This window comes from Oncorhynchus masou, unplaced genomic scaffold, assembly GCF_036934945.1.
Source record: "Oncorhynchus masou masou isolate Uvic2021 unplaced genomic scaffold, UVic_Omas_1.1 unplaced_scaffold_1413, whole genome shotgun sequence".
Classification (NCBI taxonomy): Eukaryota; Metazoa; Chordata; class Actinopteri; order Salmoniformes; family Salmonidae; genus Oncorhynchus; species Oncorhynchus masou.
The window spans coordinates 1-144,179 of NW_027004073.1; the positions used below are offsets into that span (position 1 = coordinate 1).

The window sequence follows — 144,179 nt, forward strand, 5'->3', positions numbered from 1 at the left end:
CCTAGAGCGTCTGCACTCCCTTGTATTTTCGTCTTCTTTTTAATTTTCTTCTTTAAAATCTTTATGTATCTCATGTTGCTGTTTCTTCCATTGTGCACACTGAAAATTAGTTTCTGCTTTTATGTCTGAAGCAGATTGAATTTGTAAAACACGGCAGATAATTTCAAAAACAGACGTGGGAATTAGGGTAAAGACTGGATTCCTTTTATTTGTCCGGTGTCCTTGGTGGCCTTGTTTGAAAAAACATTACAGTTTTCTGTTGAGAAGATGTTGCAGCAGTGGAATTTGAACCCACATCTCTGAAAGACTGATGCTTAAATCCAGTGCTCTGGACAGCTTGGCCACAGTACCCACTGTTAAAATGGACTGCTTGGTCGTCACACAGCCCGACCCAACTTTCCTTGTTCGTCACACAGCCCGCCCCAACTTTCCTTGTTTACAATCAAGGCTTTGACGTGAACAACCACTGGTAGGAGGTGCAACTGCCACTACGAGAGCACAAGACATGGTGGCTGATTGGTTAAGGCGATGAACTACACTATTGAGTTGGAACCCCATCCGTGACACACAACATTTGTTCTTTTCTCCCTTGCATGGTCCTACATGAAAGTAAAAACGCTGAAAAAAAGCAGAACATGTGACAGCTTGCACAAACAATCTCAATAAAGATGGCAGTGGTGGGATTTGAACCCACGCCTCCTTAGAGACTAGAGCCTAAATCCAGTGCCTTGGACCGCTCGGCCACACTACCCAGCTGTAGAAAAATATTCACACTTTCTCGTCAGTTACCTAGAGCGTCTGCACTCCCTTGTATTTTAGTCTTCTTTTAATTTTCTTCTTTAAAATCTTTATGTATCTCATGTTGCTGTTTCTTCCATTGTGCACACTGAAAATTAGTTTCTGCTTTATGTCTGAAGCAGATTGAATTTGGAAAACACGGCAGATAATTTCAAAAACAGACTTGGGAATTAGGTAAAGACTGGATTCCTTTTATTTGTCCGGTGTCCTTGGTGGCCTTGTTTGAAAAAACATTACAGTTTTCTGTTGAGAAGATGTTGCAGCAGTGGAATTTGAACCCACATCTCTGAAAGACTGGATGCTTAAATCCAGTGCTCTGGACAGCTTGGCCACAGTACCCACTGTTAAAATGAACTGCTAGGTCGTCACACAGCCCGCCCCAACTTTCCTTGTTTACAATCAAGGCTTTGACGTGAACATCCACCGGTAGGAGGTGCAACTGCCACCGCGAGAGCACAGAACATGGTGGCTGATTGGTTAAGGTGATGAACTACACTATTGAGTTGGAACCCCATCCGTGAAACACAACATTTGTTTTTTTCTCTCTTGCATGGTCCTACATGAAAGTAAAAATGCTGAAATAAAGCAGAACATGTGACAGCTTGAGCAAACAATCTCAATAAAGATGGCAGTGGTGGGATTTGAACCCACGCCTCATTAGAGACTGGAGCCTAAATCCAGCGCCTTCAGACCGATCGGCCACACTACCCAGCTGTAGAAAAATATTCACACTTTCTCGTCAGTTACCTAGAGCGTCTGCACTCCTTGTATTTTCGTCTTCTTTTTTAATTTTCTTCTTTAAAATCTTTATGTATCTCATGTTGCTGTTTCTTCCATTGTGCACACTGAAAATTAGTTTCTGCTTTTATGTCTGAAGCAGATTGAATTTGTAAAACACGGCAGATAATTTCAACAACAGACGTGGGAATTAGGGTAAAGACTGGATTCCTTTATTTGTCCGGTGTCCTTGGTGGCCTTGTTTGAAAAACATTACAGTTTTCTGTTGAGAAGATGTTGCAGCAGTGGAATTTGAACCCACATCTCTGAAAGACTGGATGCTTAAATCCAGTGCTCTGGACAGCTTGGCCACAGTACCCACTGTTAAAATGGACTGCTTGGTCGTCACACAGCCCGACCCAACTTTCCTTGTTCGTCACACAGCCCGCCCCAACTTTCCTTGTTTACAATCAAGGCTTTGACGTGAACAACCACTGGTAGGAGGTGCAACTGCCACTACGAGAGCACAAGACATGGTGGCTGATTGGTTAAGGCGATGAACTACACTATTGAGTTGGAACCCCATCCGTGACACACAACATTTGTACTTTTCTCCCTTGCATGGTCCTACATGAAAGTAAAAACGCTGAAAAAAAGCAGAACATGTGACAGCTTGCACAAACAATCTCAATAAAGATGGCAGTGGTGGGATTTGAACCCACGCCTCCTTAGAGACTGGAACCTAAATCCAGCGCCTTAGACCGCTCAGCGAAACAACCCAGCTGTAGAAAAAAAATCACACTTTCTAGTCAGATACCTAGAGCGTCTGCACTCACCTGGAATTTAAGTCTTCTTTTTAATTTTCTTCTTTAAAATCTTTATGTATCTCATGTTGCTGTTTCATCCATTGTGCACACTGAAAATTAGTTTCTGCTTTTATGTCTGAAGCAGATTGAATTTGGAAAACACGGCAGATAATTTCAAAAACAGACGTGGGAATTAGGGTAAAGGCTGGATTCCCTTTATTTGTCCGGTGTCCTTGGTGGCCTTGTTTGAAAAAACATTACAGTTTTCTGTTGAGAAGATGTTGCAGCAGTGGAATTTGAACCCACATCTCTGAAAGAATGGATCCTTAAATCCAGTACTCTGGACAGCTCGGCCACATTACCCACTGTTAAAATGGACTGCTGGGTCGTCGCCTTGCTCAGCCCAACTTTCCTTATTTACCATCAAGGCTTTGACATGAACAACCACCGGAAGGAGGTGCAACTGCCAGCACAAGAGCACAGGACTTGGTAGCTGGTTGGTTAAGGCGATGGACTACACTATTGAGTTGGAACCCCATCCGTGACACATTTTCGTCTTCTTTTTCATTTTCTTCTTTAAAATATTTATGTATCTCATGTTGCTCTTGCTTCTGTCATCTTTTTTTGATTCTCTTTTTAAAAATCTTAATTTATCTCATGTTGCTCTTTCATGCATTGTGTCCACTGAATTTTTTTTTCTGCTTTTATGTCTGAAGCAGATTGAATTTGAAAAACACAGCAGATAATTTCAAAAACAGAAGTGGGAACTAGGGTAAGGCCTGGATTCCCTTTATTTGTCTGGTGTCCTTGGAGACTGGAGCCTTAATCCAGCGCCTTAGACCGCTCGGCCACACTACAAAGCTCTGGAAAAAATTCAAACTTTCTCGTCAGTTACCTAGAGCGTTTGCACTACCTTGTATTTTCGTCTTCTTTAAAATATTTATGTATCTCATGTTGCTCTTGCTTCCGTCATCTTTTTTTGATTCTCTTTTTAAAAATCTTAATTTATCTCATGTTGCTCTTTCATGCATTGTGTCCACTGAATTTTTTTTTCTGCTTTTATGTCTGAAGCAGATTGAATTTGAAAAACACAGCAGATAATTTCAAAAACAGAAGTGGGAACTAGGGTAAGGCCTGGATTCCCTTTATTTGTCTGGTGTCCTTGGAGACTGGAGCCTTAATCCAGCGCCTTAGACCGTCGGCCACACTACAAAGCTCTGGAAAAAAAATTCAAACTTTTCGTCAGTTACCTAGAGCGTTTGCACTACCTTGTATTTTCGTCTTCTTTAAAATATTTATGTATCTCATGTTGCTCTTGCTTCCGTCATCTTTTTTTGATTCTCTTTTTAAAAATCTTAATTTATCTCATGTTGCTCTTTCTTGCATTGTGTACACTGAAAATGTGTTTCTGCTTTTATGTCTGAAGCAGATTGAATTTGAAAAACAGCAGATCATTTCAAAAACAGAAGTGGGAACTAGGGTAAGGCCTGGATTCCCTTTATTTGTCTGGTGTCCTTGGTGGCCTTGTTTGGAATTACATTACAGTTTTCTGTTGAGAAAACGTTGCAGCGGTGGACTTTAAACCCACATCTCTGAAAGAATGGATCCTTAAATCCAGTACTCTGGACAGCTCGGCCACATTACCCACTGTTAAAATGGACTGCTGGGTCGTCGCCTTGCTCAGCCCAACTTTCCTTGTTTACCATCAAGGCTTTGACATGAACAACCACCGGAAGGAGGTGCAACTGCCAGCACAAGAGCACAGGACTTGGTAGCTGGTTGGTTAAGGCGATGGACTACACTATTGAGTTGGAACCCCATCCGTGACACACAACATTTGTTCTTTTCTCCCTTGCATGGCCCTACATGAAAGTAAAAACGCTGAAATAAAGCAGAACATGTGACAGATTGCGCAAACAAACTCAATAAAGATGGCAGTGGTGGGATTTGAACCCACGCCTCCTTAGAAACTGGAGCCTTAATCCAGCGCATTAGACCGCTCGGCCACACTACCCAGGTCTGGAAAAATATTCACACTTTCTCGTCAGTTACCTAGGGCGTCTGCACTTCCTTGTATTTTCGTCTTCTTTTTCATTTTCTTCTTTAAAATATTTATGTATCTCATGTTGCTCTTGCTTCCGTCATCTTTTTTTGATTCTCTTTTTAAAAATCTTAATTTATCTCATGTTGCTCTTTCTTGCATTGTGTACACTGAAAATTTGTTTCTGCTTTTATGTCTGAAGCAGATTGAATTTGAAAAACAGCAGATAATTTCAAAAACAGAAGTGGGAACTAGGGTAAGGCCTGGATTCCCTTTATTTGTCTGGTGTCCTTGGTGGCCTTGTTTGGAATTACATTACAGTTTTCTATTGAGAAAACGTTGCAGCGGTGGACTTTAAACCCACATCTCTGAAAGAATGGATCCTTAAATCCAGTACTCTGGACAGCTCGGCCACATTACCCACTGTTAAAATGGACTGCTGGGTCGTCGCCTTGCTCAGCCCAACTTTCCTTGTTTACCATCAAGGCTTTGACATGAACAACCACCGGAAGGAGGTGCAACTGCCAGCACAAGAGCACAGGACTTGTTAGCTGGTTGGTTAAGGCGATGGACTACACTATTGAGTTTGAACCCCATCCGTGACACACAACATTTGTTCTTTTCTCCCTTGCATGGCCCTACATGAAAGTAAAAACGCTGAAATAAAGCAGAACATGTGACAGATTGCGCAAACAAACTCAATAAGGATGGCAGTGGTGGGATTTGAACCCACGCCTCCTTAGAGACTGGAGCCTAAATCCAGCACCTTAGACCGCTCGGCCACACTACCCAGCTGAATAAAAATATTCACACTTTCTCGTCAGTTACCTAGGGCGTCTGCACTTCCTTGTATTTTCGTCTTCTTTTTCATTTTCTTCTTTAAAATATTTATGTATCTCATGTTGCTCTTGCTTCTGTCATCTTTTTTTGATTCTCTCTTTAAAAATCTTAATTTATCTCATGTTGCTCTTTCATGCATTGTGTCCACAGAAATTTGTTTTCTGCTTTTATGTCTGAAGCAGATTGAATTTGAAAAACACAGCAGATAATTTCAAAAACAGAAGTGGGAACTAGGGTAAGGCCTGGATTCCCTTTATTTGTCCGGTGTCCTTGGTGACCTTGTTTGGAATTACGTTACAGTTTTCTGTTGAGAAAACGTTGCAGCGGTGGACTTTAAGCCCACATCTCTGAAAGAATGGATCCTTAAATCCAGTACTCTGGACAGCTCGGCCGCATTACCCACTGTTGAAATGGACTGCTGTGTCGGCGCCAAGCCCAGCCCAACTTTCCTTGTTCGTCACACAGCCCGCCCCAACTTTCCTTGTTTACAATCAAGGCTTTGACGTGAACAACCACTGGTAGGAGGTGCAACTGCCACTACGAGAGCACAAGACATGGTGGCTGATTGGTTAAGGCGATGAACTACACTATTGAGTTGGAACCCCAGCCGTGACACACAACATTTGTACTTTTCTCCCTTGCATGGTCCTACATGAAAGTAAAAACGCTGAAAAAAAGCAGAACATGTGACAGCTTGCACAAACAATCTCAATAAAGATGGCAGTGGTGGGATTTGAACCCACGCCTCCTTAGAGACTGGAACCTAAATCAGGCGCCTTAGACCGCTCGGCGAAACAACCCAGCTGTAGAAAAAAAATCACACTTTCTCGTCAGATACCTAGAGCGTCTGCACTCACCTGGAATTTAAGTCTTCTTTTTAATTTTCTTCTTTAAAATCTTTATGTATCTCATGTTGCTGTTTCATCCATTGTGCACACTGAAAATTAGTTTCTGCTTTTATGTCTGAAGCAGATTGAATTTGGAAAACACGGCAGATAATTTCAAAAACAGACGTGGGAATTAGGGTAAAGGCTGGATTCCTTTTATTTGTCCGGTGTCCTTGGTGGCCTTGTTTGAAAAAACATTACAGTTTTCTGTTGAGAAGATGTTGCAGCAGTGGAATTTGAACCCACATCTCTGGAAGACTGGATGCTTAAATCCAGTGCACTGGACAGCTTGGCCAAAGTACCCACTGTTAAAATGGACTGCTAGGTCGTCACACAGCCCGCCCCAACTTTCCTTGTTTACAATCAAGGCTTTGACGTGAACAACCACTGGTAGGAGGTGCAACTGCCACCCCAAGAGCACAGGACATGGTGGCTGATTGGTTAAGGCGATGAACTACACTATTGAGTTGGAACCCCATCCGTGACACACAACATTTGTTCTTTTCTCCCTTGCATGGTCCTACATGAAAGTAAAAACGCTGAAATAAAGCAGAACATGTGACAGCTTGCACAAACAATCTCAATAAAGATGGCAGTGGTGGTATTTGAACCCACGCCTCCTTAGAGACTGGAGCCTAAATCCAGCGCCTTAGACCGCTCGGCCACACTACCCAGCTGTAGAAAAAAATTCACACTTTCTCGTCAGTTACCTAGAGCGTCTGCACTCCCTTGTATTTTAGTCTTCTTTTTAATTTTCTTCTTTAAAATCTTTATGTATCTCATGTTGCTGTTTCTTCCATTGTGCACACTGAAAATTAGTTTCTGCTTTTATGTCTGAAGCAGATTGAATTTGGAAAACACGGCAGATAATTTCAAAAACAGACGTGGGAATTAGGGTAAAGACTGGATTCCTTTTATTTGTCCGGTGTCCTTGGTGGCCTTGTTTGAAAAAACATTACAGTTTTCTGTTGAGAAGATGTTGCAGCAGTGGAATTTGAACCCACATCTCTGAAAGACTGGATGCTTAAATCCAGTGCTCTGGACAGCTTGGCCACAGTACCCACTGTTAAAATGGACTGCTTGGTCGTCACACAGCCCGCCCCAACTTTCCTTGTTCGTCACACAGCCCGCCCCAACTTTCCTTGTTTACAATCAAGGCTTTGACGTGAACAACCACTGGTAGGAGGTGCAACTGCCACCCCAAGAGCACAGGACATGGTGGCTGATTGGTTAAGGCGATGAACTACACTATTGAGTTGGAACCCGATCCGTGAAACACAACATTTGTTTTTTCTCTCTTGCATGGTCCTACATGAAAGTAAAAACGCTGAAATAAAGCAGAACATGTGACAGCTTGCACAAACAATCTCAATAAAGATGGCAGTGGTGGGATTTGAACCCACGCCTCCTTAGAGACTGGAGCCTAAATCCAGCGCCTTAGACCGCTCGGCCACACTACCCAGCTGTAGAAAAATATTCACACTTTCTCGTCAGTTACCTAGAGCGTCTGCACTCCCTTGTATTTTAGTCTTCTTTTTAATTTTCTTCTTTAAAATCTTTATGTATCTCATGTTGCTGTTTCTTCCATTGTGGACACTGAAAATTAGTTTCTGCTTTTATGTCTGAAGCAGATTGAATTTGGAAAACACGGCAGATAATTTCAAAAACAGACGTGGGAATTAGGGTAAAGACTGGATTCCTTTTATTTGTCCGGTGTCCTTGGTGGCCTTGTTTGAAAAAACATTACAGTTTTCTGTTGAGAAGATGTTGCAGCAGTGGAATTTGAACCCACATCTCTGAAAGACTGGATGCTTAAATCCAGTGCTCTGGACAGCTTGGCCACAGTACCCACTGTTAAAATGGACTGCTTGGTCGTCACACAGCCCGCCCCAACTTTCCTTGTTCGTCACACAGCCCGCCCCAACTTTCCTTGTTTACAATCAAGGCTTTGACGTGAACAACCACCGGTAGGAGGTGCAACTGCCACCGCGAGAGCACAGAACATGGTGGCTGATTGGTTAAGGTGATGAACTACACTATTGAGTTGGAACCCATCCGTGAAACACAACATTGTTTTTTCTCTCTTGCATGGTCCTACATGAAAGTAAAAACGCTGAAATAAAGCAGAACATGTGACAGCTTGCACAAACAATCTCAATAAAGATGGCAGTGGTGGGATTTGAACCCACGCCTCCTTAGAGACTGGAGCCTAAATCCAGCGCCTTAGACCGCTCGGCCACACTACCCAGCTGTAGAAAAAAATTCACACTTTTCGTCAGTTACCTAGAGCGTCTGCACTCCCTTGTATTTTAGTCTTCTTTTTAATTTTCTTCTTTAAAATCTTTATGTATCTCATGTTGCTGTTTCTTCCATTGTGCACACTGAAAATTAGTTTCTGCTTTTATGTCTGAAGCAGATTGAATTTGGAAAACACGGCAGATAATTTCAAAAACAGACGTGGGAATTAGGGTAAAGACTGGATTCCTTTTATTTGTCCGGTGTCCTTGGTGGCCTTGTTTGAAAAAACATTACAGTTTTCTGTTGAGAAGATGTTGCAGCAGTGGAATTTGAACCCACATCTCTGAAAGACTGGATGCTTAAATCCAGTGCTCTGGACAGCTTGGCCACAGTACCCACTGTTAAAATGGACTGCTTGGTCGTCACACAGCCCGCCCCAACTTTCCTTGTTCGTCACACAGCCCGCCCCAACTTTCCTTGTTTACAATCAAGGCTTTGACGTGAACAACCACCGGTAGGAGGTGCAACTGCCACCGCGAGAGCACAGAACATGGTGGCTGATTGGTTAAGGTGATGAACTACACTATTGAGTTGGAACCCATCCGTGAAACACAACATTTGTTTTTTCTCTCTTGCATGGTCCTACATGAAAGTAAAACGCTGAAATAAAGCAGAACATGTGACAGCTTGCACAAACAATCTCAATAAAGATGGCAGTGGTGGGATTTGAACCCACGCCTCCTTAGAGACTGGAGCCTAAATCCAGCGCCTTAGACCGCTCGGCCACACTACCCAGCTGTAGAAAAATATTCACACTTTCTCGTCAGTTACCTAGAGCGTCTGCACTCCCTTGTATTTTAGTCTTCTTTTTAATTTTCTTCTTTAAAATCTTTATGTATCTCATGTTGCTGTTTCTTCCATTGTGCACACTGAAAATTAGTTTCTGCTTTTATGTCTGAAGCAGATTGAATTTGGAAAACACGGCAGATAATTTCAAAAACAGACGTGGGAATTAGGGTAAAGACTGGATTCCTTTTATTTGTCCGGTGTCCTTGGTGGCCTTGTTTGAAAAAACATTACAGTTTTCTGTTGAGAAGATGTTGCAGCAGTGGAATTTGAACCCACATCTCTGAAAGACTGGATGCTTAAATCCAGTGCTCTGGACAGCTTGGCCACAGTACCCACTGTTAAAATGGACTGCTAGCCCGGTTCGTCACACAGCCCGCCCCAACTTTCCTTGTTTACAATCAAGGCTTTGACGTGAACAACCACTGGTAGGAGGTGCAACTGCCACCACGAGAGCACAAGACATGGTGGCTGATTGGTTAAGGCGATGAACTACACTATTGAGTTGGAACCCCATCCGTGACACACAACATTTGTACTTTTCTCCCTTGCATGGTCCTACATGAAAGTAAAAACGCTGAAAAAAAGCAGAACATGTGACAGCTTGCACAAACAATCTCAATAAAGATAGCAGTGGTGGGATTTGAACCCACGCCTCCTTAGAGACTGGAGCCTAAATCCAGCGCCTTAGACCGCTCGGCCACACTACCCAGCTGTAAAAAAATTTCACACTTTCTCGTCAGTTACCTAGAGCGTCTGCACTCCCTTGTATTTTAGTCTTCTTTTTAATTTTCTTCTTTAAAATCTTTATGTATCTCATGTTGCTGTTTCTTCCATTGTGCACACTGAAAATTAGTTTCTGCTTTTACGTCTGAAGCAGATTGAATTTGGAAAACACGGCAGATAATTTCAAAAACAGACGTGGGAATTAGGGTGAAGGCTGGATTTCTTTTATTTGTCCGGTGTCCTTGGTGGCCTTGTTTGAAAAAACATTACAGTTTTCTGTTGAGAAGATGTTGCAGCAGTGGAATTTGAACCCACATCTCTGAAAGACTGGATGCTTAAATCCAGTGCTCTGGACAGCTTGGCCACAGTACCCACTGTTAAAATGGACTGCTTGGTCGTCACACAGCCCGCCCCAACTTTCCTTGTTCGTCACACAGCCCGCCCCAACTTTCCTTGTTTACAATCAAGGCTTTGACGTGAACAACCACCGGTAGGAGGTGCAACTGCCACCGCGAGAGCACAGAACATGGTGGCTGATTGGTTAAGGTGATGAACTACACTATTGAGTTGGAACCCCATCCGTGAAACACAACATTTGTTTTTTCTCTCTTGCATGGTCCTACATGAAAGTAAAAACGCTGAAATAAAGCAGAACATGTGACAGCTTGCACAAACAATCTCAATAAAGATGGCAGTGGTGGGATTTGAACCCACGCCTCCTTAGAGACTGGAGCCTAAATCCAGCGCCTTAGACCGCTCGGCCACACTACCCAGCTGTAGAAAAATATTCACACTTTCTCGTCAGTTACCTAGAGCGTCTGCACTCCCTTGTATTTTAGTCTTCTTTTTAATTTTCTTCTTTAAAATCTTTATGTATCTCATGTTGCTGTTTCTTCCATTGTGCACACTGAAAATTAGTTTCTGCTTTTATGTCTGAAGCAGATTGAATTTGGAAAACACGGCAGATAATTTCAAAAACAGACGTGGGAATTAGGGTAAAGACTGGATTCCTTTTATTTGTCCGGTGTCCTTGGTGGCCTTGTTTGAAAAAACATTACAGTTTTCTGTTGAGAAGATGTTGCAGCAGTGGAATTTGAACCCACATCTCTGAAAGACTGGATGCTTAAATCCAGTGCTCTGGACAGCTTGGCCACAGTACCCACTGTTAAAATGGACTGCTTGGTCGTCACACAGCCCGCCCCAACTTTCCTTGTTCGTCACACAGCCCGCCCCAACTTTCCTTGTTTACAATCAAGGCTTTGACGTGAACAACCACCGGTAGGAGGTGCAACTGCCACCGCGAGAGCACAGAACATGGTGGCTGATTGGTTAAGGTGATGAACTACACTATTGAGTTGGAACCCGATCCGTGAAACACAACATTTGTTTTTTCTCTCTTGCATGGTCCTACATGAAAGTAAAAACGCTGAAATAAAGCAGAACATGTGACAGCTTGCACAAACAATCTCAATAAAGATGGCAGTGGTGGGATTTGAACCCACGCCTCCTTAGAGACTGGAGCCTAAATCCAGCGCCTTAGACCGCTCGGCCACACTACCCAGCTGTAGAAAAATATTCACACTTTCTCGTCAGTTACCTAGAGCGTCTGCACTCCCTTGTATTTTAGTCTTCTTTTTAATTTTCTTCTTTAAAATCTTTATGTATCTCATGTTGCTGTTTCTTCCATTGTGGACACTGAAAATTAGTTTCTGCTTTTATGTCTGAAGCAGATTGAATTTGGAAAACACGGCAGATAATTTCAAAAACAGACGTGGGAATTAGGGTAAAGACTGGATTCCTTTTATTTGTCCGGTGTCCTTGGTGGCCTTGTTTGAAAAAACATTACAGTTTTCTGTTGAGAAGATGTTGCAGCAGTGGAATTTGAACCCACATCTCTGAAAGACTGGATGCTTAAATCCAGTGCTCTGGACAGCTTGGCCACAGTACCCACTGTTAAAATGGACTGCTTGGTCGTCACACAGCCCGCCCCAACTTTCCTTGTTCGTCACACAGCCCGCCCCAACTTTCCTTGTTTACAATCAAGGCTTTGACGTGAACAACCACCGGTAGGAGGTGCAACTGCCACCGCGAGAGCACAGAACATGGTGGCTGATTGGTTAAGGTGATGAACTACACTATTGAGTTGGAACCCCATCCGTGAAACACAACATTTGTTTTTTCTCTCTTGCATGGTCCTACATGAAAGTAAAAACGCTGAAATAAAGCAGAACATGTGACAGCTTGCACAAACAATCTCAATAAAGATGGCAGTGGTGGGATTTGAACCCACGCCTCCTTAGAGACTGGAGCCTAAATCCAGCGCCTTAGACCGCTCGGCCACACTACCCAGCTGTAGAAAAATATTCACACTTTCTCGTCAGTTACCTAGAGCGTCTGCACTCCCTTGTATTTTAGTCTTCTTTTTAATTTTCTTCTTTAAAATCTTTATGTATCTCATGTTGCTGTTTCTTCCATTGTGCACACTGAAAATTAGTTTCTGCTTTTATGTCTGAAGCAGATTGAATTTGGAAAACACGGCAGATAATTTCAAAAACAGACGTGGGAATTAGGGTAAAGACTGGATTCCTTTTATTTGTCCGGTGTCCTTGGTGGCCTTGTTTGAAAAAACATTACAGTTTTCTGTTGAGAAGATGTTGCAGCAGTGGAATTTGAACCCACATCTCTGAAAGACTGGATGCTTAAATCCAGTGCTCTGGACAGCTTGGCCACAGTACCCACTGTTAAAATGGACTGCTTGGTCGTCACACAGCCCGCCCCAACTTTCCTTGTTCGTCACACAGCCCGCCCCAACTTTCCTTGTTTACAATCAAGGCTTTGACGTGAACAACCACCGGTAGGAGGTGCAACTGCCACCGCGAGAGCACAGAACATGGTGGCTGATTGGTTAAGGTGATGAACTACACTATTGAGTTGGAACCCCATCCGTGAAACACAACATTTGTTTTTTTCTCTCTTGCATGGTCCTACATGAAAGTAAAAACGCTGAAATAAAGCAGAACATGTGACAGCTTGCACAAACAATCTCAATAAAGTTGGCAGTGGTGGGATTTGAACCCACGCCTCCTTAGAGACTGGAGCCTAAATCCAGCGCCTTAGACCGCTCGGCCACACTACCCAGCTGTAGAAAAATATTCACACTTTCTCGTCAGTTACCTAGAGCGTCTGCACTCCCTTGTATTTTAGTCTTCTTTTTAATTTTCTTCTTTAAAATCTTTATGTATCTCATGTTGCTGTTTCTTCCATTGTGCACACTGAAAATTAGTTTCTGCTTTTACGTCTGAAGCAGATTGAATTTGGAAAACACGGCAGATAATTTCAAAAACAGACGTGGGAATTAGGGTAAAGACTGGATTCCTTTTATTTGTCCGGTGTCCTTGGTGGCCTTGTTTGAAAAAACATTACAGTTTTCTGTTGAGAAGATGTTGCAGCAGTGGAATTTGAACCCACATCTCTGAAAGACTGGATGCTTAAATCCAGTGCACTGGACAGCTTGGCCAAAGTACCCACTGTTAAAATGGACTGCTAGGTCGTCACACAGCCCGCCCCAACTTTCCTTGTTTACAATCAAGGCTTTGACGTGAACAACCACTGGTAGGAGGTGCAACTGCCACTACGAGAGCACAAGACATGGTGGCTGATTGGTTAAGGCGATGAACTACACTATTGAGTTGGAACCCCATCCGTGACACACAACATTTGTACTTTTCTCCCTTGCATGGTCCTACATGAAAGTAAAAACGCTGAAAAAAAGCAGAACATGTGACAGCTTGCACAAACAATCTCAATAAAGATGGCAGTGGTGGGATTTGAACCCACGCCTCCTTAGAGACTGGAGCCTAAATCCAGCGCCTTAGACCGCTCGGCCACACTACCCAGCTGTAGAAAAATATTCACACTTTCTCGTCAGTTACCTAGAGCGTCTGCACTCCCTTGTATTTTAGTCTTCTTTTTAATTTTCTTCTTTAAAATCTTTATGTATCTCATGTTGCTGTTTCTTCCATTGTGCACACTGAAAATTATTTTCTGCTTTTATGTCTGAAGCAGATTGAATTTGGAAAACACGGCAGATAATTTCAAAAACAGACGTGGGAATTAGGGTAAAGACTGGATTCCTTTTATTTGTCCGGTGTCCTTGGTGGCCTTGTTTGAAAAAACATTACAGTTTTCTGTTGAGAAGATGTTGCAGCAGTGGAATTTGAACCCACATCTCTGAAAGACTGGATGCTTAAATCCAGTGCTCTGGACAGCTTGGCCACAGTACCCACTGTTAAAATGGACTGCTTGGTCGTCACACAGCCCGCCCCAACTTTCCTTGTTCGTCACACAGCCCGCCCCAACTTTCCTTGTTTACAATCAAGGCTTTGACGTGAACAACCACTGGTAGGAGGTGCAACTGCCACTACGAGAGCACAAGACATGGTGGCTGATTGGTTAAGGCGATGAACTACACTATTGAGTTGGAACCCCATCCGTGACACACAACATTTGTACTTTTCTCCCTTGCATGGTCCTACATGAAAGTAAAAACGCTGAAAAAAAGCAGAACATGTGACAGCTTGCACAAACAATCTCAATAAAGATGGCAGTGGTGGGATTTGAACCCACGCCTCCTTAGAGACTGGAACCTAAATCCAGCGCCTTAGACCGCTCGGCCACACTACCCAGCTGTAGAAAAAAATTCACACTTTCTCGTCAGATACCTAGAGCGTCTGCACTCACCTGGAATTTAAGTCTTCTTTTTAATTTTCTTCTTTAAAATCTTTATGTATCTCATGTTGCTGTTTCATCCATTGTGCACACTGAAAATTAGTTTCTGCTTTTATGTCTGAAGCAGATTGAATTTGGAAAACACGGCAGATAATTTCAAAAACAGACGTGGGAATTAGGGTAAAGGCTGGATTCCCTTTATTTGTCCGGTGTCCTTGGTGGCCTTGTTTGAAAAAACATTACAGTTTTCTGTTGAGAAGATGTTGCAGCAGTGGAATTTGAACCCACATCTCTGAAAGACTGGATGCTTAAATCCAGTGCTCTGGACAGCTTGGCCACAGTACCCACTATTAAAATGGACTCCTTGGTCGTCACACAGCCCAGCCCAACTTTCCTTGTTTACAATCAAGGCTTTGACGTGAACAACCACCGGTAGGAGGGGACAATGCCACCAGGAGAGCACAGGACATGGTGGCTGATTGGTTAAGGCGATAAACTACAATATTGAGTTGGAACCCCATCCGTGACACACAACATTTGTTCTTTTCTCCCTTGCATGGTCCTACATGAAAGTAAAAACGCTGAAATAAAGCAGAACATGTGACCGATTGCGCAAACAAACTCAATAAGGATGGCAGTGGTGGGATTTGAACCCAGGCCTACTTAGAGACTGGAGCCTAAATCTAGCGCCTTAGACCGCTCGGCCACACTACCCAGCTGCATATAAATATTCACACTTTCTCGTCAGTTACCTAGGGCATCTGCACTTCCTTGTATTTTCGTCTTCTTTTTCATTTTCTTCTTTAAAATATTTATGTATCTCATGTTGCTCTTGCTTCTGTCAACTTTTTTTGATTCTCTTTTTAAAAATCTTAATTTATCTCATGTTGCTCTTTCATGCATTGTGTCCACTGAAATTTTTTTTCTGCTTTTATGTCTGAAGCAGATTGAATTTGAAAAACACAGCAGATAATTTCAAAAACAGAAGTGGGAACTAGGGTAAGGCCTGGATTCCCTTTATTTGTCTGGTGTCCTTGGTGGCCTTGTTTGGAATTACATTACAGTTTTCTGTTGAGAAAACATTGCAGCGGTGGACTTTAAACCCACATCTCTGAATGAATGGATCCTTAAATCCAGTACTCTGGACAGCTCGGCCACATTACCCACTGTTAAAATGGACTGCTGGGTCGTCGCCTTGCTCAGCCCAACTTTCCTTGTTTACCATCAAGGCTTTGAAATGAACAACCACCGGAAGGAGGTGCAACTGCCAGCACAAGAGCACAGGACTTGGTAGCTGGTTGGTTAAGGCGATGGACTACACTATTGAGTTTGAACCCCATCCGTGACACACAACATTTGTTCTTTTCTCCCTTGCATGGCCCTACATGAAAGTAAAAACGCTGAAATAAAGCAGAACATGTGACAGCTTGCGCAAACCAACTCAATAAAGATGGCAGTGGTGGGATTTGAACCCACGCCACCTTAGAGACTGAAGCCTTAACCCAGCACCTTAGACCGCTCGGCCACACTACCCAGCTCTGGAAAAATATTCACACTTTCTCGTCAGTTACCTAGGGCGTCTGCACTTCCTTGTATTTTAGTCTTCTTTTTCATTTTCTTCTTTAAAATATTTATGTATCTCATGTTGCTCTTGCTTCCGTCATCTTTTTTTGATTCTCTTTTTAAAAATCTTAATTTATCTCATGTTGCTCTTTCTTGCATTGTGTACACTGAAAATTTGTTTCTGCTTTTATGTCTGAAGCAGATTGAATTTGAAAACACAGCAGATAATTTCAAAAACAGAAGTGGGAACTAGGGTAAGGCCTGGATTCCCTTTATTTGTCCGGTGTCCTTGGTGGCCTTGTTTGGAATTACATCACAGTTTTCTGTTGAGAAAACGTTGCAGCGGTGGACTTTAAACCCACATCTCTGAAAGAATGGATCATTAAATCCAGTACTCTGGACAGCTCGGCCACATTACCCACTGTTAAAATGGACTGCTGGGTCGTCGCCTTGCTCAGCCCAACTTTCCTTGTTTACCATCAAGGCTTTGAAATGAACAACCACCGGAAGGAGATGCAACTGCCAGCACAAGAGCACAGGACTTGGTAGGTGGTTGGTTAAGGCGATGGACTACACTATTGAGTTGGAACCCCATCCGTGACACACAACATTTGTTCTTTTCTCCCTTGCATTGCCCTACATGAAAGTAAAAACGCTGAAATAAAGCAGAACATGTGACAGCTTGCGCAAACAAACTCAATAAAGATGGCAGTGGTGGGATTTGAACCCACGCCTCCTTAAAGACTCGAGCCTTAATCCAGCGCCTTAGACTGCTCGGCCACACTACCCAGCTCTGGAAAAATATTCACACTTTCTCGTCAGTTACCTAGGGCGTCTGCACTTCCTTGTATTTTAGTCTTCTTTTTCATTTTCTTCTTTAAAATACTTATGTATCTCATGTTGCTCTTGCTTCCATCATCTTTTTTTGATTCTCTTTTTAAAAATCTTAATTTATCTCATGTTGCTCTTTCTTGCATTGTGTACACTGAAAATTTGTTTCTGCTTTTATGTCTGAAGCAGATTGAATTTGAAAAACACAGCAGATAATTTCAAAAACAGACGTGGGAACTTGGGTAAAGGCTGGATTCCCTTTATTTGTCTGGTATCCTTGGTGGCCTTGTTTGGAATTACATTACAGTTTTCTGTTGAGAAAATGTTGCAGCGGTGGACTTTGAACCCACATCTCTGAAAGACTGGATCCTTAAATCCAGTTCTCTGGACAGCTCGGCCACATTACCCACTGTTAAAAAGGACTGCTGGGTCGTCGCCCAGCCCACCCCAACTTTCCTTGTTAACCATCAAGGCTTTGACGTGAACAACCACCAGTAGGAGGTGCAACTGCCACCACAAGAGCACAGGACTTGGTGGCTGATTAGTTCGGGCGATGGAATTGACTACTGAGTTGGAACCCCATCCGCTATCTGGATTTGGGTAAAGGAGAACCTGGAGAGGCTTGGGCGAGTAGCTGCGGGGGGGGGCATAGCTGTTGGCCGAGGTTGGAGTAGCCAGGCGGAAGGCATGGCCAGCCGTTGAGAAATGCTTGTTGAAGTTTTCGATAATCATGGATTTATCGGTGGTGACCGTGTTACCTAGCCTCAGTGCAGTGGGCAGCTGGGAGGAGGTGCTCTTGTTCTCCATGGACTTCACAGTGTCCCAGAACTTTTTGGAGTTGGAGCTACAGGATGCAAACTTCTGCCTGAAGAAGCTGGCCTTAGCTTTCCTGACTGACTGCGTGTATTGGTTCCTGGTGCCCGTGTTTACAGAGTTTGGGTTGTACCTGGTGGGTTCCTTGATGATTTGTGTGAGATTGAGGGCATCTTGCTTAGATTGTAGGACTGCCAGGGTGTTAAGCATATCCCAGTTTAGGTCACCTAAAAGAACAAACTCTGAAGCTAGATGGGGGGCAATCAATTCACCAATGGTGTCCAATCTGCTTCAGACATACAAGCAGAAATTAATTTTCAGTGTACATAATGGAAGAAAGAGCAACATGACATAATTTGAGATTTTAAAAAAGAGAACCAAAAAAAGATGATGGCAGCAAGAGCAACATGAGATACATAAAGATTTTTAAGAAGAAAATGAAAAAGAAGACTAAAATACAAGGGAGTGCAGACACTCTAGGTAACTGACAAGAAAGTGTGAATAATTTGCCAGAGCTGGGTAGTGTGGCCGAGCGGTCTAAGGCGCTGGATTTAGGCTCCAGTCTCTGCCAACCAGACAGCACCATTTTTTTATTTCTTACATTTTAAGGACAGCGAGGGGCACACGCCACACACTATAATTTACAAAATAATGTGTTTAGTGAGTCCGCCAGATCAGAGGAATTAGGGACGACCAGGGATGTTCTCTTGGTAAGTGTGTAAATTGGACCATTTTCCTGCTAAGCATTCAGAATGTAACGAGTACTTTTGGGTGTCAGCGAAAATGTACAGAGTAAAAAGTACATTACTTTCTTTAGGAATGTGGTGAATTAAATGTAAAAGTAAAATATAAAACAGACAAGTAAAGTCCAAAAACTCCATAAGTAGTACTTTAACATATATTTACTTAAAGTACTTTACAACACTGATGTTAAATGAAATGTCCTAAGTATTAGTAATTTCACTTGAATGCATTAAATGGCATGCAGACATAAAACATTAAGGGCCCGTTTCCAGGACACAGATACTAGTCCAGACTAAAAAGCCTGTTCTATATAGAATTTCCATTAAGTTTGTTCAGGTCCAGGACAAGGCCCAATCAGTGTCCAAGACAAGGCCCAATCAGTGTCCAGGACAAGGCCTAATCAGTGTCCAGGACAAGGCCTAATCAGTGTCCAGGACAAGGCCTAATCAGTGTTCAGTAAAATGCATTTGACTGCTTGGCATATTGTTTACCCAGTGTCGTGTCTTTGGCTATGCCGGATTAAGTGATATGACATGCTATTCTATAAAATAATTTCTCCGTAATTAATATTACCTGATTGAGCTAATCATGTAAATGTAATTAACTAGAGAGTCAGGGCACCACAAAATAATATTTATAGAGCTGTTATCTTCCGAATAAACTCTTAAAGACCTAGTAATATTTTACATCAATAGCAGTCAGTATCAATTGTCATCTTAATTCAGTCTCATCTTAAAGTTGTAAATTCTTGGTAAAATCTTCACGAACAAGTTGAATCAGCAATACAAAATTGGGTTTAATTATTTATTTACTAAATACCTAACTAATCACACAGAATAACACGTACACATAATTAATCATACCTTGATTACAAATTACGTTCCTAGTGGGCGGAACAGATATGACAGCTGGTTACACAAAAGTACATGGAAGGCTGTGTTGCTAAACCGAGTCCTTTGAAGAATGTCTCTGGTGGTCAATTGGTTACGTTGTAGTAACGTCATTGTGTGATAGATGGAATACTCTGTCTGTTCCTTCCTAACCCTCGTTTGCAGCTGCTGTTGCTAACTCAACGGCTAGGAGGCATCACTTCTGTAGTGAATAAGAGTTCAAAGTTCATACCATTCGCAAAACAAAGCTCACGCTGATGTTGGCTTCGCTCTGTGGCTTCTGAACCATTCTGACATTGGACTGTCGTCCTCACATCCTCGGACATTTAGTCATCAAGGCTTTACACAGGAAGGGAGAGGAGGGCGTGTTTGAAATGTTTTATACACATTTCCCTTCACAGGGGCGCCGGGCCGCTGGTTGAGCAGAGCCCTAACCTTATGAACCTTATGAAGGCTTTATATAGGAAGGGAGAGGAGGGCGTGTTTCATAGTTTATAACCAATGTCACTTCACAGGGGTGGGCCACTGGTTGAGCAGAGCCCTAACCTTATGAAAACCCAATCTCTCATTTGGAAGCTAAAATTACATTTAATCTCTTCACCAATCATTTTTATATTCAAACATTTAAATTTAACGACAATTCCATGTGAATCCGATAACTACAATATGTAGACTTTCCACTGTAGAGTTTATGTCATCTTCTTGATATTCCCAGAATCTCTATGATAACCAAGGGGTTTTCAAATTTCACATCAGTAGGGTATAGAGGAAAAATGGGGGAAGAGGTATTTATGACTGTCATAAACCTACCCCCAGGCCAACGTCATGACACCAGTAACTAATGGGAACTGTGTAATCCTGTTCTATACACCAGGTCATATTGTTTACCCAGACAAACCCATTGTGTTACCTCCCACCAACCTACCCAGACATACCCATTGGGTTACCTCCCACCATTCTACCCAGACATGCCCATTGGGTTACCTCCCACCATTCTACCCAGACATGCCCATTGGGTTACCTCCCACCATTCTACCCAGACATACCTATTGGGTTACCTCTCACCCAACCTACCCAGACGTACCCATTGTGTTACCTCACACCTTTCTACCCAGACATGCCCATTGGGTTACCTCCCACCATTCTACCCAGACATGCCAAATGGGTTACCTCCCACCCGACCTTGCCAGACTTTGAGCTATTTTTTCATGTCTCAAGATGAAAAAAACTAAAGTAGGCCTATTTTCTTCTTTAAGGAAGATTTCATATAAACTGTTTGATTGCAGGTGGCATAAACAAACAAAAAAATTCTCAGTCAAAAAACAGAACACAGCCTCTATTCTTTTGTGTGATTTCATCTTCTCTAACTGGTTAAAACATGTTCCACAGTGGGACCAGTGGTAGTGCTCCTCTTCTCTAACTGGTTAAAACATGTTCCACAGTGGGACCAGTGGTAGTGCTCCTCTTCTCTTACTGGTTAAAGAAGCGGGACCAGTGGTAGTGCTCCTCTTCTCTTACTGGTTAAAACATGTTCCACAGTGGGACCAGTGGTAGTGCTCCTCTTCTCTTACTGGTTAAAACATGTTCCACAGTGGGACCAGTGGTAGTGCTCCTGGTCTCTGTGTGTCCACTCATGTGACTCCAGACTCCCTAACCTGGCAAAAGTATTTTCATATTAGGAGCAGTGGAAAGGCTTTTCTCCAGAGCGTATTCTTTTATGTATTTTCAGGTTAACTAACATGGTAAAACACTCTCCACTGTAGGGACATAAGGCTTTGTTCTCAACTATCTTCATACCATCTATTTGAGAGATCCCGTCACCACACTAAGAACATTGGGTAAGCTTTTCCCCTCTGTGTATTCTCTTATGCTCATAACTCTTTCCACATTGGGAACATTGGAAAGGTTTTTCTCCTATGTGCGTTGTCTCGGGAGTTTTTAGGTCCCCTGATCGTGAAAATCTCTTTCCACAGTGGGAACAGTGATAAGGCTTTTCTCCTGTATGTGTCCACTCGTGCTTTTTTAAGTGCCCTAACTGAGTAAAACTCTTTCCACAATGGGAACATTGGAATGGCTTTTCTCCAGTGTGTATTCTCTCATGCCTTTTCAGGTTAGCTACCACGGTAAAACTCTTTCCACACTGGGAACATTGGAAAGGCTTTTCTCCTGTGTGTGTTCTCACATGAGCTTTTAGGTCCACGGATCGTGAAAATCTATTTTCACATTGGGAGCAGTGGTAAGGCTTTTTTCTTCCGTGTGTGTCCACTCATGCTGTTTTAGGTTCCCTAACTGAGTAAAACTCTTTCCACAGTGGGAACAGTGATAAGGCTTTTTCTCCTGTGTGTATTCTCTCATGCCTTTCAGGTTAGCTACCACGGTAAAACTCTTTCCACACTGGGAACATTGGAAAGGCTTTTCTCCTGTGTGTGTCCTCTCATGCCGTTTTAGGTACCCTAACCAGGTAAAACTCTTTCCACAGAGGGAACAGTGGTGTTTTCCAGCTGGTTTGGGCGTCTCTGGGACTGGTTCCCCTGAAGGACTCTTTCCGCTGTCAGAGTGAGAGCCTGGTCTCTCTCCTGCCAAAAACAGACAGAGTATGTTGTTAAACAGAGACCTGAATGAAACCTTCACATGATAAAACTGTCTTCCTATGGAGGTTTAATCCAGACTAGATCCCTAAATAAAAGAGAGCTTGTCGTGACAAAGTGGTTGTAGGGTAAATCCAAATAATTTTTTGAAAGCGTCCCTTTCGATAGATATATATATAAATAACTCAAACGGTAAGATGTGTTGGGATACATTTTGCCCTCACTATCCATTAGGAGCAGACTTAAACTGACCCTAAAATATGTACTCTTTTTATTCTGTTAATGACATATATTTTTTTTTAAAGTAAATTTCCATACATGTTTGCCAATGGAAGTAGTGCTCAGAAAGTGACTTGTTGGACTGTCATTACAACAGCGTTTTGCCTACAACAAAATCCCTCTTTTGCATACTAAGTCTTGCAAAATTTGTTTTGTTTCGTTGCATTGAAAGTTGTTCATATACATATATACATATACACCCCCAGGAACAATATGACACTTTTTGTTTTACAATTTCTGACAAGCAAACACTTAGATACGGTCATTTTCCATTTTTTATATAAATTCTTAGAATGTTTGGGAATTACATTTAACATTTTAACATTTAAGTCATTTAGCAGACGCTCTTATCCAGAGCGACTTACAAATTGGTAAAATTACCTATGTTAAGGCATGTGAACATTCTATAGCAAAACAGAGTGGGGAAAGGGGCCGTGTGTTAATAGACTCTGCAGTAAATAAAAACCGAATAAAAACATCTGTCTCGTCCAGGACCCAGAGTCCACACGGTGCGCTATAGCCAATCAGAGCTACAGTCGATCTTTATACAAACGAGCACTGACCTCATTCACTTTGAACTGGACTGTGTGTTTACAGGTAGGACCCAGAGTCTACACGGTGCGCTATAGCCAATCAGAGCTACAGTCGATCTTTATACAAACGAGCCCTGACCTCATTCACTTTGAACTGGACTGTGTGTTTACAGGTAGGACCCAGAGTCCACACGGTGCGCTATAGCCAATCAGAGCTACAGTCGATCTTTATACACGGGCCCTGACATCATTCACTTTGAACTGGACTGTGTGTTTACAGGTAGGACCCAGAGTCTACACGGTGCGCTATAGCCAATCAGAGCTACAGTCGATCTTTATACACGGGCCCTGACATCATTCACTTTGAACTGGACTGTGTGTTTACAGGTAGGACCCAGAGTCTACACGGTGCGCTATAGCCAATCAGAGCTACAGTCGATCTAGCTACAAGGGCCCTGACATCATTCACTTTGAACTGGACTGTGTGTTTACAGGTAGGACCCAGAGTCTACACGGTGCGCTATAGCCAATCAGAGCTACAGTCGATCTTTATACACGGGCCCTGACATCATTCACTTTGAACTGGACTGTGTGTTTACAGGTAGGACCCAGAGTCTACACGGTGCGCTATAGCCAATCAGAGCTACAGTCGATCTTTATACACGGGCCCTGACATCATTCACTTTGAACTGGACTGTGTGTTTACGGGTAGGACCCGGAGTCTACACGGTGCGCTATAGCCAATCAGAGCTACAGTCGATCTTTATACAAACGAGCCATTTGCTACACAGGCCCTGACCTCATTCACTTTGAACTGGACTGTGTGTTTACAGGTAGGACCCAGAGTCTACACGGTGCGCTATAGCCAATCAGAGCTACAGTCGATCTTGCTACACGGGCCCTGACATCATTCACTTTGAACTGGACTGTGTGTTTACAAGTAGGACCCAGAGTCTACACGGTGCGCTATAGCCAATCAGAGCTACAGTCGATCTTGCTACACGGGCCCTGACCTTATTCACTTTGAACTGGACTGTGTGTTTACAGGTAGGACCCAGAGTCTACACGGTGCGCTAGAGCCAATCAGAGCTACAGTCGATCTTTACACAAAACGAGCCATTTGCTACACGGGCCCTGACATCATTCACTTTGAACTGGACTGTGTGTTTACAGCTGTAGATCATTAGAACACATTTAGCAAAAAGCCATAAAATGCACCTGAATGGATATCTGTAACTATGGAAACACCACGGGAGTCCTCTTTACATTTGGGAACTTTACAGTCCTGTTGATTAAAAACAACCGTGAAAATGTAGGCTTATATTTCCCTATATGCACAACAACAAGATCAACAACTAATTCTAGCCAGACCAAGGATGAGCTAAAAATCTAACGAAGAAACATTAAACTGATATGATGATTGACTGCTTGCTTCATATCTGCAAAATAGTTTTAAAAAACACAAACAGTTCCATTTCAAAGTGGCAGAAACAAATATATAAGTATAACAAAAATATAAGTGTTTATCAGTTGGCCTTTACTTCAATATTGTGTTTTGATGTATTTCTGATACCTTCTATGGGGTCTCAGATGTTCTTTAAGGTTCCCATTTTCATCTGTTTGACAATAAATCACTGCCTTTACTTATTCCTAATTTATAGGGATGGAAAATGGTTGAAATGTATATAGGCCTTAATAACAGAATACAATATTTTAGCTTTCATTTGATACCCAATTTGACATGAACTTCTCGTTGTTGCTCACAGGTCCTCTCACAGGTCCTCTCACAGGTCCTCTCACAGGTCCTCTCACAGGTCCTCTCACATGGAAATTACCATATCGGTTTTACCATTTAGAAATTAAATCACGATGTGCATCTAGTCTCCGCCATTTAAAAGGTGTCATGAGTACTTGGACAAATTCCCTTAGGCCTGTATGTGTATTAAAGTAGTCAAACATGTAGTGTTTGGTCCCATATTCACAGCACGCAAACATCCTCGTCAAGTTTGTGACTCAAAAAACTTGTCGGATGCAAATTAGTTTTGCTTGTGTTTTAGATTATGTTGTGCCTAATATAAATGAATGTTAAATAATGTATTGGGTCATTTTGGAGTCACTTTAATTGTAAACAAGAATAGTATATGTTTATGAACTCTTCTATATTCATGTGGATGCTACTATGGTTAAGGATCATCACAAATTAATCATGAATAATGATGAGTGAGATGTTATTGGTAAGGGTGAGAGGTTTACTCCTCTGTCATGGTGAGAGGTTTATTCCTCTGTCATGGTGAGAGGTTTATTCCTCTGTCATGGTGAGAGGTTTATTCCTCTGTCATGGTGAGAGGTTTATTCCTCTGTCATGGTGAGAGGTTTACTCCTCTGTCATGGTGAGAGGTTTATTCCTCTGTAAGGGTGAGAGGTTTATTCCTCTGTCATGGTGAGAGGTTTATTCCTCTGTCATGGTGAGAGGTTTATTCCTCTGTAAGGGTGAGAGGTTTATTCCTCTGTCATGGTGAGAGGTTTATTCCTCTGTCATGGTGAGAGGTTTATTCCTCTGTCATGGTGAGAGGTTTATTCCTCTGTCATGGTGAGAGGTTTATTCCTCTGTCATGGTGAGAGGTTTATTCCTCTGTCATGGTGAGAGGTTTATTCCTCTGTAATGGTGAGAGGTTTATTCCTCTGTAATGGTGAGAGGTTTATTCCTCTGTCATGGTGAGAGGTTTATTCCTCTGTCATGGTGAGAGGTTTATTCCTCTGTCATGGTGAGAGGTTTATTCCTCTGTCATGGTGAGAGGTTTATTCCTCTGTCATGGTGAGAGGTTTATTCCTCTGTAATGGTGAGAGGTTTATTCCTCTGTCATGGTGAGAGGTTTATTCCTCTGTCATGGTGAGAGGTTTATTCCTCTGTAGTGGTGAGAGGTTTATTCCTCTGTCATGGTGAGAGGTTTATTCCTCTGTCATGGTGAGAGGTTTATTCCTCTGTAGTGGTGAGAGGTTTATTCCTCTGTCATGGTGAGAGGTTTATTCCTCTGTAGTGGTGAGAGGTTAGCATGTCTGAGGGGGTCTGAGGTTTATGCCTCTAACTTTCTTAGTCATCATTATTCACAATTCATTTATGATAATCCGTAATCCTGGTAGGGATCCACATTCATGTAGAAACACATTGTATTCTTGTTTACAAGAATAAATACCCTGCAACAAAAGGTTGGAGGGTATTCTGTACTGCCGCCTCATGAAACATTTCAGCTCAAATCCAAAATGGTGGAGTATAGAGGCTAAATTAAACGTTTTAGCGTCACTGAGCAGTAGTGGAATGTATGTAAGTAAAAAATACTTTAAAGAACTACTTAAGTAAAAAATACTTTAAAATACTACTTAAGTAAAAACACTTTAAATTACTACTTAAGTAAAAAATACTGTAAAGTACTACTTAAGTAAAAAATACTTTAAAGTACTACTTAAGTCGTTTTTTGGGCAATCTGTACATCACTACTTTTACTCCACTACATTCCTAAAGAAAATAATGTACTTTTTTACTCCTGATGCTTAAATGAACATGTTACATTTCGAATGCTTAGCAGGACAGGAAACTGGTTCAACTTATCATACTGCTTCTGATCTGGTGGACTCACTAAAACACAAATGCTTCGTTTGTTGGAGTGTGCCCCTGGTTATCAAAAAAGCTATTAATTAAATTGACAATTTAATGTGTGGTTTGCTTAATATTAGGTGTGTTAAATTATTTAAATTTTTACTTTTTATACTTACGTATATTTTATCAATGACATTTACTTTTGATACTTAAATTATTTGGTTTTTATATATACACTTAATACTTTTATTCAAGTAGTAATTTATTGGGTTACTTTCACTTTTACTTGAGTAATTTTCTATTAAGGTATCTTTTCTTTTACTCAAGTATGACAATGGGTACTTTTCCCCCACCAATGTCACTGACGGATGAGTTTGCAGAAAGGTAACCACTCTCAAATTCATAGACAGAGCCATGGATGCAAGGACTGACCACGCCTGAGATCAAAATGACCATTTCAACCACGTTTTGAGGCTATACAGTGTTAGTTTACAATTAGATTGTTTACACACAATGGAGTACACCAAGTTTGGGTTCTGGTGAGGTAGAACAGTTGAAATAAGCTCATTTGGGTATTTCTAAATTATATTCTCTAAGAATCAATGGCTAGGCCTCTATATGGGGTGGCAGGGTAGCCTAGTGGTTTAGAGTGTTGGACTAGTAACCGGAAGGTTGCAAATACCCCGAGCTGACAAGGTACATCTGTCATTTTGCCCCTGAACAGGCAGTTAACCCACTGTTCCTAGGCCGTCATTGAAAATAAGAATTTGTTCTTAACTGACTTGCCTAGTTAAATAAAGGTAAAATAAATAAAAAATATATTATTAATTTAAAAGTCCAAACATGTAAGAACCAATGGCAGATTTCCCATTTAACACGTCCTACAGTACTGAACAACATATTTCATTGTAAAACTATGGTGGAAGGACCCCTTGGCTTTAAAACCATAAGTTAATTCAACAACTGAGTGTTGTGTCCGTGTTTAAGACAATACTCACTAGTGTCAATCAGATCTCCAGTCTCCACTTCCTCTCCTTCCTCCTCGTCCTTTTCACTCCCAAAACATCTTCCTCCTCCTCTTTTATTGAGATAGCCTCATCTTCCTCTTTCACTCCAAAAGGTTCTTTCTCTTCTTTCACTATAACATCCTCTTCTTTCAACGTGATAGCCTCCTCTTCCTCCTGTTTTATTCTGAAAGCTTCTTCCTCTTCTTTCACTGTAATATTCTCCTCTTCCTCTTCTTTTACGACAATGTTCAGACCCAAAGCTTCTTTCTTCGTCCAGGAGACCCCCACTTCTTTAGCAGGAAGGGGAGTATCTTTGTGAGTTCATGGTTGGGCTACCTAAAATTAGCATTAGCCTAGTGCTTAGGCTCAGTATAGTCAACCTTATTAACAAATGTGTCAATTTTAACAAGCAAACGACACCGAGATCAAGACACACAAAAATGTTCTAAAGAGCTTCAATGTTTCGATTTTACGTTGGCTAACTACGGAGTGGCGACTGAATGAATCAGTGGCCGTGTTGTTGTCCCGTGTCACGTGATCCAATAGATTCTTCTTCTTCTTCGATGTGGTTTAACGGCAGTTGGCATCCAATAAATATTGCATTACCGCCACCTACTAGACTGGAGTATAACTCCCTTATACTTTGATTTATTCGGGTTTTTTTTAAATAAAGGAATCAAATACCCTACAATCACAAACAACCCACCACCCTACTCCACTATTTAAATCTATTTAGCCCCTACCTCAAGCCAACAGCCTGAGAGGATGGGACACCACCCTACTCCACTATTTAAATCTATTTAGCCCCTACCTCAAGCCAACAGCCTGAGAGGATGGGACACCACCCTACTCCACTATTTAAATCTATTTAGCCCTACCTCAGGCCAACACCCTGAAAGGATGGGACACCACCCTACTCCACTATTTAAATCTATTTAGCCCCTACCTCAGGCCAACACCCTGAGAGGATGGGACACCACCCTACTCCACTATTTAAATATATTTAGCCCTACCTCAGGCCAACAGCCTGTAAGGATGGGACACCACCCTACTCCACTATTTAAATATATTTAGTCCTACCTCAGGCCAACAGCCTGAGAGGATGGGACACCACCCTACTCCACTATTTAAATCTATTTAGCCCCTACCTCAGGCCAACACCCTGAGAGGATGGGACACCACCCTAGTCCACTATTTAAATCTATTTAGCCCTACCTCAGGCCAACACCCTGAAAGGATGGGACACCACCCTACTCCACTATTTAAATCTATTTAGCCCTACCTCAGGCCAACAGTCTGAATGGGACACCACCCTACTCCACTATTTAAATCTATTTAGCCCCTACCTCAGGCCAACACCCTGAGAGGATGGGACACCACCCTACTCCACTATTTAAATCTATTTAGCCCCTACCTCAGGCCAACAGCCTGTAAGGATGGGACACCACCCTACTCCACTATTTAAATCTATTTAGCCCTACCTCAGGCCAACAGCCTGAAAGGATGGGACACCACCCTACTCCACTATTTAAATCTATTTAGCCCTACCTCAGGCCAACACCCTGAAAGGATGGGACACCACCCTACTCCACTATTTAAATCTATTTAGCCCCTACTACCTCAGGCCAACACCCTGAAAGGATGGGACACCACCCTACTCCACTATTTAAATCTATTTAGTCCTACCTCAGGCCAACAGCCTGAGAGGATGGGACACCACCCTACTCCACTATTTAAATCTATTTAGCCCCTACCCAGGCCAACACCCTGAAAGGATGGGACACCACCCTACTCCACTATTTAAATCTATTTAGTCCTACCTCAGGCCAACACCCTGAGAGGATGGGACACCACCCTACTCCACTATTTAAATCTATTTAGCCCTACCTCAGGCCAACACCCTGAAAGGATGGGACACCACCCTACTCCACTATTTAAATCTATTTAGCCCCTACCTCAGGCCAACACCCTGAGAGGATGGGACACCACCCTACTCCACTATTTAAAATTTAGCCCTACCTCAGGCCAACAGCCTGTAAGGGATGGGACACCACCCTACTCCACTATTTAAATCTATTTACCTCAGGCCAACAGCCTGAGAGGATGGGACACCACCCTACTCCACTATTTAAATCTATTTAGCCCCTACCTCAGGCCAACACCCTGAGAGGATGGGACACCACCCTAGTCCACTATTTAAATCTATTTAGCCCTACCTCAGGCCAACACCCTGAAAGGATGGGACACCACCCTACTCCACTATTTAAATCTATTTAGCCCTACCTCAGGCCAACAGTCTGAATGGGACACCACCCTACTCCACTATTTAAATCTATTTAGCCCCTACCTCAGGCCAACACCCTGAGAGGATGGGACACCACCCTACTCCACTATTTAAATCTATTTAGCCCCTACCTCAGGCCAACAGCCTGTAAGGATGGGACACCACCCTACTCCACTATTTAAATCTATTTAGCCCTACCTCAGGCCAACAGCCTGAAAGGATGGGACACCACCCTACTCCACTATTTAAATCTATTTAGCCCTACCTCAGGCCAACACCCTGAAAGGATGGGACACCACCCTACTCCACTATTTAAATCTATTTAGCCCTACTACCTCAGGCCAACACCCTGAAAGGATGGGACACCACCCTACTCCACTATTTAAATCTATTTAGTCCTACCTCAGGCCAACAGCCTGAGAGGATGGGACACCACCCTACTCCACTATTTAAATCTATTTAGCCCCTACCTCAGGCCAACACCCTGAAAGGATGGGACACCACCCTACTCCACTATTTAAATCTATTTAGTCCTACCTCAGGCCAACACCCTGAAAGGATGGGACACCACCCTACTCCACTATTTAAATCTATTTAGCCCTACCTCAGGCCACAGCCTGAAAGGATGGGACACCACCCTACTCCACTATTTAAATCTATTTAGCCCCTACCTCAGGCCAACACCCTGAGAGGATGGGACACCACCCTACTCCACTATTTAAATATATTTAGCCCTACCTCAGGCCAACAGCCTGAGAGGATGGGACACCACCCTACTCCACTATTTAAATCTATTTAGCCCCTACCTCAAGCCAACAGCCTGAAAGGATGGGACACCACCCTACTCCACTATTTAAATCTATTTAGCCCCTACCTCAGGCCAACAGCCTGAAAGGATGGGACCCCACCCTACTCCACTATTTAAATCTATTTAGCCCCTACCTCAAGCCAACAGCCTGAAAGGATGGGACACCACCCTACTCCACTATTTAAATCTATTTAGCCCCTACCTCAGGCCAACAGCCTGAAAGGATGGGACACCACCCTACTCCACTATTTAAATCTATTTAGCCCCTACCTCAGGCCAACACCCTGAAAGGATGGGACACCACCCTACTCCACTATTTAAATCTATTTAGCCCCTACCTCAGGCCAACACCCTGAAAGGATGGGACACCACCCTACTCCACTATTTAAATCTATTTAGCCCCTACCTCAGGCCAACAGCCTGAAAGGATGGGACACCACCCTACTCCACTATTTAAATCTATTTAGTCCTACCTCAGGCCAACAGTCTGAATGGGACACCACCCTACTCCACTATTTAAATCTATTTAGCCCCTACCTCAGGCCAACAGCCTGAAAGGATGGGACACCACCCTACTCCACTATTTAAATCTATTTAGTCCTACCTCAGGCCAACAGTCTGAATGGGACACCACCCTACTCCACTATTTAAATCTATTTAGCCCCTACCTCAGGCCAACAGCCTGAAAGGATGGGACACCACCCTACTCCACTATTTAAATATATTTAGCCCTACCTCAGGCCAACAGCCTGAAAGGATGGGACACCACCCTACTCCACTATTTAAATCTATTTAGTCCTACCTCAGGCCAACAGCCTGTAAGGATGGGACACCACCCTACTCCACTATTTAAATCTATTTAGCCCCTACCTCAGGCCAACAGTCTGAGAGGATGGGACACCACCCTACTCCACTATTTAAATCTATTTAGCCCCTACCTCAGGCCAACACCCTGAGAGGATGGGACACCACCCTACTCCACTATTTAAATCTATTTAGCCCCTACCTCAGGCCAACACCCTGAAAGGATGGGACACCACCCTACTCCACTATTTAAATCTATTTAGTCCTACCTCAGGCCAACAGCCTGAAAGGATGGGACACCACCCTACTCCACTATTTAAATCTATTTAGCCCTACCTCAGGCCAACACCCTGAAAGGATGGGACACCACCCTACTCCACTATTTAAATCTATTTAGTCCTACCTCAGGCCAACAGCCTGAAAGGATGGGACACCACCCTACTCCACTATTTAAATCTATTTAGCCCTACCTCAGGCCAACAGCCTGAAAGGATGGGACACCACCCTACTCCACTATTTAAATCTATTTAGCCCCTACCTCAGGCCAACAGCCTGAAAGGATGGGACACCACCCTACTCCACTTTTTAAATCTATTTAGCCCTACCTCAGGCCAACAGCCTGTGAGGATGGGACACCACCCTACTCCACTATTTAAATCTATTTAGCCCTACCTCAGGCCAACAGCCTGTGAGGATGGGACACCACCCTACTCCACTATTTAAATCTATTTAGCCCTACCTCAGGCCAACAGCCTGACAGGATGGGACACCACCCTACTCCACTATTTAAATCTATTTAGCCCTACCTCAGGCCAACACCCTGAAAGGATGGGACACCACCCTACTCCACTATTTAAATCTATTTAGCCCTACCTCAGGCCAACACCCTGAAAGGATGGGACACCACCCTACTCCACTATTTAAATCTATTTAGCCCTACCTCAGGCCAACACCCTGAAAGGATGGGACACCACCCTACTCCACTATTTAAATCTATTTAGCCCCTACCTCAGGCCAACAGCCTGAAAGGATGGGACACCACCCTACTCCACTATTTAAATCTATGTAGCCCCTACCTCAGGCCAACAGCCTGAAAGGATGGGACACCACCCTACTCCACTATTTAAATCTATTTAGCCCTACCTCAGGCCAACACCCTGAAAGGATGGGACACCACCCTACTCCACTATTTAAATCTATTTAGCCCCTACCTCAGGCCAACAGCCTGAAAGGATGGGACACCACCCTACTCCACTATTTAAATCTATTTAGCCCCTACCTCAGGCCAACAGCCTGAAAGGATGGGACACCACCCTACTCCACTATTTAAATCTATTTAGCCCTACCTCAGGCCAACACCCTGAGAGGATGGGACACCACCACTTAACACACTCTTCTGACATCAAGTCTCACCCAAATACCAATATCTGCAGCTGCCACCACAACCTCAATGTTCTGTGTCTTGCGTGTCCACCCCTGCAGTACAGTTGATAACAATGGCTGTAAATTGGAAGATGGCACCAGAGGAGATGGCTGCTGTTTTACCGTCTCTTAACTGACCGTTCTATTTTGGTTTGTTTTATCGCGTTGTTCTGTACATAATGTTGCTGCTACCGTCTCTTATGACCGAAAAGAGCTTCTGGACATCAGAACAGCGATGACTCGCCTCAAATTGGACGAAGAGTTTTTCTTTAATGAGTCGGACGGGAAGGATATACTCCAAACACCCAAACAGGCCCTCATCCTCATCATTCGCTTGAGAAGGAAACTGAGATTTTGCGTAAAGAGATCGGTGTGCCTTGTGAGGATCAGGCAACGAGTGGCGATTCTGCCTTTGCCCTCCGTACTGCTAGTTAACGTTCAATCGCTGGGGGGGAAAATGGGACAAACGGAAAGCACGTATATCCTTCCAACGGGACATTAGAACTGTAATATCCTGTTTCACCGACTCGTGGCTGAACGACGACATTAATAACATACAGCTGGCGGGTTATACACTCAATCGGCAGGATAGTACAGCAGCCTCTGGTAAGACACAAGGCGGGGACTTGTGTATATTTGTAAACAACAGTTGGCGCACGATATCTAAGGAAGTCTCAAGTTTTTGCTCGCCTGAGGTTGGCTGGATATCCTTTGGTTGGTTCTTGACACACTCAAACCGGTGAGCGAGGCACCTACTACCATATCCCATTCAAAGGCACGTAAATATTTTGTCTTGGCCATTCACCCTCTGAATGGCACACATATACAATGCCTCAATTGCCTCGACAATGCCTCAATTGCCTCGACAATGCCTCAATTGCCTCGACAATGCCTCAAGACTTAAAAATGCTTCTTTAACCTGTCTCCCCCCTAACAAGTGACATCAATAGCTTTCAACTGGATTCACGAGTCTATGTCATGGAAAGAGCAGGTGTTCCTAATGTTTTGTACATGAGCATTATAACATGCTTAAAACCAAAATATAAATGTGGAATAGCATGTACATTACCGTTCAAAAGTTTGGGGTCACTTAGAAATGTCCTTGTTTTCCATGAAAACATACATGAAATTAGTTGCAAAATGAATAGGAAATATAGTCATGGTTATAAATAAATACAATTAATTGAAATAATAATTGTGTCCTTCAAACTTTGTTTTCGTCAAAGAATCATCAATTTCCAGCAATTACAGGCATGCAGACCTTTGGCATTCTAGTTTTCAATTTGTTGAGGTCATCTGAAGGGATTTCACCCCATGCTTCCTGAAGCTCCTCCCACAAGTTGGACTGGCTTGATGGACACTTCTTACGTACCATAAGGTCAGGCTGCTCCCACAACAGCTCAATAGGGTTGAGATCCGGTGACTGTGCTGGCCACTCCATTATAGACAGAAAACCAGCTGACTGCTTCTTCCCTAAATAGTAATTGCATAGTTTGGAGCTGTGCTTTGGGTCATTGTCCTGTCGTAGAAGGAAATTGGCTCCAATTAAGTGTTAAAAAATTGAGTGATAGCCTTCCTTCTTCAAGATCCCTTTTACCCTGTACAAAGCTCCCACTTTACCACCACCAAAGCACCCCCAGACCATCACATTGCCTCCACCATGCTTGGCAGATGGCGTCAAGCACTCCTCCAGCATATTTTCATTTTTTCTGCATCTCACGAATGTTCTTCTTTGTGATCCGAACACCTCAAAACTTAGATTTGTCTGTCTATAACACTTTTTTCCAATCTTCCTCTGTCCAGTGTCTGTGTTCTTTTGCCCATCTTAATCTTTTCCTTTTATTGGCCAGTCTGAGATATGCCTTTTTCTTTGCAATTCTGCCTAGAAGGCCAGCATTTCGGAGTCGCCTCTTCACTGTTGACGTTGAAACTAGTGTTTTGGGGGTACTATTTAATGAAGCTGCCAGTTGAGGACTTGTGAAGCGTCTGTATCTCAAACTAAACACTCTAATGTACTTGTCCTCTTTCTCAGTTGTGCACCGGGGCCTCCCACTCCTCTTTCTATTCTGGCTAGAAACTGCGAGAAATTGCTCTGTGAAGGGAGTAGTACACAGTGTTGTATGAGATCTTTAGTTTCTTTGCAATTTCTCGCATGGAATATCCTTCATTTCTCAGAACAAGAATAGACTGACAAGTTTCAGGCCATATTTGTTTCTGGCCATTTTGAGCCTGTAATCAAACCCACAAATGATGATGCTCCAGATACTCAACTAGTCTAAAGAAGGCCAGTTGTATTGCTTCTTTAATCAGAACAACAGTTTTCAGCTGTGCTAACATATTTGCAAAAGGGTTTTCTAATGATCCAACTCGCCTTCTAAAAAGAAACATTTGAATTAGCTAATACAATGTGCCATTGTAACACAGGAGTGATGGTTGCTGATAATGGGCCTCTGTACACCTATGTAGATATTCCATTCAAAAAGCAGCCGTTTCCAGCTACAATAGTCATTTACAACATTAACAATGTCTACACTGTATTTCTGATCAATTTGATGTTATTTTAATGGACAAAAAAATAGCCTTTCTTTCAAAAACAAGGAAATTGTGACCCCAAACCTTTGAACAGTAGTGTGTATAGAAAGAAGTGTTTGTTTCTAGAATGGAGGTTTAAAGATGACAGCTGCATATTAGCCAATAAATACAGCATATCCTACACATACAGCATATCCTACACATACAGCATATCCTACACATACAGCATAGCCTACACATACAGCATAGCCTACACATACAGCATATCCTACACATGCAGCATATCCTACACATATAGTACATCCTACACATACAGCATATCCTACACATACAGCATAGCCTACACATACAGCATAGCCTACACATACAGCATAGCCTACACATACAGCATATCCTACACATGTAGCATATCCTACACATGTAGCATATCCTACACATGTAGCATAGCCTACACATACAGCATATCCTACACATACAGCATATCCTACACATGTAGCATAGCCTACACATGTAGCATAGCCTACACATGTAGCATAGCCTACACATGTAGCATAGCCTACACATGTAGCATATCCTACACATGTAGCATATCCTACACATGTAGCATATCCTACACATGTAGCATATCCTACACATATAGCATAGCCTACACATATAGCATATCCTACACATATAGCATATCCTACACATATAGTACATCCTACACATATAGCATATCCTACACATATAGCATATCCTACACATATAGTACATCCTACACATATAGCATAGCCTACACATATAGTACAGCCTACACATATAGTACATCCTACACATATAGCATAGCCTACACATATAGCATAACCTACACATATAGCATATCCTACACATATAGCATATCCTACACATATAGCATATCCTACAAATATAGTACATCCTACACATATAGCATAGCCTACACATATAGCATATCCTACACATATAGCATATCCTACACATATAGCATATCCTACACATATAGCACATCCTACACATATAGTACATCCTACACATATAGCATATCCTACACATATAGTACATCCTACACATATAGTACATCCTACACATATAGCATAGCCTACACATATAGCATATCCTACACATATAGCATATCCTACACATATAGTACATCCTACACATATAGTACATCCTACACATATAGCATAGCCTACACATATAGCATATCCTACACATATAGCATATCCTACACATATAGTACATCCTACACATATAGCATAGCCTACACATATAGTACATCCTACACATATAGTACATCCTACACATATAGCATAGCCTACACATATAGCATAACCTACACATATAGCATATCCTACACATATAGCATATCCTACACATATAGCATAGCCTACACATATAGCATAGCCTACACATATAGCATATCCTACACATATAGCATATCCTACACATATAGCATACCTTGCATTACAATCTTCTCTAAAAACAGTTGTACAATGTGATGGTCAATACGATACCCAGAGTTTGTTGTCTAAACCAGACGAGTTCTCAAACAGCAGCTGACCAACACCATGGTGGACATGATGCATCATGTAGGATGCAGTGGAATATAAGGTATGAAAACTGATAAAGAGCATGCAGGATTATAGAAAAGACTGTTGGGAAATTAATGTTTGAGTTTCAAACTCAAATAAATATAATAGGAATAAAAAAATCAAGTTGAATAAAAAAACATACTGGTTGTACAAAAAAAATGATTTACGAAAAGATTTACTAAATGTTGTGTGTGTGTATGCGTATGTGTGTGTGTAGTGTGTGTATGTGTGTGTGTATGTGTATGTGTGTGCGTGTGTGTAGTGTGTGCTCTTCTTTCTACTGATCCTTGCTGAGGCTGAACTGGGGACAGTACCAGTCACCCTCTGGCACCAACTCCAAATCCACTGGAGATGGAACCAGAGCAGGCAGAACTTACACTGCACCCACTCGTTAATGTCGTCCTCATCAATTGGTGGCTCGATGTTGCGGCAGATGGCATAGAGACCCCCCCGGCGAGGTCTGCTACCTTGATGTTGCGGCGGATGGCACAGTGCCCCCCCACGGCGAGGTCTGCTACCTTGATGTTGCGGCAGATGGCACAGTGCCCCCCCACGGCGAGGTCTGCTACCTTGATGTTGCGGCAGATGGCACAGTGCCCCCCCCCACGGCGAGGTCTGCTACCTGCACCTCAGCCTTGCGTTTGTTGTTCTCCTCTCTCTTCCTTTGCAACTCCTGCTTCTTCCTCTGCAGATCCTCCCTCTTCCTGCGCAGTTCCTCCTGCCTCCTCTGCTTTGCCTCCTCTGCTTTGCCTCCTCTCCTTGTCCTTCTTCTCCTGGTCCTGCTGGATGAGCATTTCATTGAAGCCGTAAGCGGTGACGACCCGAGCCGAGAGACTTCTTCAAATCAAACCAAATCAAATGTTATTTGTCACATACACATGGTTAGCAGATGTTAATGGTCACATACACATGGTTAGCAGATGTTAATGGTCACATACACATGGTTAGCAGATGTTAATGGTCACATACACATGGTTAGCAGATGTTAATGGTCACATACACATGGTTAGCAGATGTTAATGGTCACATACACATGGTTAGCAGATGTTATTGGTCACATACACATGGTTAGCAGATGTTATTGGTCACATACACATGGTTAGCAGATGTTAATGGTCACATACACACGGTTAGCAGATGTTAATGGTCACATACACATGGTTAGCAGATTTTAATGCGAGTGTAGCGAAATGCTTGTGCTTCTAGTTCCGACAATGCGGTAATAACCAACGAGTAAACTAACATAACAATTCCACAATTACAACCTTATACACAAGTGTAAAGGGATAAAGAATATGTACATAAAGATATATGAGCTGGCAGGGAAGTCTGCGCCTCACGGTCGGCTGCTGCTGCTACTGAACCTGTTTGCCAAGATGGGAGGCATCAGGACGTTTGCCAGCCTCGCTGAGACGATGGCTGCAGTCAACAGGGGTTGGTTGGGGAGACCTGCTTGCAGGTGGGACAGCACACAGGGGACATGGTTGGGGAGACCTGCTAGCAGGTGGGACAGCACACACAGGGGACGGGGTTGGGGAGACCTGCTTGCAGCTGGGACAGCACACATTGGACGGGGTTGGGGAGACCTGCTAGCAGGTGGGACAGCACACACAGGGGACGGGGTTGGGGAGACCTGCTAGCAGGTGGGACAGCACACAGGGGACGGGGTTGGGGATACCTGCTAGCAGGTGGGACAGAACACACAGGGGACGGGGTTGGGGAGACCTGCTAGCAGGTGGGACAGCACACAGGGGACGGGGTTGGGGAGACCTGCTAGCAGGTGGGACAGAACACACAGGGGACGGGGTTGGGGAGACCTGCAATCAGGTGGCACAGCACACATGGGACGGGGTTGATGCTGCTGGAATAGCGGTGTTCACTGCTGTTGGAGCCGCCTGGGTCGCCAGGGTTCCCCCTTTCACGATCACTTCGTAGCCTTCGCTCCCCACCTGCCATTTTTAAAAGGCCCGGCGAAGCTCCATCACTTACGTAAATCATGCAAAAACAGGCGGCGTTGAGGTCTCCTCTTTAGATTTGGTTGGAAAGGGAAGAAATTGTGCTTTTACAGTGGTATTCATATTACAGTTGACCTGGAAGTATTACGGGTTTTTTTGGCGCTAAAATAAGGTCAATTTACGGACCAAGGCGATGTACAAAAGTGAGTGAGTTTACGTCACATAATGGTTGGATTCCAAACTAAATGGTGACTCATCCAGTAGATGCGTATTTCTATATTACTCTACAATTTCAAATTGTTCAACAAGAATGTACTGGGTTGGTTTAAAAGAGATACTAAACTGGCATACCGTGTATTATTTAGACATAGTGGAAGATATACTGAATTGATACTGTTTTTCATACTGTGTTGCTTTTGCACATATTTCATGGTTTTGATTGAGTCTGTTGATTGGTCGGTGGTTGGGTTAATTTGTACTACAATATGTTCAAATCAAGCTTTATTTATACAGCACATTTCAGACATGGATGCAACGCAATGCGCTTCACAGGGAAAAACAAACAAATAAAAACGACGCGAAAATAAAAACGACGCTAAATATTTACACCACAACAAACATTAGGAATAACAATGAAAACTGAAAGACCAATGATCATGCTGAGGACTAAAATGGCAAGAACAGGATGTAATATCCAACCAAAATTATAAGCTAGTTTTATACATTGAATAGGATGTAATATCCAACCAAAATTATAACTAGTTTTACTACATTGAATAGGATGTAATATCCAACCAAAATTATAAGCTAGTTTTACTACATTGAATAGGATGTAATATCCAACCAAAATTATAAGCTAGTTTTTACTACATTGAATAGGATGTAATATCCAACCAAAATTATAAGCTAGTTTTACTACATTGAATAGGATGTAATATCCAACCAAAATTATAAGCTAGTTTTACTACATTGAATAGGATGTAATATCCAACCAAAATTATAAGCTAGTTTTACTACATTGAATAGGATGTAATATCCAACCAAAATTATAAGCTAGTTTTACTACATTGAATAGGATGTAATATCCAACCAAAATTATAAGCTAGTTTTACTACATTGAATAGGATGTAATATCCAACCAAAATTATAAGCTAGTTTTACTACATTGAATAGGATGTAATATCCAACCAAAATTATAAGCTAGTTTTACTACATTGAATAGGATGTAATATCCAACCAAAATTATAAGCTAGTTTTACTACATTGAATAGGATGTAATATCCAACCAAAATTATAAGCTAGTTTTACTACATTGAATAGGATGTAATATCCAACCAAAATTATAAGCTAGTTTTACTACATTGAATAGGATGTAATATCCAACCAAAATTATAAGCTAGTTTTACTACATTGAATAGGATGTAATATCCAACCAAAATTATAAGCTAGTTTTACTACATTGTTAGTAAACAAACAAAAAATGTCAGTTGGTTACATAAATAATTATGATTACTAAATGTTACACGATTACATCAAAAATAACAACAATAAATCACTGATATCGATTTGGGGGGAAATCAGGTTGTACGTTAAAACTAACACAACTATAAAAAAAAAACATGGAAATGGGAGATATATTTTACCTCACTGGTTAGAGGACAACCTGCAGAAGACAGTCAGCTACATTTTTGAGTGGTGCATTTAAATTTAGGGGTCACCAAAACGAAGAGAAACGCAACACATTTTTGTCATCACTCATTTCTATATCAAGTTGAAATCAATTGCGAGAGGGGGAGATGAGGTTTCACGTCCCGTTAAAACGATCAGCTCAAACACCACACGGAATATGGGAATAATGTGTACATCACTGGTTACAATTTGTAGAAAATAGCTAGCTACATTTTGAAGTGTTGCATTTTGATTCAAGTGGATCACCGACGAGATAAGTGTAACGCAACACTTTTTGTTAATCACATAAATAGTACTCTTTCAATTCAGAGCCTGGATTTTCCCCCTGAGGCTAATATCCATATCATGTTGAAATCAATGGAACAGGAGACAAACGTTTAGGGTTCGACATTGTAACATCATTAAAATACTCCTACTACAATATTAAAACATTCTACATTGTGACATTATCGTATTGATGTCATGAAACAACTCCTTCATGTATGTATTTTCTCTGATGTTTAATCAGAGATACTTTACCAGCGTCTCTCTTTCCACATCGATCACAGCTACGAGGTGTTTCTCCTGTGTTCTCTGGTGTGATATCAGGATGTTTGGCTGAGTAAAACTCTTCCCACATTGATTACAGCTACAAGGGTTCTCTCGTGTGACCGCTGGTGAATAGTCAGACTGCTAGATGTAACACATCTCTTCCCACATTGATCACAGCTATAAAAGATTTCTCTCCTGTGTGTGTTCTCTGATGTACCTTCAGCAAGCTTGAGTGATTAAAACTCTTCCTACATTGATTACAGCTATAAAGTTTCTCCCCAGTGTGAATTGTCCGGTGTAATTGTAATGTATATAATTTTGAAAAGGTCTTCCCGCAGTCAGAGCAACTAAAAGATTTCTCCCTGTGTGTGTTGTCTGGTGTGTTTTCAGGCCGCTTCGAACATTAAAACTTTTCCACATTGCTCACAGCTATAAGGTTTTTCTCCTGTGTGTGTTCTCTGGTGTATAGTCAGACGGCTAGATGTGACAAATCTCTTCTCACATTGATCACAGCTATAAGGTTTCTCTCCTGTGTGTGTTCTCTGATGTACCTTCAGGCAGCTTGAGTGCGTAAATCTCTTCCCACATTGATCACAGCTATAAGGTTTCTCTCCTGTATGGATTCTCTCATGTCTTTTTAGGTCTGCTGAAGAGGTGAATCTCTTCCCACAGTCAGAGCAGTGAGCTGTATCGCCTGTGTGAATTCTCTGGTGTACTTTTAGTGAATCTAATCTTGAATAACTCTTCCCACAGTCAGAGCAGTGGTGAGATTTTTTTCCTGTGGGTTTTCGTTGGTGTTTCTTGAGGTGTTCTGATGTGGAGAGACTCTTCTCTGCCTCGTCAGCTTCATGATGTTGTTGAGGCTCCCCAGAGGATCCACGATAGTCAAGTCTCTCTCCTGTGTGAACGACAAAGTCAGACAGATGGTTAAAGGCCCACAACAGCAGAAATCCACTGTATCATTCAGCTAAAAGGTGATGCCCAGGATGTTGTACAACAATTTACATCTGTAATGAATATTTAAATGCTTTGATAAACTTAATTGACAATTATCTTAATATGACAGTCAGTGATCAACAACAGTCATATTTTGTGTTATTTTTTTCACTTTAGTCGTAAATCGTAAAAAAAAAAAAAACTCTAGGCTATATAGTCCCCTTTCTGTGCTAAAATTGCCGCATGAGGGCGATGCACACTCAACTTGATTGCAGAAACTCATCCCTGCAAATACAGAAACCACTAGTTATGGATGTAGTATATCTGGTAATGAGGAAACCACTAGTTATGGATGTAGTATATCTGGTAATGAGGAAACCACTAGTTATGGATGTAGTATATCTGCTAATGAGGAAACCACTAGTTATGGATGTAGTATATCTGCTAATGAGGAAACCACTAGTTATGGATGTAGTATATCTGGTAATGAGGAAACCACTAGTTATGGATGTAGTATATCTGGTAATGAGGAAACCACTAGTTATGGATGTAGTATATCTGCTAATGAGGAAACCACTAGTTATGGATGTAGTATATCTGGTAATGAGGAAACCACTAGTTATGGATGTAGTATATCTGCTAATGAGGAAACCACTAGTTATGGATGTAGTATATCTGGTAATGAGGAAACCACTAGTTATGGATGTAGTATATCTGCTAATGAGGAAACCACTAGTAATAACCTGGTACATCTAGACTGTTGAATGGTCCTAGATGGTGAACAGTTTATTAAGTAATAACCTGGTAAATCTAGACTGTTGAATGGTCCCAGATGGTGAACAGTTTATTTAGAAGTAATAACCTGGTAACTCTAGACTGTTGAATGGTCCCAGATGGTGAACAGTTCATTTAGTAATAACCTGGTAAATCTAGACTGTTTAATGGTCCCAGATGGTGAACAGTTTATTTAGTAATAACCTGGTAAATCTAGACTGTTGAATGGTCCCAGATGGTGAACAGTTTATTTAGTAATAACCTGGTAAATCTAGGCTGTTGAATGGTCCCAGATGGTGAACAGTTTATTTAGTAATAACCTGGTAAATCTAGACTGTTGAATGGTCCCAGATGGTGAACAGTTTATTTAGTAATAACCTGGTAAATCTAGACTGTTGAATGGTCCCAGATGGTGAACAGTTTATTTAGTAATAACCTGGTAAATCTAGACTGGTGAATGGTCCCAGATGGTGAACAGTTTATTTAGAAGTAATAACCTGGTAAATCTAGACCGTTGAATGGTCCCAGATGGTGAACAGTTTATTTAGTAATAACCTGGTAAATCTAGACTGTTGAATGGTCCCAGATGGTGAACAGTTTATTTAGTAATAACCTGGTAAATCTAGACTGTTGAATGGTCCCAGATGGTGAACAGTTTATTTAGAAGTAATAACCTGGTAAATCTAGACTGTTGAATGGTCCCAGATGGTGAACAGTTTATTTAGTAATAACCTGGTAAATCTAGACTGTTGAATGGTCCCAGATGGTGAACAGTTTATTTAGAAGTAATAACCTGGTAAATCTAGACTGTTGAATGGTCCCAGATGGTGAACAGTTTATTTAGAAGTAATAACCTTATAAATCTAGACTGTTGAATGGTCCTGGATGGTGAACAGTTTATTTAGAAGTAATAACCTGGTAAATCTAGACTGTTGAATGGTCCCAGATGGTGAACAGTTTATTTAGAAGTAATAACCTGGTAAATCTAGACTGTTGAATGGTCCCAGGTGGTGAACAGTTTATTTAGTAATAACCTGGTAAATCTAGACTGTTGAATGGTCCCAGATGGTGAACAGTTTATTTAGAAGTAATAACCTGGTAAATCTAGACTGTTGAATGGTCCCAGATGGTGAGCAGTTTATTTAGTAATAACCTGGTAAATCTAGACTGTTGAATGGTCCCAGATGGTGAGCAGTTTATTTAGTAATAACCTGGTAAATCTAGACTGTTGAATGGTCCCAGATGGTGAATATCAGTTGTTTCCCCCACGGTGGTCATTCTATTTGTTTATGACGTGACTCTGAGTCATCAGGTTGCCATGGGCTACATGGGGTGTTTTGGTTTCACTCTGGGTTGAGTAGACAAACAGAAAGGGGACAAAGTCTCTCCTATTTCAGTGGTTGATAATACAGGGGGCGATCCAGGATTGGTCCATTTTAGTTTTAATCTAATACTATACAGTATATGAGTTTCTATTAATAAAGAGGGCAATGTGGGACATTGGGATCACATTTCTAAATGACTGGAAACAAAAACACATTTCATGCAGTTCCACATGTGAACTTACAGGAACTGAAGACTTTGTACACTGAATGTACAAAACATTAAGAACACCTTTCCATGACAGACTGACCAGGTGAATCCAGGTTAAAGACATGATCCTTATTGATGTCACTCATTAAATCCAGTCCAAAATCAGTGTAGATGAGGGGGGAGGAGACAGGTTAAAACCCCTTAGAGTTGTCGTCTACACACCCACTTAAAATGTAATTAGTATAACACAACATTCCCCATAAGAATCTGTCTGTCTAAGCTACAGATATCTGTATATAGGCTGTGTTCCATTCCCACTGCACCCGCCGGATATCAGCCTTCCTCATCAGGGGTGAAAGGTGTCGGAGCTACAGATATCAGCCTTCCTCATCAGCGGTGAAAGGTGTCAGAGCTACAGATATCAGCCTTCCTCATCAGCGGTGAAAGGTGTCAGAGCAATAGATATCAGCCTTCCTCATCGGGGGTAAAAGGTGTCAGAGCTACAGATATCAACCTTCCTCATCAGCGGTAAAAGGTGTCAGAGCTACAGATATCAGCCTTCCTCATCAGCGGTGAAAGGTGTCAGAGCTACAGATATCAGCCTTCCTCATCAGCGGTGAAAGGTGTCAGAGCTACAGATATCAGCCTTCCTCATCAGCGGTGAAAGGTGTCAGAGATACAGATATCAGCCTTCCTCATCAGCGGTGAAAGGTGTCAGAGCTACAGATATCAGCCTTCCTCATCAGCGGTGAAAGGTGTCAGAGCTACAGATATCAGCCTTCCTCATCAGCGGTGAAAGGTGTCAGAGCAACAGATATCAGCCTTCCTCATCAGCGGTGAAAGGTGTCAGAGCTACAGATATCAGCCCTCCTCATCAGCGGTGAAAGGTGTCAGAGCTACAGATATCAGCCTTCCTCATCAGCGGTGAAAGGTGTCAGAGCTACAGATATCAGCCTTCCTCATCAGCGGTGAAAGGTGTCAGAGCTACAGATATCAGCCTTCCTCATCAGCGGTGAAAGGTGTCAGAGCTACAGATATCAGCCTTCCTCATCAGCGGTGAAAGGTGTCAGAGCTACAGATATCAGCCTTCCTCATCAGCGGTGAAAGGTGTCAGAGCTACAGATATCAGCCCTCCTCATCAGGGGTGAAAGGTGTCAGAGCTACAGATATCAGCCTTCCTCATCAGCGGTGAAAGGTGTCAGAGCTACAGATATCAGCCCTCCTCATCAGGGGTGAAAGGTGTCAGAGCTACAGATATCAGCCTTCCTCATCAGCGGTGAAAGGTGTCAGAGAAACAGATATCAGCCTTCCTCATCAGCGGTGAAAGGTGTCAGAGCTACAGATATCAGCCCTCCTCATCAGCGGTGAAAGGTGTCAGAGCTACAGATATCAGCCTTCCTCATCAGCGGTGAAAGGTGTCAGAGCTACGGATATCAGCCTTCCTCATCAGCGGTGAAAGGTGTCAGAGCAACAGATATCAGCCTTCCTCATCAGGGGTAAAAGGTGTCAGAGCTACAGATATCAGCCCTCCTCATCAGGGGTGAAAGGTGTCAGAGCTACAGATATCAGCCCTCCTCATCAGCGGTGAAAGGTGTCAGAGCTACAGATATCAGCCTTCCTCATCAGCGGTGAAAGGTGTCAGAGCTACAGATATCAGCCTTCCTCATCAGCGGTGAAAGGTGTCAGAGCTACAGATATCAGCCTTCCTCATCAGCGGTGAAAGGTGTCAGAGCTACAGATATCAGCCTTCCTCATCAGCGGTGAAAGGTGTCAGAGCTACGGATATCAGCCTTCCTCATCAGCGGTAAAAGGTGTCAGAGCAACAGATATCAGCCTTCCTCATCAGCGATGAAAGGTGTCAGAGCTACAGATATCAGCCCTCCTCATCAGCGGTGAAAGGTGTCAGAGCTACAGATATCAGCCTTCCTCATCAGCGGTGAAAGGTGTCAGAGAAACAGATATCAGCCTTCCTCATCAGCGGTGAAAGGTGTCAGAGCTACAGATATCAGCCCTCCTCATCAGCGGTGAAAGGTGTCAGAGCTACAGATATCAGCCTTCCTCATCAGCGGTGAAAGGTGTCAGAGCTACGGATATCAGCCTTCCTCATCAGCAGTGAAAGGTGTTAGAGCAACAGATATCAGCCTTCCTCATCAGGGGTAAAAGGTGTCAGAGCTACAGATATCAGCCCTCCTCATCAGGGGTGAAAGGTGTCAGAGCTACAGATATCAGCCCTCCTCATCAGCGGTGAAAGGTGTCAGAGATACAGATATCAGCCGTCCTCATCAGCGGTGAAAGGTGTCAGAGCTACAGATATCAGCCTTCCTCATCAGCGGTGAAATGTGTCAGAGCTACAGATATCAGCCCTCCTCATCAGGGGTGAAAGGTGTCAGAGCTACAGATATCAGCCCTCCTCATCAGGGGTGAAAGGTGTCAGAGCTACAGATATCAGCATTCCTCATCAGCGGTGAAAGGTGTCAGAGCTACGGATATCAGCCTTCCTCATCAGGGGTGAAAGGTGTCAGAGCTACAGATATCAGCCTTCCTCATCAGCGGTGAAAGGTGTCAGAGCTACAGATATCAGCCCTCCTCATCAGGGGTGAAAGGTGTCAGAGCTACAGATATCAGCCTTCCTCATCAGCGGTGAAAGGTGTCAGAGCTACAGATATCAGCCCTCCTCATCAGGGGTGAAAGGTGTCAGAGCTACAGATATCAGCCTTCCTCATCAGCGGTGAAAGGTGTCAGAGCTACGGATATCAGCCTTCCTCATCAGGGGTGAAAGGTGTCAGAGCTACAGATATCAGCCTTCCTCATCAGCGGTGAAAGGTGTCAGAGCTACAGATATCAGCCCTCCTCATCAGGGGTGAAAGGTGTCAGAGCTACAGATATCAGCCTTCTTCATCAGCGGTGAAAGGTGTCAGAGCTACGGATATCAGCCTTCCTCATCAGGGGTGAAAGGTGTCAGAGCTACAGATATCAGCCTTCCTCATCAGGGTGAAAGGTGTCAGAGATACGGATATCAGCCCTCCTCATCAGGGGTGAAAGGTGTCAGAGCTACAGATATCAGCCTTCCTCATCAGCGGTGAAAGGCGTCAGAGCTACAGATATCAGCCTTCCTCATCAGCGGTGAAAGGTGTCAGAGCTACAGCCGTGTTGTAAAATCAGTCTTCTCATGGAAAAAATAAAAAAAAACGTTTGTATCATCCAAACAGTTTGGGCTCCAACACTAATATGATCCCTCTGTGGAAAGGAGGAGGAGTCTCTGGTGACTACAACACTAAAAGGAGGAGGAGTCTCTGGTGACTACAACACTAAAAGGAGGAGGAGTCTCTGGTGACTACAACACTAAAAGGAGGAGGAGTCTCTGGTGACTACAACACTAATATGATCCCTCTGTGGAAAGGAGGAGTCGTCTCTGGTGACTACAACACTAAAAGGAGGAGGAGTCTCTGGTGACTACAACACTAAAAGGAGGAGTCGTCTCTGGTGACTACAACACTAAAAGGAGGAGGAGTCTCTGGTGACTACAACACTAAAAGGAGGAGGAGTCTCTGGTGACTACAACACTAAAAGGAGGGGGAGTCTCTGGTGACTACAACACTAAAAGGAGGGGAGTCTCTGGTGACTACAACACTAAAAGGAGGGAGTCTCTGGTGACTACAACACTAAAAGGAGGGGGAGTCTGGTGACTACAACACTAAAAGGAGGAGGAGTCTCTGGTGACTACAACACTAAAAGGAGGGGGAGTCTCTGGTGACTACAACACTAAAAGGAGGAGGAGTCTCTGGTGACTACAACACTAAAAGGAGGGGGAGTCTCTGGTGACTACAACACTAAAAGGAGGCGGAGTCTCTGGTGACTACAACACTAATATGATCCCTCTGTGGAAAGGAGGAGTCGTCTCTGGTGACTACAACACTAATATGATCCCTTTTCAGCATCATCAGGACAGAACACAAGATCAGGGGGGGGACTAGAGGGAAAAGAAACACTAGATCATCAAGCTGGGTTTTCTGCATCAACAGGACAGAACACAAGATCAGGGGGGGACTAGAGGGAAAAGAAACACTAGATCATCTAGCTGGGTATTCAGCATCGACAGGACAGAACATAAGATCAGGGGGGACTAGAGGGGAAAACTAGACCACTTTTACTCCACTCACAGAGACACATACAAAGCCCCTCCCTCCCCCTCCCTCTGGTAAATATGAACATAACTCTATACTCCTGATTCCCTAGTTATAAATCAAAACAGGAAGTACCAGCTCAATCCTGAAGTGTTCCGATGAAGCGGTTGCTAAGCTACAGGACTGTTTCATTAGCACAGACTGGAATAGGTTCAGGGATTCCTCCGGTGGCATTCAGGAGTTTACCACATCAGTCAACGGCTTCATGTATCGACGACATCGTCGCCACAGTGACGGAACGTACATGCGTATATATTTGCGACTGTTCAACAACAACAACAAAAAATCTTGGTCGACCAACCGCCTTTAGACCGAACAGAACGACCAGTCGACTAAATGGGGTCAGACATTATATCATTATGACATCATAATAGCTATTGATTCCTGAAGAATAGAACTTATAAAATGCCTTAAATGTTTCAACTGTATTTCCCCATCAGAAACTAAAACATAAGCTTGTATAACTCCGCTGTTGGTAAATTAACACTGTATAGCCTCAATCTGGTTAAAACTATCATCTTGACCTTATGGATGGCCAGTCCTTATATTCATAGTGTAGTCAAGGCGGAGGCACTGAGCAGGATTCCAATCTGAGTCCAGCAACCGTCAAGCCAACACCTTATAACTGTTACGCCAAGATGTCTGAACTTCTTGATGAGGTCGCTAGGTTTTGGGTTAAGGTTGCTAACAATAGCTTTCTCTATGAATTTGAGGGTGGTTAAATTTCTCCATCCCTAAGCCGTTTACCAAACCAAGCCTCTGAGCAGCCATTTTGTTGCTTTTTAAAACCTAGGTTGTTCCTTTAAAAAAGCCACACATCAATCAACTAATCTGCAGTTGAAACAATAACAAAGCTGTAATTCCACCACTGTTTTGGTAATAAGATGATGGATGGGACCGGAGAAATGTAACTACTCTCAAATTCATAGACAGACCTATGGATGCAAGGACTGACCATCCATGATATCAACATTATAGTTTTAACCATGTTGAGGCGATACAGTGTTGATTTACATTGTTTCTAAACATTGGAGTAAAAAAAGCTTATTTGGGGATCTAATGGATCTAACAGTTGAACTAAGCTCATGAGGAATGTGTCATATTCTTCAAGAATCAATGTGGCTATAAATAAATAAATCATTTAAAAGTCCAAATATGGATGAAGCAACTGCAGATTTCCCCTTTAACACCAAGCATCAGTTCAACAACTGCAGATTACCCCTTTAACACCAAGCATCAGTTCAACAACTGCAGATTACCCCTTTAACACCACAAGCATCAGTTCAACAACTGCAGAGTTTGCGCCTCTGTTTTTAAGACAGTACTTACTAGTGTTAATCAGGGCCCGGTTTCTCAAAAGCATCTCACGGCTAACTTCATCATCAATACTGGATGCCTTAAGATGGCTTTGGGGAACCGGGCCCTGATATCCAGTTTCCTCCTCTTCCTCCTTTTTCGATGTGACAGTCATCTCCTCCTCCTCCAATTTCACTCCAAAAACGGCACCTTCCTCTCCTTTTACTGTAACATCCTCCTCCTCTTTCACTCTGAACGCGTCTTCCTCTTCTTTCACTGAAACGTCTTTTTCTTCTTCTTTCACTGTAACAGCCTCATCCTCTACTTGTTTTTGTATTGTAACAGCCTCCTCTTCTTTTTCCTCTTTAACGAGAGCTTCTTCCTCCGTCCAGCAGACCTCCTCTTCTGTCGCTGGAGGAGAAGCTCCTTCCTCCGTCCAGTCTTTAGCAAGACGAGAGTAGTTTAGTGAACTCATGGTCGGTGATGTTAGCTAGGCTAATGCTAACTTAACCAGACAGCTAGTTAACTAATAACAACGTAAAAATGTTAAATTAAATGGGATAACTAACTAGACGACAGAAGTGGGTTTAAAACACAGTGGCTAATATACACGAACGCGTCTAAAGAGCTTTATTGGTTCGTCTATTTTGTCTACAAGCTACCGAGGTGTCTGACTGACTGTCGCTGCTGTTGAAAGAAGCGTTCCGTCCACTAGATTATACGTCACACCAGCAGCATCGCCTTAAAGTCTCAGACCGCCATCTGCTGACTGGAGGGGGTAACGCAGTTGAGATAAACGTATATTTTATTTTCAGACAACAAGTTAACGGTTCGGAAGCATTCGTTTTTACCCACCAATGTAACAATAGTGTGGGTAAAATGCAATATTTCGCAACGTCATATTGATTTACTCTGTACTACCAAGTTTGTATGCTTTATGTTGGTTTGCAATTATAATATTGAGAAAGTTCCAGTGAAACTCTCTGCTTTATATCGGCAGCTTTTCTTCTTATGGACCTTAATTTAAAAGCATAATTTTTCTCCAAACAGATATTACATATGGAATCGGGACATATTGTATAAAGATACTTCTTTGTTTTTAGAATATTACCTACGATTAACCCTGTTGACTCATCGGTAGGAATGATTTGTTTTAGAATATTACCTACGATTAACCCTGTTGACTCATCGGTAGGAAATATTTGTCTTTATTTCAGTCCATTCAACAACAGTAGATTTATACGAGCCTTCTATCAACAGGATGTTGTGTCTTTACCTTTGTCACTCATTATCAGTGATTTATTGCCACAATGTAAGGTACCTCTCTTTCATATCGTCTGAGATCCCCAAGGATTGGAAAGCTGCCGCAGTCATCCCCCTCTTCAAAGGGGGAGAAACCCTGGACCCAAACTGTTACAGACCTATATCCATCCTGCCCTGCCTATCTAAGGTCTTCGAAAGCCAAGTCAACAAACAGGTCACTGACCATCTCGAATCCCACCGTACCTTCTCCGCTGTGCAATCTGGTTTCCGAGCAGGTCACGGGTGCACCTCAGCCACGCTCAAGGTACTAAACGATATCATAACCGTAATCGATAAAAGACAGTACTGTGCAGCCGTCTTCATCGACATTGCCAAGGCTTTCGACTCTGTCAATCACCATATTCTTATCGGCAGACTCAGTAGCCTCAGTTTTTCTAATGACTGCCTTGCCTGGTTCACCAACTACTTTGCAGACAGAGTTCAGTGTGTCAAATCGGAGGGCATGCTGTCCGGTCCTCTGGCAGTCTCTATGGGGGTGCCACAGGGTTCAATTCTCGGGCCGACTCTTTTCTCTGTATATATCAATGATGTTGCTCTTGCAGGCGATTCCCTGATCCACCTCTACGCAGACAACACCATTCTGTATACTTCCGGCCCTTCCTTGGACACTGTGCTATCTAACCTCCAAACGAGCTTCAATGCCATACAACACTCCTTCCGTGGCATCCAACTGCAACTGTTCGCTGCCTGCACCCACACGCCCGACTAGCATCACCACCCTGGATGGTTCCGACCTAGAATATGTGGACATCTATAAGTACCTAGGTGTCTGGCTAGACTGTAAACTCTCCTTCCAGACTCATATCAAATATCTCCAATCTAAAATCAAATCTAGAGTCGGCTTTCTATTCCGCAACAAAGCCTCCTTCACTCACGGCGCCAAACTTACACTAGTAAAACTGACTATCCTACCAATCCTCGACTTTGGCGATGTCATTTACAAAATAGCTTCCAATACTCTACCCAGCAAACTGGATGCAGTTTATCACAGTGCCATCCGTTTTGTTACTAAAGCACCTTATACCACCCACCACTGCGACCTGTATGCTCTAGTCGGCTGGCCCTCGCTATATATTCATCGCCAGACCCACTGGTTCCAGGCCATCTACAAGTCCATGCTTGGTAAAGCTCCGCCTTATCTCAGTTCACTGGTCATGATGGCAACACCCACCCGTAGCACGCGCTCCAGCAGGTGTATCTCACTGATCGTCCCTAAAGCCAACACCTCATTTGGCCGCCTTTCATTCCAGTTCTCTGCTGCCTGTGACTGGAGCAATTGCAAAAATCGCTGAAGTTGGAGACTTTTATCTCCCTCACCAACTTCAAACATCTGCTATCTGAGCAGCTAACCGATCGCTGCAGCTGTACATAGTCCATCGGTAAATAGCCCACCCAATTTGACCTACCTCATCCCGATACTGTTTATATTTATTTACTTTTCTGCTCTTTTGCACACCAATATCTCTACATGTACATGACCATCTGATCATTTATCACTCCAGTGTTAATCTGCAAAATTGTAATTATTCGCCTACCTCCTCATGCCTTTTGCACACAATGTATATAGACTCTCTGTTTTTCTACTGTGTTACTGACTTGTTAATTGTTTACTCCATGTGTAACTCTGTGTTGTATGTTCACACTGCTATGCTTTATCTTGGCCAGGTCGCAGTTGCAAATGAGAACTTGTTCTCAACTAGCCTACCTGGTTAAATAAAGGTGAAATATATTTTTTATTTAAACACTTGCTCTTTGGCTAGCTTTGCTACCAGCCTATGTCAATGAGCGTTAGCATTCAAGCTAACAACCGCTACATCCAAAATACATATTTTGCCACTATCTCAACTTCAAAAGGCACTTGCACATATGAGCTGATCTTTTGTTTCAATGGAGAAAATAATAATAAACTCCCACACTGCTCTTTACTAAGCTTTACGTATCGGCCACAGTGGACTAACATGAGAGAAAATAAGAAACGTTAGAAAGATACTGAGCAGCTCATGTTATAGACAGAAGCTACACGGCAGACCAATCCGAACTCATCTCTCGGCATGTCCAGCCCATCAATTATCCCAGCCAATCGTGGCTAGAGGAGTCTTTTTCCGTTGGCTAAACCAACTAGGCTCGTAGTTTAACAATTGTATTGGTATTTACAGATGGCATACAAGTCTGTTATTAAGGCATATGAAAGTTCACATGTTCTAGGAGGCATTTCTGCCCCCCCACCCCACCCCACCCCCCAAAAAAGGCCTCTCCTGTAACTCAATGCTGAGCATGACCTCCGTGTTGCTCTGTCAAAACCGGAGTCCAGAATAGACAAGCTTGTTGAAAACTTCAACCTGTGTGGTTTGATCAGTTTATTCCAGTTCAGAATAATACAAATAGTTATTGTATTTTAACAGAAACAGTTCCTACTTAGACTTTTTTTTACAACAATACTTTCCACAGTAAGTTTTACGGTAGGCCTGATCATTTTTCATCTGTACTGTTACTGAGGGGTGCACTATCAAAAACTGAGCCCGTGTGTGTGTGTGTGTGTGTGTGTGTGTGTGTGTGTGTGTGTGTGTGTGTGTGTGTGTGTGTGTGTGTGTGTGTGTGTGTGTGTGTGTGTGTGTGTGTGTGTGTGTATTCTGTTCTACATCTCTGTGATGTGATCAATCAGTTTATTCCAGTTCAGAATTAAAATGATTTATTGTATTTCAACAGCAACAGGTCCAACCTAGACAGATATGTAAGTTTAAAAAAAAAGAATAAACATGATTTGGCTTTTTATGGGTATTTCATATCATTGTTATATGTTTTTGTTTATATTACATTTGTTTTAGGCATAAGGGCAATGAAATCAACACATAGTTGCATATTTTAATAAGCTTGGGTCCCAGGAAAACACAGTCGGGCCCCAGACTGAAAAAGGTGGGCACAGTCAGACAGGAAGGACTTCCCATTGTCAAGACCAACTGGTACAAACACTTCTTTAACCGTACGGCCCTTTGAACACAGGGAAGAGGAGGACATAGGCTCGTCTGATCTGGAACTGCTATCATTGTCCTTGGTTGTCATGGGGATGATGATTGTGAGGTTGGTGAAGACTTTGCTGATGATGATTTTGGCGTGTTTACGTTTTGTCACCGTCTAAACAAATAATAGTCGTCTTGGACTGGCCGACCAAGAGGTCAAGGCCCTGGACCGAGGTAAGGTTGCCGTCTCCCTGGGAATTCAACACCTAGGTCCATGAACTGATTTCTCACATAAATGCATACATTCATTCATTCAGGTTACAGACCATGTAACTTGGCTTAGCACCCCTTCGACAAAGCGAGTGCAACAACATCCGTGGGTTAGTTACTGGGTTGGTAACACATGATGAAGTTCTGGATCCATACGTGTTAAGAGACCAGATAGAACTGGGATCGGAACCGGAACCAAAAGCTCCACCCTCTCCAAGTTACAGGCCAGTCTATGGGCCAAATGTCCGAAAGGGTAAATATGCGGAAATCATAGCCCTGGAATTAAAATGGGAGCAGTGGAAAGGCTTCACACCTAAATGTTTTATTTCATGTGATTTCAGGTGCTTAACTGGTTATAACTCTTTCCACATTGAGAAAATGAGTAAGGCTTTTTTCCTGTGTGTGTCCTCTCATGTTTTTTCTTGTTCCCTAACCCCCTAAAACTCTTGCCACAGTGGGAACATTGGTAGGGCTTCTCTCCTGTGTGTATTCTCTTATGCTCTTTTAGGCTCACAAACACAGTAAAACTCTTTCCACACTGGGAACATTGGAAAGGCTTTTCTCCTGAGTGTGTCCTCTCATGAGCTTTTAGGTTACCTAACTGGGTAAAACCCTTTCCACACTGGGAACATTGGAAAGGCTTCTCTCCCGTGTGTATTCTCTCATGTTGCTTTAAGGTTCCTAACCACCTAAAACTCCTTCCACAGTGGGAACAGGGGTACGGCTTATCTCCAGAGTGTATTCTCTCATGTTTCTTCAGGTTCCCTAAATGGGTAAAATTCTTTCCACACAGGGAGCAGTGGTGAGGCTTTTCTCCTGTGTGTTTAGTCTTATGCTCTTTAAGGTTTCGTGACGTGGTAAAAGCCTTTCCACACTGAGAGCAAGGGTGGGGTTTCTCCCCTGTATGTGTCCTTTCATGTTCCTTCAGGTTCTCTAACTGAGTAAAATTCTTTCCACAATAGAAACACTGGTAAGGCTTCACTCCAGAGTGTATTCTCTCATGCTTTTTCAAATTCCCTAACCGGTTAAAATTCTTTCCACACTGGGAGCAGTGGTGAGGCTTCTTTCCTGTGTGTATTATTGTATGTTCTTTCAGGTTCCCTAACCGGTTAAAACCCTTTCCACACTGGGAGCATTGAAAGGGCATTTCTCCTGTGTGTGTCCTCTCATGCTTTTTTAAATCCTGTGAACATGAAAATATTTTTTCACACTGAAAGCATTGAAAAGGCTTTTCTCCTTTGTGTGTCCTCTCATGCTGTTTTAGGTTCTGTAACTTGGTAAAATGCTTTCCACACAGGGAGCAGTGGTGTCGTCTGGCTGGATTTGGCATTTCTGGGTCTGGTTCTCCTGATGGACTCTTCCTGTTGTGAGAGTGTGGTCTTTCTCCTGTCAAAGACAACAGATTACTTAGTTAAATTCTAAACAGAGACCTGAATGAAACCTCCACATGATAAAACTGTCTTCCTATGAGGTTTAATCCAGACTAGACCCCCCCAATTAAAACTGTCTTCCCATGAGGTTTAATCCAGACTAGACCCCCCCAATTAAAACTGTCTTCCTATGAGGTTTAATCCAGACTAGACCCCCCCAATTAAAACTGTCTTCCTATGAGGTTTAATCCAGACTAGACCCCCCCCCATAACCTGAGGTCAGTTTTCAGAAAATGGCCATCATTTTCAAAAACACTTATGAGGAGGCAGTTGTATGGAACCATCACACATCATCACTTTAATACATAAGCGATTCCACACCAGCGGAAGTGAAAAAATAGTTTTGGTATCTCAGATTGGCAATTCTCACATGTAAACTTGATTACAATGAAGGGTACTTTAGAAATAGATATTTATAATAATACGTTTTATTTATGATCTTATTTTATCTTAATATTTAATCTTTAAATGAATCTAATCTATAAATTAATGAGAATTAAAGGTTTATTTCGGAATATAGAAATAATCCATATAGAAATACTCCATAAAGAAATACTCCATATAGAAATGCCCCATATAGAAATACTCCATATAGAAATACTCCACATAGAAATGCCCCATATAGAAATACTCCACATAGAAATGCCCCATATAGAAATGCCCCATATAGAAATACTCCATATAGAAATACTCCATATAGAAATACTCCACATAGAAATACTCCATATAGAAATACTCCACATAGAAATACTCCATATAGAAATACTCCATATAGAAATGCCCCATATAGAAATGCCCCATATAGAAGTGCCCCATATAGAAATACTCCATATTCCATATAGAAATACTCCATATTCCATATAGAAATACTCCACACATAATATAGAAATACTCCATATAGAAACGCCCCATATAGAAATACTCCATATTCCATATAGAAATACTCCATATTCCATATAGAAATACTCCATATTCCATATAGAAATACTCCATATTCCATATAGAAATACTCCATACACAATATAGAAATACTCCATATAGAAACGCCCCATATAGAAATACTCCATATTCCATGTAGAAATATTCCATATAGAAATACTCCATATTCCATATAGAAATACACCATATAGAAGTACCCCATATAGAAATACTCCATATTCCATATAGAAATACACCATATAGAAATATTCCATTTAGAAATACTCCAGAGATCAAGAACAGTCAGCTGAGAGAATCCCAGGAGCTCAGCCAGAGAGACCGTTACACTACAGTAGAATCCAGGGGAACACACACAGGTCCCATCCAACAGAACGACATCCAGAGATCCAGAACAGTCAGCTGAGAGAATCCCAGGAGCTCAGCCAGAGAGCTATGCTGAGAAATATAACAACACACAGGGCCTGTAAACCCTGCAGCATCAGAACTTAAATCAGACACCTCCTGAACATCATCTGGAATCGAGTGAATCATTTAGTTGGATTCGTTTAGTTGGATTCAAAATCTTGCAACCTTACGGTTAACTAGTCCAATGCTCTAACCACCTGCCTCACATTGCACTCCACGAGGAGCCTGCCTGTTACGCGAATGTAGTAAGAAGCCAAGGTAAGTTGCTAGCTAGCACCGTTGCTCCAACGTGTACCTAACCATAAACATCAATGACTTTCTTAAAATCAATACACAAGTATATATTTTTAAGCCTGCATATTTAGTTAATATCGCCTGCCAACATGAATTTAGCAGGAGAAAAACTAGAGAAATTGTTTCACTTATCTTGCAACAGAGTCAGGGTATATGCAGCAGTTTGGGCCGCCTGGCTCGTGGTGAACTAATTTGCCAGAATTTTACGTAATTATGACATAACATTGAAGGTTGTTACAACGCAACAGGAATATTTACACACAGGAAGCGGCGCAGGTCCTAATCCAGGCACTTGTCATCTCCCGTCTGGATTACTGCAACTCGCTGTTGGCTGGGCTCCCTGCCTGTGCCATTAAACCCCTACAACTCATCCAGAACGCCGCAGCCCGTCTGGTGTTCAACCTTCCCAAGTTCTCTCACGTCATGCTACCAAAATGCTCCTCCGCTCTCTCCACTGGCTTCCAGTTGAAGACAGTGTTGTTAAGAAAAGGCTCGCTGAGAGCAGGCGCATTAGACCATGGTGCGTTATGCCTACGGAGCTGTGAGGGGAGTATCGGCACCGCATTGTTTCACCTCCAGGCTCTGATCAGGCCCTACACCCAAACAAGGGCACTGCGTTCATCCACCTCTGGCCTGCTCGCCTCCCTACCACTGAGGAAGTACAGTTCCCGCTCAGCCCAGTCAAAACTGTTCGCTGCTCTGGCCCCCAATGGTGGAACAAACTCCCTCACGACGCCAGGACAGCGGAGTCAATCACCACCTTCCGGAGACACCTGAAACCCCACCTCTTCAAGGAATACCTAGGATAGGATAAAGTAATCCTTCTCACCCCCCCTTAAATGATTTAGATGCACTATTGTAAAGTGGCTGTTCCACTGGATGTCATAAGGTGAATTCACCAATTTGTAAGTCGCTCTGGATAAGAGCGTCTGCTAAATGACTTAAATGTAAATGTATTTAGACTGATAATACGGAACGGTTCCATATTTAACTGAAAGAATAAACGTTTCGACCATATTAATGATCTAAGGCTCGTATTTCTGTGTGTTATCATGTTATAACTAAGTCTATGATTTGATAGAGCAGTCTGACTGAGATGGTAGGCAGCAGCAGGCTCGTAAGCATTCAATCAAACAGCACTTTCGTGCGTTTTGCCAGTTTATGACTTCAGGCCTATCAACTCCCGAGGCTGGTGTAACCGATGTGAAACGTCACTCGCTCTGAGACTTGGAGTAGTTGTTCCCCTTGCTCTGCAAGGGCCTCGGCTTTTGTGGAGCGATGGGTAATGCCGCTTCTAGGGTGGCTGTTGTCGATGTGTTCCTGGTTCAACTGCACCGTCCACAACCAAAGGGCTCTCCAGAGGGTGGTGCGGTCTGCACAACGCATCACTGGGGGCAAACTACCTGCCCTCCAGGACACCTACAACAACCGATGTCACAGGAAGGCAAAAAAAGATCATCAAGGATAACAACCACCCGAGCCACTGCCTGTTCACCCCTCTATCATCCAGAAGGCGAGGTCAGTACAGGTGCATCAAAGCTGGGACCGAGAGTCTGAAAAACAGCTTCTATCTCAAGGCCATCAGACTATTAAACAGCCATCACTAGCACAGAGAGGCGGCTGCCTAGATACAAACTTGATATCATTGGTCACTTTAATAAATGGAACACTAGTCACTTTAATAATTCCACTTTAAGAATGTTTACTGCAAACCATGTGTATGTGACCATTAACATCTGCTAACCATGTGACCAGTAACATCTGCTAACCATGTGTATGTGACCAATAACATCTGCTAACCACGTGTATGTGACCATTAACATCCTGCTAACCATGTGTATGTGACCATTAACATCTGCTAACCACATGTATGTGACCATTAACATTTGCTAACCATGTGTATGTGACCATTAACATCTGCTAACCATGTGTATGTGACCATTAACATCTGCTAACTATGTGTATGTGACCATTAACATCTGCTAACCATGTGTATGTGACCATTAACATCTGCTAACCATGTGTATGTGACCAATAGAATTTGATTGGATGATAATGCCATGCTTGTAACTGTGGATCAAACATATGGCTCATAAACCTTGATATTGTAAATGATGTGAAGTGAACCATTAGGACTCACTGCTGTGTCGTTTGCTTCTATGACATCATAATCCTCAACATCTCATCTTTCAGACAACATCAACTCCTCTTGATTTACAGCATTCCACTCAAGACAACATCAACTCCTCTTGATTTACAGCATTCCACATCAACTCCTCTTGATTTACAGCATTCCACTTAGACAACATCAACTCCTCTTGATTTACAGCTTTCCACTCAGACCACATCAACACCTCTTGATTTACAGCATTCCACTCAGACAACATCAACTCCTCTTGATTTACAGCATTCCACTCAGACAACATCAACTCCTCTTGATTTACAGCATTCCACTCAAGACAACATCAACTCCTCTTGATTTACAGCATTCCACTCAAGACAACATCAACTCCTCTTGATTTACAGCATTCCACTCAAGACAACATCAACTCCTCTTTATTTACAGCATTCCACTCAAGACAACATCAACTCCTCTCAGACCACATCAACACCTCTTGATTTACAGCATTCCACTCATACAACATCAACTCCTCTTGATTTACAGCATTCCACTCAGACAACATCAACTCCTCTTGATTTACAGCATTCCACTCAGACAACATCAACTCCTCATGATTTACAGCATTCCACTCAAGACAACATCAACTCCTCATGATTTACAGCATTCCACTCAGACCACATCAACTCCTCATGATTTACAGCATTCCACTCATACAACATCAATTCCTCTTGATTTACAGCATTCCACTCAGACAACTTCAACTCCTCTTAATTTACAGCATTCCACTCAAGACAACATCAACTCCTCTTGATTTACAGCATTCCACTCAGACAACATCAACTCCACTCAGACCACATCAATTCCTCTTGATTTACAGCATTCCACTCAGACAACATCAACTCCTCTTGATTTACAGCATTCCACTCAGACCACATCAACTCCTCTTGATTTACAGCATTCCACTCAGACAACATCAATCCCTCTTGATTTACAGCATTCCACTCAGACCACATCAACTCCTCTTGATTTACAGCATTCCACTCAGACAACATCAACTCCTCTTTATTTACAGCATTCCACTCAGACCACATCAATTCCTCTTGATTTACAGCATTCCACTCAGACAACATCAACTCCACTCAGACCACATGAACTCCTCTTGATTTACAGCATTCCAATCAGACAACATCAACTCCTCTTGATTTACAGCATTCCAATCAGACAACATCAACTCCTCTTGATTTACAGCATTCCAATCAGACAACATCAACTCCTCTTGATTTACAGCATTCCACTCAGACAACATCAACTCCTCTTGATTTACAGCATTCCACTCAGACAACATCAACTCCTCTTGATTTACAGCATTCCACTCAGACCACATCAACTCCTCTTGATTTACAGCATTCCACTCAGACCACATCAACTCCTCTTGATTTACAGCATTCCACTCAGACAACATCAACTCCTCTTGATTTACAGCATTCCACTCAGACAACATCAACTCCTCTTGATTTACAGCATTCCACTCAGACCACATCAACTCCACTCAGACCACATCAACTCCTCTTGATTTACAGCATTCCAATCAGACAACATCAACTCCTCTTGATTTACAGCATTCCCCTCATACAACATCAACTCCTCTTGATTTACAGCATTCCACTCAGACAACATCAACTCCTCTTGATTTACAGCATTCCACTCAGACCACTTCAACTCCTCTTGATTTACAGCATTCCACTCAAGACAACATCAACTCCTCTTGATTTACAGCATTCCACTCAGACAACATCAACTCCTCTTGATTTACAGCATTCCACTCAAGACAACATCAACTCCTCTTGATTTACAGCATTCCGCTCAGACCACATCAACTCCTCTTGATTTACAGCATTCTACTCAGACAACATCAACTCCTCTTGATTTACAGCATTCCACTCAAGACAACATCAACTCCTCTTGATTTACAGCATTCCACTCAAGACAACATCAACTCCTCTTGATTTACAGCATTCCACTCAGACAACATCAACTCCTCTTGATTTACAGCATTCCATTCAGACCACATCAACTCCTCTTGATTTACAGCATTCCACTCAGACAACATCAACTCCTCTTGATTTTCAGCATTCCACTTAGACAACTTCAACTCCTCTTGATTTACAGCATTCCACTCAGACAACATCAACTCCTCTTGATTTACAGCATTCCACTCAGACAACATCAACTCCTCTTGATTTACAGCATTCCACTCAGACCACATCAACTCCTCTTGATTTACAGCATTCCACTCAGACAACATCAACTCCTCTTGATTTACAGCATTCCATAGGTTGTGAAAGTAGACCAGACCAGTTTAGAATATTTAGCACTGGTTCTGAGGTTTCTATGACAACCCATGAAAAAAGTTATTGTAGATCAGAGATTTAAATGCATGTTTTAACGTCTTGATGAGATTCTATCAAATCAACACATCGATGCAAATCAAAGGTTGTAAAAGTAGGCATTTAACATAATGTGAATATATTTTAATGTTGGAAATAAAACCAACTTTACTTTGATGACTTACTGGTGTTAACCAGATCTCCTGTCTCCTCTTCTGCTTCTTTCAATGTGACAGTTATCTCTCCCTCCACTCCAAAAATTGCATCCTCCTCCTCCTCCTCTTTTTTTACATCACAGATATAAATATATTTGGTAACATCCCCCTCCTCTTTCACTCTGAACTCTCCTTTGTCTTCATTCACTCTAACGTCCATCTCTTCTTCTTTCACAGTAACAGCCTCATCCTCTACTTCTATTTTAACTGCGACATCATCCTCTTCCTTCTCCTCTTTCACGAGAGTTTCTTTCTCCGTCCATCCGACCTCCTCTTTAGTATGGGGGCAGTATCTTGGTGCGCTCATGGTCGAGGAAGTTAGCTAGCTAGTTAGCATTAGCGATTAGACGAGTGATAGGCAAATTTAACCAACCAGCTAGCGAACAACGTAAATCTGAAATTAAATTGGGTAACTGGTAGACGTGTGTTTATAACACAATGGCTAATATACTCCGAAATATTATAAAGACCTTGAATATTTCGGCGAGGTAGCTAACTGTTGTTGAAGTGTACAGTACCTGTCCACTAGATTATACGTCACGCTAGTAGTATCGCGACAAAAACGACTGCTGGCGAGAGTGGGTAACGCAGTTACGGAAAATATTTTATTTTCAGACAAAAAGTTTATTATAGAAGTCAATATTATATGGAAACGTACAAAGAGAAGCATGTTTTGATTCATGAGTGCAGATTTTTATTGGGTGAGAATTTAAATACTAGACTACTGCACATCTGCATTTAAGATAATTTCATGTTAATTCGCCTAAACATATATTATAATTAACAAATATGTTCATACTGCTCCTACATGGTGTAACAATACATCATGTAGATGTATATAATGAACAGACTAGGTCTATACTGCTCCTACATGGTGTAACAATACATCATGTAGATGTATATAATGAACAGACTAGGTCTATACTGCTCCTACATGGTGTAACAATACATCATGTAGATGTGAATGTATATAATGAACAAACTAGGCTGCTCCTACATTGTGTAACAATACATCATGTAGATGTACACTACCAGTCAAATAGTTTTGACACACCTGCTCATTCCAGGGTTTTTCTTTCTTTTGACTCTTTTCTACATTGTATAATAGTGAAGTCATCAAAACAATAAAATAACACATATGGAATCATGTAAAAAGTGTTAAACCAATCAAAATATATTTTATATTTGAGATCCTTCAAAGTAGCCACCCACTTTGCCTTGATGACAGCTTTGAACACTTTTGTTATTCTCTCAACCAGCTTCACCTGGAATGCTTTTCCCAACAGTCTTGAAGGAGTTCCCAGATATGCTGAGCACTTGTTGGCTGCTTTTCCTTCACTCTGCGGTCCAACTCATCCCGTTTGCCTTGATGATAGATTATTATTTGGTTTTAATACACTGCTATGACACCTCTTCAACATGAAAGGGGTGGGGCTAGCCCTTTAAATGCCCCCCACCTAAAGTCATTAGTCCTCTCTCAACCCAACCAGCATGGAACCCTATAGATGTGTTATTGACTGTGACTATGGACCAGCATGGAACCCTAGAGATGTGTTATTGACTTTGACTATGGACCAGCATGGAACCCTAGAGATGTGTTATTGACTGTGACTATGGACCAGCATGGAACCCTAGACATGTGTTATTGACTGTGACTATGGACTAGCATAGAACCCTAGAGATGTGTTATTGACTGTGACTATGGACCAGCATGGAACCCTAGAGATGTGTTATTGACTGACTAAATCAAATCAAATTTTATTTGTCACATACACATGGTTAGCAGATGTTAGTGCGAGTGTAGCGAAATGCTTGTGCTTCTAGTTCCGACAATGCAGTAATAACCAACAAGTAATCTAACTAACAATTCCAAAACTACTGTCTTATACACACACAAGTGTAAGGGGATAAAGAATATGTACATAAAGATATATGAATGAGTGATGGTACAGAGCAGCATAGGCAAGATACAGTAGATGGTATCGAGTACAGTATATACATATGAGATGAGTATGTAAACAAAGTGGCATAGTTTAAAGTGGCTAGTGATACATGTATTACATAAAGATGTGGTAGATGATATAGAGTACAGTATATATGTATACATATGAGATGAATAATGTAGGGTATGTAAACATATTAAGTAGCATTGTTTAAAGTGGCTAGTGATATATTTTACATAATTTCCCATCAATTACCATTATTAACGTGGCTGGAGTTGAGTCAGTGTGTTGGCAGCAGCCACTCAATGTTAGTTGTTGCTGTTTAACAGTCTGATGGCCTTGAGATAGAAGCTGTTTTTCAGTCTCTCGGTCCCAGCTTTGATGCACCTGTACTGACCTCGCCTTCTGGATGATAGCGGGGTGAACAGGCAGTGGCTCTGGTGGTTGTTGTCCTTGATGAACTTTATGGCCTTCCTGTAACATCGGGTGGTGTAGGTGTCCTGGAGGGCAGGTAGTTTGCCCCCGGTGATGCGTTGTGCAAACCTCACTACCCTCTGGAGAGCCTTACGGTTGTGGGCGGAGCAGTTGCCGTACCAGGCGGTGATACAGCCCGCCAGGATGCTCTCGATTGTGCATCTGTAGAAGTTTGTGAGTGCTTTTGGTGACAAGCCGAATTTCTTCAGCCTCCTGAGGTTGAAGAGGCGCTGCTGCGCCTTCTTCACGATGCTGTCTGTGTGGGTGGACCAATTCAGTTTGTCTGTGATGTGTATGCCGAGGAACTTAAAACTTACTACCCTCTCCACTACTGTTCCATCAATGTGGATAGGGGGGTGTTCCCTCTGCTGTTTCCTGAAGTCCACAATCATCTCCTTAGTTTTGTTGACGTTGAGTGGAGGTTATTTTCCTGACATCACACTCCGAGGTACCTCACCTCCTCCCTGTAGGCCGTCTTGTCGTTGTTGGTAATCAAGCCTACCACTGTTGTGTCGTCCGCAAACTTGATGATTGAGTTGGAGGCGTGTGTGGCCACGCAGTCGTGGGTGAACAGGGAGTACAGGAGAGGGCTCAGAACACACCCTTGTGGGGCCCCAGTGTTGAGGATCAGCGAGGTGGAGATGTTGTTGCCTACCCTCACCACCTGGGGGCGGCCCGTCAGGAAGTTCAGTACCCAGTTGCACAGGGCGAGGTCGAGACCCAGGGTCTCGAGTTTGATGACGAGCTTGGAGGGTACTATGGTGTTAAATGCCGAGCTGTAGTCGATGAACAGCATTCTCACATGGACCAGTATGGAACCCTAGAGATGTGTTAATGACTGTGACTATGGACCAGCATGGAACCCTAGAGATGTGTTATTGACTGAGAGTATCACATGAGAGTGGTGGCCAAGGTACACTATACTTTTTTAAATATATGTGGACACACCTTCAAATTGGTGGATTTGTTTATTTCAGCCACACCCATTGTTGACAGGTGTATAAAAATCAAGCACACAGCCTTGCAATCTCCATAGACAAACATTGGCCTTACTGAAGAGCGCAGTGACTTTCAATGTGGCACCGTCATAGGATGCATAGGAAACTTGACTGGAGCAGTGGAAACACATTCTCTGGAGTGATGAATCCCGCTTCACCATCTGGCAGTCCGACGGATGAGTCTGGGTTTGGTGGATGCCAGGAGAACGCTACCTGTCCCAATGCACGGAGCCAAAGTTTGGTGGAGGAGGAATAATGGTGTGGGGTTGTTTTCATGGTTCGGGTTATGCCCCTTAGTTCCAGTGAAGGGAAATCTTAATGCTACAGCCTACAATGACTTTCTAGATGATTCTATGCTTCCATCCATTGGGATAAATTGAAAACTTGACTGGCCTGCACAGAGCCCTGACCTCAACCCCATCGAACACCGTTGGGATAAATTGAAAATGCAGACTGGCCTGCACAGAGCCCTGACCTCAACCCCATCGGACACTGTTGGGATAAATTGAAAACGCAGACTGCGAGGCAGGCCCAATCGACCAACATCAGTGTCCGACCTCACTAATGTTCTTGTGGCTGAATGGAAGCAAGTCCCTGGAGCAATGTTCCTACATCTAGTGGAAAGCATTCCCAGAAGAGTGGAGGCTGTTATAGCAGCAATGTTCCAACATCTAGTGGAAATCCTTCCCAGAAGAGTGGAGGCTGTTATAGCAGCAATGTTCCAACATCTTGTGGAAAGCCTTCCCAGAAGAGTGGAGGCTGTTATAGCAGCAATATTCCAACATCTAGTGGAAAGCCTTCCCAGAAGAGTGGAGGCTGTTATAGCAGCAATGTTCCAACATCTAGTGGAAAGCAGCCAACTCCATATGATTTTGGAATGAGATGTTTGACAACAGGTGTCCACATACTTTTGGTCATGTAGTGTAACTCTTTAGTATTGTTTTTAATCACCTCTGATTACGAGGTCTACATAATATTCAAAGCCCGTTTACTGCTAGAAACCTTACCAAGTGTTGATTCATATTGTGTATATATATATATAGATTTGGAACTTTGTTGAAGTGTATTTCATGTAATGTAATGCCCATGTAGATATGCCTTGTTTGACTGTTTTAGTTTCCTTTCGATAACCTAGGAAAACCATCCTTGCATCTACAATCATCTATTCACCAATGAAGCCAAACCTGTTTTAATAAAAGGTCAAAAGGCTACCCAGACATACCCATTGGGTTACCTCCCACCCAGCCTACCCAGACTTAAGAGATATTTTTCATCGATCATGTCTCGGGATGAAAAAAAAACAAGAGGAGGCCTATTTTGGTTTCATATAAACAATATGTCAGTCAGGTTTCAGGTAAACAATATAATTGATATTTGTGAGTCAGGTTTCTTATAAACAATATGATTTAAAAACACACACATTTCCAGTCAAAAACATAAGTTAGAACACAGCCTCTCTATTCTCTCATGGGATTTCAGGTCCTCTGACTGGGAAAATGTTTTTCCACAATGAGAGCAGTGGAAAGGCTTCTCTCCTGAATGTGTTCTTTCATGTGATTTCAGGTGCTCCAACTGGCTAAAACGCTTTTCACATTGGGAGCAGTGGTAAGGCATCTCTCCTCTGTGTGTCCACTCATGCGAATTCAGACTCCCTAACCAGGTAAAACGCTTTCCACAATGGGAGCAATGGTAAGGCTTCTCTCCGGAGTGTATTCTATTATGTATTTTCAGATTCCCTACCTGGGTGAAACTCTTCTCACACTGAGAACATTGGTAAGGCTTTTCTCCTGTGTGTGTCCTCTCGTGACTTTTTAGATCCCCTGATCGTGAAAATCTCTTTTCACATTGGGAGCAGTGGTACGGCTTTTCTCCTGTGTGTGTCCTCTCATGCTCTTTTAAGTGTCCTAACCGGGTAAAACTTTTTCCACACTGGGAACATTGGAATGGCTTTTCTCCAGAGTGTAGTTTCTCATGCCTTTTCAGGTTGACTAACACGGTAAAACTCTTTTCACACTGGGAACATTGGAAAGGCTTTTCTCCTGTGTGTGTTCTCTCATGCTGTTTTAGGTACCCTAACCAGGTAAAACTCTTTCCACAGTGGGAACAGTGATGTTGTCTTGCTGGTTTGGGCATCTCTGGGTCTGGTTCCCCTGAAGGACTCTTCCCGCTGTCAGAGTGAGAGTCTGATCTCTCTCCTGCCAAAGACAGAGCATTTAGTTAAATACTAAACAGAGACCTGAATGATACCTCTACATGACATAACTGTCTTCCCATGAGGTTAAATCCAGACTAGACCCCTCAATAAAATACAGAGCGCGTAGTTAAACAGAGACCTGAATGATACCTCTACATGACAAAACTGTCTTCCCATGAGGTTAAATCCAGACTAGATCCCTCAATAAAATACAGAGCGCGTAGTTAAACAGAGACCTGAATGATACCTCTACATGACAAAACTGTCTTCCTATTAGGTTAAATCCAGACTAGATCCCTCAATAAAATACAGAGCGCGTAATTAAACAGAGACCTGAATGATACCTCTACATGACAAAACTGTCTTCCTATTAGGTTTGATTTCCTAGAATTCCCAGGCTTTTCAGAAATCCTGGTTTGGAGGATTCCGGATTTCCTGCTTATTCGCTAATGATTCTGGGCATCTTGGAAAATTGGGGAAAGTGACCAGATATTTATAATCCTACTGTCTTTGAGGTTTAATCCAGACGAGATCCTCAATAACCTGAAGGTCAGAACATTTGAGATAAGATTTTCAGAACATTTCCATATTCCGTCATAATAAATATAAGCAGCAATGTAACAGGATACTTGTAAACAGGCAGAAAGAGACCGTTGCATGGAAGCATTAAATATCCTCCCTTGTGGACTCCTAACAATTCAAAACACTTCAATGGATCAAGTTTCAAATTGATTAAGAGAAGAGAAGTGGAGTTATTAGGGTTTAATAGAAAACACTTGTGTTTTACAAAGATGCATTTTACTACTGCTACCACCACCGCTACTACTACTACCACTACTACTACTACCACTGCTAATACTACTGCCACTTCTATCTCTACTGCTACTAACATTACTGCTGCTACTACTAGTGCTACTACTGCCACTTCTATTGCTGCTGCTGCTACTACCGCTACTACCATTATTGCTGCTATTACTGCTACCACTACTACTACTACTCAACTACTAGTACTGCTACTACTACTACCACAACTACTACTACTACTCAACAACTAGTGCTATTACTACTACTGCTACTACTACCACAACTACTACTACTACTCAACAACTAGTGCTATTACTACTACTGCTACTACTACTACTAAAACAACAAGTGCTACTACTGCTACTACCCAACTACTAGTGCTACTACTACTGCTACAACTACTACTCAACTACTAGTGCTAGGGTTTTCTACTACTATCACTTTTACTAATACTACCCAACCACTAGTGCTACTACTACTACTACTATCGCTACTACTTCTATTGCTACTGCTACTACCATTACTGCTACTACTACTGCCACTTATATTGCTACTGCTACTAACATTACTGCTACTACCGTTACTACTGCTACTACTGCCACATTAACATCTGCTAACCATACCATTATGTGCTACGACTACTGCTACCCCAAATACTGCTACCACTACTACTCAACTACTACTGCTATTACTACTACCGCTACCACAGCTACTACTACCACTACTACTGCAGCTACTACTTACTACTGCTACTACGACTACCACTACTACAGCTACCACAGCTACTACTACCACTACTACTGCAGCTACTACTACTACCACTACTGCAGCTACTACTACTACGACTACCACTACTGCTACTACTACCGCTACCACAGCTACTACTACCACTGCTACTACTACTACTGCAGCTACTACTACTGCTACCACTACTACTGCAGCTACGACTACTACGCTACTACTACCACTACTACTGCAGCTACTACTACCACTACTACTGCAGCTACTACTACCACTACTACAGCTACACAGCTACTACTACCACTACTACTGCAGCTACTACTGCTACTACTACCACTACTACAGCTACCACAGCTACTACTACCACTACTACTGCTACTACTACTGCAGCTACGCTACTACGCTACCACAGCTGCTACTACCACTACTACTGCAGCTACTACGACTACCACTACTACAGCTGCTACTACTACCACTACTACGCTACTACCGCTACCACAACTACTGCTACCACTACTACTGCAGTTACTACTGCCACACAGCTACTACTACCACTACTACTGCAGCTACTACTACCACTACTACAACTACTGCTTGCTACCACTGCTACCACTACTACTGCTTCTACCACTACTACTGCTACTACAACTATACTACTGCTACTGCTACTACCACTACTGCTTCGCACTACCACTACTACCACTACTACTACAGCTACCACAACTACTGCTTCCAGTACCACTGCTACTACTACTGCAGCTACTGCTACCATAACTACTGCTAACACTACTACCGATACCACAACTACTACTAACACTACTACCGCTACCACAACTACCGCTAACACTACTACCGCTAACACTACGACTACTACCGCTACCATAGCTACTGCAGCTACTACTACTACAGCTACTACTACTACCGCTACCATTACTGCTGCTACTACTACTACTGCTACCACAGCTACTGCAGCTACTACAGCTACTACTACTACTGCTACTACAGCTACTGCTTCCATTACTGCTGCTACTACGCAACTACTAGTGCTACTACTACTACTACTGCTACTGATACTACTACTGCTACTGATACTACTTACTACCATTACTGTTACTACTACTGCTAACTGATACTACCATTACTGCTGCTATTACTACTATTACTGCCACTTCTATTACTATTACTACCCTTACTGCTGCTACTATACAAATACCTACTACTACTATTGCTACTGATACTACCATTACTGCTACTACTACAAATGCTACTACTCGCTATTGCTACTACCATTACTGCTACTACTACTAATACTACTACTGCCACTTCTATTGCTACTACCATTATTGCTACTACTACTACTACTACTACTAACTACTGCTACTATCATTACTGCTACTACTACTACCACTTCTATTGCTACTATTACTGCTACTAATACTACTACTGTCACTTCTATTGCTACTGCTACTATCATTATTGCTACTGGTACTAATACTACTACTGCCACTTCTATTGCTACTGCTACTAACATTACTGCAGCTACTACTACTACTACTACTGCTACTACCACTCCAACTACTGCTGCTACCACCACTACCACTGCTATCACTATTACCTCTACCACCGCTAACTGCTTCTACCACTACTACTGCTTCGCTACCACTACTACTGCTTTCGCACTACCACTACCGCTACCACAACTACTGCTAACACTACTACCGCTACCACAACTACTGCTAACACTACTACAGCTAGCTACTGCTAACAATACTACTGCTACCACAACTACTACAGCTACAGCTACGACTAGTACTGCTACCACTACTGCTACGACTACTAACGCTACCCCAACTACTGCTACCACTACTACTGCAGCTACGACTACTACCGCTACCACAGCTACTACTACCACTACTACTGCAGCTACTACTACCAGTACTACTGCAGCTACTACGACTACTACTGCTACAGCTACCACAGCTACTACTACCACTACTACTGCTACTACTACTACCACTACTGCAGCTACTACTACTACGACTACCACTACTGCTACTACTACCACTACTACCACAGCTACTACTACCACTAGCTTACTACTGCAGCTACTACCAACTACTGCTACTACATACTACCACAGCTGACTACTACCGCTACTACTACCACTACTTGCAGCTACTACTACTACTACAACTGCAGCTACTACACTATACTAGCTACCACAGCTACTACTACTACTACTGCAGCCGACTACTACGACTACTTGCTACCACACTACTACTACCACTACTACTTGCTACTACTGCAGCTACTACTACTATTACTACCACTACTACTGCAGCTACTACGACTACCACTACTACAGCTACCACAGCTACTACTACCACTACTACAGCTACTACTACTACTACTACTACTACTGCTACCACTACTACTGCAGCTACTACCACTACCGCTACCACAGCTACTACTACCACTACTACAGCTACTCTACCACAGCTACTACTACAGCTACTACTACTGCAGCTACTACTACTACTGCAGCTACTACTACTACCACAACTACTGCAGCTACCACTACTACTGCAGCTACTACTACGCAACTACTGCAGCTACTACTACTGCTACCACAACTACTGCAGCTACTACTACTACCACAACTACTGCAGCTACTACTACTACCACTACTACTAGCTACTATGACTACCACTACCACTACTACCTGCTCACTAACTACTGCTAATTGTCTACTACTGCAGCTACTACTACTACCTGCTACCACTACTACTGCAGCTAACGACTACCGCTACTACAGCTACTACTACCACTACAGCTACTACTACCACTAAATGCTACCACTACCACTACCAGTACTGCTCAACTACAGTTACCACAGCTACTACTACCACCACTACTACTGCAGCTACTACTACTATCACTACCGCTACCACAGCTACTACTACCACCACTACAACTGCAGCTAATTACTACTACTGCAGCTACTACTACTTACTACAGCTACCATCAGCATACGTACCACTACCACCACTACGCTACCGCTACCACAACTTACCGTACCACTACTGCTACTGGCTACTACTACTACTACGCTTCTGCTACTACTACTGGTATATCCTACTGCTGCTCAAATAAAATGTTAATTGTTACATACGGTAAATACAATAGGTGTAGACCTTACTGGTACCTTAGTAGTCCTACAGTAAAGCTACTACTGCAGCCACTACTACTACCGTACCACAACTACAGCCGCTACCACCGCTAATACTACTACTGCAGCCACTACTACTACTGCTACCACAACTACAACCGCTCACCCCTAGTATACGAACTACTATTGTCTACTGAACCCCTACTACTACTACTATATAGCCTCCACATTGACTCTGTACTCTACATAGCCTCCACACTGACTCTGTTCTGGTACCCCCTGTATACAGCCTCCACATTGACTCTGTCGGTACCCCTGTATATAGCCTCCACATTGACTCTGTACTGGTATCCCCTGTATATAGCCTCCACATTGACTCTGTACTGGTAACCCCTGTATATAGCCTCCACATTGACTCTGTACTGGTACCCCTGTGCCAGCCTCCACATTGACTCTGTACTGGTACCCCCTGTATATTGACTCTGTACTGGTACCCCTGTATATTGACTCTGTACTGGTACCCCCATTGACTCTGTACTGGTACACCCTGTATATAGCCTAGTATTTCGTCCTGCTATTATTATTTACTGCTGCACTTTTAATGCATTGGATCCATCGTTAACGTTTTGTTGGTGGCCCGCTCTTTAATGGTATACATACCTTACACTGTAGCTTTAACTATTCCTACAGTAAAGAACAACATGTTCAAGTATAAAACGTCAATAGAACGAACGCCTCTTGAAAACCACACATTAGTTCAACAACTGCAGAGTTTTTCCCGTTTCTAAGATAGTACTACTCACTGGCGTTAATCACCTCTCCCGTCTCCTCTTCCTCTTTCGATGTGCCATTTATCTCTCCCTCGTTCATTCCTCCAAAAACAGCATCCTCCTCTTTCTCTTCCTCCTCTTCTTTTACTGTAACATCCTCCTCCTCTTTCACTCTGAACGAGTCTTCCTCTTCTTTCACTGAAACGTCTTTCTCTTCTTCTTTCACTGTAACAGCCTCACCCTCTACTTTTACTGTGACATCCTCCTCTTCCTTCTCCTCTTTCACGACAATGTTCAGCCACATGCCTTTCTCCGTCCAGCGGACCTCCTCTCCTTTTGCAGGAGGAGAGTAGCTTAGGGAGCTCATGATCGGAGATGTTAGCTGGCTAACGTAACTAGTTCGCATGAGCGATTAGCCTAACTTAACCAGCCAGCTAACAACGTAAATATTAAATTAAATGGGGCAACTAGATACGACAGAAGTGTATTCAACGCAGACTGCTTGATGCACCGAAAGTGTCTAAAGAGCTTGACTGTTTCGGGTATTTTGGCTAGCAAGATAACGAGGTGGATAACTAGCTGTTGTTATCGAGGAAGCGTCCCGTCCACTAGATTACGCGTCACACTGAAAGCATCGCCTGAAAGACACATCGCCATCAGCTGACTGGAGTGGGTAACGCAGTTGAGAAGAACGTGTATTTTTATATTTGCATGTTGTATTTAAACGCAACATGCAAAAACAGTTCATATAAGGAAATCAGTCAATTGAAATAAATTAATTAGGCCCTGATCTATGGCTTTCACAGGGCATATGCCCTAATCTATGGCTTTATGGCTTTCACAGGGCATATGCCCTAATCTATGGCTTTCACAGGGCATAGGCCTGTAAACAAATTTGTGCACAACAAATCAAATGTTATTTGTCACATGCACTGAATGCAACAGGTGTAGACCTTACAATGAAATGCTTACTTACAAGCCCCTAACCAACAATTCAGTTAAAAATAATAAGAAGAAATAAGAATAAGAAATAGAAGTAACAAGTTATTAAAGAGCAGCAATAAATTAATAATAGCGGGGCTATATACATGGGGTACCGGTACAGAGTCAACGTGCGGGGGCACCGGTGTCGAGGTAATTGAGGTAATATGTACATGTAGTTAGAGTTATCAAAGTGACTATGCATAGATGATAACAGAGAAATCAAATCAAATTTTATTTGTCACATACACATGGTTAACAGATGTTAGTGCGAGTGTAGCGAAATGCTTGTGCTTCTAGTTCCGACAATGCAGTAATAACCAACAAGTAATCTAACTAACAATTCCAAAACTACTGTCTTATACACAAGTGTAAGGGGATAAAGAATATGTACATAAAGATATATGAATGAGTGATGGTACAGAGCAGCATAGGCAAGATACAGTAGATGGTATCGAGTACAGTATATACATATGAGATGAGTATGTAAACAAAGTGGCATAGTTAAAGTGGCTAGTGATACATGTATTACATAAAGATGCAGTGGATGATATAGAGTACAGTATATACGTATACATATGAGATGAATAATGTAGGGTATGTAAACATTATATTAGGTAGCATTGTTTAAAGTGGCTGGTGATATATTTTATAAAAATTGCGTAAAAGCAACACAGCTCATCAACCACAACACACCATCCCCACTGTCAAACATGGTGGTGGCAGCATCATGGTTTGGGCCTGCTTTTCTTCAGCAGGGACAGGGAAGATGGTTAAAATTGATGGGATGGATGGAGCCAAATACAGGACCATTCTGGAAGAAAACCTGATGGAGTCTGCAAAAGACCTGAGACTGGGACGGAGATTAGTCTTCCAACAAGACAAAGATCCAAAACATAAAGCAAAATCTACAATGTAATGGTTCAAAAATAAACATATCCAGGTGTTAGAATGGCCAAGTCAAAGTCCAGACCTGAATCCAATCGAGAATCTGTGGAAAGAACTGAAAACTGCTGTTCACAAATGCTCTCCATCCAACCTCCCTGAGCTCGAGCTGTTTTGCAAGGAGGAATGGGAAAAAATCTCAGTCTCTCGATGTGCAAAACTGATAGAGACATACCCCAAGCGACTTACAGCTGTAATCACAGCAAAAGGTGGCGCTACAAAGTATTCATTTAAGGGGGCTGAATAATTTTGCACGCCCAATTTTTCAGTTTTTGATTTGTTAAAAAAGTTTGAAATATCCAATAAATGTCGTTCCACTTCATGATTGTGTCCCTCTTGTTGATTCTTCACAAAAAAATACAGTTTTATATCTTTATGTCTGAAGCCTGAAATGTGGAAAAAGGTCGCAAAGTTCAAGGGGGCCGAATACTTTCGCAAGGCACTGTATATATATTTTTTTTTTACATTGTTTGCAAACTGATATGGGACACATATTAATGCCAAAATAATATGCAAAACAATGTGTGGGGCGGCAACCCCTCATGTAAATGAGAACTTGTTCTCAACTGGCCTACCTGGTTAAATAAAGGTGAAATAAAATACATAAAATAAAATTGGCCTTGTGGTGAAATCCCTGATGAAATCCGTGGTGAAATTCCTTCCTCTCCGGAAACCAAGTTAAGAAGGACCCCTGTACTTTTGTAGTGACTGGGTGTATTGATACACCATCCAAAGTGTAATTAATAACGTCACCAGGCTCAAAGGGATATTCAATGTCTGCTTTTATTATTTTTTTACCCATCTACCTTCTTTGTGATGAATTGGAAAACCTCCCGGATCTTTGTGGATGAATCTATGTTTGAAATTCACTGTTCGACTGAGGGACCTTACTGATAATTGTATGTGTGGCTGTACCTGTGCGCTCCAGCAGGTAGATTTCACTGGTCACCATAGCAACACCTACCCATAGCACGCGCTCCAGCAGGTAGATTTCACTGGTCACCATAGCAACACCTACCCATAGCAGGCAGATAGGTTTCACTGGTCACCATAGCAACACCTACCCACATCCAGCAGGTAGATTTCACTGGTCACCGCAACACCCATCCATTGCACGCGCTCCAGCAGGTAGATTTCACTGGTCACCATAGCAACACCTACCCATAGCACGCGCTCCAGCAGGTAGATTTCACTGGTCACCATAGCAACACCCATCCATTGCACGCGCTCCAGCAGGTAGCATGCAACACCTACCCATAGCACGCGCTCCAGCAGGTAGATTTCCCTGGTCACCATAGCAACACCTACCCGTAGCATGCGCTCCAGCAGGTAGATTTCACTGAACACCATAGCAACACCTACCCATAGCATGCGCTCCAGCAGGTAGATTTCACTGGTCACCATAGCAACACCTACCCATAGCATGCGCTCCAGCAGTTAGATTTCACTGGTCACCATAGCAACACCTACCCATAGCATGCGCTCCAGCAGAGTAGATTTCACTGGTCACCATAGCAACACCTACCCATAGCATGCGCTCCAGCAGGTAGATTTCACTGGTCACCCATAGCATGCGCTCCAGCAGTTAGATTTCACTGGTAGCAACACCTACCCATAGCATGCGCTCCAGCACCTACACCACCCGTAGCATGCGCTCCAGCAGGTAGATTTCACTGGTCACCATAGATTTACCCAGCATGCGCTCCAGCAGTTAGATTTCACTAGCAACACCTACCCATAGCATGCGCTCCAGCAGGTAGATTTCACTGGTCACCATAGCAACACCTACCCATAGCATGCGCTCCAGCAGGTAGATTTCACTGGTCACCATAGCAACACCTACCCATAGCATGCGCTCCAGCAGTTAGATTTCACTGGTCACCATAGCAACACCTACCCATAGCATGCGTTCCAGCAGGTAGATTTCACTGGTCATCCCCAAAGCCAGTTCCTATTTTTGCCGCCTTTCCTTCCAGTTCTCTGCTGCCAATGACTGGAACGAACTGCAAAAATCACTGAAGCTGGAGACTCATATCTCCCTCACTAGCTTTAAGCACCAGCTGTCAGAGAAGCTCACAGATCACTGCACCTGTACGTAGCCCATCTGTAAATAGCCCATCCAACTACCTCATCCCCATACTGTTATTTATTTGATTTATTTTGCTCCTTTGCACCCCAGTATCTCTACTTGCACACTCATCTTCTGCACATCTACCATTCCAGTGTTTAATTGCTATATTGTAATTATTTCGCCACAATGACCTATTTATTGCCTTACCTCCCTTATCCTAACTCATTTGCACACACTGTATATAGACTTTTTCTACTGTATTATTGACTGTATGTTTGTTTATTCCATGTGTAACTCTGTGTTGTTGTTTGTGTCGCACTGCTTTGCTTTATCTTGGCGAGGTCGCAGTTGTAAATGAGAATTTGTTCTCAACTGGCCTCCCTGGTTAAATAAAGATGGGGGAAAAAATGTGTTCTATGTGTTGTGTGTGTTCTATGTGTTGTTTGTGTTCTGTGTGTTGTGTGTGTTGTGTGTGTTGTGTGTGTTCTGTGTGTTCTGTGTGTGTTGTGTGTGTTGTGTGTGTTCTGTGTGTTCTGTGTGTTCTGTGTGTTCTGTGTGTTCTGTGTGTTGTGTGTGTTCTGTGTGTTGTGTGTGTTGTGTGTGTTCTGTGTGTTCTGTGTGTTCTGTGTGTTCTGTGTGTTCTATGTGTTCTGTGTGTTCTATGTGTTCTGTGTGTTCTGTGTGTTCTATGTGTTCTATGTGTTCTGTGTGTTCTATGTGTTCTATGTGTTCTGTGTGTTCTATGTGTTGTGTGTGTTCTATGTGTTCTGTGTGTTCTATGTGTTCTGTGTGTTGTGTGTGTTCTGTGTGTTCTGTGTGTTCTGTGTGTTCTGTGTGTTCTGTGTGTTCTGTGTGTTCTATGTGTTGTGTGTGTTCTATGTGTTGTGTGTGTTCTGTGTGTTGTGTGTTGTGTGTGTTCTGTGTGTTCTATGTGTTCTGTGTGTTCTATGTGTTCTGTGTGTTCTGTGTGTTCTGTGTGTTGTGTGTGTTCTATGTGTTGTGTGTGTTCTATGTGTTGTGTGTGTTCTATGTGTTCTGTGTGTTGTATGTGTTGTGTGTGTTCTATGTGTTGTGTGTGTTCTATGTGTTCTATGTGTTCTGTGTGTTCTATGTGTTCTGTGTGTTCTATGTGTTCTGTGTGTTATATATACCTGGTTAAATAAAGGTGAAATATATATATATTTTTTAAATAAATAACAGCCTTTATTATTACCACCAACTGTCTGATTCAGGACATGTGGTTGGAATGTTGCCTTTCACTTTCTTTTCAAATGATGAAGAGGACAGAATCAAGATGAGGAAGGATAATTTTGATCTGGATAAAAAAAAATAAAAATTTAAATAATATATATATATATATATATATATAATATAAAGCTTGCCTCATGTTATTTAATTTACACAATAATGCAGGTGAATTTGGGAATTATCATGAATAACACAAGGGCTGTTGTTAGTGTGTTATTCACCATAATCCACAGGTTTGAGTGCCTTACTGCATTTATAAAACATTTTTAAAAGTTTACCTACATGTTTTCATTAAAACACGATTTTAATGAGTAGGAGAGATAACAGGCAATTGTACTTTTTTTTGGTGTCTTTTACTCAATTTCTCAGAAACACTTGAACGAGGGCAAGTCATTGTTTTATATAACAAACGTACATCTGTCTCATAAACATTCCTACCATTTATAGGTTTGTGCATAAAACAGTCAGATCACAATATTGATATCAGTCCGAGAAGTCTGGACTTTTCATTTGCCCCCACACCCCTGTGCCAGGGCCAATTGTAACAGTCGCTGTGGGGGTCAAATGTAACACCAAACATGTTTAACTAAATACATTTACGTCAAAACCATTCATGTTTATGAATTATCATAGACATATGTAATGATTTTGCTAGAAATGTACGTAGCCAATATTTACAGTAACAGCCCTGTTTTTGCATTGCCATTCAGATCCTCTCAAAAACATCTGTCTGACGGCCATCACGGTGCCCATATCTGTTTAGAACTTGTTTGGATTCTACACAACCCCAAGGCTGGTTAATGTTATTATATGATCATTTAACTTGTCTGGCTTCTACAGGACCCCAAGGCTGGTTAATGTTATTATATGATCATTTAACTTGTCTGGCTTCTACAGGACCCCAAGGCTGGTTAATGTTATTATATGATCATTTAACTTGTCTGGCTTCTACAGGACCCCAAGGCTGGTTAATGTTATTATATGATCATTTAACTTGTCTGGCTTCTACATGATCCCAAGGCTGGTTAGAGTGAGTATATGATCGTTCAACTTGTCTGACTTCTACAGGACCCCAAGGCTGGTTAAAGTTGGTATATGATCGTTCAACTTGTTTGGCTGCTACAGGACCCCAAGGCTGGTTAATGTTATTATATGATCATTTAACTTGTCTGGCTTCTACAGGACCCCAAGGCTGGTTAATGTTATTATATGATCATTTAACTCGTCTGGCTTCTACATGACCCCAAGGCTGGTTAATGTTATTATATGATCATTCAACTTGTTTGGCTTCTACATGACCCCAAGGCTGGTTAGCGTTATTATATGATCATTCAACTTGTTTGGCTTCTACATGACCCCAAGGCTGGTTAGAGTGAGTATATGATCGATCAACTTGTTTGGCTGCTACAGGACCCCAAGGCTGGTTAACGTTATTATATGATCGTTTAATTGTTACGATTCTACACGACCCCAAGGCTAGTTAATGTTATTATATGATCATTTAACTTGTCTGGCTTCTACAGGACCCCAAGGCTGGTTAATGTTATTATATGATCATTTAACTTGTCTGGCTTCTACAGGACCCCAAGGCTGGTTAATGTTATTATATGATCATTTAACTTGTCTGGCTTCTACAGGACCCCAAGGCTGGTTAATGTTATTATATGATCATTTAACTTGTCTGGCTTCTACATGATCCCAAGGATGGTTAGAGTGAGTATATGATCGTTCAACTTGTCTGACTTCTACAGGACCCCAAGGCTGGTTAAAGTTGGTATATGATCGTTCAACTTGTTTGGCTGCTACAGGACCCCAAGGCTGGTTAATGTTATTATATGATCATTTAACTCGTCTGGCTTCTACATGACCCCAAGGCTGGTTAATGTTATTATATGATCATTCAACTTGTTTGGCTTCTACATGACCCCAAGGCTGGTTAGCGTTATTATATGATCGTTTAACTTGTCTGGCTTCTACAGGACCCCAAGGCTGGTTAGAGTGAGTATATGATCGATCAACTTGTTTGGCTGCTACAGGACCCCAAGGCTGGTTAACATTATTATATGATCGTTTAATTGTTACGATTCTACACGACCCCAAGGCTAGTTAAAGTTAGTATATGATCATTCGTGTATAATTTATACTATTCTAAAGTTAAAATCACTAGTTGTTTTCATAATTTGGCTGCTTGACTTAGTACAATGTTAACACTGCGTTGGGGGCAATTGTAACAACGTGGTAACCAACACGGCTGTCATGACAACACCTCTTGTGCCTAGCAGGACACAACAATAGTGGAACATGTCAATCATGTTTATGTAACAGAATAACTTTGGTCCGTCCCCACCAGGGACCCTCTGCACACAGCAACAACAGTTACCCACGAAGCATCGTTACCCATCGCTCCACAAAAGCCGCGGCCCTTGCAGAGCAAGGGGAACCACTCCTTCAAGGTCTCAGAGCAAGTGACGTCACCGATTGAAACGCTATTAGCGCGCACCACAGCAAACGAGCTTGCCATTTCCCATTCGTTACATTTAGTCAATATAGGGCAGCAAATTGCAGACTTTCATTAGTCACTGTAGAAATATTTATACAAATGCCCTCTGTTGGAAACCATATAGTTGACTAGAACTATGGGGTTGTCCTCTCTAGACACTTTTTTTACAGGAATGGGGGACGGATTGTTGATATTGATTTTATGAATTGTGTATGTGTAGGTAATATAATGGGAAGACTTTTAATTCATTAGCGTTTGGTTGGTTGACCCCATTCTTTGTACCTTTAACAATTCCTACAATACAAAACAACATAGTCAAGTGTAGAATCACATGAAATCAGAGATTAGTTCAACAACTACAGAATTTGTGGCCCTATTGGTAAGATGGTACTTACTGATGTTAATCGGATTTCCATTCTTCTCTAATTCTCCCACTTCCTCATCCCATGTGACAGTAATCTCCCCTTCTTTCTTAACTCTAAACACTTCTTCCACTGTGACCGTCAACTCCCCCTCCTCCTCTTTCACTCCAAACACTGCAGCCTGCTGCTCCTCCTTCACTCTGAAAGCTTCTTCCTCTTCTTTCACTGTAACGTCTTTCTCTTCTTGTTTAACTGTAACAGCCTCATCCTTCTCTCCCTCTTTCACGAGAGCGTCTTTCTCCGTCCAGCAGACCGCCTCTTCCTCAGCAGGAGAGTAGCTTAGTGAACTCATGGTCAAGGATGTTAGCTAGCTAACGTTAGCTGGTTAGCATTAATGATTAGCCAAGTGCTACTTCTGATTTAATCAGTCAGCTAGCTGACTACTAGCAGCGCAAAATTAAAATAAATGCGGCAACCAGCTATACGACAGACTTGTGTTTCAAACACAGTGGCTCAAGAAATGTTGTGTTTCAGCTGTTAGCTAGCAAGCTACCGAGGTGGATGACTAGCTGTTGTTGTTGTTGAAGACGCGTCCTGTCCACTAGATTATACGTCACGATGGTAGCTTCACCTGAAATACACACATCGCCATCTGCTGACTGGAGTGGATAAGGCAGTTGAGAGAATAAAAAAATGTGTTTATTTTTTTGTTTATTTTTACTAAATAGTAATATTATATTGCGACATACAAAGAGAAGTATGGTGGCGTATGCCGTCACTCCAATAAAAAAATATATATTAAAAACAATTAATTGTATTTTTATACCTTTATTTCAACAAGGAACACAACCTGAGACCAAGGTCTTTTTTACAGCTGGGCCCTGCTTATACATGTTTACACATACAGTTTAGGTACAACGATTAAGAAACTACACAAGACAAACAAAACGATCACAGACAACACAAAAAAAATACAGCAACACATTTAATTTACACACAGGTTATTCCCCTCATAGGTTATTCCCGTAACAGGTTATTCCCCTAACATGTTATTCTACTAACAGGTTAGTCCCCTCACAGGTTATTCCCCTCATAGGTTATTCCCGTAACAGGTTATTCTACTAACAGGTTAGTCCCCTAACAGGTTATTCTACTAACAGGTTATTCTACTAACAGGTTAGTCCCCTCACAGGTTATTCACCTCACAGGTTATTCCCCTAACATGTTATTCCCCTAACAGGTTATTCACCTCACAGGTTATTCCCCTAACAGGTTATTCCCCTAACAGGTTATTCTACTAACAGGTTATTCCACTAACAGGTTATTCCCCTAACAGGTTATTCACCTCACAGGTTATTCCACTAACAGGTTATTCCACTAACAGGTTATTCTACTAACAGGTTATTCTACTAACAGGTTATTCTACTAACAGGTTATTCTACTAACAGGTTATTCCACTAACAGGTTATTCCCCTAACAGGTTATTCCCCTAACAGGTTATTCTACTAACAGGTTATTCCACTAACAGGTTATTCCCCTCACAGGTTATTCCACTAACAGGTTAGTTCCCTAACAGGTTATTCCACTAACAGGTTATTCCACTAACAGGTTATTCTACTAACAGGTTAGTCCCCTAACAGGTTATTCCAACTAACAGGTTATTCCCCTAACAGGTAATTCTACAAACAGGTTATTCCCCTAACAGCACAATAACATTACCCAAAACAGTTACAAGCAAAACAACAATAAAAATGCTCCAATAAATATTTAAAATGAGCGACAGGGGGACAAGAGTCTCAAGTTGAAGTTTTAGTCTGCAGACTATTCCACAGGCAAGGAGCGTAACAGGAAAAGGCAGCCATACCCAACTCTGTGGAAATAGCATGGGCCTCGAGTGTAATCCATGTTTGAGACCTAGTTTTAGGATTTATAATTCTAATATTGATGACTGATAATAAATAAGGAGGTGGTTTATTCAGAAGTGCTTTATAGACAAACACGAGAGCATGTTGTTCTCGTCTCACGGACAGCGAAGTCCAACCCACATTATGATATAAATCACAGTGGTGAGTTCTGTAGCTAGCACCCGTTATAAACCTAAGTGCGCAATGATAAGTAGCATCCAGTGATTTTCAAGTGTTGATGCCGCAGCATGCAAAATAATAGCCCCATAATCTATAACAGACATAAAAGTAGCTTGCACAATTTGTCTTCTATTTGTAGAGGACAAACATGTCCTGTTTCTATAGAGGAAGACGAGCTTGATTTTTAGCCGTTTACAAAGTTGGTCAATATGCATTTTAATAGATAGTTTATCATCCAACCATATCCCTAAGTATGTATATGTAGAGGCTTGATTAATTCGAGAACCACCTATGCTCGTAAGTGCAAGTGTATTTTCAACAAACTTTTTAAACCTATTAAAAATCATAAAATATGTTTTCTTTGCATTTAAAACAAGTTTTAGCTGTATTAAAGTCCCTTGTAATATCTTAAAATCTGTCTCCAATAGTGATAATGCTAGGTCAGCCGTTGAAGCGAAAGACTACATGACAGTGTCATCAGCATATAAATGAATTTGACACTTTCTTATCTCATCACTGATATTGTTTATGTAGAGAGTGAACAGTAATGGACCAAGAATAGAACCTTGTGGAACCCCTTTAACCAACTCCAATGGCTCTGACTGGATGCCGTCGACTCTAACAGCATGACTTCTATCCTTTAGATAGTCATGAAACCAACGACAGGCATCCAGTCCCAGTCCTATTGACGACAGCTTACCCAAAAGTATCGCATGGTCCACAGTGTCAAAAGCTTTAGATAAATCTATGAACAAGGCGGCACAGCACTTTTTATTATCTAGGGAATTAGCAATATCATTTACAACACGTACAGTGGCCGTAAGAGTACTGTGTTTAGGTCTAAAGCCAGATAGATTACTAGAAAGAGTATTGTTAACAGTTAAAAATGATTGTAGTTGCCTATTCACCAGTGACTATAGAATTTTAGCCAAACAGGAGAGCTTAGAGATGGGCCAATAATTATCCAACTCACGACCATCACCTCCCCCTTTGAGAGTGGTGAAACAAAAGCTGTTTTCCAAGATTTAGGAATCTTTTCTACGACTAATGTTTGATTAAAAATATGCTTTACTACACCAGAAATAATTGGTGCCGCACACTTGAGTAAATATGGATCCAGATTGTCAGCGCCTAATGATTTCATAGAATCTTTAGCAGATAGTGCAGATAAGACCTCACCTTCTGTGACTTTTTGAGAATTTAAAACCGGCTTACTGTTTTCCACATCAGCTAAAGGCGAGGGGCTGGGCTGGAAAGCCGGACGCTCTGGATACTCGCCGGACGCTCTGGACTGGGTGGACAGTCACCAGACGCTCTGGACTGGGTACTGTCACCAGACGCTCTGGACTGGGTACTGTCACCAGACGCTCTGGACTGGGTACAGTCTGGACTGGGTACAGCCGGACGCTCTGGACTGGGTACAGTCACCGGACGCTCTGGACTGGGTACTGTCGCCTGACGCTCTGGACTGGGTACGGACACTCTGGACTGGGTACTGTCGCCTGACGCTCTGGACTGGGTACTGTCGCCGGACGCTCTGGACTGGGTACTGTCGCCGGACGCTCTGGACTGGGTACTGTCGCGGACGCTCTGGACTGGGTACAGTCACCAGACGCTCTGGACTGGGTACTGTCGCGGACGCTCTGGACTGGGTACAGTCACCAGACGCTCTGGACTGGGTACTGTCGCCGGACGCTCTGGACTGGGTACTGTCGCCGGACGCTCTGGACTGGGTACTGTCGCCGGACGCAGTCTGGACTGGGTACTGTCGCCGGACGCTCTGGACTGGGTACTGTCGCCGGACGCTCTGGACTGGGTACTGCGCCGGACGCTCTGGACTGGGTACTGTAGCCGGACGCTCTGGACTGGGTACTGTCGCCTGACGCTCTGGACTGGGTACTGTCGCCGGACGCTCTGGACTGGGTACTGTCGCCGGACGCTCTGGACTGGGTACTGTCGCCTGACGCTCTGGACTGGGTACTGTCGCGGACACTCTGGACTGCTGAGGCGCACTGTAGGCCTGGTGCGTGGTACCGAGCAGGTGGTACCGGGCTGGAGACATGCACCTCAGGGCGAGTGTGGGAAGGACAGGACTTACTGGACTGTTGAGGCGCACTGTAGGCCTGGTGCGTGGTACCGGGCAGGTGGTACCGGGCTGGAGACATGCACCTCAGGGCGAGTGTGGGAAGGAGACACAGGACTTACTGGACTGTTGAGGCGCACTGGAGGCCTGGTGCGTGGTGCCGAGCAGGTGGTACCGGGCTGGAGACACGCACCTCAGGGCGAGTGCGGGGAGCAGGCACAGGATACACTGTGCCAGCCGTGTACCCTCATATCGTCGCCATGCCTCCATTCTCCGGTATTTCTCCTCGTAGTATCGCCGTTCCGCTTTCGCTGCCTCTATCTCCTCCTTGGAAAGGCGATACTCCCCCGGCTGCGTCCAGGGTCCTGCTCCATCCAGTATTTCCTCCCATGACCATTCTGACTGCTCCTCCTGAACACGCTGCTTGGTCCTTTTATGGTGGGTTCTTCTGTAACGGCCGTCGTAAGGAGGAGACCAAGGCGCAGCGTGGTAAGCATACATTCTTCTTATATTAAAAACAACAAAACGAACCGTGAAGCTAATATGCGTAGTGCAGACAGGTAACTAAACATAGAACAAGAACACACAAAAACCCTAGGCAAAATGGCTACCTAAATATGGTCACCAATCAGAGACAAAGATAAACAGCTGCCTCTGATTGGGAACCAATTCAGGCCACCATAGACATACAATCCACCGAGACATTCAAAATCTCTAGAAATACAAAACCCCTAGACAAGGCAAGACAAAACAAACCAAACATACCCACCCTAGTCACACCCTGACCTAACCAAAATAATAAAGGTCAGATAACTAAGGTCAGGCGTGACAAATTCATTATTACGAAATAATTCAGTTCCAGTTTTTTTAAATGATCCCTTTTCCTATTTTATTTCGAATTGGTAGTTACAGACTTGTCCCATCACTGCAACTCCTGTGTAAAGAGAGAGGCGAAGGTCGAAAGCCATGCGTCCTCCCAAACACGACCCGCCAAGCCGCACTCCTTCTTGACACATACTTTAACTTAGAAGCCAACCGCACCAATGTGTCGGAGGAAACGCAGTACAGCTGGCAACGAAGCCAGCATGCATACGCCTCGGCGGCCACAAGGAGTCAATAGAGCGTAATGGGACAAGGACATCCCAGCCAGCCAAATCTTCCCCTAACCCGGACGATACTGGGCCAATTGTGCACCACCTCATGGGTCTCACGGTCTCGGGCCGGCTGCGACACAGCCCGGATTGAACCCGGATCTGTACTAATGCTTCTAGCCCTAATCAGCGCCTTAGACCGCTGTGCCACTCAGGAGGCCCATCCAGTTGCACTTTACTATGAAAGAGCCTTCGTTATGCAGAAATGTTGGCGTTATGCCACTTGGCAGCCGTGGCTTCCTCTCATGCACAGGTTGACATTATTGACGGTTTGTTGAGTTGATCAACTTTTATTTTCTCTCTCTGTTTGAGGCTTTGGGAGCTTTTAGTGTCAATGTAATGGAGCAATATATATATGTGGTGTTGTCATTAGTTTACCGAAATCGCAGAGAATTCTGAGTTCTCTGCACTTTTTTTGTGTGGCTTAATTCATGTGAAAAGTCACTCTGTTAGATGTGACCAGACTATTAAAGCCACTCTGTTAGATGTGACCAGACTATTAAAGTCACTCTGTTAGATGTGACCAGACTATTCCCTTAAAGTCACTCTGTTAGATGTGACCAGACTATTAAAGCCACTCTGTTAGATGTGACCAGACTATTAAAGTCACTCTGTTAGATGTGACCAGACTATTCCCTTAAAGCCACTCTGTTAGATGTGACCAGACTAGTAAAGCCACTCTGTTAGATACATATCATCAGAGGACCAGTGATGGAAACAATGGAGCAAATGCATCACGTGGAAACAGCACTCAATATTCTGTAGTCTTTGAGGAATGACACACGCAGACAGGAAACACAGAGGTAGAAAATTACCATTTAATAACCGTGTGTATACATGGAAACGGACTCCATATTCAGCTCATGTTTTTTTAAATAAAACATTTATATTTGAGTCCTGCTTTGTACTCATTTGATTTCATGTGACAAACAAAAACACATAGCAAGCTTATAGTTTCCACCTGATTGGTTTGGTAGAAGACAAAAAATGCTGGGCACGCTATGGGGCGTGGGACATCCTCTACAATAATATGCATGCTCTAAATTATTTAGACCAGCAGGTGGCAATAGTGTACACTGTGTTGATCAAAGCATTGAGTATTGTACCTATTTCTGACACAATTGTCTGGAAAATCTAAAGGCTTGGCTTCCCCGTCACTACTCCCCTGTTTGTGTTCTTTCGTGGATTTTCAGCAAGCTTCTCTGGGTAAAACCCTTCCCACACTGGGAGCATTGGAAAGGCTTCTCCCGTGTGTGTGTGTTATCTTATGTTCTTTCAGGTGCCCTAGCCGGATAAATTACAATAACTTTCACACTGGGGGAAGTGATAAGGCTTCTTCCCTGTATGTGTTGTGTTCTTTCATGACCTTTCAGGCTCCCTATCTGTGTAAAACCTTTTCCACACTGAGAGCATTGGAAAGGCTTCTCCCCTGTGTGTGTTCTATCATGCTTTTTCAGGCTCCCCATCTGGGTAAAACCCTTTCCACACTGAGCGCATTGGAAAGGCTTTTCTACCGTGTGTGTTCTCTCATGTGATTTCAAGGTACCTGATTGGGTAAATGCCTTTCCACACTGAGAGCATTGGAAAGGCTTCTCTACAGAGTGTGTTCTCTCATGTGATTTCAAGGTACCTGATTGGGTAAAACTCTTACCACAGTGGGAGCAGAGGTAGGGCTTCTCTCCAGTGTGTATTCTTTTATGTTTTCCAGTTGCCCTAACTGTGTAAAGCTCTTTTCACACTGGGAACAGTGGAAAGGATTTTCTACTGCGTGTGTTCTCTCGTGTTTTCAGGTTACTTGACATGGAGAATCTCTTTCCACACTGGGAGCAGTGGAAAGGCTTTTCTCCTGGGTGCCTCCTCTCATGTGATTTCAGATACCCTAAATGGGTAAAACTCTTTCCACACTGCGAGCATTGGAAAGGCTTATCTCCTGTGTGTATTTTCTTATGATCTTTCAGATGTGATGACTGCATAAATCTCTTTCCACACTGAGAGCAGTGATGTTGTTTTGCTGGTTTGGGCGTCTCTGGGTCTGGTTCCAATGAAGGACTCTTTTCGCTGTCAAAGTGAGAGTCTGGTCTCTCTCCTGTCAAAGACGAGAGTATTTTGTTAAATAGAGGGACCTGAATAAAACCTCCACATTTTTAAACTGTGTCCCTATGAGCTTTAATCCAGTCTAGATCCCTCATTATAAAATGGGTAGTTTGGATCGTGGATGCTGATTGATTGGTCGCTGTTAGTTATTCACGATAATCCACTGGTAATACCTGTTAACAGTTCCATTTTAATTATCCCTAAACATCCGCTGTCCCACAGCCGAGCCAGGCCATTTATAAACTAATCTCCACTGTCCCACAGCCCAGCAAGGCCATTTATAAACTAATCTCCACTGTCCCACAGCCCAGCAAGGCCATTTATAAACTCATCTCCACTGTCCCACAGCCCAGCAAGGCCATTTATAAACTAATCTCCACTGTCCCACAGCCGAGCCAGGCCATTTATAAACTAATCTCCACTGTCCCACAGCCCAGCAAGGCCATTTATAAACTAATCTCCACTGTCCCACAGCCCAGCAAGGCCATTTATAAACTAATCTCCACTGTCCCACAGCCGAGCCAGGCCATTTATAAACTAATCTCCACTAGAAGAAAATCATAGCAGCATATGGACATCATTAACCCATGGCTACTAGCTTAACATTTGGTTAAGAATATAACCTGTAATAACCCGTGGGGCCGGGGTCTATATAACCTGTAATAACCCGTGGGGCCAGTGTCTATATAACCTGTAATAACCCGTGGGGCCAGTGTCTATATAACCTGTAATAACCTGTGGGGCCAGTGTCTATATAACCTGTAATAACCTGTAATAACCCGTGGGGCCAGTGTCTATATAACCTGTAATAACCTGTAATAACCCGTGGGGCCGGGGTCTATATAACCTGTAATAATCTGTGGGGCCAGTGTCTATATAACCTGTAATAACCTGTGGGGCCAGTGTCTATATAACCTGTAATAACCTGTAATAACCTGTGGGACCAGTGTCTATATAACCTGTAATAACCCGTGGGGCCGGGGTCTATATAACCTGTAATAACCTGTGGGGCCAGTGTCTATATAACCTGTAATAACCTGTAATAACCTGTGGGACCAGTGTCTATATAACCTGTGATAACCTGTGGGGCCGGTGTCTATATAACCTGTAATAACCTGTAATAACCTGTGGGACCAGTGTCTATATAACCTGTAATAACCTGTGGGGCCAGTGTCTATATAACCTGTAATAACCTGTAATAACCTGTGGGGCCAGTGTCTATATAACCTGTAATAACCTGTGGGGCCAGTGTCTATATAACCTGTGATAACCTGTAATAACCTGTGGGGCCAGTGTCTATATAACCTGTGATAACCTGTGGGGCCAGTGTCTATATAACCTGTGATAACCTGTAATAACCTGTGGGGCCAGTGTCTATATAACCTGTGATAACCTGTGGGGCCAGTGTCTATATAACCTGTAATAACCTGTAATAACCTGTAATAACCTGTGGGACCAGTGTCTATATAACCTGTAATAACCTGTGGGGCCAGTGTCTATATAACCTGTGATAACCTGTAATAACCTGTGGGGCCAGTGTCTATATAACCTGTGACAACCTGTAATAACCTGTGGGGCCAGTGTCTATATAACCTGTGATAACCTGTGGGCCGGTGTCCATAGATTTCACCCAAATGTTCTGAAATCAGACATGAGCTGGTGGTAATAATAGGTTATATGACGTGGTATCATAGAGATTTCAACCAGATCAGTCTGTTTTCCCTTATAGCTAAAAACCTAAGGACTTTTTTTTTTAAATGCCCCCCCCCCCCACACACACACACTCATGTAGCTTTAAAGGTTGGCTTTGGGCACAAAAAAAACAGTCCAACTCCACCTCTGAATTTTCTAACAGAAATGGGATGTGCCTTTGGTGGTTCAGCGTTGTATTATTCTGGTCTTGCGCGCCGCGACCGACGGACCTCGTTCGTAAACTAAAGGGGTCTACAGACAATACGCAAACAGGGAGTTTAGCGCAGTGTTGCAATTACATTTACATTTAAGTCATTTAGCAAACGCTCTTATCCAGAGCGACTTACAAATTGGTGAATTCACCTTCTGACATCCAGTGGAACAGCCACTTTACAATAGTGCATATAAATCATTTAAGGGGGGGTGAGAAGGATTACTTATCCTATCCTAGGTATTCCTTGAAGAGGTGGGGTTTCAGGTGTCTCCGGAAGGTGGTGATTGACTCTGCTGTCCTGGCGTCGTGAGGGAGTTTGTTCCACCATTGGGGGCCAGAGCAGCGAACAGTTTTGACTGGGCTGAGCGGGAACTGTACTTCCTCAGTGGTAGGGAGGCGAGCAGGCCAGAGGTGGATGAACGCAGTGCCCTTGTTTGGGTGTAGGGCCTGATCAGAGCCTGGAGGTACTGCGGTGCCGTTCCCTCACAGCTCCGTAGGCAAGCACCATGGTCTTGTAGCGGATGCGAGCTTCAACTGGAAGCCAGTGGAGAGAGCGGAGGAGCGGGGTGACGTGGAGAGAACTTGGGAAGGTTGAACACCAGACGGGCTGCGGCGTTCTGGATGAGTTGTAGGGGTTTAATGGCACAGGCAGGAGCCCAGCCAACAGCGAGTTGCAGTAAAAGGCGGCTTCTTGTGATACGCTTCGTCATTCAAAGCAGTTTTTTTTTTTCTACCTGGAAATTGACACCCATCGTACCGTTCCTTGTGAAGATTGAGAGACGGCATTGAGAGCGTTTTGCAACGGAAGTCCCGCCCCTCTGTCTACATCACGTTTTTCCTGTATCCCTTCTGGTGTAAACACAGATGGACGTTCTGCTACTTTGCTTCTGCTACGTGCCAGTGGTTGGAAAAGTACCCAATTGTCAAACTTAAGTAAAAGTAAAGATAACTTATTAATAAGTCGCCCAATAAAATACTACTTGAGTAAAATAATCGTTTAAAATATACTTACGTATCAAAAGTAAATGTAATTTCAAAAATATACTTGTTTCTCAAAAGTAAAAGTATAAATAATTTCACATTCCTAATATTTAGCAAACCAGACAACAGGATGTTCATTTGTTTTTATTTACGGATAGCCAGGGGCTAAATTCAACACTCTGACATCATTTACAAATGAAGCATTTAAGATAAGAGGCAGTAGGGATAACCAGGGATGTTCTCTTGATGTGCTTGCCAGGGGCTAAATTCAACACTGACATCATTTACAAATGAAGCATTTAAGATAAGAGGCAGTAGGGATAACCAGGGATGTTCTCTTGATGTGCTTGCCAGGGGCTAAATTCAACACTGACATCATTTACAAATGAAGCATTTAAGATAAGAGGCAGTAGGGATAACCAGGGATGTTCTCTTGATGTGCTTGCCAGGGCTAAATTCAACACTCTGACATCATTTACAAATGAAGCATTTAAGATAAGAGGCAGTAGGGATAACCAGGGATGTTCTCTTGATGTGCTTGCCAGGGGCTAAATTCAACACTGACATCATTTACAAATGAAGCATTTAAGATAAGAGGCAGTAGGGATAACCAGGGATGTTCTCTTGATGTGCTTGCCAGGGGCTAAATTCAACACTCTGACATCATTTACAAATGAAGCATTTAAGATAAGAGGCAGTAGGGATAACCAGGGATGTTCTCTTGATGTGCTTGCCAGGGGCTAAATTCAACACTGACATCATTTACAAATGAAGCATTTAAGATAAGAGGCAGTAGGGATAACCAGGGATGTTCTCTTGATGTGCTTGCCAGGGGCTAAATTCAACACTGACATCATTTACAAATGAAGCATTTAAGATAAGAGGCAGTAGGGATAACCAGGGATGTTCTCTTGATGTGCTTGCCAGGGGCTAAATTCAACACTGACATCATTTACAAATGAAGCATTTAAGATAAGAGGCAGTAGGGATAACCAGGGATGTTCTCTTGATGTGCTTGCCAGGGCTAAATTCAACACTGACATCATTTACAAATGAAGCATTTAAGATAAGAGGCAGTAGGGATAACCAGGGATGTTCTCTTGATGTGCTTGCCAGGGGCTAAATTCAACACTGACATCATTTACAAATGAAGCATTTAAGATAAGAGGCAGTAGGGATAACCAGGGATGTTCTCTTGATGTGCTTGCCAGGGGCTAAATTCAACACTGACATCATTTACAAATGAAGCATTTAAGATAAGAGGCAGTAGGGATAACCAGGGATGTTCTCTTGATGTGCTTGCCAGGGGCTAAATTCAACACTGACATCATTTACAAATGAAGCATTTAAGATAAGAGGCAGTAGGGATAACCAGGGATGTTCTCTTGATGTGCTTGCCAGGGGCTAAATTCAACACTGACATCATTTACAAATGAAGCATTTAAGATAAGAGGCAGTAGGGATAACCAGGGGCTAAATTCAACACTCTGACATCATTTACAAATGAAGCATTTAAGATAAGAGGCAGTAGGGATAACCAGGGATGTTCTCTTGATGTGCTTGCCAGGGGCTAAATTCAACACTGACATCATTTACAAATGAAGCATTTAAGATAAGAGGCAGTAGGGATAACCAGGGCTAAATTCAACACTCTGCTAAATTCAACACTCTGACATCATTTACAAATGAAGCATTTAAGATAAGAGGCAGTAGGGATAACCAGGGATGTTCTCTTGATGTGCTTGCCAGGGGCTAAATTCAACACTGACATCATTTACAAATGAAGCATTTAAGATAAGAGGCAGTAGGGATAACCAGGGATGTTCTCTTGATGTGCTTGCCAGGGCTAAATTCAACACTCTGACATCATTTACAAATGAAGCATTTAAGATAAGAGGCAGTAGGGATAACCAGGGATGTTCTCTTGATGTGCTTGCCAGGGCTAAATTCAACACTGACATCATTTACAAATGAAGCATTTAAGATAAGAGGCAGTAGGGATAACCAGGGATGTTCTCTTGATGTGCTTGCCAGGGGCTAAATTCAACACTGACATCATTTACAAATGAAGCATTTAAGATAAGAGGCAGTAGGGATAACCAGGGATGTTCTCTTGATGTGCTTGCCAGGGGCTAAATTCAACACTGACATCATTTACAAATGAAGCATTTAAGATAAGAGGCAGTAGGGATAACCAGGGATGTTCTCTTGATGTGCTTGCCAGGGGCTAAATTCAACACTGACATCATTTACAAAATGAAGCATTTAAGATAAGAGGCAGTAGGGATAACCAGGGATGTTCTCTTGATGTGCTTGCCAGGGGCTAAATTCAACACTGACATCATTTACAAATGAAGCATTTAAGATAAGAGGCAGTAGGGATAACCAGGGATGTTCTCTTGATGTGCTTGCCAGGGGGCTAAATTCAACACTGACATCATTTACAAATGAAGCATTTAAGATAAGAGGCAGTAGGGATAACCAGGGATGTTCTCTTGATGTGCTTGCCAGGGGCTAAATTCAACACTCTGACATCATTTACAAATGAAGCATTTGTGTTTTGTGAGTTTGCCAGATAAGATGCAGAAGGGATGACCAGGGATGTTCTCTTGATGTGCTTGAATTGGAAAATGTTCCTGCTGCTAAGCATTCGTCATGGTAACAAGTACTTTTGGGGAAAATGTATGTGGTAAAAATGACATTTTTCTTAAAGGAATGTAGTGGAGTAAAAGTTGTCCAAAAAAAAAATCAATGGTGAAGTATGGTACAGCCAATAAAACAAATTAAGTAAAAATATTTTCAAGTAGAGACAACTCAGAAGACTTCTAGTGATGTTCTGACTGACATGTTGTCTACCTTACTTCCAGCCATCCATTCACCCACTCAGACCTCTAGTGATGTTCTGACTGACATGTTGTCTACCTTACTTCCAGCCATCCATTCACCCACTCAGACCTCTAGTGATGTTCTGACTGACATCTACCTTCCATCCATTCACCCACTCAGACCTCTAGTGATGTTCTGACTGACATGTTGTCTACCTTACTTCCAGCCATCCATTCACCCACTCAGACCTCTAGTGATGTTCTGACTGACATGTTGTCTACCTTCCATCCAGCCATCCATTCACCCACTCAGACCTCTAGTGATGTTCTGACTGACATGTTGTCTACCTTACTTCCATCCATCCATTCACCCACTCAGACCTCTAGTGATGTTCTGACTGACATGTTGTCTACCTTCCATCCAGCCATCTATACACCCACTCAGACCTCTAGTGATGTTCTGACTGACATGTTGTCTACCTTACTTCCAGCCATCCATTCACCCACTCAGACCTCTAGTGATGTTCTGACTGACATGTTGTCTACCTTCCATCCAGCCATCCATTCACCCACTCAGACCTCTAGTGATGTTCTGACTGACATGTTGTCTACCTTACTTCCAGCCATCCATTCACCCACTCAGACCTCTAGTGATGTTCTGACTGACATGTTGTGTTATTGATCTTCCATCCATCCATTCACCCACTCAGACCTCTAGTAATGTTCTGACTGACACGCTGTAAACCAAACAACTAAACCTCCTGAGGTTTTAAGGTCAGAATCAAGAAATACACACAATGTTCATCCATTTTATAATTTACATTTTATAATATCCAAATCATATCATGAACATGTAAGGTTTATTACATGTATGTATCCAACATATCAAAGTGTAGAATCAAAATAAAATACATTTTAAAATCGTAATCTGATTTTAGACATAATCCTGTCTCAGACACTAAAACAGGCCTCTATTCTAGAGAACGATTTAATATAAACAATATGATTTAATGTGGCATAAAACAACAGTCAAACATCAGTCAGAACACAGTGACTCATCAGAACACTGCCTGTCTATTCTATGATGTGATTTCAGGTCTTCTGTCTGGGAAAATGTATTTATTATGATATTCATTATGCAATAGGAACATAGGTACACACATCGCCAGAGTGTTTTCTCTTCTTATGTTTGCGCAGACTACCTAAATGGAAAAAGTCATTTCCACACAGGGAGCAATGGTAAGGTATCTCTCCTGTGTGTGTTCGCTCATGTGATTTTAGGTCATGTGATTGTGAAAATCTCTTTCTACAATGGGCACAGGGGTAAGGCTTTTCTCCTGTGTGTGTCCTCTCATGTGATTTTAGGTCCTGTGATCGTGAAAATCTCTTTCCACAATGGGCACAGGGGTAAGGCTTTTCTCCTGTGTGTATTCTATTATGTTTGTTCAGGCTCCATAACTGGGTAAAACTCTTTCCACACTGGGAGCAGAGAAAAGGTCTCTCCCTTGTGTGTGTCCTCTGATGTATTTTTAGGTACCGTGACAACTTAAAACTCTTATTACACTGGGAGCAGTTGAGTCGTCTCACTGGTTTCGGAGTCTCTGGGTCTGGTTCCTCTGAAGGACTCTTACTGCTGTCAGAGTGAGAGTCTGGTCTCTCTCCTGCCAAAGACAGAGTATTTGGTTAAACAGAGAGACCTGAATAAGACCTCCACATGATAAAACTGTCTTCCTATGTGGTTTTAATCTAGATTCATTATAAACCGTACATTTGGATCTTTGATGCCGATTGGTTAATAGCCGTTAGTCCCAATACTACCCAGGTAACGGCGGTTACCAGTTCCATTTGAATCATTCCTACACATCCACTGTCCCACAGCCCAGCTAGGTAATTCATAAACTAATCTCCACTGTCCCACAGCCGAGCCAGAAATTCATAAACTAATCTCCACTGTCCTACAGCCCAGCTAGGCAATTCATAAACTAATCTCCACTGTCCCACAGCCCAGCCAGGCAATTCCTAAACTAATCTCCACTGTCCCACCGCCCAACCAGGCAATTCATAAACTAATCTCCACTGTCCCACAGCCCAGCCAGGCAATTCATAAACTAATCTCCACTGTCCCACCGCCCAGCTAGGCAATTCATAAACTAATCTCCACTGTCCCACCGCCTAACCAGGCAATTCATAAACTAATCTCCACTGTCCCACCGCCTAACCAGGCAATTCATAAACTAATCTCCACTGTCCCACAGCCCAGCTAGGCACCCTAAACTAATCTCCACTGTCCCACAGCCCAGCCAGGCAATTCATAAACTAATCTCCACTGTCCCACAGCCCAGCCAGGCAATTCATAAACTAATCTCCACTGTCCCACCGCCTAACCAGGCAATTCATAAACTAATCTCCACTGTCCCACAGCCCAACCAGGCAATTCATAAACTAATCTCCACTGTCCCACAGCCCAACCAGGCAATTCATAAACTAATCTCCACTGTCCCAGTGCCCAACCAGGAAATTCATAAACTAATCTCCACTGTCCCAGTGCCCAACCAGGAAATTCATAAACTAATCTCCACTGTCCCAGTGCCCAACCAGGAAATTCATAAACTAATCTCCACTGTCCCAGTGCCCAACCAGGAAATTCATAAACTAATCTCCACTGTCCCAGTGCCCAACCAGGAAATTCATAAACTAATCTCCACTGTCCCAGTGCCCAACCAGGAAATTCATAAACTAATCTCCACTGTCCCAGTGCCCAACCAGGAAATTCATAAACTAATCTCCACTGTCCCAGTGCCCAACCAGGAAATTCATAAACTAATCTCCACTGTCCCAGTGCCCAACCAGGAAATTCATAAACTAATCTCCACTGTCCCAGTGCCCAACCAGGAAATTCATAAACTAATCTCCACTGTCCCACCGCCCAGCCAGGAAATTCCTCAACTAATCTCCACTGTCCCACAGCCCAACCAGGAAATTCATAAACTAATCTCCACTGTCCCACAGCCCAGCCAGGCAATTCATAAACTAATCTCCACAGCCCAGCCAGGCAATTCCTCAACTAATCTCCACTGTCCCACAGCCCAGCCAGGAAATTCATAAACTAATCTCCACTGTCCCACAGCCCAGCCAGGAAATTCATAAACTAATCTCCACTGTCCCACAGCCCAGCCAGGAAATTCATAAACTAATCTCCACTGTCCCACAGCCGAGCCAGGAAATTCTCTCCACTGGGGAAAAAAGCATCTAGACATTATTACCCCATTTGCTTCTAGTCAAATATGTGGTTTGCAACAGAAGAGACTTGTTCAAACCCTTTGCTATCCGCCTCTCTGCCCTCTGCATTTCCTATGTAAAAGAAAATATGTATAGAACGTATTCTGGTGATTTATTATTCAATAGAAATGTATGGAAAATAATGTATTTATTCAAATGTAATCTCCCTTTACCTGCTATAATGACAGCTAGTGACCAATTGTTGGGTTGTTACTAGAACGGTACATAAGGGGTTAAAATGGGGCTAGAACGGTACATAAGGGGTTTAAATGGGGCTAGAACGGGGCTAGAATGGTACATAAGGGGTTTAAATGGGGCTAGAACGGTACATAAGGGGTTAAAATGGGGCTAGAACGGTAGATAAGGGGTTTAAATGGGGCTAGAACGGTACATAAGGGGTTAAAATGGGGCTAGAACGGTAGATAAGGGGTTAAAATGGGGCTAGAACGGTACATAAGGGGTTTAAATGGGGCTAGAACGGTACATAAGGGGTTAAAATGGGGCTAGAACGGTACATAAGGGGTTAAATGGGGCTAGAACGGTACATAAGGGGTTAAAATGGGGCTAGAACGGTACATAAGGGGTTAAAATGGGGCTAGAACGGTACATAGGGGGTTAAAATGGGGCTAGAACGGTACATAAGGGGTTAAAATGGGGCTAGAACGGTACATAAGGGGTTAAAATGGGGCTAGAACGGTACATAGGGGGGTTAAAATGGGGCTAGAACGGTACATAAGGGGTTAAAATGGGGCTAGAACGGTACATAAGGGGTTAAAATGGGGCTAGAACGGTACATAAGGGGTTTAAATGGGGCTAAAATGGTACATAAGGGGTTAAAATGGGGCTAGAATGGGGCTAGAACGGTACATAAGGGGTTAAAATGGGGCTAGAACGGTAGATAAGGGGTTAAATGGGGCTAGAACGGTACATAAGGGGTTTAAATGGGGCTAGAACGGTACATAAGGGGTTAAAATGGGGCTAGAACGGTACATAAGGGGTTAAAATGGGGCTAGAACAGTAGATAAGGGGTTAAAATGGGGCTAGAACGGTAGATAAGGGGTTAAAATGGGGCTAGAACGGTACATAAGGGGTTAAAATGGGGCTAGAACGGTACATAAGGGGTTAAAATGGGGCTAGAACGGTACATAAGGGGTTAAAATGGGGCTAGAACGGTACATAAGGGTTAAAATGGGGCTAGAACGGTACATAAGGGGTTAAAATGGGGCTAGAACGGTACATAAGGGGTTAAAATGGGGCTAGAACGGTACATAAGGGGTTAAAATGGGGCTAGAACGGTACATAAGGGGTTAAAATGGGGCTAGAACGGTACATAAGGGGTTAAAATGGGGCTAGAACGGTACATAAGGGGTTAAAATGGGGCTAGAATGGTACATAAGGGGTTAAAATGGGGCTAGAATGGTACATAAGGGGTTAAAATGGGGCTAGAACGGTACATAAGGGGTTAAAATGGGGCTAGAACGGTACATAAGGGGTTAAGTTAATTATCAGAACATGTAAAAGCCTTATTCTGTGTCCCGGCTGTGCACCAGCCAAACGTTTAAAGCCCCGGGGGAAACAACTAAATGTTTGCATCTCAGAAGTCGTTATACTATAATGGGGCGGCAGCGTAGCCTAGTGGTTAGAGCGTTGGACTAGTAACCGGAAGGTTGTGAGTTCAAACCCCGAGCTGACAAGGTACAAATCTGTCGTTCTGCCCCTGAACAGGCAGTTAACCCACTGTTCCCAGGCCGTCATTGAAAATAAGAATGTGTTCTTAACTGACTTGCCTGGTTAAATAAAGGTAAAATAAAATAAAAAATATATATTGTCTGAACTCAGAATCAAATATGCTTCACAAAAAAATAACATAGTAGCTGTGGCAGAAGAAATATTTTGAAAAGGCGAATATTTCTGCATTTATCAGTGCCATCGGGTAAAACTGACTTCAGATGTGTTCATGTAAACATGATTGTGAGAGCCATTTTTGTATCAGAAAGATATTTTGTCTAGGGATACAAATTTAGATAAGCTTTGATGCCGACTAACCAACCCTCATTAGCGGTTAACAAACGGTTGAAAAAAAATTCAAACAGTAAAATGATGTGAGCAACAGAAAATACTATCAGAGATCTGTATATTATGACAAGATTCTCAAGTCTTTGCCCTAACAATGGGAGTTGTCCCAACGGCGTGAGGGCAGCCGACACGTTCAGGTCAAAAATAAGCCGATAGAAACGCATTGGGCATATTTTTACGAGAGTGAAACCTCTCGCTTCACTTCTTCCTCTCTGATGCTATTGTGACGGAAAATGTTGTTTGTGCTTTTCTAATAACCAATGAATGTGTTCATGTAAGTGACTGATTGAACGAATCCTCACTATCAGCATCTGCAATTTGGCAATAAGCTCAGACCCTTGTTTTGAGAACGAAAGGGATATCTCAGTTTCAAGGTCTCAGCTTGGAGAGAAGAAGTCTCGTGGGGTATTGGTCTGTCACATGCATGAACCAAACGTTAATAATGAATAAACTGTGAATGATGAATAAGCTAAATCATGCAAATATAACTTGTTAGCAGTATATAAGAGATCTAACAGGACTGCCCCGGAGGAGCTCCCTGCAGACCCAGCACTTTATTCATTTCAGTTAGACTTTGATCTCTCCAGCTTGGTGTTAATAAACAATTATTCATTTCAGTTAGACTTTGATCTCTCCAGCTCGGTGTTAATAAACAACGATTCATTTCAGTTAGACTTTGATCTCTCCAGCTTGGTGTTAATAACTAAAGCAAATGTGTTAAACAAATCAAAATATATTTTATATTTGAGATTCTTTAAAAATAGCCACCCTTTGCCTTGACAGCGTTGCACACTCTTGGCATTCTCTCAACCAGCTTCATGAGGTGGTCACCTGGAATGCATGGTTACTACATGATTCCATATATATGTTATTTCATAGTTTTGATGTTTTCATTATTATTCTACAATGTAGAAAATAGTCAAAATAAAGAAAAACCCTTGAATGAGTAGGTGTTCTAAAACTTTGACAGGTAGTGTACATATGAAGATGTCTTAACAATGGAGGGTCATTGGATTCATCCACCGTCTTAACGATTGAGGGTCATTTGATTCATCCACTGTCTTAACAATTGAGGGTCATTTGATTCATCCACTGTCTTAACGATTGAGGGTCATTTGATTCATCCACTGTCTTAATGATGGAAGGCCACTTCCCTTCCAGTTTTTAAACAAACATTTTTTTAAATGATTGAGGAGAAAAGTACGGTTCAGCCCATTGGGTAATCTTACCGCACCCCCATATGCCATGTCTTGAAATACGAAGATAGACGGATTAAAAGTTGTACATATTGTAAAACCTCTGACAGACAACTTTCTCACTCCACCCATCATTTGTTTTACTTTATAGCCAGAAGGCCTGAATCATGGAGTCACTGTTCGTTTTACACTTATGACTCTGCTGTAGAATTTGTACGTTTTGTTTCTTGAATAAAAACATTCTGTACATTGTAATGTTGTTAGTTATGTTACACTACCCTCCATCTTGTGCCAACATCAGCTATTTGTAAGTCTTGGTTCCAAAAGTTCATGTTTTTTCTCGAAGACATTGTCAGTTGGTTATGCTCTCTACAAGGTTTTTTTATATCTTCCCTATTATATGAACATCAAATCAAATGTTATTTGTCACACGCGCCGAATACAACAGGTGTAGTGAACCTGACAGTGAAATGATGAACACAACAGGTGTAGTAGACCTCACAGTGAAATGTCGAATACAACAGGAGCATACTTTACAGTGAAATGCTGACTACAACAGGAGCATACTTTACAGTGAAATGATGACTACAACAGGAGCATACTTTACAGTGAAATGATGAATACAACAGGAGCATACTTTACAGTGAAATGCCGAATACAACAGGAGCATACTTTACAGTGAAATGCCGAATACAACAGGAGCATACTTTACAGTGAAATGATGACTACAACAGGAGCATACTTTACAGTGAAATGATGAATACAACAGGAGCATACTTTACAGTGTAATGCCGAATACAACAGGTGTAGTAGACCTCACAGTGAAATGCTGAATACAACAGGAGCATACTTTACAGTGAAATGATGACTACAACAGGAGCATACTTTACAGTGAAATGATGACTACAACAGGAGCATACTTTACAGTGAAATGCTGACTACAACAGGAGCATACTTTACAGTGAAATGCCGAATACAACAGGAGCATACTTTACAGTGAAATGATGACTACAACAGGAGCATACTTTACAGTGAAATAATGAATACAACAGGAGCATACTTTACAGTGAAATGCCGAATACAACAGGAGCATACTTTACAGTGAAATGATGACTACAACAGGAGCATACTTTACAGTGAAATGCCGAATACAACAGGAGCATACTTTACAGTGAAATGATGACTACAACAGGAGCATACTTTACAGTGAAATGATGAATACAACAGGAGCATACTTTACAGTGAAATGCTGACTACAACAGGAGCATACTTTACAGTGAAATGCTGACTACAACAGGAGCATACTTTACAGTGAAATGCTGACTACAACAGGAGCATACTTTACAGTGAAATGCCGAATACAACAGGAGCATACTTTACAGTGAAATGATGACTACAACAGGAGCATACTTTACAGTGAAATGATGAATACAACAGGAGCATACTTTACAGTGAAATGATGAATACAACAGGAGCATACTTTACAGTGAAATGCTGACTACAACAGGAGCATACTTTACAGTGAAATGCTGACTACAACAGGAGCATACTTTACAGTGAAATGCCGAATTCCTGTGACATCGGGTGGTGTAGGTGTCCTGGAGGGCAGGTAGTTTGCCCCCGGTGATGCGTTGTGCAGACCTCACTACCCTCTGGAGAGCCTTACGGTTGTGGGCGGAGCAGTTGCCGTACCAGGCGGTGATACAGCCCGACAGGATGCTCTCGATTGTGCATCTGTAGAAGTTTGTGAGTGCTTTTGGTGACAAGCCGAATTTCTTCAGCCTCCTGAGGTTGAAGAGGCGCTGCTGCGCTTTCTTCACGACACTGTCTGTGTGGGTGGACCAATTCAGTTTGTTCGTGATGTGTACGCCGAGGAACTTAAAACTTACTACCCTCTCCACTACTGTCCCATCGATGTGGATGGGGGGTGCTCCCTCTGCTGTTTCCTGAAGTCCACAATGATCTCCTTAGTTTTGTTGACGTTGAGTGTGAGGTTATTTTCCTGACACCACACTCCGAGGACCCTCACCTCCTCCCTGTAGGCCGTCTCTTCGTTGTTGGTAATCAAGCCTATCACTGTAGTGTCGTCCGCAAACTTGATGATTGAGTTGATGATTGAGTTGGAGGCGTGCGTGGCCACGCAGTCGTGGGTGAACAGTGAGTACAGGAGAGGGCTCAGAACGCACCCTTGTGGGGCCCCAGTGTTGAGGATCAGCGGGGTGGAGATGTTTTTACCTACCTTCACCACCTGGGGGGCGGCCCATCAGGAAGTCCAGTACCCAGTTGCACAGGACGGGATCGAGACCCAGAGTTTGGAGGGTACTACGGTGTTAAATGCTGAGCTGTCCTCGATGAACAGCATTCTCACTTTAAAATTAAAATAAAATAATTTCACCTTTATTTAACCAGGTAGGCCAGTTGAGAACAACTTCTCATTTGCAACTGCGACCTGGCCAAGATAAAGCATACACATACAACAACACAGATTTACACATGAAATGAACAAAACATAGTCAATAATATAGTTGAAAACAAAGTTAGTACAAATTAGGTCAAATAAGGGAGGTAAGGCAATAGATAGGCCATGGTGGCGAAGTAATTACAATATGGCAATTAAACACTGGAATGGTAGATGTGCAAAAGATGGATGTGCAAGTAGAGATACTGTGGTGCAAAAGGAGCAAAATAAATAAATACAGTATGGGGATGAGGTAGATAGCCCATCTGTATACAGCCAATCTATGAACAGGTGCAGTGATCTGTGAGCTGCTCTGACAGCTGGTTCTTAAAGCTAGTGAGGAGATTTTGAGTCTCCAGCTTCAGTGATTTTTGCAGTTTGTTCCAGTCAGTGGCAGCAGAGAACTGGAAGGAAAGGCGACCAAAGGAGGAATTGGCTTTGGGGGTGACCAGTGAGATATACCTGCTGGAGCATGTGCTACGAGTGGGTGTTGCTATGGTGACCAGCGAGCTGAGATAGGGCGGGGCTTTACTTAGCAGAGACTCGTAGATGACCTGTAGCCAGTGGGTTTGGCTCAGTATGAAGCGAGGGCCAACCAACGAGAGCGTACAGGTCACAATGGTGGGGCCTTGGTGACAAAACGGATGGCACTGTGATAGACTCTATCCAGTTTGTTGACTGGAGTGTCTAACATATGGAAGTGATTTAAGGTTGTGATGTCATGGATCATTTAGCTATTAGATTAAGTACCCCCCATTAGGTCTCTCCTCCTCAAAAAAATATTTAAACATTATTTGATTACATTTTGAATTTGGCCTTTATTACAATAGCCCATGAAACGCATTGAATAACACATTCATAAATGGCCAAAAGAAACAGTCAAAATGTGGATTAATAAGGAATAAGGTTTTGAAGTGTCTGTCCGAGATCTAGCAGATGTAAGAAAGATCAGGAAATATTTTCTATGGGACACACATTTAATCCCTTATTTTTGTTGGCAGAAAACTAACTCCATACTGCCATTCATTTGTATGGGTTACCTTCAGATGAAGGTTTAATATCTATATATATAACTCCATACTGCCATTCATTTGTATGGGTTACCTTCAGATGAAGGTTTAATATCTATATATATAACTCCATACTGCCATTAATTTGTATGGGTTACCTTCAGATGTACTGGTGGTCATTGTATATAGTCTCATTACTAACCTGTACCCCAGCACATTGACTCGGTACCGGTACTCATTGTATATAGTCTCATTACTAACCTGTACCCCAGCACATTGACTCGGTACCGGTACTCATTGTATATAGTCTCATTACTAACCTGTACCCCAGCACATTGACTCGGTACCGGTACTCATTGTATATAGTCTCATTACTAACCTGTACCCCAGCACATTGACTCAGTACCGGCACTCATTGTATATAGTCTCATTACTAACCTGTACCCCAGCACATTGACTCGGTACCGGCACTCATTGTATATAGTCTCATTACTAACCTATACCCCAGCACATTGACTCGGTACCGGCACTCATTGTATATAGTCTCATTACTAACCTGTACCCCAGCACATTGACTCGTTTACCGGTACTCATTGTATATAGTCTCATTACTAACCTGTACCCCAGCACATTGACTCGGTACCGGCACTCATTGTATATCGTCTCATTACTAACCTGTAACCCAGCACATTGACTTGGTACCGGTACTCATTGTATATAGTCTCATTACTAACCTGTACCCCAGCACATTGACTCGGTACCGGCACTCATTGTATATAGTCTCATTACTAACCTGTACCCCAGCACATTGACTCGGTACCGGTACTCATTGTATATAGTCTCATTACTAACCTGTACCCCAGCACATTGACTCGGTACCGGTACTCATTGTATATAGTCTCATTACTAACCTGTACCCCAGCACATTGACTCGGTACCGGTACTCATTGTATATAGTCTCATTACTAACCTGTACCCCAGCACATTGACTCGGTACCGGCACTCATTGTATATAGTCTCATTACTAACCTGTACCCCAGCACATTGACTCGGTACCGGCACTCATTGTATATAGTCTCATTACTAACCTGTACCCCAGCACATTGACTCGGTACCGGTACTCATTGTATATAGTCTCATTACTAACCTGTACCCCAGCACATTGACTCGGTACCGGCACTCATTGTATATCGTCTCATTACTAACCTGTAACCCAGCACATTGACTTGGTACCGGTACTCATTGTATATAGTCTCATTACTAACCTGTACCCCAGCACATTGACTCGGTACCGGCACTCATTGTATATAGTCTCATTACTAACCTGTACCCCAGCACATTGACTCGGTACCGGTACTCATTGTATATAGTCTCATTACTAACCTGTACCCCAGCACATTGACTCGGTACCGGTACTCATTGTATATAGTCTCATTACTAACCTGTACCCCAGCACATTGACTCGGTACCGGTACTCATTGTATATAGTCTCATTACTAACCTGTACCCCAGCACATTGACTCGGTACCGGCACTCATTGTCTATAGTCTCATTACTAACCTGTACCCCAGCACATTGACTCGGTACCGGTACTCATTGTATATAGTCTCATTACTAACCTGTACCCCAGCACATTGACTCAGTACCGACACTCATTGTATATAGTCTCATTACTAACCTGTACCCCAGCACATTGACTCGGTACCGGTACTCATTGTATATAGCCTCCTTATTGTTATTTTATTGTTGATCTTTTATTTATTTTTTTACTTTAGTTTATTTAGTCAATATTTTTCTTAACTCCTATTTTGCTTCAAACTGAATTGAAGGTTAATAAGAGCTTGTAAAGTAATCATTTCACTGTGAGGTCAACTACACCTGTTTTATTCAGCATTTCACTGTGAGGTCTACTACACCTGTTGTATTCAGCATTTCACTGTGAGGTCTACTACACCTGTTGTATTCATCATTTCACTGTAAGGTCTACTACACCTGTTGTATTCATCATTTCACTGTAAGGTCAACTACACCTGTTGTATTCAGCATTTCACTGTGAGGTCTACTACACCTGTTGTATTCAGCATTTCACTGTGAGGTCTACGACACCTGTTGTATTCAGAATTTCACTGTGAGGTCTACTACACCTGTTGTATTCAGCATTTCACTGTGAGGTCTACTACACCTGTTGTATTCATCATTTCACTGTAAGGTCTACTACACCTGTTGTATTCATCATTTCACTGTAAGGTCTACTACACCTGGTATTCATCATGTTGTATTCATCATTTCACTGTAAGGTCTACTACACCTGTTGTATTCAGCATTTCACTGTGAGGTCTACTACACCTGTTGTATTCAGCATTTCACTGTAAGATCTACTACACCTGTTGTATTCATCATTTCACTGTAAGGTCTACTACACCTGCTGTATTCAGCATTTCACTGTAAGGTCTACTACACCTGTTGTATTCATCATTTCACTGTAAGGTCTACTACACCTGTTGTATTCATCATTCCACTGTAAGGTCTACTACACCTGTTGTATTCAGCATTTCACTGTAAGGTCTACTACACCTGTTGTATTCAGCATTTCACTGTAAGGTCTACTACACCTGTTGTATTCAGCATTTCACTGTGAGGTCTACTACACCTGTTGTATTCAGCATTTCACTGTAAAATCTACTACACCTGTTGTATTCGGCATTTCACTGTGAGGTCTACACCTGTTGTAGTCAGCATTTCACTGTCAGGTCTACTACACCTGTTGTATTCGGCATTTCACTGTAAGGTCTACTACACCTGTTGTATTCAGCATTTCACTGTGAGGTCTACTACACCTGTTGTATTCAGCATTTCACTGTAAGATCTACTACACCTGTTGTATTCGGCATTTCACTGTGAGGTCTACGACACCTGTTGTATTCAGCATTTCACTGTGAGGTCTACTACACCTGTTGTATTCAACATTTCACTGTAAGGTCTACTACACCTGTTGTATTCAGCATTTCACTGTAAGGTCTACTACACCTGTTGTATTCAGCATTTCACTGTCTGTTGTATTCAGCATTTCACTGTGAGGTCTACGACACCTCAGCCCAACATCGGCAGATGAGGTGGATTAGATGAGGTGGATTAGATGAGGTGGATTGAGACTCAGCCCATGTTGTGTCTCCAGTTTAAACTGACAGATTCTGATGGGGATTCTTTTTATTATGTTACTTAGATTGATGCACGTCAAAGTACTATTAAGGGTTTTAAATAACTTCTGTGGTAAAAAAATGTAAATACATTTCATCCAGATCAAAATTATCCTTCATTGTCTTGATTCTGTCCTCTTCATCATTTGAAGTAAGACATGAGTTGATTTTCGCTCATCTCTTTCTGAGCAAAGCACTACAGAAAGAGATATTCACATGTTTACAAATGTTGTGAAAAATCAAACAGGAAGCATTTGATCCATTAACGTTCTGTTGGCCGCCCCCGTCTCCTTGTAGCTTTAACGATTCCTACAGTACAGAACTATTAGAGTGTAGAACTTCAGTAAATGCCCCTTTAAAACCACACATCGGTTCAACAACTGCAGAGTTTGTACCCCTGTGTTTTTAAGATATTACTCACTGTTGTTAATCAGATCTCCTGTCTCTTCTTCTTCCAATGTGACAGTAATCTCCCCCACTTCCTTCATTCCAAAAATGTCTTCCTCTTCTTTCACCGTGACAGTCATCTCCTCTTCCTCCCCTTTTTTCTCTTCTTTTACTGTAACATCCTCCTCCTCTTTCACTCTGAACGAGTCTTCCTCTTCTGTCAATTTAACCTCATTCTCTTCTTCTTTCACTGTAACAGCCTCAAACCCTGTTTCTTGTTTTACTGTGACATCCTCTTCTTCCTTCTCCTCTTTCACGACAATGTTCAGCCCCAGAGTTTCTTTCTCCGTCCAGCAGACCCCCTCTTCAGAAGTGGGGGAGTCGTTTCGTGAGCTCATGGTTGGGTTGTTAGCTAGATAGCTAGATAGCATTAGTGACTAGACAAGCACTACTACTAATTTACTCAGCCAGTTAGCTAACAACAACGTACATATTATATTAAATTGGGTAAATAACTAGTAGATACGACAAGTGTGTTTAAAACACCGTGGCTAATATTCACCGAAAGCGTTTATAGAGCTTGAATGTTTTCGCTTATGATGGCTAAAGCTACAGAGGTGGATAACTCGACGTTCTTGAAGAAGCGTCCCGTCCATTAGATTACACGTCACACTGGCAGCATTGCCTGAAAAAAAGTCACATCGCCATCTGCTGGGTGGGAGGGTAAGAGTCAAGGGAAATGTTTATTTTATTTTAAGACAAAAAGTAGGTTTTCATTTATTTCATTTTATATATATATATAAGCAGTGCAAACTGCTCCTACACGGTGTAACAGTACTGAGTAGGTCCAAACTCTTCCTACACTTCCTACACAGTGTAACAGTACTGAGTAGGTCCAAACTGCTCAATCATGGTCTAACAATACATCACGTAGGTGTGTATAATGAACAGACTAGGTCTATACTGCTCCTACATGGTGTAACAATACATCATGTATATATGAACAGACTAGGTCTATACTGCTCCTACATGGTGTAACAATACATCATGTAGATGTATATAATTTACATTTACATTTACATTTAAGTCATTTAGCAGACGCTCTTATCCAGAGCATGTATACTTACAAGTTAATATTTTACCATCATGTATATAATGAACAGACTAGGTCTTTTTTTTTTTTTTTTATATAATGAACAAACTAGGTCTATACTGCTCCTACATGGTGTAACAATACATCATGTAGTTGTATATAATGAACAGACTAGGTCTATACTAGGTCTATAGACTAGGTCTATCATGTAGATGTAGAGTTGAAGTCGGAAATTTACATACACCTTAGCCAATTACATTTATACTCAGTTTTTCAAAATTCCTGACATTTAATCCTAGTAAAAATCCCCTGTCTTGGGTCAGTTAGGATCACCACTTTATTTTAAGAATGTGAAATGTCAGAATAATAGTAGAGAAAATTATTTATTTCAGCTTTTATTTCTTTAATCACATTCCCAGTGGGTCAGAAGTTTACATGACACTTAATTAGAATTCGGTTGCATAGCCTTTAAATTGTTTAACTTGGGTCAAACATTTTGGGTAGCCTTTTCACAAGCTTCCCACAATAAGTTGGGTGAATTTTGACCCATTCCTCCTGACAGAGCTGGTGTAAGTAAGTCAGGTTTGTAAGGCCTCTTTGCTCGCACACGCTTTTTCAGTTCTGCCAACAAATTTTCTATGGGATTGAGGTCGAGGCTTTGTGATGGCCTCTCCAGTACCTTGACTTTGTTGTCCTTAAGCCATTTTGCCACAACTTTGGAAGTATGCTTGGGGTCATTGTCCATTTGGAAGACCCATTTGCAATCAAGCTTTAACTTCCTGACTGATGTCTTGAGATGTTGCTTTAATATATCCACAAAATGTTCCTCCCTCATGAAGCCATCTATTTTGTGAAGTGCACCAGTCCCTCCTGCAGCAAAGCACCCCCACAACGTGATACTGCCAACCCCGTGCTTCATGGTTGGGATAGTGTTCTTCGGCTTGCAAGCCGAAGAACAGAGTAAAATGTCAATTTGGGACTCGATATAGGACTCGTTTTACTGTGGAAATAGATACTTTTGTACCGGTTTCCTCCAGCATCTTCACAAGGTCCTTTGCTGTTGTTCTGGGATTGATTTCCACTTTTCGCACCAAAGTACATTCATCACTAGGAGACAGAACACATCTCTTTCCTGAGCGGTATGACGGCTGCGTGGTCCCATGGTGTTTATACTTGCGTACTATTGTTTGTACAGATGAACGTGGTACCTTCAGGCGTTTGGAAATTGCTCCCAAGGATGAACCAGACTTGTGGACATCTACAATTTTTTTCTGAGGTCTTGGCTGATTTCTTTTGAGAGTCACTGAGTTCGAAGGTAGGCCTTGAAATACATCCACAGGTACACCTCCAATTGACACAAATTATGTCAGTTAGCCTATCAGAAGCTATGACATTTTCTGGAATTTTCCAAGCTGTTTAAATGCACAGTCAACTTTGTGTATGTAAATTTCTGATCCATTGGAATTGTGATAAAGTGAAATAATCTGTCATAATATAATGTTATCTGTGAATTATAAGTGAAATAATCATGCTGTGGGGGTGTTAATTATGTCATATCATATTACCTTGGTCTACCTTTATAAATGTTTGGTCCAGGCATAAATGTTAAGTCCAGTGTACATTTATGAATGAAGCATGGAAGCATGGAAGCATGGTGGTGGCAGCATCATGCTGTGGGGGTGTTAATTATGTCATATCTTATTACCTAGGTCTACCTTTATAAACGTTTGGTCCAGTGGACATTTATGAATGAAGCATGGTGGTGGCAGCATCATGCTGTGGGGGTGTTAATTATGTCATATCATTTTACCTAGGTCTACCTTTATAAACGTTAAGTCCAGTGTACCTGTAACATGTCGTATAATATTACCTAGGACAAAGGACACATTGGGAGGAAGCCCTGGAACCATCCCTATGGGGAAGCATGGTGGTGGCAGCATCATGCTGTGGGGTGTTAATCAGCAGCAGGTACTGGGAGACTAGTCAGGATCGAGGCAAAGATGATACCTTGGTCAAAGCTCACATCTGGAGGAAACCCTGGCACCATCCCTATGGGGAAGCATGGTGGTGGCAGCATTATGCTGTGGGGTGGTAATCAGCAGCAGGTACTGGGAGACTAGTCAGGATCCCAGGCAAAGATGAACGGAGAAAAGTACAGATGGATCCTTGATGAAAACCTGCTCCAGAGAGCTCAGGACCTCAGACTGTGCCACACCCACAATAACATCTGCTAAACACGTGTATGTGACCAATTACATTTGATTTGATTTGAAAGTGCTGAGTAAAGGGTCTGAATACTCATGTAAATGTAATAAATTAGCAAACATTTCCAAAAACCTGTTTTTGCTATGTCATTATGATATGGAGTGTAGATTGATGAGGGGGAAAAACAATGTAATACATATTTGAATAAGGCTGTAACGTAACAAAATGTGGAAATAGTCAAAAGTGTCTGACTACTTTCCGAAGGCCCTGTATTTAACATTATTAATGTGACCAGTGATTCCATGTCCATGTAAATAGATAGGGCAGCAGCCTCTAAGGTGCAGGGTGGAGGAACCGGGTGGTTGCCGGCCAGTATATGTATGTATACAACATGTCTCCGATCCATTGGCCTAAATAGCGCCCTATCAAATCAATATGTGCTTTGATGTATGACGCTACGTACCAAAAACAGGACGGGTCAAAGGAAAATGGACAATATGGAATGAAGGCTTCCTACTGTTCGGTAGTTTCACTCCGTGGACTAAATTGTCATGATAATCAGTGTTTTCGAGTTTGTATTCGTACATTTTGGACAAGCTGATCCTAGCGGAGTAGAAGAAAATACTTCTGTATTTCCCGCTACGTTTTTTTTTTTGCGAACAAGTTCAAGATAACTACTTATGAACTCGGGGAATGGATCTTCAGAGCTTAAATGCCCCCCAAAACCGTCTTAAACCTTTGTCAGGATCTGAGGGGTATACTGTGAAGCAAGCTAGATCTACCTCGGCTTACTGTATAAAGCTAGCTAGCTTCAGTTAGCTTCACATTCTAGCTCAGGCTATATCCGTATTATGATGGTGGATATTGATAGTGCATTCGCTGCTTACTCAAGCCAGTCACGCCCTGATCTGTTTCACCTGTCCGTGTGCTTGTCTCCGCCCCCCTTCCAGGTGTCGCCCATCTTCCCAATTATCCCCTGTGTATTTATGCCCGTGTTCTCTGTCTGGTTGTGCCAGTTCATCTTGTTCATTCAAGCTTACCAGCGAGTTTCCTGTCATCTGTGCCGATCATCATCATCATCATCATCATCATCATCATCATCATCCTGGTTTTTCATACCCGCCCGCCGATCTCTCTGCCAGTCCTCTCTGCCAGTCCTCTCTGCCAGTCCCTGACCTCCCTGCCGTCCTGTACCTTCGCCTTACCCTGGATTTCCGACCCCTGCCTGCCTTGACCTGTCTTTGCCTGCCCCTGTTGTTACAGTCTGCATCGGGGTCTTACCTTGATTCCCGATAAAGCCGGTTATAGTTTGTAAGTGATAGTACACCCGCTGCTTATTCAAGCCTGTTCTAGCTAGGCTTGTAAGTGTTTATATCGCACATGGCTAGTGGAACACCGACAGACAATGCCGAACCATCAATCCATGGTGGAGTCACCCTTACCAAAAGGTATTGCAGTAAGAGTGTATTATAACTGCAGTATGCAGCAAATAATGCATCCAAAATAACACCGTGGAACGTAATTACTGCAGTTTCCAAACTGCAACCTCTGTTTGTCAGGGCAGAACCACATATTTAATTTGTGCTGAAATCTAAATGAAGGAATAGTTATCTTGCAAACTCAGCAGGCTGGTGTGAAGTAGGCATCTCTATTTTATTACTTGCCATTAATGTGATCTTTGGTGTGCTTTATCAATGCACAAGCATATTTTTCACCAATCCTATCGACAAAATAGTTATTTACTCCTAAAGTTTTACTGTGTGTGAAAACATGTAATGTGCTCAGTATTTTATATTTAAAAAATGAACACAATTTGATTTATTAAATATTTATATCAGTCTTCCTCAAATTAAATGGGACAATGACGCAATCTTTGCGAGAGGGAGGAAATTCGATTTTCATTCGTCCTCAACTCGCAGCTCAGACACATGATTCAGGATAAGTGTAGTTAGTCCTGAGTTAGCCTGCCCCAGACCAGGTTAGTCCTGAGTTAGCCTGCCCCAGACCAGGTTAGTCCTGAGTTAGCCTGCCCCAGACCAGGTTAGTCCTGAGTTAGCCTGCCCCAGACCAGGTTAGTCCTGAGTTAGCCTGCCCCAGACCAGGTTAGTCCTGAGTTAGCCTGCCCCAGACCAGTCCTGGTTAGCCTGCCCCAGACCAGGTTAGGAGTTAGCCTGCCCCAGACCAGGGTCCTGAGTTAGCCTGCCCCAGACCAGGTTAGTCCTGAGTTAGCCTGCCCCAGACCAGGTTAGTCCTGAGTTAGCCTGCCCCAGACCAGTTAGTCCTAGTAGCCTGCCCCAGACCAGGTTAGTCCTGAGTTAGCCTGCCCCAGACCAGGTTAGTCCTGAGTTAGCCTGCCCCAGACCAGGTTAGTCCTGAGTTAGCCTGCCCCAGACCAGGTTAGTCCTGAGTTAGCCTGCCCCAGACCAGGTTAGTCCTGAGTTAGCCTGCCCCAGACCAGGTTATTAGCCTGCCCCAGACCAGTCCTGAGTTAGCCTGCCCCAGACCAGTTAGTCCTGAGTTATGCCCCAGACCAGGTTAGTCCTGAGTTAGCCTGCCCCAGACCAGGTTAGTCCTGAAGGATTCCTTACAATAGAAATGTACCTGGCTTAAAGGTGAGCCACATTCGTGTGACTGGTTATCTCGAGTTGAACTCAGAGTTAACCACTAAGTTACCTCGCTAACTCCTCAAACCTAATTCATAGTATCGGGTTCAGGACTAATAACGCCAATATAACTGCATGTTTTACAGAGAATTTTTTTTTTTTTTTTTTTTAATCGATTGAGATATAGCTTATATGTCCAGCTACTTCTGAAGCACATGCTGTGCCCTAGAAACTATTTTATTAGAAATACCAAGAATATTGAGACAAATCAGTAATGTGTGTAATATTAGGTTTTTACACGATGTAAAAGCAACATTTCCTATTGAGATGCGGAACATAGAACACGGTCTCTTTCAGAACGTTTGTGACGACCAAGAGATCTGTCATTCATACATTGCTATGATCTCCTGAAGAAGCTTTCCCGTTTCCAGTCTTTCTGTGCCCCCAAATGTTTGAATGTACCAATAAAGTTAACAGGTGGTTATCTACCTGGCTAATGTGGTAACAAACATGACTGAACATCCAACATGTAAAATACAATTATTTACAGCCCGCGAGGAGTTTTAGAACAGCAAGTGACGTGTTTTATGAATGGAAAATGCGCCCCCCCAATACGTGACAGGAAGAAGGAAAACAATCCTGTTAGATCTGGAAATGATCAGTTTTCGCTGTAGTGATGATGATAGCACGACGCTAACGAACAGTACAGTACAGCGAGGCCTTATCGTTACAAAAAGTTTTTATCTGGGTGATATTTTTTTTATAGGCGCACTGGTGCTCCCGTATTAAAATTCCAGGTCGCACAGTAAAATATTAAGGGGCATGTGCGACTGAAACGGTGTGTGGGGGGGAGGGGTATTAGTCTCTCCTAGGGTGGTGGAACGGTGTGTGGGGGGGTATTAGTCTCTCCTAGGGTGGTGGAACGGTGTGTGTGTGTGTGGGGGGGGTGGTATTTGTCTCTCCTAGGGTGGTGGAACGGTGTGTGGGGGGGTATTAGTCTCTCCTAGGGTGGTGGAACGGTGTGTGGGGGGGTATTAGTCTCTCCTAGGGTGGTGGAACGGTGTGGGGGGGGGTGGTATTTGTCTCTCCTAGGGTGGTGGAACGGTGTGTGGGGGGGGGGTATTTGTCTCTCCTAGGGTGGTGGAACGGTGTGTGTGTGTGGGGGTGGTATTTGTCTCTCATAGGGTGGTGGAACGGTGTGTGTGTGTGTGGGGGGTGGTATTTGTCTCTCCTAGGGTGGTGGAACGGTGTGTGGGGGGGGGTATTTGTCTCTCCTAGGGTGGTGGAACGGTGTGTGTGTGGGGGGTATTAGTCTCTCCTAGGGTGGTGGAACGGTGTGTGGGGGGTATTAGTCTCTCCTAGGGTGGTGGAACGGTGTGTGGTGGAACGGTGTGTGGGGGGTATTTGTCTCTCCTAGGGTGGTGGAACGGTGTGTGTGGGGGGGGGGGTATTAGTCTCTCCTAGGGTGGTGGAACGGTGTGTGGGGGGGTATTAGTCTCTCCTAGGGTGGTATGTGTGGGGGGGTATTTGTCTCTCCTAGGGTGGTGGAACGGTGTGTGGGGGGGTATTTGTCTCTCCTAGGGTGGTGGAACGGTGTGTGGTATTTGTCTCTCCTAGGGTGGTGGAACGGTGTGTGGGGGGGGTATTTGTCTCTCCTAGGGTGGTGGAACGGTGTGTGTGGGGGGGGTATTAGTCTCTCCTAGGGTGGTGGAACGGTGTGTGGGGGGGTATTAGTCTCTCCTAGGGTGGTGGAACGGTGTGTGTGTGGGGGGGTATTAGTCTCTCCTAGGGTGGTGGAACGGTGTGTGTGTGTGTGGGGGGGGGGGGGTATTAGTCTCTCCTAGGGTGGTGGAACGGTGTGTGTGGGGGGTATTTGTTCTCCTAGGGTGGTGGAACGGTGTGTGTGTGTGGGGGGGGGGGTATTTGTCTCTCCTAGGGTAGTGGAACGGTGTGTGTGGGGGGGGGTATTAGTCTCTCCTAGGGTGGTGGAACGGTGTGTGTGTGTGGGGGGAATCAGTCTCTCCTAGGGTGGTGGAACGGTGTGTGTGGGGGTATTAGTCTCTCCTAGGGTGGTGGAACGGTGTGTGGGGGGGGTGTTTGTCTCTCCTAGGGTGGTGGAACGGTGTGTGTGTGGGGGGGGTATTAGTCTCTCCTAGGGTGGTGGAACGTGTGTGTGGGGGGGTATTAGTCTCTCCTAGGGTGGTGGAACGGTGTGTGTGTGTGGGGGTATTAGTCTCTCCTAGGGTGGTGGAACGGTGTGTGTGGGGGGGGGTATTAGTCTCTCCTAGGGTGGTGGAACGGTGTGGGGGGTATTTGTCTCTCCTAGGGTGGTGGAACGGTGTGTGGGGGGGGTATTAGTCTCTCCTAGGGTGGTGGAACGGTGTGTGTGGGGGGGGGTATTAGTCTCTCCTAGGGTGGTGGAACGGTGTGTGTGGGGGGGGGGGTATTAGTCTCTCCTAGGGTGGTGGAACGGTGTGTGTGGGGGGTATTTGTCTCTCCTAGGGTGGTGGAACGGTGTGTGGGGGGTATTTGTCTCTCCTAGGGTGGTGGAACGGTGTGTGTGGGGGGGGGTATTTGTCTCTCCTAGGGTAGTGGAACGGTGTGTGTGGGGGGGGGTATTAGTCTCTCCTAGGGTGGTGGAACGGTGTGTGTGGGGGGGGGTATTAGTCTCTCCTAGGGTGGTGGAATGGTGTGTGTGTGTGGGGTATTTGTCTCTCCTATGGTGCTAGAATGGTGTGTGTGGGGTATTTGTCTCTCCTAGGGTAGTGGAACGGTGTGTGTGTGGGGGGGGGTATTAGTTTCTCCTAGGGTGGTGGAATGGTGTGTGTGTGTGTGTGTGTGGGGTATTTGTCTCTCCTATGGTGCTAGAATGGTGTGTGGGGGGGGGTATTTGTCTCTCCTAGGGTGCTAGAATGGTGTGTGTGTGTGGGGGGGTATTAGTTTCTCCTAGGGTGGTGGAACGGTGTGTGTGTGGGGGGGGTATTAGTCTCTCCTAGGGTGGTGGAACGGTGTGTGTGTGGGGGGTATTAGTCTCTCCTAGGGTGGTGGAACGGTGTGTGTGTGTGGGGGGGTATTTGTCTCTCCTAGGGTGGTGGAACGGTGTGTGTGGGGGGGGTATTTGTCTCTCCTAGGGTGGTGGAACGGTGTGTGTGGGGGGGGGTATTTGTCTCTCCTTGGGTGGTGGAACGGTGTGTGTGTGGGGGGGGTATTTGTCTCTCCTTGGGTGGTGGAACGGTGTGTGTGTGGGGGGTATTTGTCTCTCCTAGGGTGGTGGAACGGGTGTGTGTGTGGGGGGGGTATTAGTCTCTCCTAGGGTGGTGGAACGGTGTGTGTGTGGGGGGGGGGGGTATTAGTCTCTCCTAGGGTGGTGGAACGGTGTGTGTGGGGGGGGGTATTAGTCTCTCCTAGGGTGGTGGAACGGTGTGTGTGGGGGGGTATTAGTCTCTCCTAGGGTGGTGGAATGGTGTGTGTGTGTGTGGGGTATTTGTCTCTCCTATGGTGCTAGAATGGTGTGTGTGTGGGGGTATTTGTCTCTCCTAGGGTGCTAGAATGGTGTGTGTGTGGGGGGGGGTATTAGTTTCTCCTAGGGTGGTGGAACGGTGTGTGGGGGGGGGGGTATTAGTCTCTCCTAGGGTGGTGGAACGGTGTGTGTGTGTGGGGGGGTATTTGTCTCTCCTAGGGTGGTGGAACGGTGTGTGTGTGGGGGGGTATTTGTCTCTCCTAGGGTGGTGGAACGGTGTGTGTGTGGGGGGGTATTTGTCTCTCCTAGGGTGGTGGAACGGTGTGTGTGGGGGGGGTATTAGTCTCTCCTAGGGTGGTGGAACGGTGTGTGTGTGGGGGGTATTAGTCTCTCCTAGGGTGGTGGAATGGTGTGTGTGTGTGTGGGGTATTTGTCTCTCCTATGGTGCTAGAATGGTGTGTGTGTGGGGGGGTATTAGTCTCTCCTAGGGTGGTGGAACGGTGTGTGTGTGTGTGTGTGGGGGGGGGTATTAGTCTCTCCTAGGGTGGTGGAACGGTGTGTGTGTGGGGGGGTATTAGTCTCTCCTAGGGTGGTGGAACGGTGTGTGTGTGTGTGGAGGGTTATTAGTCTCTCCTATGGTGGTGGAACGGTGTGTGTGTGTGTAGGGTGGTGGAGACCTGGACTGTTTTCCTCTAGGCAGACCTGAGTGGTATACAACAACAGCAGGATCGATGAGTTAGCCAGATACCTTTTTATTATTTTGTACTGAAAAACACATACAGTGCCTTGCGAAAGTACCTAAGTTCAGATTTTTGAATTCAACCAGAAAATCGTAGTTATTATTATTAATCATAGTTATTTCTGGTACTATATTTAAATAAAGTTAGATGGCTAGCCCTTATTGATCCTGCCTTGCAGTACACCCTCTCAATATTAACATGTACATTATGAATAAATACTGTTTAAATAAGAATTTACGTTTTTCTCAGTCTGTACATTTGTTTATTTTTTTTTCACACACACAATGCAAACACAATAGGAAATATCACATTTAACTAGATAGCACTTGATTAACACACAGAGAAAATACACAAAGACAGAGTTCTAAAAAGTTATAATTGAATTAAAATGCATTACAACTGACCTACTCTATACTAAAACAGATATACTCACTCCATGTTCAATTCATTTAAAAACATTGAGTTCACTTTGTACAATTTGATTTCGTGTGGCATAAACAAATAAGCAGTCAGTGAAAAAAAGAGGCAAGTGTTGGAGCACTGTATGTGTTAAATACATCAGTTAATTAATGAGTTTCGTTAAATCTCTCTTTCCACACTGAGAGCAGAGGTAAGGTACTTCCCCTGTGCCTGTTAACTCATGGTCTTTCAGGTTCCCTAACCAGGTAAATATCTTCCCAATATATATCTCTCTGCAATGTGGATTCTTTCAAGGCTTCGCCGCGGAGTGTGTCAGCTCATGTTTTTTCAGGTATCTTGACTGTGTGAAACTCTTTGCACACTGGGAACAGGGGTGAGGCTTCTCTTTTATGTGCGTCCACTCATGTCTTTTCAGGCCCAGTAACTGAATAAAAGTCTTTCCACACAAGGAGCAGTGTAAGGGCTTTTCTTCTGTGTGAATTCTCTCATGTGTTTTCAGGTGCCCCAACCGGGTAAAACTCTTTCCACACTGGGAACAGGGGTGAGGCTTCTCTTTCATGTGTGTCCACTCGTGTGTTTTCAGGCCCCATAACTGGATAAAACTCTTTCCACACAGGGAGCAGTGGAAATGCTTCTCTCCTTTGTGTAATATCTTATGTTTTGTCAGGCCCCCTAACTGAGTAAAACTCTTTCCACACAGGGAGCAGTGGAAGGGCTTTTCTCCTGTGTGAATTCTCTCATGTGCTTTCAGGTGCCCCGACCGGGTAAAACTCTTTCCACAATGTTGGCAATGGTAGGGCTTTTCTCCTGTGTGAATTCTCTCATGTGTTTTCAGGTGCCTCAACCGGGAAAAACACTTTCCACAAAAGGAACAGTTGAAGGGCTTTTCCCCTGTGTGCATTCTCTCATGTTCCTTCAGGCCCCCAAACTGGGTAAAACTCTTTCCACAATCGGAGCAGCGGAAAGGCTTCTCTCCTCTGTGCCTTCTCTCATCCATTTTCAGCTGCCATAACCGGGCAAAACTCTTTCCGCACTGGGAGCAGTGGAATGGCTTTTCTCCTGTGTGTATCATCTCATGTCGTTTCAGGCAAAATAACATGGCAAAACTCTTTCCACACTGGGAGCAGTGGAAAGGCTTTTCTCCTGTATGTATCATCTCGTGCCTTTTCAGGGACCCTAACCGGGAAAAACTCTTTCCACAGTGGGAGCAGTGGTGTTGTCCTGCTGGGTTGGACGTCTCTGGCTCCTCTGAGTCTGTTCTTTCACCTGCCAAAAAAAAGTGTTTATTTAAAAGAGAGACCTGAATGAAATAACTGTCTTCCTATGAAGACAGTCAACTCGTTTTAGTGAAATTACTGGAAGTCTACAGGTATGTTAGCGGATGCTAGTTAGCATTGGCTATTGTTTTGAATGTTTTTATTTTATTTAACATTTTATTTATACAGGGTTTTTCTCATTGACATAACATGGGCCAATAACTGAAAGGTTGCTAGATCAAATCCCCGAGCTGACAAGGCAGTTAACCCACACACCCAAATATTTGTACACTGACTTGCTCTATAGTATGTCCATCCAATGTAGCGATGACATGATTAACAACATCCCTGGCATTTGGAAATATCATGCATTTTGTTTTACCCAAATTCAGAACCAGCTTTAAAATCATACAGATTCTGATGTATGGTGTTGAAATGCTCTTTGGGCATTTTCAAAAGCTAAAGACAAACTACTACCACTTGAATAAAGAACAGTATCATCTACATAAAAAAATGAACATCCGCTGTTTCAATATGATCCCCAATGATGTTGATATACAAAATGAACATCCGCTGTTCATGAACAGTGGGTCCAAAATAGAACCTTGCGGAACACCTGAGCACAACTCTGGACTCAACCATCCGCCATTACACATGGTGTGCAATTTGATTGGTTGTTTATTGGTTGTTTATTAACCAATCTAGAGCATGACCAGTAATACCCATATAATTTTTAACCTTTGCACCAACACAGCATGGTCCATGGTGTCAAATGCCTTCAACAAATCAATAAAGACAGACAACACAATGTAACTTCTTGTCAAATGTAACTTCTTGTCAAGAGCACAATGGATGATGTTTAAAACCTTCAATGTTGCTGAAATGGGGTGCTGTGGCCAGAAGTAAAACCTGATTCCATTTAAGATGTTGTTTTCTTGGAGGCAGGCCTTCAGCTGCCTACTAACTAAGGACTCCAGGACCTTTGACAGTACAGATGATTTTGATATGGATCGATAGCTGTCAAGTAGCGAAGGATCTCCACCATTCAGGAGAGCCAGCACAAAAGCAGATTTCCATAACTTGGGGACTTCCTTAACATTAAGCGTGAGGTTAAAAATACATGTTAAGGGGGAGGGGAAGTGCACTGTTGGAGCTAGAAACACAAGCATTTCAAACAACATCTGCTAAATGGGTGTCTGCAACCAACAACATTTGATTTGACGAACCCTGATTTTATCTTCTATCACTGTATCAATTTCACTCTTTTCAAAGTTGGGACCCAAAGTTCCTCCACTCATGCCTCCTAAAATAATTGTTCAGCAGGATGCAAGGTAAGACAAATGAGGACTAATGTATGTCTGTATGATTTGTTAATCTGTTACATCTTTAGAACACCATTGGAACCCCAACTGCTGGACAAACTTGGAACCCCAACTTTAAAACCCTGTTGGTCCAGCAGGCTGTCTAGAACCAAGTTGGTCCAGCAGGCTGCCTAGAACCCCGTTGGTCCAGCAGTCTGCCTAGAACCCCGTTGGTCCAGCAGGCTGTCTAGAACCCCTAATGCGGCAGGAAGATCCAGCAGGCTGACCAACATCACCCTGGTGGACACCAGACCAAAACCCCTGGTGGACACCAGACCAACATCACCCTGGTGGACACCAGACCAACATCACCCTGGTGGACAGGCTGTCAGACCAACATCAGAACAGACCCATCAAACTGGGGGACACCAGTACATCATGGGGGACACCAGCAACATCACCCCGGGGGACACCAGACCAACCTCCCAACACCCCGGTGGACACCAGACCTACCTCCCAACATCACCCCGGTGGACACCAGACCTACCTCCCAACATCACTCCGGGGACACCAGACCTACCTCCCAACATCACCCTGGGGGACACCAGACCTCCCAACATCACCCTGGGAGACACCAGACCACCTCCCAAGACCAACCAATCATCCCTGGGGGACACCAGACCAACATCACCCCGGTGGACACCAGACCAACATCACCCCGGTGGACACCAGACCAACATCACCCTGGTGGACACCAGACAACATCACCCCGGTGGACACCAACATCACCCTGGGGGACACCAGACCAACATCACCCCGGTGGACACCAGACCAACATCACCCCGGTGGACACCAGACCAACATCACCCCGGGGGACACCAGACCAACATCACCCCGGGGGACACCAGACCAACCTCCCAACATCACCCCGGTGGACACCCTGGTGGACACCAGACAACATCACCTGGGGGACACCAGACCAACATCACCCTGGGGGACACCAGACCTACCTCCCAACATCACCCTGGTGGACACCAGACCTACCTCCCAACATCCCCCTGGGGGACACCAGACCTACCTCCCAACATCACCCTGGGGACACCAGACCACCTCCCAACATCACCCTGGGAGACACCAGACCACCTCCCAACATCACCCTGGGGGACACCAGACCTACCTCCCAACATCACCCTGGGGGACACCAGACCTACCTCCCAACATCACCCTGGGGGACACCAGACCTACCTCCCAACATGGGAGACACCAGACCTACCTCCCAACATCCCCTGGGGGACACCAGACCTACCTCCCAACATCACCCTGGGGGACACCAGACCTACCTCCCAAGACCTGGGAGACACCAGACCTCCCAACATCACCCTGGGAGACACCAGACCTACCTCCCAACATCACCCTGGGAGACACCAGACCTACCTCCCAACATCACCCTGGGAGACACCAGACCTACCTCCCAACATCACCCTGGGAGACACCAGACCTACCTCCCAACATCACCCTGGGAGACACCAGACCTACCTCCCAACATCACCCTCGGAGACACCAGACCTACCTCCCAACATCACCCCCGGGGGACACCAGACCTACCTCCCAACATCACCCTGGCCACTCATGGCCATAGACATCAGAATGAATAGAATGGGATTGGAACCTCTAACCCTGGTCAACTCATTAGCATAGACATCAGAATGAATAGAATAACCTCTAACCCCGGTCAACTCATTAGCATAGACATCAGAATGAATAGAATGGGATTGGAACCTCTAACCCTGGTCAACTCATTAGCATAGACATCAGAATGAATAGAATGGGATTGGAACCTCTAACCCTGGTCAACTCATTAGCATAGACATCAGAATGAATAGAAAAACCTCTAACCCTGGTCAACTCATGGCAGTTCGACTGGTCAACTCCTGGCAACACCTGCAATGGCTGCCTGGTGTTGTCATCAAATCAAAGTTTAATTGTCACATGCTTCATAAACAACAGGTGTAGATTAACAGTGAAATGCCTCCTTTCAGGCCCAACAATGAGAAGAGAAAGAAAATAGAGAAATAAAGTAAAACATGTAATAACACAACGAGTAACGACAACATGGCTGTATACACTGAGTACCAGTATTGAGTTGATGTTTTTATTTATTTATTTCCCCTTTATTTAACCAGGTAGGCAAGTTGAGAACAAGTTCTCATTTACAATTGCGACCTGGCCAAGATAAAGCAAAGCAGTTCGACACATACAACGACACAGAGGTACACATGGAGTAAAACAAACATAGTCAATAATACAGTATAAACAAGTCTATATACGATGTGTGCAAATAAAGTGAGATAAGGCAGGTAAAGGCAAAAAAAGTCCATGGTGGCAAAGTAAATACAATGTAGCAAGTAAAACACTGGAATGGTAGATTAGCAATGGAAGAATGTGCAAAGTAGAAATACAAATAATGGGGTGCAAAGGAGCAAAATAATTAAATTAATTAAATACAGTACGGAAAGAGGTAGTTGTTTGGGCAAAATTATAGGTGGGCTATGTACAGGTGCAGTAATCTGTGAGCTGCTCTGACAGTTGGTGCTTAAAGCTAGTGAGGGAGATAAGTGTTTCCAGTTTCAGAGATTTTTGTAGTTCGTTCCAGTCATTGGCAGCAGAGAACTGGAAGGAGAGGCGGCCAGAGAAAGAATTGGTTTTGGGGGTGACTAGAGAGATATACCTGCTGGAGCGTGTGCTACAGGTGGGAAATGCTATGGTGACCAGCAAGCTGAGATAAGGGGGACTTTACCTAGCAGGGTCTTGTAGATGACATGGAGCCAGTGGGTTTGACGACGAGTATGAAGCGAGGGCCAGCCAACGAGAGCGTACAGGTCGCAATGGTGGGTAGTATATGGGGCTTGGGTGACAAAACGGATTGCACTGTGATAGACTGCATCCAATTTGTTGAGTAGGGTATTGGAGGCTATTTTGTAAATAACATCGCCAAAGTCGAGGATTGGTAGGATGGTCAGTTTTACAAGGGTATGTTTGGCAGCATGAGTGAAGGGTGCTTTGTTTGCGAAATAGGAAGCCAATTCTAGATTTAACTTTGGATCGGAGATGTTTGATATGGGTCTGGAAGGAGAGTTTACAGTCTAACCAGACAACTAAGTATTTGTAGTTGTCCACGTATTCTAAGTCAGAGCCGTCCAGAGTAGTGATGTTGGACAGGTGGGCAGGTGCAGGTAGCGATCGGTTGAAGAGCATGCATTTAGTTTTACTTGTATTTAAGAGCAATTGGAGGCCACGGAAGGAGAGTTGTATGGCATTGAAGCTTGCCTGGAGGGTTGTTAACACAGTGTCCAAAGAAGGGCCAGAAGTAAACAGAATGGTGTCGTCTGCGTAGAGGTGGATCAGAGACTCACCAGCAGCAAGAGCGACCTCATTGATGTATACAGAGAAGAGTCGGTCCATGAATTGAACCCTGTGGCACCCCCATAGAGACTGCCAGAGGTCCAGACAGCAGACCCTCCGATTTGACACACTGAACTCTATCAGAGAAGTACTTGGTGAACCAGGCGAGGCAATCATTTGAGAAACCAAGGCTGTCGAGTCTGCCGATGAGGATGTGGTGATTGACAGAGTCGACATAAGTGTGGATTGGCCAGATCAATGAATACGGCTGCACAGGAATGTTTCTTATCGATGGCGGTTAAGATATCATTTAGGACCTTGAGCGTGGCTGACGGGCACCCATGACCAGCTCTGAAACCAGATTGGCATACACCCTGTCAGTTTGGGTCAAACCAACATCATGGCGGTGGAGATCCTGTACTGGTTCATGCTCGGTACAACATCTGTTTGTTGACTTGCCTCACACAGGAAGACTGAGTTGAGGTTAGAAAGGCACTTGTAGGATAGATACTGCTGAGGTCTGTAGGCTGGGCTCCTGCATGGCCATTAAACAGAGTACAACTCATTGAACGCCGTAGTGGTGTTCAACCTTCCCAAGTTCTCTCACGTCACCCTGCTTCCGATCTGTCCACTGGCACAGAGTACCAGTACATGATGTGTTGTACGGTAATAACATGGCTGTATACACAGAGTACCAGTACTGAGTTGATCAGGCCCTACAGGTAATAACATGGCTGTATACACAGAGTACCAGTACTGAGTTGATGTCCCTACCACTGAGGTAAGTAAGTTGGCTGTACAGAGTACCAGTCTGAGTTGATGTGTGGGGTACGAGGTAACAACATGGCTGTATACACAGTCAGTACCAGTCCGGAGAGTTACAGTTGATGTGTAAACCCCAGGTCTTCAAGGAATACCAGAGGATAGTACTGATTGTAATGTGTAGGGGTAAATGATTTATAACATGGCTGTATCCACTGGATGTACAGAAGGTGAGTTGATTTGTAAGTCGAGTGCTAAATGACTTAAATGTAAATGTAAAATGTGTAGGGGTACGAGGTAGTTGATGTGTAGGGGTACGGGGTAGTTGATGTGTAGGGGTACTAGGTAGTTGATGTGTAGGGGTACTAGGTAGTTGATGTGTAGGGTACGGGGTAGTTGATGTGTAGGGGTACTAGGTAGTTGATGTGTAGGGGTACTAGGTAGTTGATGTGTAGGGGTACTGGGTAGTTGATGTGTAGGGGTACTAGGTAGTTGATGTGTAGGGGTACTGGGTAGTTGATGTGTAGGGGTACTAGGTAGTTGATGTGTAGGGGTACGGGGTAGTTGATGTGTAGGGGTACTAGGTAGTTGATGTGTAGGGGTACGAGGTAGTTGATGTGTAGGGGTACTGGGTAGTTGATGTGTAGGGGTACTGGGTAGTTGATGTGTAGGGGGTAGGGGGTAGTTGATGTGTAGGGGTACGGGGTAGTTGATGTGTAGGGGTACGGGGTAGTTGATGTGTAGGGGTACGGGGTAGTTGATGTGTAGGGGTACGGGGTAGGTAGGTTGATGTGTAGGGTGACAGATAGTTGATGTAGTAGCAGCTAGGTAGTTGATGTGTAGACAAAGTACATGCAGATCGTCCAGGTAGTTGATGTGTATGGGGGTGGGGGAGTTGCTGTTAGGGTCCTGGGTTGGTTGACTTGTAGGGGTACGTGATGGGTAGTTGATGGTAATGTAGAATGTTCATTCAGATAGTTGATGCTGCTCATGCAATGGAATGTATTTATTGGAATGTCAGTAGAGTTGATTCAACAAATCACAGCACAGACTGATGGGAACACTTCCTGGGTTCCTGTCCAATGGGTACATCGCAACGGCCGACAGTCCACCCATTATGGGGCCTTGAATGGGAACACCCGTTCTGTCCAATGAGGGGATTCGATTCATGCGCCCAGTAGGGTTTTACAAGCTGGTGAAGTTTTGGAACTGGGCTGGTTCCCAGGCCTGAGTCAATACAGGGAGTAATGATGATTCTGTGGGAAGATCTCAACTACATACTCCTCCTCAGGTGATGTGCTCAGGGTCAAAACACACATTGGATGTGACAGGAGTTACTCTTGGTCTCATCCGATGCGTTCTGAGAAGGAGAAGGGACACAAAGAGTATGCAATTGGGATCTTCCCCCTTGAACTTTACATAAACCCCAAGGTTCTCAAACTTTGTACCTGGAGACCTACCGTCCTGTAGGTTCTCAAACATTGTACCTAGAGACCTGTCCTGTAGGTTCTCAAACATTGTACCTAGAGATCGGTCCTGTAGATTCTCAAACATTGTACCTAGAGACCTACCGTCCTGTAGGTTCTCAAACATTGTACCTAGAGACCTACCGTCCTGTAGGATCTCAAACATTGTACCTAGAGACCTAACCGTCCTGTAGTTCTCAAACATGTACCTAGAGACCTACCGTCCTGTAGGTTCTCAAACATTGTACCAAGATACCGTCCTGTAGGTTCTCAAACATGTACCTAGAGCGTCCTGTAGGTTCTGATGTACCTAGAGACCTACCGTCCTGTAGGTTCTCAATCCAAACCTTCAAGCCCAGCTGTTGAGTGAAACTCTACAACTCTAGGTAGATGTTTGTAAAGGTTCTAACTAATGCTGAGACACTGTGAATTGCTTAGTAACTGTGTAAATGTTGTTGCATGTCTTATAATAACATTAATTTGTTCACATTTTTTTTTTAAACTACAATGTTATTGCTTGAAAATGTTATTCGTACAGACGCTATGAGCCTCATCTTCCTGGAATCCAATGTAGCTGCTGTTGGGGAAGTTAGTATAACTGACCACTGCAAATCTACAAGACCATGTTGCTCCTTGACCTAGATGTTTGTACATCCACTACCAGGAGAAGGAATCTGTTGATGACCTAGAATTCCCAGTGCATCCACTCCAGGTTGAGGATGTTGGTTGAGAGATGTTCTATCCACTCCAGGGTTAATTTGGCCTTTCCAGATGTTCTCCCTCAACATTCCAGGTTGAGGAAAAGTCGTTGGCCTTGACCTAAATGTTCCTCTTCCTTTGAGGACCCGTGTTGGCCTTGACCTAGAAGCATCCACTCCAGGGTGAGGATTGGCCTTGAAAGATGTTATCCCCCTCAACTTCCAGGGTGAGGACCCGTGTTGGCCTTGACCTAGAATCAACATCCACCTGGGAGGACACCCAAGCATGTGGTTGATAGATGTTCTGCTCATGCAGATGAGGACCATCGTTGGCCTTGAACTAGATTTCTCCCCAAACACGTCCAGGGTGAGGAAGCAACACAGTTGGCCTTGACCTAGACAACATCCACTCCAGGGTGATGACCCGTCGTTGGCCTTGACCTGATGGTGATCCCATCAACATCCACTCCAGGGTGAGGGTTTGGCCTTGACCTGATGTTTCCCCTCAACATCCACTCCAGGGTGAGGACCCGTCGTTGGCCTTGACCTAGATGTTATCCCCTCAACATCCACTCCAGGGTGAGGATGATCGGATGGGCCTTGACCTAGATGAGTCCCTCAACATCCACTCCAGGGTGAGGACCCGTCGTTGGCCTTGACCTAGATGTTCTCCCTCAACATCCACTCCAGGGTGAGGACCCGTCGTTGGCCTTGACCTAGATGTTCTCCCTCAACATCCACTCCAGGGTGAAGGACCAAGTTTGGCCTTGACCTAGATGTTCTCCCCCTCAACATCCACTCCAGGGTGATGATCTGTGGCCTTGAAGATGTTCTCTCAACATCCACTCCAGGGTGAGGACCCGTCGTTGGCCTTGACCTAGATGTTCTCCATCTCAACATCCACTCAGGGTGAGGACGAGTGTTTGCCTTGAAGATGTTCTCCCCTCAACATCCACTCCAGGTTGAGGGTTGGCCTTGAAGATGTTCAGTCCCCTCAACATCCACTCCAGGTTGAGGACCCGTTGTTGGCCTTGACCTAGATGTTCTCCCCCAACATCCACTCCAGGGTGAGGACCCGTCAGCTGGCCTTGACCAAAGATGTTCTCCCCTCAACATCCACAAAGTATTAACTCTCCAGGTTGAGGAAGTGGCCTTGACCTAGATGTTCTCCCCTCAACATCCACTCCAGGGTGAGGACCCCCGTTGGCCTTGACCTAGATGTTCTCCCTCAACATCCACTCCAGGGTGAGGACCCGTCGTTGGCCTTGACCTAGATGTTGTCCCTCAACATTCCAGGGTGAGGACCCGTCGTTGGCCTTGACCTAGATGTTCTCCCCTCAACATCCACTCCAGGGTGAGGACCCGTCGTTGGCCTTGACCTAGATGTTCTCCCAAGCATCCACTCCAGGGTGAGGACCCGTCGTTGGCCTTGACCTAGATGTTCTCAACATGTCCAGGGTGAGGACCCCGTTGGCCTTGACCTAGATGTTCTCCCCTCAACATCCACTGTGAGGACCCTAGAGAATAAAGCCTTGACCTAGATGTTCTCCCTCAACATCCACTCCAGGGTGAGGACCAAAGTTGGCCTTGACCTAGATGTTCTCCTTCAACATCCACTCCAGGTTGAGGACAGTCTGTTGGCCTTGACCTAGATGTTATCCCCTCAACATCCACTCCAGGGTGAGGACCTTTTGTTGGCCTTGACCAGATGTTTCCCCTCAACATCCACTCCAGGGTGACCTAATCGTTGGCCTTGACCTAGATGTTCTCCCTCAGCATCCACTCCAGGGTGAGGAAACTGGCCTTGACCTAGATGTTCTTCAGCATCCACTCCAGGGTGAGGTAGTTGCCTTGACCTAATGTTCTCCCTCAGCATCCACTCCAGGGTGAGGACCCGTCGTTGCCTTGACCTAGATGTTCTCCCCTCAACATCCACTCCAGGGTGTTGACCGTCGTTGGCCTTGACCTAGATGTTATCCCCTCAACATTTCCAGGGTGAGGATCATCGTTGGCCTTGACCTAGATGTTATCCCCTCAACATCCACTCCAGGGTGAGGACCTGTCGTTGGCCTTGACCTAGATGTTATCCCCTCAACATCCACTCCAGGGTGAGGAGCCGTCGTTGGCCTTGACCTAGATGTTCTCCCCTCAACATCCACTCCAGGGTGAGGACCTGTCGTTGGCCTTGACCTAGATGTTCTCCCCTCAACATCCACTCCAGGGTGATGACCCGTCGTTGGCCTTGACCTAGATGTTCTCCCCTCAACATCCACTCCAGGGTGAGGACCCGTCGTTGGCCTTGACCTAGATGTTCTCCCCTCAACATCCACTCCAGGGTGAGGACCCGTCGTTGGCCTTGACCTAGATGTTCTCCCTCAACATCCACTCCAGGGTGAGGACCCGTCGTTGGCCTTGACCTAGATGTTCTCCCCTCAACATCCACTCCAGGGTGAGGACCCCGTTGGCCTTAACATTCTCAAGGACATTGGCCTTGACCTAGATGTTCTCCCCTCAACATCCACTCCAGGTTGAGGACCCGTCGTTGGCCTTGACCTAGATGTTCTCCGCCTCAACATCCACTCCAGGGTGAGGACCCGTCGTTGGCCTTGACCTAGATGTTCTCCCCTCAGCATCCACTCCAGGGTGAGGACCCGTAATTGGCCTTGACCTAGATGTTCTCCTCAACATCCACTCCAGGGTGAGGAATCGTTGGCCTTGACCTAGATGTTCTCCCCCTCAACATCCACTCCAGGGTGAGGATTGGCCTTGACCTAGATGTTCTTTCAACATCCACAATGTTGGCCTTGACCTAGATGTTCTCCCCTCAGCATCCACTCCAGGGTGAGGACCCGTCGTTGGCCTTGACCTAGATGTTCTCCCCTCAACATCCACTCCAGGGTGAGGACCTGCTGTTGGCCTTGACCTAGATGTTCTCCCTCAACATCCACTCCAGGGTGAGGACCCGTCGTTGGCCTTGACCTAGATGTTCTCCCCTCAACATCCACTCCAGGGTGAGGACCCGTCGTTGGCCTTGACCTAGATGTTCTCCCCTCAACATCCACTCCAGGTTGAGGACCCGTCGTTGGCCTTGACCTAGATGTTCTCCCCTCAACATCCACTCCAGGGTGAGGACCCGTCGTTGGCCTTGACCTAGATGTTCTCCCCTCAACATCCACTCCAGGTTGAGGACCCGTCGTTGGCCTTGACCTAGATGTTCTCCCCTCAACATCCACTCCAGGGTGAGGACCCATCATTGGCCTTGACCTAGATGTTCTCCCCTCAGCATCCACTCCAGGTTGAAGACCCGCCGTTGGCCTTGACCTAGATGTTCTCCTCTCAACATCCACTCCAGGGTGAGGACCCGTCGTTGGCCTTGACCTAGATGTTCTCTCCTCAGCATCTACTCCAGGGTGAGGACCCTCGTTTGCCTTGACCTAGATGTTCTCCCCTCAACATCCACTCCAGGGTGAGGACCCGTCGTTGGCCTTGACCTAGATGTTCTGCAGCATCGTCAGTCTGATGTTCGACCTTCTCCATTATATCGGAATAAACTGGTCCCATTGTCAACAGCAGGGACATTCACTGTCTTTTGGTAGAGGTAGGCATCTCACTCAACTACACCACCAGTCCCCGTGCGTTCTGTGTGGAGTAAAGGTGGTCTAGAGAATTTTCCCCTCTAGTTGCACATTTTGCATGCTGGTAGAAATGAGGTCAAACTGATTTTCCCTGCAGTTCCCTCCCCCGCCAAGATTGTTCTCAGGGCAGGCCTGATTGTCGCTAGATATGTCCAAGTCACATCGGGAGAGTTTTAGCATTTTTAGCTAACCTAATTCTACTAACCTACCACATGAATTATCCTAACCTTAACCTAATTCTACTAACCTACCACGTTAATTATCCTAACCTTAACCTAATTCTACTAACCTACCACGTTAATTATCCTAACCTTAACCTAATTCTACTAACCTACCACGTTAGTTATCATAACCTTCACGTTATTTGCACTAACCTGCTACGAAAAGTCACTTACGCTAGTCAAAACCGGCAGACCTGCCCTGAGAACAGTCTTTGTTTCCACTTAATGCGCCACAGCGCTCTAGGCAGACTCCGTTTCATAGCTCAGTGGCAGAGACACTGCAAATTGAACTCGGCGAGATACTCATAAATTGATAGTGCAGTTTGTTCAGGCAATTTTACAGCTAGCTAGCTACTTCACATGCAAGGAACAGAGCGCAGGCTTTTTTTGCGCATTTCTCAAATCATCAATAGCCTCTAGTCACATCATGCAGCCCATATTATCTTCTGATTTCTAAGGTTTTCTAAGGTTATTCTAAGGTTTGTATCATTCACAAATAGTTGAGAAATTACTTGAAATCTAGCATCAAATGATCACTTTTACGCTCAACATAGTCACTTCATTAAACCATTTCTCGCAGGATGGGAAAAATATCCTTTCTAGAATTCAGCCAAGTTAAATTATATTCTTCTTACCTATAAAATAGTAACAGGAAACAGAAGTTTGGTCACCGCTGACCAAATCCTTTGGGGTTAGAAACAAACAAGGGATGTAACAATGAAACAGACAAGAATTTCCAAAAGGTTCCCTGATTTTAAAACAAACAAGGGAATTAATAATTTGTAATGGACTCCACTGGGAAGGTAAAACCAAACAAGACAAACTGAAAAACAAACAAGGGAACTCACAAAGAAACTCCCTGGGACAACCAAAACCAAACAGGTGGGGCTGTAGAAACAAACAAGGGAACTAACAAAGAAACTCCCTGGGACAACCAAAACCAAACAGGTGGGGCTGTAGAAACAAAAAGGGAACTAACAAAGACATCCTTTAAACCAAACATGCAACTAGGAAATGTGTGGGGTTGTAGAAACAAACAAGGGAACTAACAAAGAAATTGGGACCCACAAACATGGATGAAAGACATCCTTTAAAGTTGACATGCAACTAGGAAATGTGCCACAAACGGAGAGCCAAACAAACAAAAGACAAGCCCACACCAACTTAAGACAGGGAGTCAACAGGAAGCAGAGCTATAGAAAACAGGGAAGACAGTGGATAAAAGGCTTGGGTTCACAAATTAAACAGGGAGAACCAATAAGTCATTACTCTCAGCACAGGTGAAACACCTTCTGACTAGCGAGATAACAAGATTGCACGGGTGAAACACCTTCTGACTAGCGAGATGACAAGCCAGTACAGGTGAAACACCTTCTGACTAGCGAGATGACAAGCCAGCACAGGTGAAACACCTTCTGACTAGCGAGATGACAAGCCAGCACGGGTGAAACACCTTCTGACGAGCGAGATAACAAGATTGCACGGGTGAAACACCTTCTGACTAAGGAGATGACACCAATCAGTACACAATTACTTTAGCAAAAAGCAGCTCGAGTAGTTTCAGAACTAATGAGCTGCCATACAACAGTGAATACACTGACCACAGAACTAATGAGCTGCTATACAACAGTGAATACACTGACCACAGAACTAATGAGCTGCTATACAACAGTGAATACACTGACCACAGAACTAATGACTGTAACAGAAGCAGATTGTAGTCTAATCCACACACCACTGTTCTTACTTGAATCTGAATCTCCCTCTTCTTCTCCTCTCACAGTTCCACGCAGACCCGGTGTTTTCCTGCAGTCGACCAGCTGCACAGACACCCTCTTCAGACCCCACAGTAAGGCAACAGTGGGAGAGGCACGACCTGGGGACTCTGGGAGAGGGAAAGACATGTCCTGGAAACCACAAAAATAAACAATCAATTTAGGGTGGGAAACACTCTCCTACCTTGATTCCTCTCATTCTCTGGACCTCCTGCTATACATGTTGTGGAGGATAAAGTCCAATCAGAATCATCTGTATTTGCCAAAAAACATTCACATATCAGTATTTGGATGAACCTCAAATGTTCTCCTCCAATGCATTTAGAGGAGGAGGTCCAGGAATTAAAGGAAGGAATGTTGAGAACCAGAAACACTTTGTGGCTGGGATGTACTCACACCACTCCCCCTCTGCTCTGGGGTGTGGCTCTCTGGAGCCGACTCCGCCTTCAGCCTGTTGCTAGGAAACCAATCCTTGTCTTTCACGTCCCATTCTTTGTCGCAGTGAATAGCATCGTCATCACCACCAAACTGTCTGGGACTCACAGGTGTCACATTAGATTCTTCCTGTGTCTTTCTGATGTCCTCCTTCACTGTAGAGCCCTGGGAGGGCCAGGAAACGGCATATTGCCTCGTTTGTGTATCTGTAAAAGGGAAGAGAGTTTGACAAGAGGTAAAAACAGAGGGTGCAGCTTGCTCTCTCCTCTGACTCCAAACATGTCACTTATCATCCTAGGACCTTCCGTCGGAGAGCAATAGACGAGCGAACTCTGAATACAAACTAAAGGAAAATAAATAAATCTACTTTTAAACGAGGTCTGTTGAATGTCCCTTTAAAACCACACCCATTGATCAACAACTGCATCGTGTGTCCCCTGTTTTTAAGACAATACTCACTGGTGTTAATCGGATCTTCAGTCTCCTCCTCTTTCACTACAAAAGGTTCTTCTTCTTTCAATGTGATATCCTCCTCTATCTCATTTTTCAATCTGAAAGCTTCTACCTCTTCTTCCACTATGACAACCTCTATCCCCTCTTCCTCTTTCACGGTGACAGCCTCTATCCCTTCCTCCTCTTCCTCTGTTTTAATTCGACAAGCTTCTTCCGTTCCTATCACTGTAATATCCTCCTCTTCTTCTTCTTTAATGACAATGTTCCTCCCCATAGCTGCTTTCTCCGTCCAGCAGACCTCCTCTTCATTAGCAGCAGGAGAGTAGCTTTGTGAGCTCATTGTCAGGGATGTTAGCTAGCTAGCTACCTAGCTACTTAGCATTAGCGACTAGCCTAGTGCTAGGCTCGGTAACACATTTTCAAATGTAATAACAAGCTAATTACGTTTAAATGAACTAGTAGATACGTTAACAGTACTGTGTTTAAATCACTGGGCGTTATTTGTGTAACTACACAAATATGGTCGACAGAGCTTCAACGTTTCTCCTTCTTGTCGGCTAACAGGCTAAAGAGACGGTTGAACCGTGTCGTTCCAGAAGCGTCCACAGCAGTCGGTCGTCACTAGTTACCACAGCCTCAAAGTCAACAGAAAAAAAACAAACAATTTCTACAATTTATCTTCTTAAAATTTGATTTCAATCTTAACCTTAACCACATTGCCAACCTTATGCCGAACCCTAAATTAAGACCAAAAAGCAAATGTTCGTTTTCATAAATTTTTTCGATATCATCCATTTTTGACATTGTGGCTGTGGTAGCTAGTGGAAACCTGTGTGTCCACTGCATTATACGTCACGCGAGAAGCATCATCTGAAAAACTCCCTTCGTCATCTGCTGACTGAAGTAACGCAGTTTCTAAAAAGATTCACTAAATAAAATCAAGTCAAACATATGGTTATTGGTCACATACACATGGTTAGCAGATGTTATTGGTCACATTACACATGGTTAGCAGATGTTATTGGTCACATACACATGGTTGGCAGCTATTTAATGGTCACATACACATGGTTAGCAGATGTTAATGGTCACATACACATGGTTAGCAGATGTTAATGGTCACATACACATGGTTAGCAGATGTTATTGGTCACATACACATGGTTAGCAGATGTTATTGGTCACATACACATGGTTAGCATATGTTATTGGTCACATACACATTGTTAGCAGATGTTAATGGTCACATACACATGGTTAGCAGATGTTATTGGTCACATACACATGGTTAGCATATGTTATTGGTCACATACACATGGTTAGCAGATGTTAATGGTCACATACACATGGTTAGCAGATGTTATTGGTCACATACACATGGTTAGCAGATGTTACTGGTCACATGGTTAGCAGATGTTAATGGTCACATACACATGGTTAGCAGATGTTATTGGTCACATACACATGGTTAGCAGATGTTATTGGTCACATACACATGGTTAGCAGATGTTATTGGTCACATACACATGGTTAGCAGATGTTATTGGTCACATACACATGGTTAGCAGATGTTATTGGTCACATACACATGGTTAGCAGATGTTACTGGTCACATGGTTAGCAGATGTTATTGGTCACATACACATGGTTAGCAGATGTTACTGGTCACATACACATGGTTAGCAGATGTTACTGGTCACATGGTTAGCGGATGTTAATGGTCACACACATGGTTAGCAGATGTTATTGGTCACATACACATGGTTAGCAGATGTTATTGGTCACATACACATGGTTAGCAGATGTTAATGTGAGTGTAGCGAAATGCTTGTGCTTCTAGATCGAACAAAAGCAGTAATATCGAAAATATTCACAACAACTACCTTTTACACACAAATGTAAGGAATGAAGAAGAATATGTGCATTTAAATATATGGATGAGCTATGGCCGTGTGGCATAGGCAATGTTACGGATACCAGTATCCTGTGTGTGTGTTTTCTCTCCTTCTCCCCTCACAGGTGAAAATCATCACTCCCCAATCAGTCACCAATCAATCATCAATCAGAAGACACACCTCCTCCTGTTTTCCTACCCAATCACAGTTCCTTTCCCTTGGTTTAAAAACCCTGTCAGTTGTTTGCTCTTGAGCTCAATATCTCTATGTAAATGCCATGTCTGTAGGTCGCTGTGGTTCACTCGCTCGTTGTGTATTAACCTCTCTTTTGTTTGAGCACCTCCATAGCACTTTGTCATCACCTGTGAGTATTGTTTTGGTTATGGTCTTTGTGTTTGATTGCTGGTGGGAAAAGGGGAAACCAAGACAAGTCGCCCATGGGCATACACTGCCCGTAGGTAGACTTTGTTAAATACACTAGTTAGAACTGGGCGGACCACCCACTGTATTTTTGGTTAGTTAGCTGTTGTTAAAGTAGGCTAGTCTAGCTTAGGGGTGTTTTTGAATACTTATTGTTTCTGTCCTTGGGTCCAGCTCAGTCCCTTTTCCTGCTCCCCCCATTACCGTGTGTTTTCCAATAAACCCTGAGTTTGACGGTAGATTTCAGTTGTCCTGGTTATTTCGTTCTCACTTACTTTGTCACAATTATAATTTGCATGAGTTATGTTACGGGTCTCATTACCACCCCCACCCCCTAGTCTGTCGGGACAAAAAGGGATTCGTAACAGGCAGTAGATGGTATAGAAGTATATACATATGAGATGAGTGATGTAGGATATGTAAACATTATTAAAGTGCCGTTATTTAAAGTAGTGACTAGTGATACTAGTGACTAGTGATACCTTCATTAAGTCCATTTATTAAAATGCCAGAGATGGTTGTTGACAGCAGCCCCTCAATGTTAGTGGTGGCTGTTTAACAGTCTGATGGCCTTGAGATATAAGCTGTTTTTTAGTCTGTCCCAGCTTTGATGCACCTGTACTGACTTCGCCTTCTGGATGATAGCGGGGTGAACAGGCAGTTGCTCGGGTGGTTGTTGTCCTTGATCTTTATGGCCTTCCTGTAACAGCGGGTGGTGTAGGTGTCCTGGAGGGCAGGTAGTTTGCCTCCGGTGATGCGTTGTGCAGACCTCACTACCCTTTGGAGAGCCTTGCGGTTCAGGGTGGTGCAGGTGACGTGCCAGGCGGTGGTACAGCCCGACAGGATGCTCTCGATTGTGCATCTGTAAATGTTTGTGTGTTTTAGATGACAAGACAAATTTCTTCAGCCTCCTGAGGATGAAGAGGCGCTATTGTGTCTGTGGGTGGACCATTTAAGTTTGTCTGTGATGTGTACGTCGAGGAACTTAAAACATTCCCCTTTCTCCACTACTGTCTCGTGTGTGTGTGTGTGTGTGTGTGGAGGGAGGGGGGGGGGGGGCTCCCTCTGCTGTGTCCTGAAGTCCACGATTATCTCCTTTGTTTTGTTGATGTTGTGTGAGAGGTTATTTTCCTGACACCACACTCCAAGGGCCCTCACCTCGTCCCTGTAGGCCGTCTCACCGTTGTTGGTAATCAAGCCTACCACTGTTGTGTCGTCTGCAAACTTTATGATTGAGTTGGAAGCGAGCATGGCCACGCAGTCATGGGTGAACAGGGAGTACAGGAGAGGGTTGAAGAACACACCCTTGTCCCCAGTGTTGAAAATCAGTGGGGTGGAGAGGTTGTTCCCTACCTTCACCACCTGGGGGCGGCCGTCAGAATGTCCAGGCTAGACAATCTGGACCCTCTCCTTCTAAAATTATCCACCACAATTGTTACAACCCCTATTACAAGCCAGTTCAACCTCTTTCGTATTGTCTGAGATCCCCAAAGATTGGAAGCTGCTGCGGTCATCCCCCTCTTAAAAGGGGGAGACACTCTAGACCCAAATTGTTACAGACCAATATGTATCCTACCCTGTCTTTCTAAGGTCTTTGAAAGCCAAGTCAACAAACAGATCACCGACCATTTCGAATCCCACCACACCTTCTCCGCTATGCAATCTGGTTTCAGAGCTGGTCATGGATGCACCTCAGCCACGCTCAAGGTCCTAAACGATATAATAACCGCTATCGATAAGAAACAATACTGTGCAGCCGTATTCATTGACCTGGCCAAGGCTTTCAACTCTGTCAATCACCGCATTCTTATCTGCAGACTCGACAGCCTATAGTCCGTATACATCAATGATGTCGCTCTCGCTGCTGGTGATTCTCTGATCCACCTCTACGCAGACAACACCATTCTGTATACTTCTGGCCCTTCTTTGGACACTGTGTTAACTAACCTCCAGACAAGCTTCAATGCCGTACAACTCTCCTTCCGTGGCCTCCAACTGCTCTTAAATGCTAGTCAAACTAAATGCATGCTCTTCAACCGATCGCTGCCAGCACCTGCCCGCCCGTCCAGCATCACTACTCTGGACGGTTCTGACTTAGAATATGTGGACAACTACAAATACCTAGGCATCTGGTTAGACTGTAAACTCTCCTTCCAGACCCACATCTCCAATCCAAAATTACATCTAGAATCAGCTTCCTATTTCACAACAAAACATCCTTTACTAATGCTGCCAAACATACCCTCGTAAAACTGACTATCCTACTGATCCTTGACTTCGGTGATGTAATTTACAAAAAAGCCTCCAACACTCTAGTCAGCAAGTTGGATGCAGTCTATCACAGTGCCAGCTGTTTTGTCACAAAAGCCCCATATACTACCCACCACTGCGACCTCTATGCTCTCGTTGGCTGGCCCTCATCTTCATTTTCGTTGCCAAACCCACTGGCTCCAGGTCATCTATAAGTCTATGCTAGGTAAAGCACCACCTTATCTCAGCTCACTGGTCAGCAGAGAAGCACCCACCCGTAGCACGTGCTCCATTATTTCACTGGTCACCCCCAAAGCCAATTCCACATTTGGCCACCTTTCCTTCCAGTTCTCTGCTGCCAATGACTGGAACGAATTGAAAAAATCACTGAAGCTGGAGACTCATATCTCCTCCACTAACTTTACGCATCAGCTGTCAGAGCAGCTTACAGATCATTGCACCTGTACATAGCCCATCTGTAAATAGCCCACCCAACTACCTCATCCCCATATTGTTATTTATTTTTTGCTCCTTTGCACATTCATCTTCTGCACATCTATCACTCCAGTGTTTTACCACTAAGGCCCATTTATTGCGTTACCTCTCTTATCCTGCTTCATTTGCACTCACTGTATATAGACTTTTTCTACAGTATTATTGATTGTATGTTTGTTTACTCCTATGGCCTATTTATTGCCTACCTCCTCATGCCTTTTGCACACACTGTATATAGACTTTCTTTTCTCTACTGTGTCATTGACTTGTTTGTGTCATTGGCTTGTTTATTGATTACTCCATGTGTAACTCTGTGTTGTTGTTTGTGTCACACTGCTTTGCTTTATCTTGGCCAGGTCTCAGTTGTAAATGAGAATGTGCTCTCAAATGGCCTACCTGGTTAAATAAAGGTGAAATAAATCAAATTTAAAACCCATTGTTTCTGGTTAGGAAATGTTTAATAGTCACAGTGGGTACAACATCTCTGATGCACTTGCTAATGAACTCGCTCACCGAGTCAGCATATACATCAATGTTGTGGTCTGAGTCTATCCAGAACATATCCCAGTCCACGTGATCAAAGCAATCCTGGAGCGTGGAATCCGATTGGTCAGACCAGCGTTGGACGGACCTGACGTTTCCTGTTTTTGTCTATACGCTGGGAGCAACAAAATGGAGTCAAGGTCAGATTTGCCAAAGGCAGGACGGTTGAAGGTTTTGTACGCATTGCGGAAGTTAGAGTAGCAATGATCCAGAGTGCTAGCAGCCCGTGTCGTGCATTTGATATGCTAATAGAATTTAGGAAGTCTCGTTCTCAGGTTAGCTTTGTTAAAATCCCCAGCTACAATAAATGTAGCCTCCAGATGTATGGTTTCCAGTTTACGTAGAGTCCAGTAAAGTTCTTTCATGGCTGATGAGGTTTCTTCTTGGGGGGGGTATACATGGTTGTGACTATAATCGAAGAGAATTCTCTTGGTAGATAATGCGGTCGGCATTTGATTGTAACCAATTCTAGGTCAGGTGAACAAAAGGACTTGAGTTTCTGTATGTTGTTATGATTAAACCATGAGTCTTTAATCATGAGGCATACACCCATTTCGCACTTCTTCTTACCAGAGAGATGTTTGTTTCTGTCGGCGCGATGCATTAAGAACCCGGTGGCTGTACCGACTCTATATCCCGAGTGAGCCATGTTAACGTGAAACAGAGTTTGTTACAATCTCTTGACTACATGATGTAATTTCAAATAAGCAAATGTGATGTTTTCTCTTTTTTTTGAAGTGGAGGACCTGTATAAGTGGACTGTATATGTTGAGGGTTTCCTTCATGTGTTCATCTCCAAGGGGGTTGTAGGGGCACAGATGACAGACAGATAGGATCCAGTTGGGGTGGTTAAACGCTGATTCACATGGAGCAGGAACAGCACAGTGTATGGGCTAAGGCACTAATGGCTTGACAATTGTTATAACCAAGAGTATGTACGATTCTGAAAGTAACATGACTTCACTAGTTTGACAATACAGCATTACAACATGACTGTGACTTCACTAGTTTGACAATGCAGCATTCATGGCTGGGACTTCACTAGTTTGGACAATGCAGCATTACAACATGGCTGTGACTTCACTAGTTTGGACAATGCAGCATTACAACATGGCTGGGACTTCACTAGTTTGGACAATGCAGCATTACAACATGGCTGGGACTTCACTAGTTTGGACAATGCAGCATTACAACATGGCTGTGACTTCACTAGTTTGGACAATACAGCATTACAACATGGCTGTGACTTCACTAGTTTGGACAATACAGCATTACAACATGGCTGTGACTTCACTAGTTTGGACAATACAGCATTACAACATGGCTGTCACTTCACTAGTTTGGACAATACAGCATTACAACATGTGACTTCACTGTTTGACAATACAGCATTACAACATGGCTGTCACTTCACTAGTTTGGACAATACAGCATTACAACATGGCTGTGACTTCACTAGTTTGACAAACAGCCTAACAACATTTGCTGTGACATCACCAATGCAAGATGAACGAGATGCTGCCACACAGCAGTAGAAGCAGCGGTAATAATCTGTTTTGGGGAAATGTGAAAACAAACGCCCTAACGGTCCCACTCATAGAGGTTGTATGTGGACACCTGCTTCTCCAACATCTCATTCCAAATCAATGGCATTAATATGGAATTGGTCCCCCTTGCTGCTATAACAGCCTCCACCCTTCTGGGAAGACTTTCCACTAGATGTTGGAACACTGCTTGCTTCAAAAGAGCTTTAGTGCGGTCGGCCACTGGGCGATTAGGCCTGGCTTCACAGTAGGCGTTCAATTCATACAAAATGTGTTCCAGGATGTTGAGGGCAGGGCTCTGTGCAGGTCAGTCAAGTTTTTCCACACCGATCTCGAACAAACCATTTCTCTATGGACCTCGTTGTGCACAGGGGCATTGTCATGCTGAAACCAGAAAGGGCCTTCCACTAAACTATTGCTACAAAATTGAAATCACAAAATCATCTAGAATGTCATTGTATGCAGTAGCGTTAAGACTTCCCTTTCACTGGAACTAAGGAGCCTGAAACATAAAAAAACAGCCCAGACCATTATTCCTCATCCACCAAACTTTACAGTTGGCACTATGCATTGGGGCAGGTAGCGTTCTCCTAGCATCAACCAAACTGCAGCTGTTTCAGTACAGCACAACAGGGAGAGGAGGGGGGAGAGGGGGGAAAGACAGAGGGTGGGGGAGAGAGACTACAGGGAGAGGGAGGGAGAGAGAGAGGGGAGTAGGGGGGAGACGGAGAGGGGGGGAGAGAGGGAGGGAGAGAGAGGGGGGAGAGAGAGGGAGGGAGAGAGGGAGGGAGAGAGAGAGGGAGGGGGAAAGACAGGGGGGGGGGAGAGAGGGTGTTTGCAGCTGTTTCAGTACAGCACTACAGGGAGAGAGGGGGAGAGCAGCTGTTTCAGTACAGCACTACAGTGGGGAGCAGCTGTTTCAGTACAGCACTACAGGAGAGGGGGAGCGGGAGCAGCTGTTTCAGTACAGCACTACTGTTTCAGTACAGCACTACAGGGAGAGAGGGGGAGAGCAGCTGTTTCAGTACACAGGGAGAGCAGCTGTTTCAGTAGAGCACTACAGGGGGAGAGGGAGAGCAGCTGTTTCAGTACAGCACTACAGGGGGAGAGGGGAGAGCAGCTGTTTCAGGGAGCACTACAGGGAGAGAGAGGGGGGAGCAGCTGTTTCAGTACAGCACTACAGGGAGAGAGGGGGAGAGCAGCTGTTTCAGTACAGCACTACAGGGGAGAGGGGGAGAGCAGCTGTTTCAGTACAGCACTACAGGGAGAGGGGAGGGAGGGGGAGCAGCTGTTTCAGTACAGCACTACAGGGAGAGAGGGGGAGCAGCTGTTTCAGTACAGCACTACAGGGAGAGAGGGGGAGAGCAGCTGTTTCAGTACAGGAGAGGGAGAGCAGCTGTTTCAGTACAGCACTACAGGGGAGAGGGGGAGAGCAGCTGTTTCAGTACAGCACTACAGGGAAAGAGGGAGAGAGCAGCTGTTTCAGTACAGCACTACAGGGAGAGAGGGGGAGAGCAGCTGTTTCAGTACAGCACTAGAGAGGGGAGAGCAGCTGTTTCAGTACAGCACTACAGGGGGAGAGGGGGAGAGCAGCTGTTTCAGTACAGCACTACAGTGAGAGAGAGCAGCACTACAGCAGCACTACAGGGAGAGAGAGGGGGAGCAGCTGTTTCAGTACAGCACTACAGGGAGAGGGGGAGCAGCTGTTTCAGTACAGCACTACAGGGAGGGGGGAGAGCAGGTACAGAGAGGGGGAGAGCAGCTGTTTCAGTACAGCACTAGGGGAGAGGGGAGAGCAGCTGTTTCAGTACAGCACTACAGGGAGAGAGGGGAGAGCAGCTGTTTCAGTACAGCACTACTGGGAGCGAGGGGGAGCAGCTGTTTCAGTACAGGGAGAGAGGGAGGGGGAGCAGCTGTTTCAGTACAGCACTACAGGGGGAGAGTTTCCAGTACAGCACTACAGGGAGAGAGCAGCTGTTTCAGTACAGCACTACAGGGAGAGGGGGAGCAGCTGTTTCAGTACAGCACTACAGGGAGAGAGGGGGGAGCAGCTGTTTCAGTACAGCACTACAGGGGGAGGGAGAGCTGTTTCAGTACAGCACTACATGGGGAGAGGGGGAGAGCAGCTGTTTCAGTACAGCACTACAGGGAGAGAGAGGGGGAGCAGCTGTTTCAGTACAGCACTACAGAGGGGAGCAGCTGTTTCAGTACAGCACTACAGGGAGAGAGGGGGAGCAGCTGTTTCAGTACAGCACTACAGGGAGAGAGGGGGAGCAGCTGTTTCAGTACAGCACTACAGGAGAGAGAGGGGAGCAGCTGTTTCAGTACAGCACTACAGGGGGGGGAGAGCAGCTGTTTCAGTACAGCACTACAGGGAGAGGGGGAGAGCAGCTGTTTCAGTACAGCACTACAGGGAGCACTACAGAGGGGAGAGCAGCTGTTTCAGTACAGCACTACAGGGAGAGCGAGGGGGAGCAGCTGTTTCAGTACAGCACTACAGGGAGTACAGCACTACAGGGAGAGAGAGGGAAAACTCCACTGGACTAGTCTCAATGTATGGAATCACTGTTGGGTAAACTTCTCCTTTAAAACATCATTGAGAAATAATGAATTGAAGTTGGAACATTTACACCTGCAATGACAACAAGCTCAGTCCGATGACACTGTGACAAACCGCCCCAGACCATGACAGACCCTCCACCTCCAAATCGATCCCGCTCCAGAGTACAGGCCTCGGTGTAACACATTAGAGACATTGTTGCCGGTGATGTCTGGTGAGGACCTGTCTTACAACAGGCCTACAAGACCTCAGTCCAGCCTCTCTCAGCCTACTGCGGACAGTCTGAGCACTGATGGAGAGATTGTCCGTTCCTGGTGTAACTCGGGCAGTTGTTGCCATCCTGTACCTGTCCCGCAGGTGTGATGTTCGGATGTACTGATCTTGTGCAGGTGTTGTTACACGTGGTCTGCCACTGCGAAGATGATCAGCTGTCCGTCCTGTCTCCCTGTAGTGCTGTCTGCCCTGGCCACA

General features: G+C 43.6%; 3 protein-coding genes and 15 non-coding genes across 18 annotated transcripts; all 18 read right to left on the reverse strand.

Annotated features, from left to right (window-relative positions):
- Positions 1-669: 669 nt before the first annotated feature.
- trnal-uag (transfer RNA leucine (anticodon UAG)) lies at positions 670-751 on the reverse strand. Its single transcript has one exon. It is a non-coding gene; the product is annotated as a tRNA-Leu (tRNA).
- A 673-nt stretch (positions 752-1,424) lies between these two features.
- Positions 1,425-1,507, reverse strand: trnal-uag (transfer RNA leucine (anticodon UAG)). The gene has a single exon. It is a non-coding gene; the product is annotated as a tRNA-Leu (tRNA).
- A 2,746-nt stretch (positions 1,508-4,253) lies between these two features.
- Positions 4,254-4,335, reverse strand: trnal-aag (transfer RNA leucine (anticodon AAG)). Its single transcript has one exon. It is a non-coding gene; the product is annotated as a tRNA-Leu (tRNA).
- A 735-nt stretch (positions 4,336-5,070) lies between these two features.
- On the reverse strand, positions 5,071-5,152 carry trnal-uag (transfer RNA leucine (anticodon UAG)). The gene has a single exon. It is a non-coding gene; the product is annotated as a tRNA-Leu (tRNA).
- Positions 5,153-6,679: 1,527 nt separating this feature from the next.
- On the reverse strand, positions 6,680-6,761 carry trnal-uag (transfer RNA leucine (anticodon UAG)). Its single transcript has one exon. It is a non-coding gene; the product is annotated as a tRNA-Leu (tRNA).
- Positions 6,762-7,467: 706 nt separating this feature from the next.
- trnal-uag (transfer RNA leucine (anticodon UAG)) lies at positions 7,468-7,549 on the reverse strand. The gene has a single exon. It is a non-coding gene; the product is annotated as a tRNA-Leu (tRNA).
- A 704-nt stretch (positions 7,550-8,253) lies between these two features.
- On the reverse strand, positions 8,254-8,335 carry trnal-uag (transfer RNA leucine (anticodon UAG)). Its single transcript has one exon. It is a non-coding gene; the product is annotated as a tRNA-Leu (tRNA).
- Positions 8,336-9,038: 703 nt separating this feature from the next.
- On the reverse strand, positions 9,039-9,120 carry trnal-uag (transfer RNA leucine (anticodon UAG)). Its single transcript has one exon. It is a non-coding gene; the product is annotated as a tRNA-Leu (tRNA).
- Positions 9,121-9,801: 681 nt separating this feature from the next.
- trnal-uag (transfer RNA leucine (anticodon UAG)) lies at positions 9,802-9,883 on the reverse strand. Its single transcript has one exon. It is a non-coding gene; the product is annotated as a tRNA-Leu (tRNA).
- A 705-nt stretch (positions 9,884-10,588) lies between these two features.
- trnal-uag (transfer RNA leucine (anticodon UAG)) lies at positions 10,589-10,670 on the reverse strand. The gene has a single exon. It is a non-coding gene; the product is annotated as a tRNA-Leu (tRNA).
- A 706-nt stretch (positions 10,671-11,376) lies between these two features.
- On the reverse strand, positions 11,377-11,458 carry trnal-uag (transfer RNA leucine (anticodon UAG)). Its single transcript has one exon. It is a non-coding gene; the product is annotated as a tRNA-Leu (tRNA).
- A 706-nt stretch (positions 11,459-12,164) lies between these two features.
- Positions 12,165-12,246, reverse strand: trnal-uag (transfer RNA leucine (anticodon UAG)). The gene has a single exon. It is a non-coding gene; the product is annotated as a tRNA-Leu (tRNA).
- Positions 12,247-12,953: 707 nt separating this feature from the next.
- On the reverse strand, positions 12,954-13,035 carry trnal-uag (transfer RNA leucine (anticodon UAG)). Its single transcript has one exon. It is a non-coding gene; the product is annotated as a tRNA-Leu (tRNA).
- A 676-nt stretch (positions 13,036-13,711) lies between these two features.
- trnal-uag (transfer RNA leucine (anticodon UAG)) lies at positions 13,712-13,793 on the reverse strand. The gene has a single exon. It is a non-coding gene; the product is annotated as a tRNA-Leu (tRNA).
- Positions 13,794-14,500: 707 nt separating this feature from the next.
- On the reverse strand, positions 14,501-14,582 carry trnal-uag (transfer RNA leucine (anticodon UAG)). The gene has a single exon. It is a non-coding gene; the product is annotated as a tRNA-Leu (tRNA).
- Positions 14,583-41,470: 26,888 nt separating this feature from the next.
- Positions 41,471-50,493, reverse strand: LOC135530751 (zinc finger protein 3-like). Its single transcript, XM_064958950.1, has 2 exons — positions 49,841-50,493; positions 41,471-41,982 (listed from the first exon to the last, which is right to left on the reverse strand). Exons 1-2 carry the CDS (start codon positions 50,280-50,282, stop codon positions 41,471-41,473), a joined length of 954 nt encoding a protein of 317 aa, XP_064815022.1. The 5' UTR covers positions 50,283-50,493.
- Positions 50,494-66,950: 16,457 nt separating this feature from the next.
- LOC135530750 (zinc finger protein 239-like) lies at positions 66,951-73,845 on the reverse strand. The gene is made up of 2 exons (XM_064958949.1): positions 73,276-73,845; positions 66,951-67,759 (listed from the first exon to the last, which is right to left on the reverse strand). The coding sequence occupies exons 1-2, from the start codon at positions 73,646-73,648 to the stop codon at positions 66,993-66,995; spliced, it is 1,140 nt and encodes a 379-aa protein (XP_064815021.1). The 5' UTR covers positions 73,649-73,845; the 3' UTR covers positions 66,951-66,992.
- Positions 73,846-118,186: 44,341 nt separating this feature from the next.
- On the reverse strand, positions 118,187-134,599 carry LOC135530752 (gastrula zinc finger protein XlCGF57.1-like). The gene is made up of 4 exons (XM_064958951.1): positions 134,008-134,599; positions 133,510-133,754; positions 133,086-133,245; positions 118,187-119,863 (listed from the first exon to the last, which is right to left on the reverse strand). The coding sequence occupies exons 1-4, from the start codon at positions 134,339-134,341 to the stop codon at positions 118,887-118,889; spliced, it is 1,716 nt and encodes a 571-aa protein (XP_064815023.1). The 5' UTR covers positions 134,342-134,599; the 3' UTR covers positions 118,187-118,886.
- Between the last annotated feature and the right edge of the window lie 9,580 nt (positions 134,600-144,179).

Excerpts from the sequence above, each read along its gene's own strand:
- LOC135530751 (XM_064958950.1), bottom strand. The coding sequence starts at position 50,282 with ATGAGTTCACTAAACTACTCTCGTCTTGCTAAAGACTGGACGGAGGAA. Across the intron at positions 41,983-49,840 it reads CCGGGCCCTGATTAACACTA|GAGAGAGACTTGACTATCGT; the intron begins GTAAGTACTGTC and ends TCGTTCACACAG.
- LOC135530750 (XM_064958949.1), bottom strand. The coding sequence starts at position 73,648 with ATGCGAACTAGTTACGTTAGCCAGCTAACATCTCCGATCATGAGCTCC. Across the intron at positions 67,760-73,275 it reads GGGAGAGGTGATTAACGCCA|GAGAGAGATCAGACTCTCAC; the intron begins GTGAGTAGTACT and ends TGTCTTTGGCAG.
- LOC135530752 (XM_064958951.1), bottom strand. The coding sequence starts at position 134,341 with ATGAGCTCACAAAGCTACTCTCCTGCTGCTAATGAAGAGGAGGTCTGC. Across the intron at positions 133,246-133,509 it reads CAGAGCAGAGGGGGAGTGGT|GACATGTCTTTCCCTCTCCC; the intron begins GTGAGTACATCC and ends TGTGGTTTCCAG. Across the intron at positions 119,864-133,085 it reads AGAGGGAGATTCAGATTCAA|GTGAAAGAACAGACTCAGAG; the intron begins GTAAGAACAGTG and ends TTTTTTTGGCAG.